This window comes from Hevea brasiliensis, chromosome 9 (genome assembly GCF_030052815.1).
Source record: "Hevea brasiliensis isolate MT/VB/25A 57/8 chromosome 9, ASM3005281v1, whole genome shotgun sequence".
Classification (NCBI taxonomy): Eukaryota; Viridiplantae; Streptophyta; class Magnoliopsida; order Malpighiales; family Euphorbiaceae; genus Hevea; species Hevea brasiliensis.
In genome coordinates this window covers 6,736,320-6,860,745 of record NC_079501.1, presented here as the reverse complement: position 1 = coordinate 6,860,745, position 124,426 = coordinate 6,736,320, and the positions used below count along the sequence as shown (strand labels likewise).

Sequence of the window (124,426 nt, the reverse complement as noted above, 5' to 3'; positions counted from 1 at the left end):
AACCGCCTATAATTTTTATGTATTAAAATTGATATAAGAGTCTTGTATTAAATATTATTAACTCAATAACTAATACAATATGATTGTATAAAAAAAAATTAATATTTATTTATTATGTACCCTTAAAATTACAAATTGATGCTTTAAATTATAAATTTGCTTTATTTTGATTGACTAAAAAATAATATAGGAATTAATTATTATTTAAATAAATATTTAATTTGATCGATTAAATTATTTTCCTACTTAAATTCAAATCCTATTTTTATTAAGAAATATAATTATCAAGTTTTTTTTTATCTACTTAAAATTTAAAATAATCAATATATGTTAAGAGAAATATAAATCATATTAAAAATATTTTAATTTGCTTAAATACTTGATGTATTCATGTATTTCAATTTGTAAATACAGTATCTCATGAACAATATAAATATTTAATTTTTTTTATAAAATTAAGTTTAAAAATAATAAATCATATAAGTATCGAGTTAATTATTTTTGTTTACATGAGAATTCTAATATAGGAAGAACGACTTTTAATTTTCACTAATTTTTTTTTTAGTTGAGGTAATATCTTTGAATGCATTTGATTTATTTTTATTAGCAAAATTAAGACGTTATATAAAATTTTACTTGAATAAGATTCCTTTTTATAAATTTTGTATATTTTGACGGAAAATTTCAGTTAATTTTAAAGTTTATTAGTTAATAAATATAATTTTTTTATGAAAAAAATCATGTAAAAAATTAAATCACAAATACATATAATAAATATCGATTACGTACATTGCATGTAAAATGTAAAATAAATACTAGTACCGTTAAGTCTCCGTTTTCAAATTAAAAAAATGGACATTTAAGTTCTTAAAAAATAATTTAATAATTATTTAAGCCCACTAAATAAATAAATTTAATTATAAAACTTTTATAATTAAGTTTATAAATAAATTGTATTAATTTATACTGTTAATAATTAATAGATTCGTTTAATTTGAGCAGGCTTTAAGTGACTATTAAACTCTTTTTCAAGAGTTTAAAAGAGTTTTTGCCTTTTTTTTTTTTCCCTTAATGCTAAATTGCCACAAATCAGAACATTAACATCATTTGAAACAAATAATAAATAAAAAAAAATGAAGGATTCCAAATTTTAATTAGGAAAGAATTAGAAAAATATGAGGGAAAAGTATTTTTGAATCCTGATAAAGTAATTACAAAGAATCAACCAAATCTGCAATAATATTTTTTCGTTATAGTAAACCATAGAAAAATAAGTTAAGAGTAAATACTAAGTAGTAATGCATAAAGGAAAAAAAGGACTCAGGTTCTTGAATGTCATACAACTTGATAATCAAGAACTGGAGGAGGATAAGATCGACGAAGCAAGAAGGAGAAGAATATCGATTTTCACGGGGCAGAGTATTCATTAGAGAAAGTGATGTTGCCGTGAGTCTCCTTTAATCAGTCTTGGTACCTTGTTAGCTTGTAACAAAATGAAAGAGAAAGCGAGGTCGGTGGCTTATTGGCCAGCTACTCTGATACTCAAGTTAAAGTTTGATTGAGAAATCGTTTGAAGAATGAAAGATAGAATTTAATAATAATTTTAGAGTAAGTATGCTTGATTTAAATTTTTTTCTCATATTTGTAGACTAAAAGTTAGAGCCATTGAAGTTAGTTTTTAGAATCTCGGCATACTCGATTATTGTCCTAAAATTCTCACATACAAATCTGCTCTATTATTGACTTATTCTACAAGTGCTTGGCTAGGTGTTGCTCGAGTATTTTGGTCGAGCATCCAATCTTATCATTACTCAGATTGCTTCACCTATCTGTTTGCTCAGTTCGAATTTGGCCAAGCCATGTGATGTTGAGACTGGTTATCCCTCATGACTTATTAACTGTAGTGATCTTTTGACCGAACGTTTGACTCTTTGACAATCATGCTGACTCTTTGACAATCATGCTGACTCTTTGACTAAACGCTAACTCTTTGATTTAGTTTTGAGCTGGTTATATTAGAAAGCCTTATTCTCTTATGCATTGTGAACTTCTACTCCATCCACAGAGTAGCGAGAATTTAGAATTTTCTTTTAAATTGTTATATAAAAAAATAAATAATAATAAATATAATTTTAAAATTTAAAATATAATATTGATATTTTATAATTAAATTCAATGAAATTTAATATATTAATATTATTAAAAAAACTTATTATTGCTATTAAATATATGTCTACATATAAGTGTGCAATTATATCATTTTATTTTAATAAAATTTATTATTAAAAAAATACACTAAAAATTGTAAAAGTAAACAAATTTTTAAATACATAATATGTTTCTTATTTTAATTAATTATAAATTTTATTAAAGAGAGGGTTTATATATATATATATATATATATAGAGAGAGAGAGAGAGAGAGAGAGAGAGAGAGGCCATTTTTTGGGCTACATCCACTGCTGCATTCCCACCATCGCCACCCTAGGATGCAAATCCACCCCACTTCTATTATTCTCTTTTTGCATGCAAAGAAGCTAGCACAGAACATGTTTAAAGAATCAGAGCACTAAAGCCCAGCAACCAAGAATGGCTAGTTAAAAACCCCCGACTGGGAAATTTTGGACCCGAAGTAGCAACAAACACAAAAACCAAAATCAATAGTGCCATAAATAACAAAAGCTTTATTGAAGATGATGAAACCTCCATGCATGCATGCCCTTTTTTAGACCCATAATTATAATTATCCCTCTTCTCTTTCTCTCCCTTTCTGCTTTTCTATCAAGTGCTCTCTCACTCTGTAGCTAGCTTCGAGCAAAATCTGTTTGCAGCTGAAACCAACTCAAGAGTCAAGACTTTGTTTTAAGCTTTAGCCATTTCTTAATGTTCTCCTTGACCTTAATTAAAGAGCAGAAATAGTTGAACAATTGGTAAGCAATTGTTGCACCCTCATGCCAAGCGTCCCTACAGACTTTTCTCATGCAAATTTTCCTATTTCCGATTCTACCCCTTCTATGAATGGTCTCCAATGCCTACCTCCTGGCTAATCTGTAAGTTTGATGAAGAGAGCATGGTGATCTTTTGGAACCCAATACAGTGTTATGAGGTTTGGACAGGAGTGTATTGATCATGTTTCTCTACAATTAGCATCAGGAAAAAGGAAATTTCCTAGCTGGAATGACTTCATTAATTACCTCTTGATCTGATTGTATTTTTGGCTTCTGATATTCACTGGGATCTCATTTGAGCAATGTGCATGGAGAATTATTTTACTTGATTTTCTTTTTCTTTCTTATTTTTTTAAATGAAGGAATTAAAAAATTACTTTTATTATGTAATTCAAACCGGCAACTTGATTAAAAGAACATAAACATGTTGAGAATGAGTGGCAAATAAATTCTATCAAATGTAACATAATTTTGATTAGTTTTTAAGTTAAAAATTTTTGAAACATCCCAAAAATTGTGCTTAAATTTTCTTACATTTTTTTATTAATCAGAATTTTATTTTATTAAAAATATTTTAAAATTATATATTTCAAGTATATCATATGTATTCATATGCAAAAAATGATTTTTCTTGTTTAGAACCTATTTACTGTGAATTCCAGATATAAAATATATAATGGGACCCACTTATTAAATATATAGTGTAATGCCCCTACTCCAACCACTAGAGAAATTATCCGCTTTGGTCCACCCCATCCTGACTCTCACAGTTTTGTCAATGGAGAACTTCCCAGCCATCCTGACTCTCACGGTTTTGTTAATGGAGAACTTCCCAAGTAGTCACCTATCCTAGAATTTCTCTCAAGCGAGCAAGCTTAACCCCGGAGTTATTCCAATACTCCAGGCCAAAGATGCCTCTAGTAATTAGTTTTCCCCATTTCAATATATGATTCGATTCATTCCTGTGCCCCGCATTCCATTACCCTAAGTAGTCTCGCCATCCTAAAAGCTTGCCGGGAGTTTACTCTCTTATACTACTTTCCTCTTTCATCGGACCGCTTTCTCGGGTCGGGTTTCTTCACAGGGAACCCGTTTTCTCAGCGTTTAGAGCGGAGCTACCGAGTGGCCGAATCCAATCCCACATCAAAACGGGAGAAGAATGTAATAATATATAAAATGGAAGAACTAATCATTAGACGAGCCTTTTCATGGAATGGCTTGGAAAGTTGGAAAAATTCTATTATGAATGACCTCCTGATATTTCTCCATTCCATCTATGGACAAAACCGTGAGTGAGCTTATGATCAAAGTGGACAATTTTTCTAGTGATTGGAGTAAGGGCATTACATATAGGTTCCACGTAATTTTATTTTAAATCTATAATAGACTGGGTGTCAAGGGCGGAGCCAGAAAATTTATTTTTGAGGGGCGAAAATTATTGATTCAATACATTAGTCAATTATATTTATTTCCTATACATTTCTTATTAATTGTATACTTTGAAGGGTTAATATTATATATTTAAAAATATCATAACAAAGTGTAATTAAATTATAATTTTTTTCAAAGGGCTAATACTATAGAAAATTTTTGAACATATAATAAAAAATAAATAATTCTAATATTTTACATTACTTATATTTTAATAAAATAATATAGTAATTTTTTAAAGAGGCCAATAACTAAAATAAAATAATTTTATCTAAAATAAATTACTTTTTCTCTAAATATATATATGTATACAGGAAAAATTTAAAAGGGTTGGGGGCCAAGGCTCCCCTAATCTCCCTATCCCTTCGCCCCTGTAAGAAAGAATTTCTCATGCATATATAATTTCTCTACGCGTGATGAGGATATTTGATCAATTCAATTTCAAATATTTAATTAGATAAGAAAAAAAAACACCTCGTCAACCAAGGCAATGCCCAGAAACAAAGCGCGCTCACGCACAGGGCAAATGATAGATGCAAAGGAGTGAGGACTGAGATGAGTAAACGCAACTAGTTACCTTCAACAACACGAGGCGCCGCTGCATGTGAAAGAAAGAAGGGTGAGGAAACCATGTTGGAGAAGGGGAGCACGTGCAAAAGAGTTGAATGGCATTTGAGAAGCCATGGCATCTGCACGTGCCCTGCTTCTCCAACAGGAACTGCCCACCCACTATAAGCCAACGCATGCACTTGCTCAAATGATGTGCGGATGAGAGATGAGTGTGGAGAAGCTCATGCATTTATAGGAAGAGAGGATGTGGGGTTGTTTTAGGGTACGTAACGTTATTTAAAGCGAAGAGTAAATTTTCTTCCAAGCGTAGGAGTAGAAGAAAAGCACAAGTCATTCCATTCCATCATTCCATGCAATCATTGTGGGTTGAGAAGAAATTCAAAGTAGAGATATCTGAGGAAGACCACGCAGGGTCATGTCTGCCTTAAATTCACAAAAGCACCCCTTGATTTGTTCTCTGCAGGATATCCAATCACAGTGAGACAAAAACCTCAACTCCCTCTGCGACCATCTGCCAAGATAACCTTTTGCCCAGCAAATCTTGGCTATTCGATCAATAATATATCTCTTTCTGGGTCCCACGCCCTACTGGGTGGGGTAAGATTTTTTTCATTTCTTACGGGAACTAGCATAGTCTGTATAGAAGTGAAGAATAATGTAAGAGTGCACGTAGGCTTTGCGTGTTGGCTCTGAAAGGTCTCTGAGTACATATACGGAGGAGTGTCTGCGCGCGTGTGAGAGAGAGAGAGAGAGCTTTTGACAGAGCTGGGAGCCTCCCTAGGTGGAATGATTCCCTATATAGAGTAAGCCAGAATTTATGGTGGATTTCACCGATGCAGACTCCAAGAAATACTGCAACTTAGTTTGCTTCTCTAATTAGCATTGAGCTTATGACCTATTGTTATTAGAATCTAGGCAATATCTCATTGACGACACCGTTGTTACAGGAGAGGAAGATGGCAGTTAGGCTTCAATGCGAACTATATATACAAGGGGTGATTACGTTGCAGTGTGTAGATTTTATGACTTATTTTGTATTGAATTCCATGATCTTTGCTTTGAAATTTAGGTGATTAGAACCAAAAAATTCGTCTAAGAAAAGAAAAGGGAGACGACCAAAAGGAAGAGAAGGCACTAAATATGTGTAGTAAGAAAAGCCCTGAGCTTTAGCAGAATGATGGGCTAAAACAATAAAGACTAAAGAGTAGGTAAGGTCCACAAAAATTGTAGGGGATATTATCATCTAACTATAAAAGTGCGTTTTAAAATGGATGGATTTGGTGTCACACTTAAATCACCATTTTTGTCTTGTGGAGGAAGAACATAGATTCTGGCATGATTTCATCATCAAATCTAGAGATAATAAATGCTAGCGTGTGCACCCTGCTCTTGTATTGCAGTAAATGCTTTATTTGGTCACACACTCATATCTATTCAAACGCTTTTGAAACTCACTCACGCTCTCGAGAATTAAATTCTGCCGCACTTGATGCACATTTGACTCTGCCTCTGGAAAAAAACAGCAACAAAGCGAAAGTTGGTGACGTCCCTTAGAAGATGCAATAGGAATGGGTTTGCTTCATATCTGGTTCTTGATTTAAAAGCTGGCTATTCAATAGTGAACACAAATACCTTCTCCATATTTAGAGCAGACAATACCCCTAGTCATTACAGAATTATAATCCTCTTAATACTCGCATATCTCCTCCAAATATGAAAATTTTAATTAATTAGAACTTAAATTCTCTCCTTTCTCAATTATCAAGGACCAAAAAGAAAAGCATTTTTTTCTATTTGAATGATACAATTCATATTGGTATTTGCATTGTACATTGTAAAAAATGATCAATTTCTTGTATCTTCTGACGCATTTACCTGTAATTCCTTACAGCCCAACTATCCCTTAAGAAGGTCAGCAATCAGCGAAGACTTTTCAGGACATGATATTGCCAAGTAAAAGAAGTCGTATTTAATATTTCTTGCTAATGGCTTATCCAAAAATAAGAGATGGAGCTGCTAACTTTGTGAAATTTGAGTTCAACAAAGAGAATCTCTGGCCATACTGGAAGTGAATGCTCGTGCTCAATTTTCTTCACTTCAACCAGCATACAAGGTTACGTGTTACATTAAGTTACGCAATCATTTTCTATACCATGATCCCAATAAGACACACGGCAACCCTCTTTTCCATCTCCCCAGAGGACCCTAACTCTTAGATTTTTTCCCCCTAAAATACAGTGTAGATACATTATACTGCTGTATTACCATTTACCACATACATATATAGAAGACTTGCCCATTGAATTATTCTGTTATACTGGAAGATTAGCTTCGATACTGCAAATTTGAGAACAGAAATGGAAGAATCACATTGATGCTAGTCAATTTTTGTATTTGAAATTCACTTGAACCGCATAACGCATCCTAATCTGATCCACATTGTAGACGATGTACTCGTTGTACAGTAAAGTACCCTGCAAGGAGTGTTCAGAAAAAGTTTTTAACGCATAAAAATCATGTAACTCGTGCATCAATTCCGAATAAAAAGATAAATTGAACTTAAGGTTGGATGTAATGAAGGGATTTCAGTAAAAAAATGAGCGCACAATCAAAGTTTGCCACACCTTAGGGCCTCCTTGCTTTTTGGGTTTCCCTAGGGGAACAATGACACCATCCTCAAGTTTCTTAGCACCTGAGAGATCTGGAGCTGTTGCGCCAACTCCTTTTGTGCTGCAGTAAATAGGTTTGCAAAATTAACTTTGCATCAATTTCCATTTTATAAAAACAAATTAAAAAGAAAAGCCTTTCCAGAGTCTATGTTATAATTTGAGGAAAAATGGCTTCTTAGAAAGAGGAAGTGAATGCAACCAATAATGAATGATGATTGTTTCTCCCAAATGGCACCATACAAACAGCAACATCATATTGTAGTTTACACCCCAACAAGCAAAAGCAACAACCCCAAATGTGCCCTTTTAAAGGTAAGTAAGCAGATATTCAAATTCATTCAATGATATAGAAAATTTAATCATTTTAGAACCTGAACATTTCCATTAAGCAAGTTTACTTACTTATGGCAACCACATAAACATGAAGAAAATGTTCAACCAAGATAATATTGAAACACACCTTAACTTCCCATGTGGCAACTTATCAGCATCATAGTCCGCATGTAAAAGCTCAGCCATGTCACCAAGCGCAACCTGGAAAGCAGAGTTCAGAAGTTCTCTGAGAAACACATGACTATTACAAGAGAAAATGCACAATGCAGCAGTAGAGTTGAGAAAGTTACAACAAACAATTTCCACCCTTAATCAGCATTCAGCAGAACAAATACTAATTGATCTAGAACTATACAAGCCCAATCTTTAATTAGAAAGAAAATTCCAAAATTATCCTCCAAAAAATTTTAATTTGAATAATTAAGCGAAAATATATGATGGTAGAGAAAGTTACACACCAGCAAGAACTGTCAGTTCACAATTACTGTAAACTTATAGCCATAAAAAAAAAAGACTTTTTTGTTTTTGAAAAATCAGATGGTCTGAAATGCTCTGGAGGCAGATGTTTAGCACAACCATACCTCGCATAAAAGCAGCACACCAGCTGAAGAAGCATGCGTGGCATAGCAATAATTTGCACTTTTGGAAAACATATCAGCAAAGTAAACCCCCTTTCCAAACATGTAGCCTGTTGAAGGTGCTTCTGGGGGAGCAATGCGCAAGCCTAATGGTTTGTCAATAAAGTTACACTTTGCAGTTATTGATGGCGACTTCATTTTAGACTTGCATACATGCACAAACATGTGAATGTACACACAGTACATGCACAGGCACTGCGTAATAAGTTGAGAAAAAATAAGAGCACAAAAAGAAAACCTTGGGATAGAATGCCAGTCCAGTTTGAGAGACGAGAACCGTGCCATAAAAGCATTCTGTTTTTCATAGTGGAGAACTGCTCACAGGTTTAAAGACAAGTAAATTATGCCAGGTGATAGATGCTTAGAAGAGTAAAAGTGAATTTAACTAGAAACTTTTCTTCTAACTGCTAAAATTATCCATATTGACAATCAATTCAAGACAAAAGCAACTTATGTCAATAAAAACTGCACTGTCACCTTCCTGAATTGTTGAGCTTCACCTTCTCTTGAGACCTTGAATATTTGAACAATGTCAACAGAATACTGTGTGTGTGTTTTTGCATGTGTGTTCTGCATATATTTCGCAATCTTGCCAAAGACAGAATTAGTTAATAAATCAAAATAATAGGTAAGATGTTAATTGATAAATCAAATTAAGGGCAGAAATTCTTTTTTTTTTTTCTTTTACTTTTTGAAATTTAGAATGGCTTCAATGCCCCAATGGCACCTTCCCCTTCCCCAAAACCCCAAAAGTGTATATGAAAAGAGATCACATCAAAAAAGGAGGGAAGGGGAGGGGGAGAGGGAGGGGGAAAAATATAAAATGCTTGAGTTCTTTATGTTCCTGAAAATACCATAGAGAATTCCTCCGAATCAACTTCAAGTGGTATCAGTTCACAATGCAGGTGATTATAACGACAATATAAGGGATCCTCCAAAAACAAAAACCGAAACTTAAATTAAAACAAAAATAAGAATAATGTAAATTTCAGAAAATTTTTAAATAACAGGCACAATTTGCTAGACACCTAGCTTATAACAAACTAGTCCAAGACAGAATACCTGCATCCCAGGCTCATCCTCCAACATCTTTGTTGCAACCTCAATCTCACCTAGGGCTTCAACCTTCAATGAGAAACAAGGAGCTCATTAGTGTCTTCATAAATTGAATCAACTAAAATAATTTCCATATAAATCTTGCTGATTGATTTTTTAACCAAAAAGAATATGTGCAAATTTGATATCAGCAAAATCCTCTAAGATCAGTTCACTGAGGCTGACAGTAGAATAACTTAAACCCACAGTAGGGATACAAACATATCCTACTAACCTGATGTTAAAAGCAACAAAACAGTTTTTTCCCCAGAAGTTTCAGAATCAGATAACAAATTAAAGGAAAAGTGAATTACCATCTCTAGTTTGTGTTTTAACTTTTGGGGAGTGTCAATGACAAATTCACCTGCCACAACACATTTTAAAATTAATAAGACAGTCCTTGAAAAGAAGAAGACATCTCACTACTAGTATGCAGTAACCATATCCTGAAGATCTCAGTCTCAGAGAGAGAGACAATGATAGAGACTGAGACGAGAAAGATACAGAAAAAAAGACAACTTACGCATTTTTTTAAACCCGAAGTCATGGGGAATAATTGTGTAGAATTCTCTGCAATGAAAACTTCTATCAAAAATGAAAATTCTGTGTACTACTTTATTAAGGCCACAGTCCAGATTCCATCATCTCAAACCAAATCCATAGGAAAAAAAGATAAAAAAAAAAAAAATTTAGTCTACACTGTCAAATCACATGCTTATTCTCACCCACTCAATTGCTCAAGTTGTAGCCTGTTTGTTGTGCCAATTATGTCAGCAATCCTCTTCAAGACATCATAGCCCTCCACAAATTCAAAGAAAATAGATTTATTAGGTGTTCCATGGTCACTGAGGAAAGAAGAAATGGTTATCATGCACTGTGAAACTGCACACAAATAAAGTAGCTAACAATTGCATCTGGGTATCCACTATTAATCAAATGATGATGTCAAATTGAGGAAGTTTTGAGTATCATAACACTGTTGTTTTACAATGCTATATAAAATTGACAAGCAAATCCTTGCTAAGGTGTGCAGTGGAACCAATAGACTGCCAAACACATATTGATACCCAAAGCAACAGAGCAGTTTTTCTCACTAATCATGTGCTTGCAGCAGAAAATAACAGATAAGGCACCGAAAACAGCGTTTGATTCCTGTAAGGAAAATGTCAATAAAGTCTAAAAGAATCTCAACTGCCTTGCAACATCAAAATTCCAAAGCAAATACCACAGCTATTAGTGATACATTCTAACACTATAGCACATCCAGCACCATAATTTCAATCAAGAAACATTGCATCTATAAAGAGCATCTACTTCTTCAATTTTTATTTGTCAACATTTTTAGAAAGAATCTCTCCGAAAATATAGTTGAAAAGGATTGGCATAAGCAAAACCTACATCCCATCTACTCAAGCATGCAACTGGACCCTTTAAAGCCCCAAAGTTTTGAATATACCAGTAGAACAGAAATTCTCCAGATGTCATTTTCTGTACAAGCAACTTAAAGCATGTCACATATATATTAAGATGTTGATCCCTTTTTCTTTTCTTTGAGACTCCTCTCAATGAAATTTGACTAACATTGAAATTGTAGTTATACTTTATGAGTACTAAATTAGATTCTGTTAGACTTTATCCTCAAATCAAACATACCTTCAATATTGTTGACCTGCTTAGCTTTCCAAGTGGTAATTTATTAGCATTGTATCCTAAAAGACAATACACCAGAAACACATGAATGAACTCTGATAACAATGTCTAGAAGTAAAGAAATGTATAGTTAAATGATAAATTACAAATTATAAAAAAAAAACCAACAAAAGTACTAAGTTTTAAACAAGCAAATTGAATATCAGCTGCACTTTTGAATCATTTTTAGTAATGTGAAAACTAACCTATTTCCATCATTTGCTGCCTCATCATGCTTATATTGCATATAAGAGAGATAAATTTTGCAACACGTGGCTCAAGTTTTGTTTCCCGAGGTTGAATTGCTAAAGCAGGGTCAGACTTTTCTTTGACCTGAAACCAACAATTGTATCTCAGAAGCAGTGAGTTTAGATTCAATTATTGAATGGCATCAGGAACACCCAAAACCCACCCTCCCAACCATAGTTATTAAAGGCGCGCCTGACCAGGCTCCAGTCCTAGCGCCTCTACAAGAGAAAGGTGGGCAACATTCACCAGGCCCTCGCCTTATGCCCCTAGGCGTGCGCCTTGTTCCAGGCACAAGGCTAGAAAGGCGCGCCTTTTTTATTTCTACATTCGGCGAGTACTTCCACTGACAAAAAGCACTACTACCCAACTTGAAATTTGTTGATCTAGAAGTTTTCAAAATTAATATCGTTGATAATAACTCGTCACCAAAATCTCATCAAACTAACATACTCAGGATTACAAACCTCTCATATTTTCATTTTCAACACTACCACTCACTATCTTTTTCAAAAAAAAAAAGTTAATACTCTTTTAGTTCTTAAAGGTGAGGAAAATGATGAAGATATTGATTTTGAAGATGAATATTAAGAGGATGAAGGTGTAGAAAAAGATGAAGAAGATATAGTTACTTTATAATTTCTTAACTTTAGTTATAAAAGATTAAAAGACTATTAAAGTTTTAATAATTTAGTACTTGAATGCTTATTTTTTATTATTATCTTTAGTTTTATGTTATTTGAAGTTTGATGGAATATTCATTTTTTTTTCTTTTTTTTTTTTGCGCCTCATCTCGCTCAGGCGTGCGCCATCGCCTTGCGCTTAGGCTCCAAGACTCCTTGGTGCCTTAGTGCGCCTTGAGCCTTTAATAACTATGCTCCCAACCAAGTTATAGATTGGAAACCCCTCCCTCTTCATCAATGCACTGCCACTATGAAAAAAACAAAATTGATTTAATTTCAGGAATCCAGATTTTTTTTTTACTAGCAAAGATTGACAAGGTTTTTTCTTGTTTCACTTTCTTTTACCTTTTCAACGAAAAATTAAATTCATTAAAAGAAAATATCACAAGCACTTGGAAGAGATGAAAAGTAAGAAGACAACTCACAACTGATTCTTTTTCCTTTTCACTATAGTCCATTTCCAACCAGGTATAGCAGTTGGGGTAACATTTGAACTCCTTTCTGTTGGACCAGTAATTCTTTGTCTTAGCATAGAACTTTTGTTCAAACTCATAAATTGCAGTATCCCGGGAAGTGTAGGGACCAAACATTTTATCTTGACCCCTGACCCCAACCCTTCCCCATCTATTGTAGACAATGAATCCACCACCATCGTCAGATTCTGAAAAAACATTTTAATTTTAAAGCAGTTATAACATGAATATACCATCAGTTTGTTAGACAAGTGAAATTAACTAATTGTGAACAATTTAAAAGGAAATCCTAACATGAGAGCAACTTCAATCTTCTATAGCATATCTTACTTTCCCAGAAAACTAAAGGGGTTGCAATTTAATAATCATAAGGGCAGAAGTCAGAACTTACCAAGAAGTTGAATAACATAGAACTTGTTATTGTTATTGCCAACATTTGTTTGATTCAGCATGGCATCATACACGTCATCACCCTGAATCATTATTAAAAAAATAATTGGACAAAAATGGGTGGAAGAAGATCAATCAAGAGCTAGCAAAAATAATAAGAAACCAATTTACACCGAAACTGCGATTGTTATTACTTTATCTTTCAAAAATGCAACTAGTTGATTACAAGCAGCTATAGAAAGTACAAGACTTGCCAGTTGCAAAACATGGTACTGTAACTTTATCTGCTCTGAAATACAATGATCCAGCACAGCTGCACCCTTCTTGGTTGCAGTTACAATTTTCTCCTTGTTTTTATCCTCCTCTTCTTTAGCTACCACCACAATAACAATCATAACAAGAAAAATACACAATTCACTTAAATAAGATAGACAAACAGAGGCAAAAAATAATAATAATAATAATAATAATAAACAAACGGCTAATTCATCATAATTTTCTACTAGAAATTAGAAAGAGAATATTTGAATAATACAAGATTGAAAAAAGGAGAAGATCACTAGAAAGCAAGCGAACATTCGATAGTACCTTGAAGAGTGTCCCAAGAACCGTCATTGTCTGATAAACCATTGCAAAGCCTCTCTAGTATTTCCTTCTTTGTTCCGTTGGTGGAAACACCGCGAAGCTTCGCTTGTTCGCGTAATTGCTTAATATTCATTTCCCGAAAATTCTCAATGGCCTTGATTTTCTCTGCTCCATTAGAAAACCCGTCCTGAGTGTCCCTTTCTCTTTTCTTGCTACCACGAGCATCGACAGAGTCCATTGATTGCCTTTTTTCTTCATCGAGAGCTGCATCGAGTCTCCGAACCTGCGAAAGGGGAGTGGAAAGGCTCAACAATCAAGAACTAACAGAATGTACGAATTTGAAAAAATAAATAAATAAAAGAAAAGAAGTGCTAATGAGAAGCATACCAGGGAAGCTTTGGTTCCGGTGGTGTCAAGTCCACGTTTAGCCAATTCGGCTCGAAGTTCGTCTACTTTGAGCTTGTTTGCCATTTTTACTGAATCGAAAGCAGTTCAGAGAGAGCCAGCGGGGGAGCAAGAGAGGAGCAGGAGCCGAAAAGAGGAGGGAACAGGTGGTGGTGAGGTGGGTTCAGATTTTCAATTTCCGGGTCGAGGTTGGGACAAAACATGCTTGAGGTGGTATAACGTCGCCGTATTTATCAATGCGCAGACATTAGGATTTTTTTTTTTTTTAAAAAAAAAAAAAGCATATTTGAAGAAGCTTTCGGAGCACGATGTCGGTTTGAAGCTTACGTACTACTACTCTACTTAATCCGATGATAAATAAACAAATATTTACATATTTAAAAAAAATAATAATAATAGAATTAATCAAATGATTTGTTTGAAAAAACTTAAAGGTACATTTATTATATAAAAAATAAATTTAGAATAACTATATTAAAAAGCTAATAGATTTAGTCAATCTAAAACTTCAAAAAATTTAATATATATTTAATCAATAATAAAATAAGTTAAACAAAATTTTAAAAATAATCCATTCTAAAGCAAATACTATTCTTTTAACATGTTTTATGAATTTTTATTTCTTATTATTAATTTAATTGGATCAGAAAATAAGTATTGTTTTAGGTAACCAGAAAATAATTGGCTATATCTTTGATTAATGAAATTTAGATTTTGAAACATTGAAGTTTCAATTGTCATTATTTTTAATATATGGTTATTTTGAAGGATATATTGTACTGTTTAGAATATATTTTATTTATTATCTTATTATTTTGATTAATGAAATACATTACTGATTTTTAGTATTTCCTTAGGCATAATTTTCACCTTCTTCATATTTTTAGGGATGAGATTTATAATTTTATATGGAGAGAATATTAATTGAGTATTACAGTGAACCGAATTGAGTGTACAGTCAATTGCAAAAACTTTGATCTTGCGTGAAAATAACGGGTTAACTGCTCCGTTCTGCTTCTTAGAGAAGCTATTGACTAGATCAAAAATAAAAAATAAAAAATTAATCAGTGCTCATAATCTTAGGCCTATTTAAGTTATGCCCTCCAAGTCAGTCCTACCAGTACTGAGTTCCACATCCAAGAAAATGGTAATCAAGTTCAAAGCAGACAAGCTTGGAACAGAGCTTTCCAGGCGTGGTCCAAGAGCCACTGAAACCAAGCCCAAACCGGTACATGAAATCTTGAATAATAACTCTCAGATTCTCTCACACGCCAGTTTTTTCAATTGTCTCTAGTTTGATTTATTGTTATATATTGTTGTTGCAGGAAAGGCTGGAATCAGCTCATGGAAAGGAAAAACATTCTGGTGTTTCAGTTGGCAAAAAGCGGCAAAGAAAATCAAGAGCCGATGATTTGGATGGAATCAAGAAAGTCAAGGCCATTGAGGATCTTCGTGAACAAACAATCCTTAGGGGCATTTCGTCAAGCGGGTCAAAGCCAGAAATAATAGATAGGCTTTGTGCTGCTGAGTCAGAAATGGAGTCCAAGGACCTTGCAGATTCACATGAAGGTTTGTCCAGTCAGTTCAATACATAACTTTTAGTCATGGTGAATTACATATAAATTAACAGAGATGTAATGGCAGTTAAAGAAGAAAATGAAGGAAAAGAAACAAGCAAAGAAGAAAAGCAACCCACCAATAAGAAGGGCAGTGCAGTCCCGGACCAGTATCTGCCAGATCATATAAAGACACATTACCATGTTTTGGAACAAGTACAGAATTCAACTTACTGTACTAAATTAGATGTCCAACTTACCATTGCCATTTTTTTTAGATCAAAAACAGAATTATTGATTTACAGTATACAAAGGCTCAGCAGGCATCAGCTGTACTTGTTTTGATTCTTCGAACTTTATTCTTTCTTCATGCAGGGGGAAAATATTTACGATGCCACGTTGAACCAGACAAATGTTGGGGATAATAATAACAAGTTCTACGTGATTCAAGCTCTTGGTTAGTTCCTGTCCTCAATAAAATTTGTTTTCTTATTATTTGTTTCTCTTTTTATTATTATTATTTTATACTTAGTATGGTTTATCGTTTTGTGTCCGCTTGAGAGATTGTCATTTTGTAAGATGTTTGTTAAACTTGATGGGTTTCATGAGAGAAAAGGTCGGCTGACTTACGAGCAATATAAGATAGTGTTTTGGGTTGCCAAGTGCTCACTGAGTTGCCTTGGGAAATAACTGCAGAATCCAATGATGGAGGTCAATTCATGGTGTATACTAGATGGGGCAGAGTGGGAATAAAAGGTCAAGACAAGTTGCAAGGCCCTTATACATCAAGCGAAAGTGCAGTACAGGAGTTTGAAGCAAAATTCTTTTCAAAGACTAAGAATCACTGGTCCAACAGGAAAGAATTCATTTGCCATCCGAAGTGCTATGTTTTACTGGAAATGGACTATAAGGCTGAGCAAGAATCAGATGTTCTCTTCTCTGGGAATTTTTTTTTTTTTTTTTAATCCATAGCCTATGATTAAAAAAAAAAAAAGTCTTATAATTGCTCTATTTTTTTTTTTCTTTTTTCTATTCAACTTAACAACATTTTTTTTTTTTTTTCCTCCTAATATAATGCACAATTGCTATGGGTTCAGGAAAAGCCTACTATTGTAAAGTCATCCCAGCAAACAAGGCAACATCCTCAGATCCTCAAATTCTCTCTCTCTTCTCTCTTTTGATTGAAGATGACATGAATGAAAATGCAAATGCAACAATTAGGTCAGTGGCTTTTCCACTAAATCTACAAAAAGATCTAAAAAAAAAAAAAAAAATCAATTAAATTTGTTTGAACTTGTTTGTTGTGTTTTTTTTTTTTGAATTGAAAATTTGAAAAAAAAAAAAACAGGAACACACAGGATTTTTTATTTTATTTAGAAGTTGTAAGTTGTTAAAATCAGTGTATTATTATTATCTATTATCTTCCCATGAGATTCCTGATTTTTGATTTTCTTGATTTGAGATTTGAATTATTAGAGGATTGATATTGAAAAAAGAGAAAGATGAGAAGATGAAGATGAAAGAATGTATGTATGATGTGTATATTATATAATATTTGTTTTAATTATTTAATTTTTAGTTTTTAGTGTTTTTTGTTTTGTTTGTGTGTTGTTGTTTTTTTTGCTGAAAGGTTGCCACTTGGTAAGCTGCTGCTTTCAAAAGCTGTAAAGAAAAACAAATCAAAAATCTTAATTCTGTGTTTTTTTTCTGTTTGTTTTGTTGTGTTGCATGCTTGCTGTGAATTAAAGTAAAGTAAAAAGTAAAGTAATTGTAAAGCAATTTTAATAATGCCATTCTTTTTTTAATTTTTTTCTCTGAAGAATTATATAATAAATGAATATGAATAATGATTGTATGATGGATGAGGAGTGATGGATGGATTGAGGAATCAAATGAAATTAAAAAAAATCTGAAAATTTTTTTTTTTTTTTTTTTTTTTTTTTTTTTTTTTTTTCATATATTATGGGGTGGTGAATTATTTAATTATAAATGTTTTTTTTTTTTCATTTAAATTTTTTTTTTTAATCTAATTATAAAGATATATAAGAATAGATAAGAGAGAGAGAGAAACTCTCTCTACTCTAGACAAAGAACAATTAAGCAATATCCTGATTGACCGTGGATAAGGATTTTTACATAATGCCAGATAATTTTTCATAATTCCTGGCAGTAGTTTAATTTTCATAGTTATTGTATATTATATTAACTTGAACAAATAATTTGTTTGATAAAGCATATATACATTATACATTGTTTTTTTTTTAATTTTTTTTTTTTGAATCATGATGCTCATTGCAGGGAATTTTATACAATAATACCCCATGACTTTGGTTTTAGAAAAATGCGTAAGTTCCCTGTCCCTGTAACTTATGATCACCCCAAACTTAGGAACATTGCTATGTAAAACCCAAGAAACATCACAGTTTCATTGATGTGGAGTAACTGAAATTTGCAGGTGACTTTGTTATTGATACCCATTACAAATTGAAATGCAAGCTGGAGATGGTAATTCTTTTTAACTTCTTATTTGCCCTAGATATTTCCATCCCTATGAAATTAAAAAATAATTTGCTCTTTTTTATTTTTCATATTTTTTTAACATTTCATTTATCTATTTGTAATATCTGAGAATTGTTATTGATTCTCATATTCATTATGGATTTTCCCAAATTTCAATTCTTTGAACCTTAGCCTAATCATTCAAATTGGTTTATCAGTTTCAATAATTCGATTGACCAATATTCAACAATTAACCATAATCAATAATCTTTTTAGAAAATAAGATAGTAAAATACATTAATAAACAAATAATCATTGCTATATTAAACATAAACAAAATGCATATGATGAAATTATATAAAGTGCTCAGATTAAAATTATACAAAATTTTGAATTAAATTAATAGGATATATACCATATGCGGTTCAGTTTAGTTAACAGGCACCTTTTGAAAGTTAAAATCCGTAACCCGACAATAATCAGTTTTGGAAATATTCCAAAACTAAACCGAAGCTAAATTATTCAGTTTCAACCAATTTGATTCAATTTTATGGTTTTGTAGTTTTCTTTGCTCATCCATCACATGTGTCTCATCTGTGTTATAAATTATTACTTCATTTGCTTTCACGTAAATTTTCTTGACAAAAAGATAAAGCAATCTCACATCACCAGGTTGAAGCTTTGGGTGAAATTGAATTAGCTGCTTCATTATTCAAGGATGACATCTATTCGCAGGTAATGCATTCAAATTGTTATTCACCTTCAATGTTAAATTGTTTGTGCATGGCAATTTGCAGTCTCATTACGTTGCTTTCTATTCTTGTTTGCCAATTATCTGATATTCTATTATGCCTTGGTTTCAGGAAGACCCACTTTATTCCCATTATCAGTGCCTTCGTTGTGAATTAGTACCACTGGAAGTCGGTTCGACAGAATTCTCAATGGTATCATCATCTTCATGGAGATAATTAATGCCAATTTGTTAAAAGACATCATTTGACCTTAAAATTTTATTTATAACTACACAGCACCTTAAATTGCATTCTAAATATTTCTTCTCAATCCGCAGATTGAAAAGTATATACATAATACTGCGGATGAAACTCATTATAGAATTGATATCGTTAACACATTTAAGGCTTCCAGGGAAGGTGAGAATGAACGGTTCGAGAAGGTGAGAAGGCATACCTTTGCTTGTCAATCTCTTGGAATGATCTGATATTCTAACATTGCTTATTTGATGTGGTTTTGAGGGCATTTCATTGATTCAGTTCGAGCTTTGAAAACTTGATGCAGTTCTCTCGTACCAAAAATAGAATGCTCTTATGGCATGGGTCTCGGCTGACAAACTGGACTGGAATTTTATCACAAGGTTATCCTAACTACATCTCAAGCTCAGTTAAAAAAAAAAACTACATCTCAAGTTCATTTTCTCTGTCAAGCTTAAGTTTTGAGAAGGTTTCTATGATCTAAAAAATGTTATTAGTCAACTGACAAGGTAACTATATTTAGGAGAAGGTTTATAATAATTTAGATGGACACTTCCTTTGTCACATATTCAGAAATTAGTCCTCTAACATTTTCCTCCCTTTTTCCACTTGTTTACTTCCTTCGGTGTGTCACAGAAAATAACCTCGTTGTTAATATCTCTTATACCATGTACTATGCTTACATTTCAACCTTGTAGCCTGCAAACACACTATAATTGGTTAAATAATAGTATAACGCTAGAAAACTCTAGCATTGGCATATATCTTTTCCAAGTTTTTTTTATTTTACATGACAAAAATATCCTTGACAAAATGAAAATAGTATTAGCAAAAATTTTTCTGATTGCTTCTTGATGAATCTGATCCTCAGGTTTACGCATTGCTCCTCCAGAAGCACCTTCAAGAGGTTACTGTTTTGGCAAGGGGATATATTTTGCTGATATGTTTGCCAAAAGTGTGCCTTATTGTGGTGCGGATTGGGTAAATTCCGATGCTGTGCTGATTTTATGTGAGGTTGTTCTCTATCCTGAAAAATGTACTGTCCCTTTAAGGAGTTTTTTTTTTAAAGAAAAAAAAAAACTCTTTTTTCCCCTTTCTGTGTGCCGATAATTGTGCTGCATATTGCTGCATTGAATAAATATCTGTTACCAAAAGTTAAAAAGGGGCTTTAAGCAACTTTCTCTCGTTTTACTTTCCAGGTTGCACTGGGGAACATAAACGAGATTCAAAATTTTGAACACATTGCTGACCAGTTGCCGAAGGGAAAGCTAAGGTTCTATACTTCTGTTTCTTTATTTTGCTCTGCAATACTTGTTCGTTATTATTGATTTCTGCTAATGGAAATATGCTGAAGAAACTGAGTACAGGACTTGAATTTTAATCAATAGCTCACACTAGTGCTTTTCCATATTTAGCATAAAAATGCTGTCAAGGAAATTTTCATAAGTGCTGCTTAGAGCCTCTGATTGTTCTGGAAACAAATCCAAACTCTCACCATCTTTCCCTGCATGCAAGTAAATACCTGAGAATGGAAGAACAGCATTCTGAAGATTGTACTGATCAGATGGTCTATTTTCCTTGTAGTCCATTAGAAGAAGTGATCCCAAAATGGGCATTTTTTAGTAAAACCTCTTCACTAAAACTCCTGCCATCTCCTAATCAGATCAACTAATCAAAGAAAGTGTGAGAATATCAGAAGTAACATTCAGTCTTTACTTCTCCTATTAACAGTGCAAAAGCAATTGGCAGAACTGAACCAGACCCCTCAGAGTTTGAGGTTTTTGAAGATGGTATAATTGTTCCACAAGGAAAGCCCATAGAGCAAACAAGGCTCAAGGTAAGGTACATGGATATTGAACTGTAAAGAATTTCCATGAGATAAGGAAAGAGCTTCCTGCATAAACACTTAAAACAGTGCTAATCCGCAATATACTTTTCTTGCAGGCCGTATGTGGTATGAATGAGTACATAATATTCAACATAGATCAGATTCGAATACGTTACGTCGTTCATGTGAAGCTATGCTACAATGGGGTGAAATGAAATGCTGAATGCCTCAAGATAGATCCTTAGCTGTTGAGGATCACTTCATCCTCTGTACTCAAATAATTGCCGAGAAATATTTAGAAAGCTATAAAGGCAAACGGTTATTGTATAATATATAGTTCTTCTTCCTAAATCATTCCTGCATTAATTTTTAAGATAATTCATATTTTACTGCATTTATTATGACCATGAAAATCTTTTTTTTTTTTTTTGTACCTATTTGATTCCCTGGCTACTAGCTGATCACCACATTCAAGATTCTTATATGAGATTTAAGAGGAAAAGAAATAATATGCTTTCTCTGTTTCTCATTAGTTATTACATTCTAAAGAAAGCAGAATTAGTCCATTAATCAGCATAATAGCCTCCCAACTTAGCCCATTAATTGTGATTTGGAAACAACTTTGGAAGTTAGGTGCAGAAAATTCTTGGCTGCATCTCATCAGAATGTATGATTCAGTTCCTATGGGATTCACCATTCATAATTTTAGATAAAGTTTAATTTATATTTAGTTTGCATGTTGGAAGTGGAAGAGATAGAAAAGTAAACGGTCATGGGATAATAGACAATTCTTGTTTAGGAATTTAATCCTAAAATATAAAATTTTGTAAAAATTCAATTCAATCAATTTCTTTTTTCTAATTCTTACAAGAGAAAAGAATTCAATTCTTTTTAATTTACAAAATTTAAAATTTTTATTTAAAGAAAATAAAATTCATATATGATTGTGTAAAAATTTTTTGAATTCTTTTTTGACAAATAATTTATTTCAAATGAACTTAATGAGATTATAAAAGAATAATTAGTTATTCTTTCAATTTTTTTTTAAATTAAAATCAAAGAGATAATAATTTTTATTTAATATTTTTGAATAAATTTTTATAATTTTCACCTTTGATTTTCTTTTTTATCTTTTGAAATTTCCAAACAATTCATTTTATTTACATTAAATAGTATTATTTTTATATGTTTCTATCCAATAAAAACTCTCAAACACGTAGTGAGCTTAAGCTAAGCATGGCGAGTTCGATTTCAGGCCAAAACTGAATTGACGACTTCAGTTTTAGCGTTAGAAATTTAAAATTGGATTGAATGATTTCTTTTGGTTGGTTTAATCTAAATCAATTAAAATTGACGGTTGATTTTTTTTCTTTTAAATGAAGAATCTGAACTCTAATTTAAAATCAAACCTAACGGATCGAAATCAATTTAATCTAATTTTGATTTAATTCAAAATAATTTTGATAAATCTATATCTAACCAGTTTCGGTCAGGTCAAAATGGGACTGGACAATGCCTAGTTAAAGCAAAAAGAAGTCAATTTGGTCATGAATGCCTCAACGAAATGAGATGGATCATGGATTTTTATCCGTGGGTTGGATGCGGCATCGTTTCAGCGAGGGAAACAGTCTAGGCGTGAGCACACAACTGTTAAATTAAAAAAATCAAATCTTAATTTTTGATTTGATTCGATCTCAGTTAGTATTTTGAAGAATACTCGGTTTTTTAATTGCGTTAATTCAGTAAAAATCAAACCAAATCGATTTCATTGGTTTATATCAAAGTGGTGCGGTTTGGCCCTTCTATATATAAAACTTATTTCCCTAACCTAACTACAGCGGCCTCTCCTAAAATTCTTTGTTGCAAAAATCCATTTATGCTTTGTTTGGATGGGATGAGAGAAATTATATCTTTAATTTTTTTATTAAAAATTTAATTATACTCATTAAAAATAAATCTAACGTACCACTACAAATAAATATTTTTTCTCAAGTGACCATACATAATTTCTCTACTTTCAATCATTTGTTTTTAAATAGTTTACTATAATTATTATACTTTAATTATCATTTTTTTATTTATTCTTTCAATAATTTATTTTAATTATTATACTTCAATTATTATTTTTTTTCTAAATAATTTTTTTTATTCGATCTTTATTAGATTTGTACATTATTATTTTGATTTATTAATTTTATAATTTATTTATAATTAATTATTATTATTTATAAATTTAATATTTATCATAATAAATTTATTATTTAATAAATTATTTAAAAAAAATAATATTTTTATACTTCTACTAATTATTTATCATTCTCCCCTCTCTTTCTAAACATGAAAAATATTCATTAACTTCTCGTTAATTCAACTATTTCCAAACATAAAATTTTAAACTTTTTTTATTATAAGCCTCTTGGAACTTCCCCTTCCTTGTCCTCTTGCCTTTACCGCCCTCCGTCTTCCCCTCGGTTCTGTCTCTCCATTTGGGTTGGCTTTGTTGGGAGTTATTGAATTGTTGGATTTGTGGTTTGGATTCTGTGATTCGGGACGCAATAGCAATTTAATTGAAAATTTAGGGTGAGGGCATCTCATTTCTCAGGTTAATTTTGGGGAACGAGAAATTAGTGAAAGAGCAAAGGAGCATGGCGGAGAGGCAAGCGCTGGAGCAGCAACAACAGCGACTACTAGAGCCAGCAAGAGAAGACATGCTTGATTGCGTTATGCACTTAGAAAACGCTTTGCTTCCTTGCTTGCCCGCCAGGGAGCTCCAAGCCATTGATCGCTCTCCTCACCCTTCTCATCAGAGTTAGTACCCTCTCATCTTCTTTTCATACTGCAAACTGTTTCTTCTCCGAATTTAAGCGCTACTGTTGGATAACTAGATCCGATTACAGAGGTGTTCTTGCTTGCAAAATTAACCACTTGATCCATAAAATTCTTATTGCATCTCTGTTTGAAAGCCCAGCTTTGCTTTTAAGTTTTAATTCCTTGATTTAGTGTGCATTTTGGTGAAAAATAGAGTAATTTTGTTAAACACCTCGTCCTTTTCAATTTTATACTTTCTTTTCTTAAGTTGTTATTCTTATTTTAGAGGAAAAATGGGCTTGGTTAGGAATGAATGTTTCTGGGACTGTATCATAAATATGTTTATAGAATCTTGAATTGTTAAATATTTTCTCTAGGATGATTTAAGTTATTCCATGTATGTCAAAAAAAGCTTGCTTCCGGCTTCCTCTTTGAAATTTAGATATTCTTTTACATGGCTGTCTCTTCCTCTGTAGGATGTCCTAGTCTTGGTCTTCTTCTCCCATATGTTAATGAAGTCGGTTGGTATTGGTTGGTGCTTCAACCCATTATGTGCACAGAAAGAAGGTATTATCCAATTTTTGATGTGCCAGTGCCACTATTGAAGTCTCCCAATGAAATAATGTCCTATGGTTATCCTGATTCCTGTCTTCCATGCCAACTCAAGGGAGGGAAAAATGGGCTTATTATTCTAGACCTTCATTAAGCCTTACGTTCTTTTAATTCTTGTGCATTTTTTTTCAAGAGAACTAATGGTGGAAACAGCTGAAAAAGAAATAGCAGGGAGCAGATATTTCTTCTATAAGTGAAACTCATTCATGATGCATATTCTGATACTGTAACATGTACTAAAGATTTTTTTAGATTTCCAGTGGATAAATATTTTTCTTCATCTTTGATGTTTGGCAATTGTCTATGTTTTGTATGATATGAATTATATATTTATCTTTGTATGATATTAAATGAATTAAATTAATTCTTTACAGCTAAGGAATTATTTGAATAGTGTGGCTTCATTTATATGAAGTGTGGTAGGTGTACATATTAGTACATGCATAAGTCCAATCCACCTGCAAACAAAAACTAAATAACAACTACATGCTGAAAAAAGTCTTGACTTTGTGATTCTTTTTCAGTTGATGTTGAAAGGCATGCCAGAGATTTCATGGAGGCTGCCAAGAAACTTCAACTTTATTTTATTGGTCTCCAACGTGAAGATCAACCAACTGTGGCTGAAACACTGAGAAAGGTAAATTATCTCACTTGTAAATTTGAACAGATACCATTTGTTGTTCTTTGACAACTAAACAGCTTGGACCCCTTGGCAAAGTCATGCTGTATGTGGTGCATCTGTTGCATTTTTACAGGAGATTGCTGTGATGGAAGAAGAGTTGAAGATAAAGGATGGGATTATTAAGAAGCAAGAGAGACTGATCCAAGGATGGAGGAAGGAGTTGAAAGACCAACTGGATAAACACAAAACTGAATTGGAGAGGGTGTAATGAGAGAGCAATAAATAAGCCTATAATCTAAGAATTACTTTGACAGACCTAGGCCAACAACATTTATTTGGTATTTGCTTTTGGGATTCTTTTTTGTGCCGCGTGTACACTTGAATCTAGAATGTAAAATTGATGTGGATCATGCATTTGCATGCGCCAATCTTAAGCAATCGGTTTATGATTTTAATGACAGAATTGAGTATTGCAGCCCATTAATAAAACAGATGACCAAATGCCGTGTTTTGGTTCATGGTAGAATTTAGGAAAAGACGATGGAAGTTTGGACCGCCACAGATGATGATTATTGGACTGATGTATGGGACACATTTCCATTAGTCCACGGGAGTAAATTCTAGGAAATCTGCCGAAAATTATATGCAAAACCCGCTTCATTTATCAAACTTATTTGTATCATAGATTTCAAGTAAAAATACACATTAATTGCAGAACCAAAAAAAAAGGTAAAATACACTTTAATTCCTCAATTTACTATGCTAATCAATTTTCAGAAGCGAATAAAGTACTGAAGAAAGTCACCATTTAACCATAATGATACACGAAAACTCCTAGGCTGAACATCATCACTTCCCGTCAATCCAAAAACAATAGATACATGGAATAAGCAGTCACTAGTTTAGAATATTCTAGTTGATAGTTCCTAATTGCCGTGCATCCTGTATATAGCAAAAGACAGAAGCATCGTTAACTATTTCTTGGCATAGGTAATTAACATTGAATTTTGCTGTATCTTGAAACCCTGAAGTCCATGCATTGCAACTGTTGACTGCATCTCATCTCCGTACTCTACAAAGGCAATCCCTGGCTTTGTTTCCACCATCCTAACCTCCTTAAATCCAGGGTACTGCTGGAATAACATTTGCAGCATCATTGGAGTTGTCTCATTCGGAAGATTTTGAATAAAGAGTATATTGTTTGGTGGAGCTGGAGCCTCAGGAGCCATAGATTTTGCACCACCTGGATAGGGTATTTGTGATAACTGCAACAATTTGAAGACAGGTAAGAACCATCATACTAAGAAATTCAATCTCTGGACAAAAGAAATGGCAAAAAGCACCACCAAGGTTTCATTATGTTTCAGAAAAGAGGTTCTTTGATTTTTTTTTTTTTTTTTTATCTTCTTATAACTCAGAAGTGAACATATAATTCTAAATAGTTATGAAAATACCATGCACATCTTTCATCAGCAAACCTAAATAGTGACAGGCTAATCTTTTCTTCTTGTACCTCTGACTGAAAAATTCTATAACTTTTGAAGGACAATGAAGGAGGAGAAAGCCAATGACTTTTACATACGTAAAGTTTTCTTTCTCCACTGAGGAAAAAGAAATATCTAAATTAAAAAAAAAAAAATCCCCTTATGCCTACTTACAGTTCAGGTTATTTAAATTTTATAAATTAATCTGTTTTATGTACATAATCATTTCATAGAGAAATCAATGATCCAACTCTATACTAAAACCAGATTGGTTTTCAGATAAAAAAGGTACAGAACAACTTACTCAATGCAAGCACATAGAACCAGAAAAAAAAAATACATGTACTTCAGAACAAAATATTCTAATGAATCTGAAAGCAAATAATACAAGGAAAGCAGAAACATGCTTACCGGAGGAGTTGCACCATAGGCACCAGCATAAGCAGGAGCCAGACCAATCCCAGCTTGATTAGCATCATGCTGCTCTTTCTTCTTTTTTCCTGCCACATTGGTCAAAAAGTACAATCTCAGAAGAAATTATATTTAAAAGAAATTAAAAACTCTAAAAAATATTGCATAATATGCACTAATATCTAGCATATTACTACAATTTTTCACCCATATGTTTAAACAAGCAATTTTAATATTGATGCTTCTGTTTTATGCCACTATACAATAGACTTATAGTTCACAAATTGTACACTTTGTGTACATAAAGATCATTAACTTACCTTTCTCTTCGTGCCTCTTTCGTTTTTCCCTTGGAACAAAAGTGCCATCAGCTTTCGCAATGATATCTGATTTAGTTTTTGCAAATTGTATTCTCTGTGTTAAATACATGATTAGCACAAATATTAGTATGAAGCAAAATAGATGATCTAATGAATTCATTATTTTCATTAAGCATGAACGGAAAGATCAGCCATAGAACAACACATGCTTTGACCAGTCATCAATATAATAGATTAGGTAGGTATGACAAAGCCTCACTAGTGAGAGTTTGGGATAAAAACCTTAACAGGCCCTAACTGTAATTGTCAATTTATTATTGTGGTTTTACTTCGGTGCAATCTTTGTGACTAGGTGTATGAATGTATATTGAAATGCCCTTAACCTCCAAGAGTTATTCCATGACAGAAAATCCACGCTCCAGCTCCTTCATCAAAAACATATTTTATGTAACATATGGTTATCTCATGAGAGACTAGCAAAGTCTACTTAGTAAAATAATAATGAGGAGAAATAAATGGACAATGTACAAATTTTACTTGTTAATAACATTGAAATGCTACAGTTCAACATCAGGAGAAACAAAAAAAGTTCTGGATTACGGTAGTCTTTTGACTCTGCCATACAAGCAGCGCCTCATCAAAGGGCATTAAGTAGAAAATTGCCTCCCTTGAAATTTGAGGAAGAAATATATTCATTTGGGTCCTCTAATCAGATCAAGTTGCATATGAGAAAGGGTTAAGCAGTACTTAGTGCAGAGTCAAGGAAAATATGCCTAAACAATTGGGATTTAGCTGAATGGTTTCGTGGTTTGAACTTTAGCTTAAGTAAATTTTAAAACAATAAAGAGGGAGGAAAAAAAAAAGGCCACAACAGATGCCATACCATGGGCTTGTCATAAAAGGGGAAAGATTGCATTTGCCTCATAGCATTAGTTGCTGATTGAGCATCCTCGAAAACAACCCAAGCTTGCCCTTTGTGTTTCAGCGTCTTGAATGCCAAAATCTCCAAAATCTTCCCGAATTGAGAGAACACCGCGTGGAGTGATTTTTTCAATTCTAGTTCAGTAATTTTAAATCAGAAATTAGTTCACAAGTCCAATGACAATCAACAGATAGATGAAACTAAAAGTAGGAGTGATTATTACCATCGATTTTGATTTTCTCGTTGAGATTGTTGATGTAAATGGTGACATTGGGAGGGATTTCGGTGCCTGTATTCACATTATTCACATCCGCCACGTTCTTTTGCTCTAGCAACGCCATGATTGCAGGCTCAGGCTCAAGCTCAAGCAATGCAGCAATGTAGAGTGGAAGGTCAGGATTTTTGTGGAAAATGGGTTTTTGGGTGCAAAATAATGGCCGGGTAAGAACCCTAATTGCTCCCACAGAGCCGTTGAAGTGAAGAGACCAGGCTGCTAGACGACCTGGGTTAAAATTGGGCCGATACACCCATCTTTTGTTGGCCCGAAACAGATGGATACGACACTTGGGCTCCGTTTGGGTTGTGGTTAAAAGGTTAAAATAATTTTTAGATAATTATTAAAATTAATTTTAAAATTTTTAAAACTAAAAATTAAAATTTTTTAATAAATAATTTAAAATTATATTTTTATAAATAATAGCATTACAAATAATAGTTTAAAAAATTTAAAATTTGAATAATATTATTTTATAATTTTAAATTAATGACTATTAATTTTTAGACAAATTACAGCTTAAGATGTGCTAGCCCAGTACAGCAAGTCTCTTTTACGCTCTGTTTACTTTGGAGATAATACATTGTGATGAAAAGTATTTTATATTATTTAATTATAATATTAAATTAAATTATATATATATAAATATTTTTATATTTTAATAAGATTATTAACATTTAAAAATAATTTAAAAAAAAAATAAACTCATTTCCTTCAAAATTATTTATTTTTCTATTTAATTGTAAAAATATTTAAAATATCAATTTTTATTTGATTCTAATTTAGGACCTATAAATAAAACATCAATTCAACCCTTATGATAATTCCAATTTCAATTTAGATTCTTAAATTATTGATTCAACTTGATTTTAAATTTAACACGATTGATGTCAATTTGATTAAACTTAGAGTATATTGAATTTGGCTATAAGTTGATCAAATCTATTTAAAAAAAATTATTAAAAAATTAATATTTAATTTAATTTATAAATTAAAAATTTATTTAAAATAAGTTATAAATTAAAAATAAAATATCTCTTAATAAAATATTCCTTATTTATAACTTATCAATTTAATTTAAAATTATATTTTAATAAACTAAAATATTATATTATTTTAATAATTTATTAAACTATTTATTAAACTATTACACTATATCATTTTAATAATCATAATATCCAATTATATATCCCTTTTAATCATTTTAACAAATTAAATTTTTTTAATTATTTTTTAATTAAATATTTAAATTATTTAAAATTAATTTTGTATAATTTAATTAATTAATTAATTAATTAATTATAAATTAAAAATATATTTTAAATTAAAAATGATTAATGAAGTTAAACGAGTATTCCTTTTATAAAGCTGGAAGCTGCTGGGTCCTTTTGCTAAAGAGCGCTACACACCGACGTGAGGGAAGAGACAGTTCGTCACTACATTTACACCTGACATATATTTTTTAAAGTATCCAATATCAATTTTAAAAATAAGATAAATAATTTTATATTATTGATTTTCAATTTTAAAATGGATTGAATAAATAAATAAATAAATAGAAGAATGATGCGGAAAGTTCGAGCATCATACTGGTGGGAAGCTTAATCTGGATGCAAAGATGACAAAACATGAGGAAATGACCTAAACAAAAAGATACTTCCACGTGTCTCGAAAGCGTAACACGGCAGCCTGTTCAGGCTTGCCTGGCAGACAATTAAAATATAAAATAATATTTTTAATTTTAAAAAAAATAAATTTAATTTCAAATGAATTTTTTAATATTTTATAATAGGATAAAGAAACAAACACATCCACCTCCTCTTTCATTCAAAGGCTACTTGCCACGTGGACGGATGATGTCACGTTCTTGTGTTCATCAGCGGTTCTCAAGCATTCACTTTTTAGGTTGCCGCACTCTCGCCGACCTTTCTTTTCTTCAATCAGAGCTCGCTCCTTATTAATCAAATGCTTTAATTTTGATTGAGGTGAACCGTTTGATCAAAACTCATTCTCTAATAATCACCCTTGATTAACCTCAATAACTAATTTTATTTTTAGTTAAAAATAACACTATGATTAAGCAAGGGCGCCCACGCGGCAACCAATGCAAAGTTTAATATATCGAAAGCCGAATTTGACGGGTTCTCTTTAACCCTAGTGGATGGTGTTCCTAACGCGTCTCGGCCCTTTCTCTATATAAAATCCCTTGAGCCCTCTGCTTTCATACGCACAACCACGAGAGAGAGAGAGAGAGAGAGCTTCAGTGATTCCAAGGAGGCAGAGGTTTCTTCAGCTGCTGTGGAAAGGTTTCTTTCGAGGAGAAGAGAAAAGTTTCTGCAGCAGCTTTCTAGCTACCCACCTTCCTTCAACGTCACTCTATTTGAATCGCAATGGCTCGCTCTTTCTCAAACGCAAAGGTTCTTTCTGCTTTGATCACCAAGGCAATCAACAGGCGAGGATTTTCAGCGGCGGCTGCTGCACCTCAAGGAGTTGTGTCCAGCCTGCCTAAAGGAGGAGCTTCCATGGTCAAGAAAACAGCGGCGGAGAATATTGCTTCCGCCGAGAAGGTCTCGTGGGTTCCAGACCCCCGTACCGGATTCTACAGACCGGAGAATGTAGCGGAGGAGATTGATGTGGCCGAGCTAAGAGCTTTGCTTTTGAAGAAGCATTGAACATAGAAACAAATAAAAATTCTAATTCTTGGTTATAGATGTAGCGTCAAGATTCAAGAAACAAGAAAGGATGGATATGTCAAGAATCGGCCGCGTATTTTTTCAAGATTTTTACTTTATATCTTCGTTGTCGCTCCTCTGTCCTCTCTGTCTAGGACAAGAAGAATTTTTACCTTGTAATTCTTCTTTCTGATAGGAACTGAATGATTCATTTCAATATAGTGCACCTTTTTATATATATGCAAAACTACCAAGATTGTAGTTTACTATTGGGAAGCAAATTTCGGTGTAAAAGTTTTCTCTTTTAATTTCTTTCCATTTTTCATCGTCTCCATTCAAGAATGAGTCTCCTAACTCACCAGGAAAATTGCAAGATTCATGGATAATAATATATTAAATGAAAATTTTAACTTGACCTAATTCAACGTGTGAATCTTAATTTCCATAATGAATGGGTTCAATTAAAAATTTTTCCAAGTGATGACCTCTTCAGGTGATTGTGAATGAGGGGAGTAAATGTAATGCATAAATCCTGTTTAATTAATTAACTGACATAATAATTAGAGTTGGAGAAAATGAATGATTTGCTGAAAAAGTTGGCAACCAACAACGCACGATTCTTGTTATCATTATCCTTTATATATTTTATATATGTAAAATTATTTTATTATTCTCATGTCATTATTAACATTGAATAAATATAAGCATCAAACAAGGTAAGCTGAGGCGGTTGCCTTCTCTTTTTCTTATGGCTTTCTTCTTTTTTTTCTTTTTTTTTTTTCTTTTGGGGTCGTGTATAACGTGTGAAGCAATAATTTTTTTTAATTATTTAATTTAGAAAAAGATGCGGTTAATTATTGTAGTCAAAGTTCAATGAAATAAGCTAGGGATTGGTTGAAATGAAAAGTACACGTGCAACCCGCGTTCTTGGAAGAGTCGGCCCTATCAACAACATGCTTGAATTGGTGTGCAGTGTCCCCTTATTGACCAAGTAAGTCCTGGGCTTGGTTTGCTTGCAAAATTCAAAGAATCAAAACTCAATTTTGATTATAATTGAAAGCTTCCCTTTTGGAATGTAGTGGAATATTGAGTAATTCAAATTATTCCTTGGGATTTATATCAAGTTAATTTATTGTAGTTTAGGAAAAATTGGAGATGCTGATATTTAATGATTTTCATCCCGAACGCAGCAGCAAAATTAGAGTGCAAAAATAGGCAAAAAGGAAAGGCAGAAAAGGCCATAGCAAATTTAGCTGCCTTGCTAATATGGTGTATCGCCTAAATAAAATTGATACCGTAAATGGATTGGCTCACCCAATAACTTGTTACTCAAATAATGGCATTTGAAATTGAGAAATTGTGACGAGTTTAACATAGATTTAGATCTTCTCCCTGGCGGCCGCTGAGCTGCATTCTCTGATAATTACAACCTTTGCTTCACAAATATGAGATGCCCAAATATCCAAATGCTACTGGATGAACACCCAAAAGCCTAAAATTTGATAACTACCGTTCAAATTCAAAAAATAAAAATAAAAATCCTACCACAGTTTTCTGCTCTATATCCAAATCCAACGAAATTAGATGTTGCACTTTTTGGCTGAAGATGAGTTGTAAGTGAAATCGCTCAGCAAATTCCCGGTGTCATACAATGCGATTGAGATCAGCAAGCATAGTACAAGAGAAATTGGCATTCCAAGGAATTCTTGTAAATTTTATGGGGGCAAAGACATTAAAGGAACCTGTCATTCACGTATCTTTCTGGCAAGTTAAAGCATGATAGGGAGAATTTCCATTTCCCAACATTGTATATTCCAAAATGAACTATAATGATGAGAGCTTAAAACTGATTTTTTTAATAAAAGCAACATTTTAGATGCTGTTGAAAAAAGTAATTTATAAAAAAACAGTTTTGCTAATTTAATGTTCTTATAACTGAAACTGATCAAATTTAATTTTTAATTATTTTTTAACACTCTCTAATTAGTATATTTAAAAAAATAATTTTCTCAACAGCAGTTCCAACAACAATGCCAAACAGGTCCGATATACATAGAACAAATTTATTATCTTTTATCACAAATGCTTGTGTTCGCGTGCAAATGCAAAACACGTCTCCGAGATTAAACTAACACAAACCCAAGTAGCAGTAACATTTGCTTCCAGGTTATGTTTTTTTAGAACTCCCTTTAAACCCTGTAGTTGTGGCATCGTAAAACTGCACTGAAGTGAAAATAAGGACCTGTTTGGATTAAGACTAATAAGGGTATATATCATATAATTTATTTTATTAATTAAATAAATATAAAATTATAAATTTATTACATTATATTATTTATTTTATTATTAAATTAAATATATAATTATTAAATTAATATATTATATTATTTAAATAAATATATAATTATTAACCTTTTATATTATATCATTTATTTTATTATTGAAATAAGAAAATAATTATTTTTTAAGATAATTAAATAATTTTAAAAATATAGATAAAATAATAAAATAATTATTATTGCTCATAGAAAAATTTATAATTAATTTTAAGTTTTGATATAAAATAAATATTTTATTTTTTTATATTAAAAAAAAAAATTTTTTAAAAGTTGAAATTTTTTAATTAAAAAAAAAAAAAAATAAAAAAAAAAAAAAAAAATATTAATAATTTTACAAAAAATAAAAAAATAATATATAAATAAAAAAAAAAAAAAAAAAAATCATCATCATATGAAAACAACAAAAAAAAAAAAAAAAAATACAAACATGGGTATCCATCGATTCATCATCCATTTTTTTTTTTTTAAACATTTTTTTTTTTTTACTTTTTTTAAATTTAATATTTTATCTATTTCTATTATATATCACCTATCACCAAACCAAACACCCCCTAAGTCGTTTCGTCCTTAAAAAGTTCTAGTTTGCCAAGTGTTACCACACCAAACACAGTTCCTCGCACTATCTCACTAAACATAACAAAACCATTTCTCCTGGATCAAACTAAAGTGATGCTAAACAAACTGCATTCAATCTAGATCCTTGTTCATACAACATGAAAGGATGTGCCTTCCCCATCTCCTGACTCATCAAAATCCTTGTTTTCCACAGGACACAAATATTTTCACAATTTCTCTCTCCAACTGGGTAGATGTTTATTTTAAATGAGGGTGGAATTGAATTTTTTTCAAGGAAAAAAAAAATCATAAAGCATCAGAATACTCGAGTACTCCATTTCAAATCCTCATCTATACGAATGGACCCTAACCTAAATACAGTGATCCAGTTTTTGGCTGTCCAATAGTTCCACATGAACTAGCAGTTGGATTGCTTCAAACATCACTCGCAAATACCAAACCCCTGTTAGGCTTTTCTTGCATCATGCAAGGTGCAAAATGCAAAATTTTTATCCCTTCCATAATAGACCCTCATTGATATCAATCTACTTTGCACTGTGGCTGAAGGTGTGTAACCATGGTCAGACTTTTGCACACACTTAGAAGCATTCAAGCACCACACAGTTTTCAAGAACTCCAGATTGTTAAAAGATTGTTAAAGTAATATCTAATAATAAATTGAGCATACAATTTTTCTTTTTTTTTTTTTTTTGGCAACTTTTGAATTTAGTGTACAAATTCTCATGCAAAAAAATATTCAAGCCTGGAGCTTTTTACATCTTCAGGGAATAAAGTTAGCAGTCAGTAAGATAAATGATCGTAAAAAACATACTATGTTAGCTTCACTAAAGCGAATGCTGTCATTGTGTAGTTGCAATGGCATCAAGAAGGCTAGGATAAGGGTTTAAATCCTACGGCTATTGACCAACTAAAACAATTATATTCACATAAAAGTACTAGTTTCAAATTGTAACAGGACAAATTACAAGTACAAATGCACTAAGGCAAAAGTAATTAAGGAAACTGATTCTAGGTAACTCAAATTACTAAATTTAAGGCAACGAAGGAACATGATAAATCAAATATCAATCTGATAATTCTTTAAAATGAAGATGTGCAACCTCTTTAGTTTTCTCAATAGTGCTTTTGGAATATTATTTAGCTACGCCATATTTGTTTATCTCACATAATATATACAAAGCCCCAAAATGCCTACTAAGAATAGTTTTCATTAACATAAAAAGTTTTTTGAAATACATTATCATACAAAGTTATTCTCATTGACACATCAAAACCTCAAAGTGATCCTGTACACTATGCCAAATTACATCAGCATAAAATCCTCCTAAGGGATAACAAGCTAAGCATGAATGGGACATCAAATCAATGCTACTCTATAAGCAATTGAAGAACTCAATGGCTTAGCTCCTGATGCAAAAAATTATAGAGCTTGTGTGGGTTACCATGACAACAGTTTTGGCTACATCTAATGGCCAGATAATGAATCACATTTGGATATCTACTTAAGAAGGTACACAAGGAGCTCTAGCCATAGTGCCGTACCTATATCTAGTGTGAAGACGTCTAACCTGTTGTAGTTGGCAACAGAATACAGCTGAACACTTGCTATAATAACCAGTAAGGGTGAATTTGATGGTATGCAATCACACTACAGAAATGCCAATACACCGAATCTGGAGCTAAGCTATAGGCATTTCCCCTTGTTGTGGCCATTGACAATCATTTCTATCTCGAGTGAAACGTGAAATTTATTCACATCCCCTTTCTCTACATAGAAATTCCCTTTCCATAACATGATAACCCTATTTAATATGTCCTTATTACCGCACATTCAGGGCAAAAATTGCTTCAAAATTAATTGGAAAAGATATCAGCGGCATATCTAAAAAACTATTTTTCTAGTCCATTACCATCCCAAAATTGGTTCTGTGGTATACTCCACCTAGTCAATTATAGCAATTCAATACAGAACATCCAGGAAAAGCATTAAGCTAGAAAAACACATAATTCGAATATGCACATAAACCAAATATGTAAATGTTCTTTATCTCAATATTGAGATTCAACAATTTCCAGTAAACAAACAAGACCCAAATCAAGTCATACCCCATCCAGTGACAGAAACATCGGATCATGGAATATCCAATTACCACATAGCATTAAAAGATTCCTCCAAGAAACTGTTCTATTTGGAAACCCTAAGTTGAGGAAACAAAGGGGTTGGTTCTAAGGTTGCTTACCTTCACATTATTGCAATTCAATCCACACCCACACTGCGGGCACACGTAGAAATTATCAATAGGGAAATTCGCCGACGCAATCCCAACGGAAAATCCAAGATCATCTCCATTTCTAACCACCTCCACAATATTCAACCACAAGAAAAGCACTTTCACGCTTATGCCAGTCAGCTTTGTGAGCTTGTTTTGGCTTATGTAACCACTGATTGTTGATTTGTATTTCAGCTGATAGGAACCTTCCAGAGCGAAGCTGCACGAACCGTTCAAATAGGCGAGGAATTTACCCGTGCCTGTGTCTAATTCGTACCCTGTCGCGCCCTTAGGGAGGATACCAATTGGGAAGTTGTATCCCGCGAGGACCTCATACGCCGTCGGAGTATCATCGGCGATGGCGGCGGGAGATGAGGCGGCAAGCGATGATAGGAGGAGGAGGATGAGGGTGGAAATGGCCGCAAGAGACATTATGTGGCTGTGGGTCTTAATCTGAAGAGGAATGGGATTACCTGTTTGTTTTACAGGGATAACCCAGAAGATACTACGGATAATTTATGTCTCCAAGATAACTATTTTGTTATTTTCTGGGGAAGTTGGGCTGGAATTGGTTGGCCGCCACCTAAAAACCGAGGAGTTGAAGAAAAATCAGATAGATACGGCTGCTAGAAGGGTATAAAACGATGACGTTTCTGAATTGAAAATCCTTATAACGTTACTTGGGGAGCGTTAACAGCTATGCACTGCCACGTGGTGAGCTAGCAGAATCAGCACGTTGTCAAGTGCTGCGGAGCATGACACGAACATATTGATGCTATTCTCAAAAGTTGTTGGTGGATAATGATGGCGTTACTAGAAGGCTTGCAATGAAATGGGAGTATTTCGACCATTGACTTTTTGAATGCACTCAAGCCCAAGGTTCAGAGGCCCAGCCAGGGTCCATTCGGCCTCGCGAATTTTTACATGTGCGATTGGCGTTCTTCATATTGCGATTCTTTAAAAAGATGGAAATTTGTCTTGCACAAACCGCATAGGTTCTTCGTTTGCCTAATTGTTCGTCTCACTGATATCAGCCTAATTTAGTGGTAGGTCTTTTTCATATGATTGAATTAAATTGAGGGTATCAATTGATGACTTTAAATTTTAGGTTTAAGAAAATAATGATCTTAAGAGCTCTCATTTTATAAGAAAAGTCTTCTCATAAAATGTCATGCCTATTTTTATTAACAATTAAAGTATATAATAGTAATTTTTCTTAGAGAAAATTTATATTTATCTCATATCTCAATAATTTAATAAAATAATATAATGTTATATTTGAATTGAGGATTTAATTCTATAATTTTGAATTTTAATTAAATATGTCATTTAATATTCTATATGAAAACGTATTTAAATTTAGTTTAAATCTATATATTTATGACAACATTAAAAATTAAAGATTTAAAATAATTACTTTTACTTTATTATTTTAAATTTATCTTATTATAACAGAATGTATCAACTTTCATAAAAATTCTTTTTATTAATTAAATAAAAAAATTTTAAATTTTAATTTATAAATCAAACGTATAAAATTTAAATTTCAAATCTAAATATTACAACCTATGGTTCTCCTGACATTATGGTTTAAAAAAAAAAAAATGTTTTCCTTGGTATAGTTGTAAGGTTTGGTCGGATATGACTTATCGCTACCAGAAGTTCCAAAACAGGCAAGAAAGTCCGATCAGATATGACGATGCATTGTCCTTAATATTTGACAAATTTGCAAACCAAAGAAAGTTAGCTAAGTGATAAATCATAATTTATTTAGTTTTAATTAAAATTTAAAAATTATAATTTTGGATGCAAATCAAATACCATTAAATTAAAACTAATTAATACAAATTTTTATTTATACTTGCTAATGGTATCTAACGCAAACATAATTCATCAGCAATCATAAGAATGCAGGGAGATCATGGAAACCTAATAAAACCTAATTAAGAAGAGTACACAAGACGATTGACATCAATCTTTCTCGACTTCACGTCGTCACAATCAAATCCACATCCACAGGTGGGGCACTCGTCGAAATTACTCACAGGAAAATCTGCAGAAGCGATCCCTACCGAGAACTCAAGCTCATCGTCATCTCGGATCACTGTTGTGATACTAAGCCAGAAAAAGAGGATCTTGACTTGGATACCACTCAAGCTAGAGAGCTTGTCTTTCTTTATCACACCCGTAATGGTAGTCTTGTACTTGAGCTCATAAGAATCAATTGTGAACGTACAAGTTGCGTTGAGATAAACCGAGAATTTACCTGTGGAAGTGTCTAATTCGTAGCTTGTTACTCCGTTTGGAAGGAGACCAATTGGGAAATCGTATTCTTGGAGAACTTCATAGGCTGTTAAATTGGTGCTGCCGGAGACGGAATAGATTGATGATGAGACCAGAAAGAGAAGAATTGCGCAGAGAAAGGCCATGGAGGAGATGGGGGTCGATGGGAAGGGGAAACCCATGTGCCTTCTTCCTTCTCAGAGTCTTATGTAGAGCTGAAGCAGGTGGAGTTTTGACTGTTAGTTATGGAGTGGCAGAGGCAAGTGAGGGTGTTGAAATTGAAATATTTACAATTAATGCAGGAGGGAAGTGAGACAGGGCATTCCACGTGCAAAGAATTGGGATATTGGAATATGCCATCCATTTCAATACAACCTGCCATAAGTTAGATACTGCAAAAACAAATCACTCTATGCGAATTTAATTATAAATTTAATTAAACTTTATATTAAATTACTTAAATTCATCAAAAATATAATTATTATCATATAAAAAAATACCTAAAAATTTTTAACCTTATATATTTTAATTACTAATTATATAAAATATTTAATTTTATTTATTTAAAATATAATATATATATATATATAAATTTATAAATATTATTATAAAAAATATATTTCATTTAATTGATTATTTATATTAACAAGTTCAAACAATAAATACTTAATGTATAAAATTTAAATTTAATATAATTATTATTTATTAAACTTGAATTATATTTATATATTATTTGAACCCGTTCTAATGTTCACTATTGATCGGTTAATTTTAAAGAGGCATAAAATATAGTAGGTTAAAACTTCTGCAACTATCTTGTTTCTAGGTTCCATATTCCAATACGTAACGTTACCCCATTTTCATCTAATTCTAGTCATTTTTGGCTTTTCAATTGGCATACTACAAGATTTCCCCTCCAATCCTGCTTCATTTTCCACTCCAATTCATATGTGTCAAACAGGGCATAAAATGACAAAATTAACTTCTGATCAACCAATGATCAAAATTTTGGTTGTAGCAATTGAAACTAGAGAATGAAAACCATTCATTTCTTACGATGGAGAACGCATTACAGCTGCTGCATGCAATTCCTACAAGCTCAGTGCAAAAATCCGAGTCCTGTCTATTTAGCACCTAATTAATTAAGAAGAAGAAACAAGACCTTGCTTCAAGTTTTTACAATCAACCACACCCACACTGTGGAGACTCATCAAAGTTGTCAACTGGAAAGCTGGCTGAAGCAATCCCAACAGAGAAATAAAGGTCATCGCCATCCCGACTCACTTCCACAATGTTTGGCCATAACAAAACAACGTGAACTCTTAACACCCTTCAACTTCATAAGCCTGCCTTTGGACATTACACCCGTAATCATAGACTTGCACTCCAAAGTGTATGATTCGATATCATATTTACAAGTTCCGTTCAAATACGCTGAGAACTCACCTGTTTCTTTGTTTAATTCGTACCCAGTTACTCTACCGGGAGAAGACCGACTGGGAAGTCGTATTTTACAAGAACTTCATATGCTGATAGCTTGCCATCATCATCAATACCGGAGGCAAACGTGGTTGTAGAAGAAATCGTAAGAAGGAAGGAAATTGCCCATAAAAAATCGAGCCACCGGAGGCAAAGATTTTGGAAGTGGAAGCAAACCCATGTCAAATTGACTGGATGGAATTGATCAACGAAAAAAAGGAGGCATCGTAGCAGGATTATGGGGTTTATATAAAGACAAAGAACAGCAGTGGTGGGCTATTCGTTAGTGTTTGGTTCAGTAATGGTGCGTGGGCTTCAGTAATGATCATTTTCTTGATATATAATTCATTGAACTAGAACAATGTTTCAACAATTTAGACTGGCACAGAACTGCCCTGCAGCCTACAGGGTAAATGAACCCATTTCCTTAGAAACTCTTATTTTCTTCCCAAAATGCACTTAATCCTATTCCCATATTAATCATCTCCTCCAACAATGAATCAAGCTTTCTCATCTCATAGCATTCCGAAAACAAACACGTTCATCCCTTGCTTTCTGTTTATCTATCCACAATCTTCACGAACCATTTCCTAAAATTTAATAGCATCCAGGCCCATCACATATTGTAGCACATAATTGATGTCAACCTCATGATTCTCACCCCTATACCCAAAATCAACACCTTGTCATCTGCAAAAGTTTCCAAACAGAACTACCTAATGCCCTTGTTTCAAAAGTTAAATTGTAGTATATATAATTCATCCCCATGATGCAAGTAATAACTGACAACTACAATCACCATAGCACCAAAGAAGAATCTGGTGGAACAAGGTCTATTTAACAAGAGGTGCAAAAAAATCAGGGACCAATTGTGAATGCTGTGATCAAATTAACTAAAATGAAGGTTATCCTACAGAGCCTATGGAAGCTCAAGGATGCATAAGGAGGAATCACAACAGTGAACAGCGAGTCTGATTCTCATAGGCTGCCATCCTGATACGCAAAAAGCTTGCATGAAGAAGTTGGATTTTCACTCAGATATGCCCAAGGATGTACACTACATACTAGCATAGTAGCATAAATAATAAAAAGAATTCAATAAACAATCATATGCATATGTATGAGTGATAAATACAAAAATATTAACTTTCATATATATTGACAAAATGAGAAGAGTACAATAACTGGAAGCAAACAAATTTTGCAATGAACGACAGAGGTAAAGAAAGATTTCATTGCAATGGTTAAGAGAAAGTTGATTGAATCAACTAACATCAAGTTGATTGAATCAGCTAACATCCTTGAGCCTTTTTATCCAAGCATCCAGAGATTTCTTCTTCGGATTCTGCCTGGCTCCCCTGCTCCCGAATGTTCCAAATAGTCTATCTGAAGGATCCCTCAACTTCTCTGATATGGTCATTACTTTCCTAAAATCCAACATATTGTAGCTCCTCTCCCTAATTACTGCGTTCAAAAAGTTCTCAGCGTTATTGCTCAAAAGTAAATTAATCAATTGCCGTGCCTCAGCAAGTGCTGTTTTCAACTGATTTGCGTCTCCCTCGGAGAATAAAGAAGCTAGATTATCCACAAAAGATTCCAACAGTCGGATATCTACATCAATTCCCATGATAGCATTTACATTAAACCTCTTCACAGAGTCCCCGGCCAATGCCCCCACAATAGTCTCTGATATGTGAGAAAGAACTTCTTGTAAAACCCTTTTAAGGACATGAACTGGCAATATTTGTTGAGCAGTAGAAACCAGAGTCTCCAAATAAATTATGACTTCATTCACATATTCATTTCCACTATGTCCGGGCTCATCAGCCATCCAGTTCACGTTCTCAATCAATGTCGTGAAACCATCAACTTTCTGTTTAAGCAACCCATATAGCATCTCTTCCGCTGCATCACGAGCTCTGTTTAGCGGAAATTGCTTCCTACCCCTCTCTGTCATTCTCAATCGAATGCCAGAAAGCTGCGCAGCATGATGAACGAAGAAATCACAAGCACGTTCCATCACTGCCATATTTGCTGAAATCTGCATAGCTTGCGAAACCCCATGGACTGACCTATTTATAAGTTTCAATAAAGCTTCATCCAGAACCTCACTCAAAAGCCGATCCAAATACTTCTTAACAACATCAAAGAAATCAAGCTGCCCACCATAAGACATAAAACTCACAGAATCTTCAATAAAGGACCGCACAATTCGACAACAATCTGGTATCGAGGATGAAAAGGGTGCAACATAGGGAAAAGCAGGTACAATATCCGAAGTCTGTATCTGAAACGAAAGCACATTCATTGAATATTCATACTCTTTCTTCATCAACATCTGCTCAAACTTATCAGCATGAAGTGCCTCAGCAATCTGCTTACGACAATCAGACAACAATAACTCATGGTACTTATCCCTGTGCTTGCTCAAAACATCTAATAAAGCATCCACAGGATAGCCATATCTGCGCAAAGTCACTCCAAGCAAACTCACATAGTCCTTTATCAACAACAGATGATTCGCAGTTTGCATCCTAGAAAAATGATCTTCTAACACTGAACACATTTTACTAATAGCAGTCTCCCACAAATTCTCAACGTCCATTCTCGAAATCAGACCCCCTCCAGTCCTCAAAATGCGATCTTCTACTATAAAAAACCCAGCAATTTGCGCAAAAAAAGTTTGATGAGATTCAAGAAACGAGGTCATGGATGATAACTGAAAATCTGAAGTCAATTGAAGCTTCCTATTCTCAAAATAATACTTCTTAAACCGATCCTCAAGCCCTAATGTCTGGTGTATATGATAAGCCCTATACAGCGGAGTCAAATCGAACCCTAACAATCCTCTACCACTACCACTGGTATCCACATCCTTAACATCATCTCCAATCCCACCATTAATCCCGTCGTCATCATCTTCCTCTTGCAAAGCGTAGACGCAATCTCGCACACTGAGACGACTTTGTTCTTCAGCTTGCCTCTGTTTGATTCTAAGGTCCTCTTCTCGCTGCCTCGCAGCCGACGCTTGACCTATCTCCAACTGCCCCAGATTCCGACTCACTACTCGGATCTCCACGAGCCAATCACCAAACTCCTTGCTCACTTTCCTCTCTATATTTAATCGAATCTCAGGAATCTTCTTCTCCAACATCCTCTTCAAAGTAGAAGATGGCGTTTTATCCAATAACTCGCTCTCGATCATGTCCACGCACTTCAAGGCCATGTAGAAATTACCGCTGGTTAAATGATGGTTGGCTCTGGAACAAAGCTCCATGAGCTTGATACAAGACACGATTAACGTAAGAGCTAAGTTCACATTGCGAGAGACGGTTTGGACCTCGATGTAGGAGTCGAGAACAGTTAATAGAGGGCCAGCGACGGACTGAAGCTTGGAGTTGGAATCGGAAAGGGAGGATTTCAATGAGTCAACGTCGGAGAGCAAGGATCGAAGGTCATCGACGGCTAGGTTGAAGTCTTGGTAGTGAGCTTTACAAAATTCCTCAATTTCTGACTCTTTGGAGCGAGAGAAGTGGCGGAGATTGTGGAGGAGTGTCTCGGGCTTACCGGAAGCGAAGGCCTTGCGGACGAAAGAGCCGAGGTCCTCGCCGTTGCAGATAGCTACGGAGAGTAGGAGCTGGTCTTGCTTGTCGGCGGAGTTGTCGAGGTCTCCGTTTGCAGGAACCACCTTCCGGCGTAGCTTTGTGGAATGCATTTTGGAGAAAGGATTATTGGAGGATATGACAGATGACCTAGGACGAGAAGGATTGAGTAGCCGTTATTTAAACAAGAGAGGAGAAGGGAAGTTTCAGGTTGGTTTGACTAATTTGACGTCGTGAAAAGCGCGGGTTATTTTGGTAATTCCAACACAAAGAATGTTTGACCCTTCCATTGGGCAATTCCACGGCAGTGATCCGGCGGCGAAGCGTCTGAGATTTCACATTTACTATTGCTATTGGGGACGCTTTACTTCGATATTCCAAAGCGAGATTGAATATTAATTCCAACGCGATGCTCCAAACGCTAATAGGATTGCGAGAGTGGGAGTGAGTGAAACTAAATTGTAATAAATTAAAAAAAATAAATAAATAGTGAGACCAATGAGGCGACGATGCAGTGATGCTGTCCAATACATTGAGAAAAAAAAAACTTTTTATTTATATTTATATATTTTTCCCTCTTATTTGGGATGTTGAAAAAAAATACATGAATTTCAATTTTCTTTAAAAAGCCGGACCGAGCATGCTTCTGGGCCTTGAATCTCAAAGCTTAAAACGACGTCGTTGACAGGAGTGGATCAACTTTACTTGACAACTGTCGCATCCCAAATATGAATAAGCCACGTGTAGGGCAAAAGATTAGGATGCACCGAAAGTCAATAGACTTGAACAACAGAGAGAAGTGGCCGATCCCAACTCTCCCCTACAATGTCCTAAAACCCTAGCCTCTCTGTTTAAAGGACGTTTGCCTTGCAGCAGTCGCCCGCCGAGCAGCAGGAGTAACAAGAATGGTACCATTTCCACGAGCAAGCCTTCGTGCTATATTTTGGCTTTTTCCCTTTTACGGTCAAAGTCTGAGCGCTCATATTTGTGATTTCAGGGTATCGATTTGAAGGCCGGAGGCAAGAGCAAAAAGACCAAGCGCACTGCGCCCAAGTCCGATGATATCTACCTCAAGCTTCTCGTCAAGGTACCTATGTCCCTATTTTTTTAATTTGTGCGTGTTTGTGTTATTCACATGCTTACATTGGAGGATTTGTATAACAGTTGTACCGATTTCTGGTGAGGAGGACGGGGAGTAAATTTAATGCGGTGATTCTGAAGCGGCTCTTCATGAGCAAGATTAACAGGCCCCCTCTTTCCCTCTCTCGTTTGATTCGTTTCATGAAGGGCAAGGTCTCTACCTCTCTCTCTCTCTCTCTCTCACACGCGCGCGCGCGCGCACACACACACACACTGCTGTTTGGTTCTCTAGAAAATTATTATTTGTCTATTTTACGTTCTAGGGAAAGCTCAACTCAGTGGTGCCAATAGTTGTTGTATTGAGCCAGGTTGAATCTCTTTAGGCTTTTGATCCTTTTTGTGCAAACTGGTGTAATCCCGGGATTTTTTTTCCTTATTAATTGAGAAATAATTAAGTTCCCAATTGGTGACCTGCATATTTGTGGCTTTTGAACAGATTGTGAAGCCTGTTCTCTCGTTTGCTCCAGTTTCAAACTGCTTTTGGCTTTCTATTTCTTCTTTTGTTTACTCATAACTATGATTATTGTGTGAATAACTATTAATCAACCGTATTTTTGGGGTTTATACATCAGGAGGATAAGGTTGCTGTGGTTGTTGGTACTGTAACTGATGATATCCGGGTGTATGAAGTCCCTTCCCTGAAGGTTACTGCACTGAGGTTCACAGAGACAGCAAGGGCAAGGATTGAGAAGGCAGGTGGGGAGTGCTTGACTTTTGACCAGCTTGCTCTTAGAGCTCCTCTTGGTCAGAACACGGTATGTGATCCAGTACTATGATTGCTATTAGTTTTCTGTTATGTGCAATCTTTAATTTTGCTTTGATTACTATTAGTTGTTAATAATCAGTAAGTAATTTGGGATTATAATTGTTGTGTTTAATACAGCACGCTATTCAATATCATCTTTTCTATTATCTCTATTCTCCTTTTATTATACTGTTTGGTGAGTGAATTTCCCAATCAGCATGACCAAAATTACAATTTGGGATATATTGTTTCTTCCTGTTTATTACCTTAAGCAACAAATCTTAGCACTGTTAAAGGTGTTTTTGCAAATACATTTCAAATAAGAATATGAAATATTGGAATATATAACTCAGAGTGTGAACCTCGATCAATTAGTTTGGGTATATGAAAACAGCCTCATCCTTCCCAACTCAGCAGTGTATTGGTGACTATCAGATTCCGCTGTTGAACTCAGCCTCTACAAACAAACTTTGATTTTGAAATTATATTGTAGTGTTCAAGGCCAAGCTAGGGGTGTAAGATTATTTACTATCAAATACAGTTCTTTATTGGTCATTTGGGCTGGAAGATTCCCTTTCACATCAGGTCACAAGGATAGGAGTAACCAAGCTTGGAACCTTAAAATATTCTTTGCACAAAGAGAATGTATGCTCTCTCTTCCCCTACTGCATGGTGTTCAGGATGAACAATATATGATATGTTGAAATAAAGAATGGTGGGGGATGGCTGATATATCTCTGCCTGTGGTCAACATTTTCTAAATGGGTGGAATCTGGAAACTAAAAGTAATATCTATTTATCAACAATTCAACTTATATTTGTTGTTATTTTTTATAGCATTTATGGTTCTAATGTTGTGTGTACAATTGATTATTTCATCCCTTGTTTGTTTGGTAAAATAACTTTTTTTTTTTTTAATTTCTGATCATCCAGAAGAAAATTTTGAGTGATGCAAGTTCACTCTCAATATTGTAGGTTCTCCTCAGGGGTCCCAAGAATGCTCGTGAGGCTGTGAAGCACTTTGGACCAGCACCTGGTGTCCCACACAGCCATACCAAACCTTACGTACGATCAAAGGGAAGGAAATTTGAGAGGGCTAGAGGAAGAAGGAACAGCAGGGGCTTTAGGGTTTGAGTACTTGAATTTGGTCAAAAAATACAGATCACCCAACCAAATCCAAGCAGATGCATCCATAGACCAACCTTCAATTTGGTTTTGTTTTACTTCGTTTTTTTTCTCATCCTCTGGAATGGAACAGTTGCATTATAGCAGGCTAATGTCTGTAGTTTATTTGGTATTTTGATTTAAACATTAGACTTTGGATGTCGACTGAGGATTGATGGGGTATTTTTGAATGTTAAATGATCTATGTTATAATTACGATTTATTTCTTACTAAAGATGTATTGAATGTGCTATCATCACGATGAATGGTCATTAGTGTTTGATGTACATAATAGTAGGCTACTGGGCTTGATAACTAGGCTCTTTTTTTTTTTTCTCTATAGGGATGTGCTTTCTTTGTTCAATTTTGTGTTTTTTTGATTAAAAATGACTCAAAATAATAATATTGATTTATACTCCAGTTAAAAGGTTCATTAGGGACTGGACAGTTTGGCAGTTGGCATGCTGATCTGTTGTACCAGGATTAGAGGACTGGACACTTTTGCGGGGCCTTCTGCGAATCCATTATGTGGCATGTGAGCCATATCAGTCTGTGCATTCCATCCATGCCTGAGATCCAAGATGGCAAGTAGGCGAGGGGAATTCGATCTTATGCGAGCAGTATAATTGGATTTCATTATCTTTTCCTTCAAGGTCTAGAGTTAAAATGAACTATAACACTCGAATTATTTGGGTTAGACAGCTTATTGATGAGCACTCTCATACTTGGAACTCTAGAATCCTATATGAGAATTTTGAAGACGAGGAGGTTTAAGAACATTTTAGTAATCCCTTTAGTTCTGGACAAGCTTGTATGGAACTTTGACAGAAGAAGAGGCAAGTATTCTGTAAAATCTGGTTATTATATAACTAGAGACATCCAAAAACCTGTGGCTCCGTCGTTAAAAGATATGCCTGATTTTAGCTCTTTGTCCTCCTTAAATTCTTTTTGGAAGAGTATTTGGAAAATACCCTTGCTACGTAAGCTATAAATTTTCTTATGGACATTGTTAAAAGGAAAAGTGCCCTCCAATGAAGTGTTGCATTGTCGAATGAGCCATTTTAATCTAGAGTGTATATTTTGTGGAGAAGTTGAAACTTTAAGGCATTTGTTCTTTTCTTGTCCTAGAGCTGCAGCCGTTTGGATTGAATCTCCTTTGCGCCTTAGATCTACTTGTATCAACAACTTGCATATAATGAATTGTTAGACTGAGAATCACTCTGAGAAATTTATATTTAAGCAATTGGTGGTTTTATTCTTTGGCATCTTTAAAAGAGCAGAAATGCTCTTGTTTTTAGGCAATCTCAGCAGGTTCCGCAAAAAGTCATAGTCGTGACAATTCATCATTTTGAGGAGTATAATCTAACTCAATAGCCTACTAGTCTTTCCTTTTCTACTCTTCCCTTGATTCCAGCTGCGTGGATCCCTCCTCCTGCAAATGTCCTTAAATTGAATTTTGATGTTGCAGTTAACTCTAGTAGGAATGGAGGTGACACAACAGTTGTCCCAAATTCAAAGGGGCAAATTTTAGATTCAGCTTGCAAGAAATACAATTTCATTTCTGACCTTTGGTTTTAGAGAGCTTAGCATGCAGAGATACAGCTCTTTTGGCTGTTAATAGAAGCTTTCACTCAGGTATCTTGAAGAGAAACTCTTTACTGGTTATCAATACTGTTAAGAATTCAATGGTTCCTCTGGATATCCAACAAGTTATTCATAATGTTAGACAATTATCGTTGTCTTTCACTAATATCTCTTTCTCCTATATTAAGAGAACCTGTAATTTAGCTGTCCTTTTTTATTCTCATTTTTCTTGTAATAGGGTGGCATAGGAATTTTTTTGTTTTTGGCTCACTGCCAGTTTAACATTTATAAATCAACACCTTCTAAAAAAGAAAAAAAAAAATCAATTCCTATTTTGATTATGAAATTGAAGATTGATAATAAATCAAACCAATTGAGGTTAAGCCGAAATTGGGCTGTGTGGTTTTGAGGTTCATTGGGCCATTAGGTTCAGATTTACCAGCGACTGACTGACGATCAGAGGGAATTGTAAGGTTTTGTGGATCTGCAATGTAACACCCCAAAATTTTATTATTTATGAGTATTTTTGGTATTTTAATTTTATTTGAATTTTAGGATTTTTTTTTTTTTTTGAGATTTTTCGGATTTTAAGAATCGGGTTCGATTTTTCGAAAATATAAACTTTGATGATTTTTAAAATTTAATTTAAAGACCACGTGGCAAAACTAAAAATATATTTGGAGTCTACGTATTTTTCTGAGTTTTATGGAATTTTTTCGGAATTTTTGGACCTCGTTTTCGGTCCCGAGGCAGAGTAAAAATTCAAAATTTTGTGTCCTGAATCGAACCGGCCGAATCGAACCGGACCGGATCGGACGGCCGATCGGACCGTCTCTTCTCTTTTTCTTCCTCCGCGCGACGCTCTCTCCTCTTCTCTCTCGCTTTCTCTCTCCTCCTCGCCGCCACCGCCTCCTGCGTCCTCCTCGCAGCGCCGCCTCACCGTCCCAGGCCAGGCAGCCCACCTAGAACGGCCGGAAAACGCGCGCGATCTCCCTTTCTTCCGCGCGCGGTGTTTCGGCTTCCCCGGTCAAATCCGGCCGATCCGGCCACCAATTGGACCGGGTCTTATGTCCAAAATCATCTACTCGGCGAGAGCTTTCCATAGACACCAAGAACGCCGAAATCCATCGAGCGGATTGTCCGATTTTTGCTCAGGAAGATTTTAGCTCATTTCGACTTTTGGGCTAGATTTCTCGAAAACCGTGAATCCCACGAGAAAATCGAGACCACCAGCACGCTCCATTCGTCGAGAGCTTCGCAACGACATAAATTTCGAATTTTTCCGACACCGTTTTTCGGTAGGTCCCACGGAATTTCGCAGTGTTTTTCCGAGCATTTAATGAGCTTAGAAAATTCTGAAAAATTTATGTACTAACCCCCGTGTTATGGGCTTCGTGTAGGTATCCTCGATTCGCGGAAATTCGACGATTGACCAAGTTCGCAAATTTCGCCGCATGCACTGCTACCGAAAAGTCTCCGAATTGGACCGAGGTTTTGGCTAGCCCCATTTTCAGACGTCCCGAGCGCTGCCTCAAGTCGGAATCGCAAAGGTAAACCCAACCTTGTTTTTCGTAATTTTCTAGTGCTTAAATAGGATTAAAAATCCATAAAATATTCGTGGTAGCTTAGAAAATTACGATTCTTTTGCAATAGCTTAGTAATATTGCTAAGGACATGAGCAAAGTTTTATAATTTTTAGAGCTTGTTTGGGCGCTTTTGCAAAAATGATCAATAATAAGGACTAAATTGAAATTTTGCGTATTGTGATGGATGATTGATTTGATGGGCCCAGGAGGGGCTGTGTGATATGATTGAACTGTTGATATATAGATTGTGAATATAGAAGTACGTTTTTTTGCCCTTTTACAGGTTGGGTAGGTCCTAGGTATAGGGGAGACTCACGGATTTTCTGCACGACTTAGGACGCATTTGATCTTTTCTTTGTTTGTATTGAGTCAAATTTATTAAATAGATGTAATGTAATTGTCAGGTGAGCCGGGACAGCCTTCTTCCTCCGCCCAGCCGCCACAGTAATTTGTCGTCAAGTTTGTGAGTAAAATATTAATTTTAATTGTAATTTCGATATTATTATATGTTCAGCATGCCCATGCATCACTTATATGCATATATTTATGTAGTTAAACTCTAGGCACGAATTATGTTGCATTCATAATCATAATGTGCCATGAATATTGTTGTGGTAATTTGGAGCAGCAGCGTGCGTTGGCGTGCGTGTGATGTGGTGTGGACTATGGATAGGGCCAGGCGATCACGGCTTGAGTAATTGGGACCCGATCCTTCGAGGGGTAGTCACGGCTTGAGTAATTCGGGACCTCGATTTGGTTATTAAGTGGAAGTCCGAGCTTGAGTAATTCAGGCACCGGGTTGGATTTAAGAGAGTCAGATAGGGATCACCCCATATGTTATGATTGATACTACAGGGTGTGTGAGTGCTCCAAATTACCTTTTTGATGTTATGATGTGAAAATGATGTGGATGTTGCATTTCACTCTACAGGGTGCATTAGTTTTAGATAGTTATAGAGATTATGGTTAAAATTGATATTTTACTCTCTGAGTCGAACGCTCACTCCTGTTCAAAAATTTTTACAGGCCACAGGAGGATATTTTGTTCTGGGTTAACCTGCTTTTCTACTTCGCAGGTTGTTTATTAATATTTGTGTAATTTTAATTACTCCTAGAATTTCCGCATGTGTTAGCAGTAATTATTTGAATTTGGTCTGTAATATTATATTCATGTTGAACCTGTAAACTTAATATTTTAAGTCTGTTTTGATGGATTGGATGAGGGAGCTGAGCTCCCATTTATTATTATGTTGATGAGTATGTGGAGGGTGAGCTGAGCTCCCCAATGGATTGTTTATTGTGTTTACAGGTCGGGTGAGTCAAAAACTCCCCGTTGGAAAGTCCATTTTATGGCCGGACTCTGTCTGTTTGTTTTCTTGAATTTGGGCCCAATGGGCCTTAGAATTGGGTAAATGAACAGTTAGGCTTACTACGGGCCTCGGGGGCTTTAGGCTGGCCCAGGTCCTAGTGCCGGTCCGGCCCATAGGTTGGGTCGTGACATGCAAGACAAATAAGAAGGATCATCGTCGAACTTTTAGGAGAAGTTTTGGATAGAAGTCTCTAATCGCTTCGATGGTCGTCATGGCGAAACCAACCTGTTTTTTCCCAACTTACAGCAACACACATAGTTCTGTAATGGACGAAACTGAAACTTAACTCATATTTGTTTGGTCCTGTACTCATATGGGTCAACAATCATTGCCTCAGGAACGGGCCCAACCATGAAGGTTTGATAGGGAGAAAGGGTTCCATCCACTCCCATCCCCTTTCCCCTCTCTCCCAAACACAGCACTCTCTAGGGGGAGAACTCAGAGAAGAGATGAGGAGAGAGATGAACTGTTACGATTGCTATTATATGGTGCATGTGACAGCTGACAGCTGTTATTCTTCCTACATTCCTGGGGTACCAATGACCAACTCACAAACTGCTTATAATATCAGAAGCAGATTCTAGTAATCCTGCTTAGCTACTAACATTCTCAAATATAATAATTAATCCTAATGTTGATTATCAATAATTATGACTCCAACTAGAAAACATCAGGACTGCATGCAATCACTCGTATTTCTTTTCAACGCAAGTTTGGACTCCCAAGACAAATATTGAAGCAACAAGTCCCCTCGGCTGACAGGTATATTTTCTTACCATTAGAACTTGCAAAAGATAGGAGCAGCATAAACTATCAACTTCAAGAACTATTCTAAGTTCTACAATAAGATCTCTCTTTATGAGATATACCATTTAAACTTATCTCAAATCTCAATTCTGGTCCAAAGATGAGTGTTTATTTCTTGTAAAGATGAGAAAAGGACAATAAACTGCCAGGAAAGTAATAGAACACAGTGGATGCCACCAAGAGCTGAGATGGGGTCCAAGTCCAACCACTATGGAGCCTTTTTTAGGCACTTTATTGCCAGTTTAAAATTTCTCGATAAAGTCGTAAATATGTGCACTGATTTCCTCTGGCTTTTCTTCGGTGAGGAAGTGAGCTACTCCTTCCATTACAACTACTTCTTGCAAGAAAGGGACATACTTCTTCAAACCTCCATTGTGAATAAATTCCTTGACTCCTGGGAAGTGATAGGTAATGTCCAGGTCGCCCACAATAAACTTAACTGGTACTTTAATTTGTAACCCAGTCCAAGGTGCTGTCAACTCCCAGTTTCTGCAACAAGCAACAGAAGATTACTAGTTTGTATAACTCAATTCCTTCCACAAATGAGATGGCAACGGTTGACGCTACATGCAATTTTAACCTCACACTAGCTGATCCTAAACTCAAAGTCTATGCCTAGGCAACATCCTTTAGAACAGTAATGAGAAAACATGTTGCTCTGTTGAAATAATGTGTCACATAGAAAGCCATAGATTTTGGAACAGGAAATGTGAAATGAAGTAGTATGCATAAAACAAATATATGGAAAATGAATCCTATATCAAGCAAAATGGCTATATGTTAATGATGACAAAAAGGCAAAAATGACAAAATGTAGCTGTGCATGTGTAGAACATACAGATCCAAACATCGATAGTAGTTCAACCCTCCAGTGAAGCCTTTCTGGTTAAATTTGCTGACATAATAATTGATATCCTCTTCTGACAGCCAAGGCGGCAAACTTGGAGGGTCAGGTAAACCTCTGAATCCTATTTCTTTAGGCACACAAGGTGGCTTTGGATTCCGAGATGTAAGAAATCTTCTTATTATTTTTTCAGTACCAGCTTGGGAAAAGTCATCTTCAATCTCACCTGGTTCCTGCATTGTAATTTGGTAAGTTTTTCTGCTGGTTAGTTCAAAGGAGCAAGAAAAATGGATTACTTTTACAGCATCAAAGAGGAGGTGAAAAGAAATTTAGGTTGAAAATGCATGCTAACATCCAGATAGCAAGATAAGTATTCCAGACCATGTCTTCAAGGTTAGTTTCTCAATGGAAATATAAACCAAAATAAGAAATGATTCTAAGTTAGGTAATTTGGCCAGAAGAATCCCTATTGAGGACCATAAGCCCGTATAAAATGCCGTTCAGAATCGATATTGTGCAATGCATTTCACACCCCCTAAATACTGTAGAGCCAATCCTTGAAAATGATCAACACAAATTGATTTGATATGTAGATGTATGGCAATGATATGTCGTCGGGTGTATTGAACATATTCTCTGAAAATCATCAGAATTAGCAGTTATATACAATTTTAAGTAAAATAATAATAATAATAATAGTCAAACAAAGGAAAAATGAACACCACCATCATAATCCACTAGGATGTGAGGTTCAAAACATTTCACAATGGCTAGCTGTTGGGTACAAATTCCATCCCTTTTTAACTTTTTCTTTTGGGTTGGGGACTTTTTCCATTCTCATGAGTTGCTTTACTATTGAAAGTGCAGGTGTCAAAAGGAGCGAATAAAGATTGGAGCATCTATAACATTTCAAATCCAACTATGTACCCATGGTATCAGAGCTCATAACTGTTAACTACAGTGTTTGAAACCTCATCCAATAACCAGATCAACAAAGCAAATTCTATTTTTATATTCTCAATCGCTCACAAGGTCATATGAACCCAATAACAGCTTGCTATGTAAAAGAATCAAGACAGACAACTGACATAAAGTATAATCGCAACTTTGCCCAAATCAATTAAAACCAGATTAATCCTTCACTCAATAACCATTTAAGAAAGTGATAATCTATCAATCAATATCCAAGTGACGACCCAGAAACAGGAACTGGAAAGAGCGGAAATAAAAAGGAAAGAGACATAATTGAAATTAACTTACCTGAAACCTGCACATGTAGAAATCATCGCCTAATACTTGTCTAAATCTTTCCACGGGCTTCACGTGAGGGTTTCTGGGCGAGAATACGACGCTGGTATTAACCAAGGCCTTGATTCTATCAGGCCTAAACAAGCAAAAATACCAAGCCATTGACGCACCCCAGTCATGACCCACAAGAAACACCTGATCAATACCCAGATAGTCAAGCAACCCAACAAGGTCGCCGACGATGTGGAGTACAGTGTACTGAGTGAAGGAAGGAGGAGCATCGGTGTCGCCGTAGCCGCGAAGGTCGGGGGCGATGCAACGGTAGCCAAGGGAGGAGAGGGAGAGGAGCTGGTGGCGCCAGGTGTACCAGAGCTCAGGGAAGCCGTGTAGAAAGAGAATCACAGGGCCGGTTCCTATAGATGCTATGTGCATTTTTATGCCATTTGTGGGCACTATTGCGTGCTGTATATTCTCCATTTGTGCCGTTGACGATAATTTGGAGCTTTGTCGTGAAGGGCGCTGTGTAATCTTGCAAAAGACTGGTAGCAAATGCTAACAAAAAGAGTCCACACACACACACACACACAAAAATGTACAAATGATTCGACTTATAGAGGTAAAAGCAAAATCCAAATTGCTGACTTACGTTCGTATTTACAAACAGGTCCCTGATATTAAGTAAAATATACAAATTTATATTTATTATAGCATTATTTGAAAAAGTAACTATTATGGTCATTTCATTTAAAATAAAAAAATTTTATAGTGAAATTGTGTTGAAAAAATAAAAATTCTTTCTATTTATGAAAAATTAAAATGAAAAAGAAGATACTAATTTACAGTAAATTATAGTTTTTGTTCGAATGAAATATATATATATATAATACTCTCTTAATATGAATTCTATCGATTGTCACCTCATAACTTTTTCATCTATCAAATTGAAACAAATCAGATTTTATACTAATGAGTTTGAAGTCATATTTAATAAAAAATCTCAAGATAATCAGTTTATAGGTCATTCATATTTATATCTTTTATTCATTATATTTTCTTTCGATGTATAAACTTTATATTTGCATATTCCTAATATCTAACTTTGTAAGTCATTATCTTTCTTTCTTGTCTTGTTGCTCCTCTCCATTTGAAATATCTCCATTATTCTTTGAAAAATTTAGTCCTTTTTTATTTTAAAAATTAATTTATAAATAGACTGATTACATACTTAACGGAGAATGTTGAGTATTTTACATTCATACATCCTCACCACATTGTCAAAGTTCAGAATACTTTCATAAATAAAGTTAATTGAATGTAGATGTATTACATATCAAGAAACCAATGACAAAATTCAAATATAAGACCTTTAAGGCTAAATAAATCTCTCTTGTAAACATTAACTAACAGCTTGATTAAAAATTCAGCTCATTTTGACTTGTGATTTGAAAATTTTCTGTTTGATTGAGCTGCATTTCGATTTACCCAGCTTCCTGATTGGTCTTAGTTTAGTTGGTTCCATAAAACCATTTTCAGTGTGAGAGGATCCACAACAGCCCCATTTTGGTCACGACAAGCAAGACTCTCAAGTGTGAGAGGATCAAACTGATAATGCCAAAGCTTGCAAGACCAATCCACAACAGCCCCATTTTGGTCACGATCCACAACAGCAATAGCACCTCTCTTCCTATGAGTGTCGATTGCTGCATCAAATTTAAGTTTTTTTAAAGACTAAATTATAGTGTAATCTAAAATTTATAGGTGTAATTGAGGAGTTCCGCCCTCGAGATAAGATGGTAATGTACCAATCGGCCAATCTCTACGTCCATATATATATATATATAAAAAAAACGCAATTATAAAATCCCGCCACTTAAAAAAAAAAAAAAGGTAAAGCCCAAAATCAGAACCTATCGGTCAACTCAACTCTGCAATATAGGAACCTTCCTCTTCCCTTTCCTCTTCCTGCAATTTGCAACTCCAATAAAACTCCATCCTCTAATTCATTTTGCGTTCTGCACCCTTTCTTTAATGGAAAACACCGATGGAATCTCCAATCAAGTCTCCAATAACACGGCCTACGCTCGTAATGGAAAGATAATGCTTTGTTCAGGAATCATCCTCTTCACAATCGTCGTCTTCATAGTTTGTTTCCACAGTTATGCTCGTTGGATATTCAAACACCGCCAACGCCGTCGCCACCTCCTCTCTCTCTCCGTCACACCCACCGCCGCTGGTGCAGCAGACAAAGTGCTTGACCCGTCTATTTTGGGAACTCTTCCTACTTTTGTTTACAGTTCGAAAACGCAGGATTCAGTTCTCCAATGCGCCGTTTGCTTATCGGAATTCCAAGAAGGTGAGAAAGGGCGAGTATTGCCCAAGTGTAGTCACACCTTTCATGTTTGCTGTCTCGACATTTGGTTTCACGCTCACTCTAACTGTCCGCTCTGTAGAGCCCCGGTTCAATCCGACAAAGTTCCTGAAACAGTTGCCGAAACTGTGGTACCGGTGATTGAAGAGGCAGGTTTACAGCCTGAATCGCGGCAGAAGAAAGAAGATGAGAGGGCTTGCTCTGCTTCTTCGTCGCCAGCGAGTTTATGCCCTCTGGAATGCCAGAGGAAGTCATCCTGTGGAGCTACCCACAGCCACGGGTGACGAAAGGCTTAGGGGTTTGGTGGGCATGGGCTTGGGTTCTCCGGTTGGCCCTGTCCCTCATTTGTAGCGACTGAGGAGCTCATACAATACAAGTAGAAACCTAGTTTGTTGGGCTGGGCCATATTGCGTGTAGATAAGTTATGTTCTAGCCCACTGGGCACCCTAACTGTTTCTTTCCAATTAACTTAAAATTTTCTGTAATTGATGGAAGATAAAAGAATTTGGTGTATATGAGCAAATGAAGAAAAATCTTGAAAATCCGGTTTATCTCGATGGTTAAGCGCAACTATTTCTTACATGGGTGGACTTTCTTGAATACAGAGTAAGATATCTAATTTTGATTAAACTGCCATGTGAACAAATTAAACTTGTCCCTTGATGATTTAAAAACCCACAATCATCCTCTCAATGCAACTAGAGAAGGAGGAAAAATGAAGCCCATTGCAAGTTTCTTCTTCCTCATTTCTCTAGTGGTTTGCCTCGGCTCCTTGCCGCACCCAATCATCGGTTCAAGTCTAGCGGAACAGGTATGCGAGCGCTCCCATGACAAGGCTAATTGCATGGCGTGGTTTGGGTTAGACCCAGAAAGCGAACAAGCCAATCTACAGCAACTGGGAATGATAGCATTGAGGCTTGCATCTGGAAACGCAACTGACACAGCGTTGTACATTAAGCGAATGCTTAATGACACATCAGGGTTGGACCCTTCTACCGAGCAGGCCCTGACCGATTGTGCGCAGCATTATGTGGATGCGAATCAGCAACTCGATGACTCCGTTGCTGCCTTATTAGCGAATGCTCAACACGATGTGAATGCTTGGGTGGGTGCAGCGATTGCTGATGCAGAATCCTGCGAGGATGGTTTCAAGGAAAGTGGCAGCCAGGATTTTTTGCTCACGGCAAGGAATGCCATCTTTAAACAATTATGCAACAATGCCTTGGCCATCAACAAACTCTTAACTGCTAATTAATTAAGTGACAATTTAATATTTTAATGGCAATTTCTATATTTATTTTACCCCAGATTATATTTATAATTAATCTGCTCAGTTTCTAATATTAAGATTTTGAACGCATATTTCTGATTAATTTATTTTATTTTATTTAATAGCAATGTTATTTCTGCTTGATGCTACATGATGAATACTAAAATTAATTAAAAATTATATTTAATATCCACAATTTTAATAAGAAATATTTCACAAATTAATACGTAGCATGGTCTTCCTTCCTCGCTATGAAATAATCCAGATTTTCCTTTTTAAAATTTTATGTGTGAAATGATGTAAACAAGCAATTAAATAATTAAATTTTAATATGAATATATAAATATAATGAATATATGAGATAATTTACTTGTCTTTTATTTTTTAAAATTAAAATTAAAAAAAAAAAACCAAAAAACTAAGATCACAATTCGCTGTAGCGGACGACGCTTTCCATTTCGAAAAATAATATAAACATATGTGAGAAAGGAAAACATAACAAGGATGAACGATTTTTCATATAAAAATAATTACTATGGCTATTTGTTTTACAATTTGGTTAAAAGAATATTGCATTTAGTGTGTAAAGCATATAATAATATCGCTTGCTTATTCCAAAGTCAAAGCAATTAAAAAATAAAATGAAAGTAAAAACTCCTAACCTAAATCCTAATTTAATTAGGCTCGGTGGCAATATCATAGTAAGCCACTAGAGTACGGAACTCCTGTTTGATGTAGCCAATCATCTCCCAGCAAGAAATTAGAAACTGTAAAATTAGCAGCATCAGTAGCGTTAATTTTATGATAACCAGCCCATGTAACCCTTTTTGTAGTATCAGATCCTGGTCCTGTGTTATTATATTCTGCATAATATAGCGTACTCAGTGCAAAATCTCCACTCCATATCTGCCAACCTGAAGGATTTATTAAACTATCCATGAAATTCTGCATATAAACAGTTCTTGAATACTCCTTCCATGGCCTCCCAAGATAAGTCTGGAACGTCGCGTTGCTTGAAGCCAAATCATCAGCTGCTCTAATTGCACAATTGTGTATAGAAGTACCCGTGTTTTGGTTGGGGTCGGTTCTCCCTTGGGCAGTGATAGCATTGAATTGTCCACTCATTGGCAGTCGAGGATACAAGTTGCAGTTTTGAAAAACAACAGCTGCATTTCCAAATATGAAGTCTACTGTACCATATATATCACACTCCCTGTAGAATTGCCTTAGAGAATGTGTATATAAGGTATCCTGGTACCCTTCAAAACTGCAGCTGTAAAATGTGGATAAATCGGCTCCATTACGAAGTGCAACTGCCTGATGCTTGATTGCTCCTGCCGTGTTCCGGAATGTTATGTTCACAGCCGCGAAGTTTGGTGCCACCACAGCTGCAATATTGATGAAATAAATGTATTAAGAATAACAAAATGTAACACTAAGAGGTAATTATTGCAGGGAGAGATTATGGATTCAATGTCTCTGATTTTGGTTTTGAGTGCTTACCAAATGTTGCAGAATTGAAAGTAGTCCATCCGTCAACAACGCTACGATTTCCGGTGATCACTGTCTGATTAATACCAGCTCCAACCATCATCAAATATTTCTTGTTCTTTGGAATGGAAACGTACTCTTCATAAACACCAGCAGTGATAAAAATCATGAAGTAGCCTTTGGAACCTTTCGTATTGTTTGGAGCTGCTGCTACAGCGTCATTGATGGAAGAAAAATCCCCAGTTCCATTCAGATTCACTGTCACAATATGACTCACCAAGACCGCATCGCCCTCTGCTGCCTGGAGAAGTTTTCTTCTACTAACTGACTCAAAAACTGAGCGTGTCTCGCTAGACATTTTTAAGGGTAATCTTCCATTTCTGAATGCGAGTTGTTTTCTTGTTGGCTGCCATGTGAACCCTTTCTTCTTCTTCGGAACCCAACCTTTGGTGAACAGAGCCAGAGAAACGCTGTAAAGTTTTGTGTCATTTGACAAGGGGAGTAAAAGACCATTCTTCACACTCCAAGCAGAAGCTGTGGCTTGTAGGCCATCTAAACAGGTTTGTTGGTTGGTTAAAATGGCACTAAGCAGGGTTTGCACATCATCAGCTCGCAGAGAAGGCAAAGTTTTACTAGTTGAATTAACAGTTTGAAAGGAACTTAACAAGAAATCCATGTTTAAACCAGCCAGCAACTGGCAATCCTCAAGAGCACGAATAGCAGACGTAGATAAAGAGGATCGGCGAGCGAGATATTTGTTAACTAAGTTCAAGAATTTACGGGATTGAGAAAGAGATTTGCGAACAGAAAATCGACCGTAATCATAAACATTGGAAGCGTTGTTAGGGAGAAGGGATTTGCAGTAGGAAGGGTCAGGGGTGGAGTTGCAAAGAGAACCGGCAGAGACAGGACTGTCTGGAGAGGAATCTGCTAAAGCTGAAGAGGTAAACAAGGGAAGAACAAGGAGAAGAGGCAATGCTATCAGAAAGAAGATGAGCTTAGATGCCATTTCTTCTTTGGTGCAAGGTAGAGTTAGCTAGTTTGATGAGGATTATGATTTGAGTGAGTGAGTTCGGCAATATATTGAATTTATAGAGGAGAGGAAAGAAGTTGATTCGTTCATCATACCAACATCACTAATATTTTATTCTTTTTTTTTTTTAAATAATAAATTTGTTGAAGTATTTTCCACTGTAGAATACTTTTATTCAATGGTATTGTTTCCTGTGAAGTCAACTTGGATGACTTTCTAAGCAACGCGTTCTTTCTCATCCCGGCCTTTTTTACAAGCAAGGAAATTTCTTTGCAGATTGGCTCGTTAACTTTTTAATTAAAATACTAGAAAAAATAAAATAAAATCGCAATAATTATAAAAAAAAATTAAAATGCTAAAAAAAATATGTGAATAATATAATATAATATTACATTTTAATTCCATATATAATTTCTGATTCAAAGCAGGACAAGCTAATTAAAATTAAAGAAGAAATAATTAGTGAGTCGGAGAGGGACTTAGTCATTGTCAATGAGAGAGAGAGAGAGAGAGAGAGAGAGAGAGAGAGAGTCTTTTGTTTGTTTCTGAACAAAGTCAAAATTAATGGAATACAATTTGATTTAAATGGCGTATGAGTATACAGCTGTCAACTCCTATGAATTTATTTGGATCACAATTTTCACAAATTGCCAACGTGCTTCGTGGTTTAGGTAAACATGTTTCCTGTAGAAAGGTGCAAATGTAAATACAATTTTTAATATAATTTAATAATTTGTAATGAATTAAAATTTTTATTTATTTATTTTAAGAATTAATATCAAAACTAATTTTTTATATATTATATTCAGTTGTAAATTTTAAAATATGTATATGAAATAATCAAATATTAATTAATTATGAAATTTTTTTTTTAAGAGAACCAAGTTAATCCTTGAATTTTCTGTAAATAGAATATTAATATATGGAGATAGAGACAGCAGGGTAGGTTGGTAAAGAGGATATGGATCCAAGATTTGGATTCGCCAGTTTCATAGGGAGGCTCTTGATAGGAATTAAGCGTGTAGGGCCAAGGACAACCAAAATTTTCCCAAATTTTCCCAAATTATATATATATATATATATATATATATATATATAAGGTAATTTAATTAGTTTTTTTAGTCCATTCTTAAATTTTACTTTATATTTTATTTTTTTATTAACTTTAATTTATTTTAAAAAAATTATAAACTTTAATTTTATTCAATAAAAATCTCTATAATCAGTTATATAATAGGTTTACATATTACTTTATTTTTTCTCATATTAGAAAAATCAATTATTTCAAATATCATATAAACATAACACAAAAATATTTATAACATCACAATAATTTACCTTTTGAAAAAGATGAAAATTTACTATTTATTGAAAAGTGCTATAGTTACATTATAAACATCACACTGTAATTTAGAAAAATTTTTTAATTTAAAAATTTATTAAAATTTTTTTTTGAAATAAAATTAGAATTTAAAATATTTTTTAATAATAAATTAAAGTTAAAGAATAAAAGGAAAAAAAAGGCAAAATTAATGAAAATTACCCAATTAAACATGGAGATTGGTTGTTCGTTTACTAACACACATAGTTAAAGATAATCACTTGTTTATGCCTGCATTTGCATCATCGGAGACGTGGGTGAATTAAAAAAAAAAAAAAAATGGTCCTCATGTAGCCATGTCCAATCAGGCAATCACTGCACGTTCACCAGGCATGTTAGCTAGTGTTATGGCTTATGACCAGTTATCTTCACATAGGATTCAGGCTTAGCCAAAGTCCAATCATTACCAATAACATTAATATTGCGCAGGAGAATGATTACACCTTAGCCACGAAGAAACTGAGAATGTATATTAATAGAAAACGACTAATTTCGAAAAACCATGTTCTTATGTGCCCATTTCTAAATAGCTTTGATAGATTTTATGTACTCAAATTATGAATGAACTCACATGCATTATTGTCAAGTACAGAGAGAATTACAGAAAATAGTTGAGAATATTAATAACTGTGTCCAAAGCCTTAAAGGCACGCATTTGACTGAGCTCCGACAGACGTAAAAATTCAGCGCCGTATACAATAAGTTGGATTATTGCTGAGAGCAGTACTGGAGCTCTACGACAACTTCATATAACGCGGAAACATGTGCTCCCTCCATCACCAACGATGCCGAGTCAAAACTCTACCTACAATATGTCTCAACTTGTTCTAAATTATGGCAATCATACTTCATATAGGATTTTTCATATTAAAATTCGCTCTATTATAAATTTAAAATATAAAATATATAATATTTATTAAATATATAAATTCATATATCTTAAATTTATAATAAATTAAATTTAAATAAAAAATTTTCATTTATATATATATATATATCTAAATTTACATTTGGTATACTTCCTAATTACTGTATTAAAACCAATTAAGGAAAAAAGTACACATGATTAGTTCAATAGCATTAATTAAATGAAGGAATGGAATTTAACATATATATATAGATCGATATTCTGCCTAACAATGTCAAATTAATTAACGTCAAAAGTCTTAATATATAATATTGTTGACTGCATATTTTGAATTCAACTAAAATGGTAGGCAGCCATTGGATTATATTTGGTACTTGCACCTTTGAAATAGAGCCCTCAAGTCCTCAACAGGCTGGCGAGCTTCCATTTATGCAGCAACCAGTTGTAAGAGAATTCCAAGATCTGTTTGCTAAGGGGCCACTCATGCGCACTTTCATTTGAAAAAAAAAAATCATGTGCACTTTGGAAGGTATGGCCCAAATCCAATAGCTGAATTGGCTTGTGACAGGTATTGTGTTTGAAGGGCCTAAGGCCGCAAAAATACGTTATGTTAAGCAACATCACGTTATGTGCTATAAAAGGAACAAATTGTTTGAACATTAAATGTTAATTTAAATTAATTATTTTGAACAATTCTAACCATGCACTTACGAATTTTGCATGAATGAAATTTATTTTGTTGAATTAATTTAATTTGCATCATAAACAAAGCACTTGACTTATTTTAGGCCATAAAAATAATAATTCAAATAAAAAAAAACACAAATTATCATATTATTAAATTTAAAGAAATTATTATGCAAATTATATCGTCAAATTTTAATATACAATTAAATAAATAATTAAATTATTTTATATATTAAAATAATTAAATAATTTAATATTATAATCTAATCACTTATATATTACTTTTATATTTTATAAATTTTACATGCAAAAGCTTATCCTCCTTAGAATCAAATCCTTGAACAAAAGCAGGTTGATTCAAGCTAATTATTTGCAACAATAATCGCCGAGTACACTATTGGGCTGCACATGGTTCCTTATGCCATTACCAATTTAAGCTCCTCAACGACACTAACATGTATACAAGATTATCTACTTTTCCTTTCTCTATGATTGGACATTTCACAGTATAAGAGATTGATTACCAATAAATTCAGTGATAAAAAAAAAAAAATCCAACTGCAAAAGGTTGGTCTACAAACCGACAAATGCATAGAGTTGCTGTCCAGCCAATCCTCACAAAACTGAATCATATGTACAAGGGAAAATAAGTTCATCGCAAATAATCAATTAGATTCCGACATGTGCGATAGCGCAATGATTTTTGGGACCATGATCATGCTTGACAATTATTTAGCATTAGCGGCGGAAAGCATAAACCGAGATGGAAAAGTTTTGTTTCACTGTTTTATTATAATTTATTTTATTTTATTTTTATATTTTTACTCTAAAATTAAGTAATTGAATATTTTTTAATACATTTACCAACTCAAAAAATTTGTATTTAATATTTAAAGTGATACTAATTTTTTTTAATCAACGAACAAATAATAATTTATATATTACACATAATTTTTGCCATAATTTATGGGTTAGGTAATGCTTATGTCCTCCAAATGATCTGGCAATGTTATGCATGTGATAAAATCACCAATCATGGGCATAACCTAGTCATTAAATTAAGCTGTGAACTCTCGAGTCCTCCTCCTATCTTTCAAATCAAAATAGGCTCCTGGTCCAGCACTTGCGTCGCGTGCAATCTCCAGGTCCAGGCCAGTGTTACCTTCCGGCCTTCAGGCCCAGACGTACGCAACATCCAGTCATTGTTGTTGGCAGAAACAGAAGCATAAGATCCTTTGCTCCATCCATAAGTCAACACCCATCAACCACACTATTTTAAGCCTTCACTTTCTGAGTTTGGTCTGCTCAAACTTCAAATCTCCTTCTTTCCACAATGTATTTTCACAGTGGAAGAACTAAACTCTTGCTTACTCTATTGCCCATTTCAGTCCTTTGCTTAATACTACTAACAACGACTCTCAAAAACAGCTCAACAACTCCAGAAATCCCACATTTACATATCCACAAACGCTACTCAATTGCTTACTCGGCATGTGAGGGCACACTATACCCTCAACTTTGTGTCTCTACTCTGCTAAGTCTCCCTGATCTCACTTCCAAGTCCCTCCCAGAAATCATCTCCGGTACCATAAACCGCACAATGTATGAGGTTAGAGTCTCCTCCTCCAACTGCAGAGGCATTAGAAAAAAGCTTAAAAAGCCAGACAAAATTGAAAATGTGGCTCTCAATGACTGCCTAGAGCTCTTTAGTGACACCATTGATGAGCTCACATTAGCACTATCTGATCTCTCTCCCAAGACTTCACCCCCCAAACATTACCACGATTTGCAGACTCTGTTAAGCGCTGCAATGACAAACCAGTACACTTGCCTCGATGGGTTTGCTTATAGCAAAGGAAAAGTGAGGAAAACAATCAAGACTAGCCTGTATAACATCTCCCGTCACGTGAGCAACTCTCTAGTCATGCTCAAGAAAATCCCGGGTGTTAACGCATCCAATTCCGAGGCTTTCCCCGAGTATGGCAAGATGAGACACGGGTTCCCATCATGGTTGTCTTCCAAAGATCGTAAACTCTTGCAGGCTCCGTTGAATGCAACAAAATTTGATTTAATAGTGGCTAAAGACGGCACCGGAAACTTCACTATTATTGGCCAGGCGGTGGCCGCAGCTCCAAACTCTAGCACGACAAGGTGAGCTATATATAATTAATATTCTCTAAGAGATAAATCTTTCTTTATTGCAAGTAATGTATGTATCAAAGAGCATGAAGTTCTCGTATTGAAAGCATGAAAACAAAACTTTCCGTGTAGGATTGTGATATATATAAAGGCCGGGGCTTATTTTGAGAATGTGGATGTGGACAAGAAGAAGAAGATGCTGATGTTCGTTGGAGATGGGATTGGAAAGACAGTGGTGAAAGCTAATAGGAGCGTGGGTGATGGATGGACTACTTTCCGATCAGCAACTGTCGGTGAGTGACTATTGTTGCTTTTTTTTTTTTTTTTTTGGCTGTTTCTTTTGGTACTTTAATGGTCTCTCCTTGTGATGCGGCACAATTCGAAGCAAAGAGTATCTTTTCAGATTTTAGGATTGCGTGGCCCAGCAGTTCTCGATCCAATCGCATGTGGTCGAACGACGCGTAGTTTCTTATGAGGTTTCAGTTGGGGGTAGGTGGGTGCGTGGGGGTGTGGTGGATCTAATTTAGTTTTGAGTTTGAATCGGCGATATCAGCTAAAGGTTTGAAGGGATCCAATTTTTTTTTTTTTTAATTTTAATAAAGTCAATTATCAAAATACTTAGTTTTTATATTTTTTAAAAAATAGTTTATTTTAAAATAAATTTAACTAATTCTAATTTAATTTAAAAAATATTTTATTTAATTTATAAGTCGATTAAATATTATATTTATTTTCACTTATAAATAAAAAAATATTTAAAATAATTTAAAAGCGATAAATAATATATTTTTTATTTATAATTTATTTATTTATTTTAAAATTATTATTTTATAAAGTAAAATATTATATTATTTTAATAAATTTTTAAAATATTAATATTATACTAATTTCGATAATTACAATATTAAATGGTAATTTTAATTAATTATTTATTTAAATTTTAATTTTAAATTAATTTATAAAATAAAAATATTTTAAAATTAAAAGTTAAAAATAAATAATAAAATTAAACGCCATCTTAATGTTAATATTGATATTAATTAAGTCAATTTTAATTAATTTATTTTAATTTTAATGTCAATTTAAATCAACTTCATTTCAATTGCGAATAAATCCGTGACAAGATCCATATAGGTATGTTCTGACACATTGTGCTTATCGAAAATGTTTGAAGGCTATCGAAACTTGTTAGTTAAAAGAGACAACTCAATGAGATTGAGGTTTTTGTAGTTAAAAGCTTCTATGTTGTCTCCTTCTGTAATTAGAGCATCCTGGAGGCACTTATTCTTCGTTCGATCATTAGTCAGACAAATAAAAATGGGATACAGGTGCCATTAGCCCCATTTTAAGGAATAATTGAACTTGATATTGTTGCTAATTAATTAATTAATTAATTAATCCCAGTGGTTTTTGTTTAATATTACTTGCAGCAGTGGTAGGGAACGGGTTCATAGCCAAGGGCATAACATTTGAGAACTCAGCGGGGCCTAGCAAGCACCAAGCAGTAGCCTTGAGGAGTGGTTCAGATTTCTCAGCATTCTACCAATGCAGCTTCGTTGGCTACCAAGACACCCTCTACGTTCATTCTCTTAGACAATTTTATCGCGAATGTGACATTTATGGAACTATCGACTTCATTTTTGGCAATGCAGCTGTGGTATTCCAAAACTGCAACTTATATGCCCGTAAACCAAACCAAAACCAGAAAAATATATTCACTGCCCAAGGTAGAGAAGACCCTAATCAGAACACTGGAATCTCTATTATAAATTCCAAGGTCACTGCTGCAGCTGATTTAATCCCAGTAAAATCATCCTTCAACACATATCTTGGGCGTCCCTGGAAACAGTATTCCAGGACAGTTTTCCTTCTTTCGTATATTGATGATGTGGTAGATCCTGCGGGGTGGTTAGAATGGAATGGGTCGTTTGCCTTGAGTACCCTTTATTATGGAGAGTACATGAACAGAGGCCCTGGATCCAATACAAGTGCCAGGGTTACCTGGCCAGGTTATAGGGTCATCAATAGCTCAGCTGAGGCCAGCCAGTTTACGGTTGGGGCATTTATACAAGGAGGCGAGTGGCTGAATTCTACTGGCATTCCTTTCTTCTTAGGCTTAAATTGAAGGCATATTGTCATTTTCTCGTGGATCCTCTCACATATTAGTCACCATGGGCGGACCCACGTTATTGTGGGGTGGGGAGGAAGGATTTCCTTCCCCACAAATGGGCCCTCATCACCCTGAGATATCCCCTCGTTTGTGAAAAGTTTATAATGAAATGGTTATTTCATGTAAATGTCTGATGTAGAATGATTTATTAAAAAAAATTAAAAATAAACAAATATAATTATTAAATACAAAAACCAACTGAAAGATAAGAAAATAAAAGTAAATAATTTTAATTTTATAAAGACAACTTTCATGTTTTATTAATTCATCATTTTAAATTTTACAACACACAAAAAAGTATTTTCTAAATAAAGATGGGAAAACATTTATTATTGATATATTTATTGAAAAATATTAAAATTTTTAAATTTAATAAGAATTAATTCCAGAAGTGGTCCTACAAAATTTAATGTGGACAAATCTTACACACCATATCTTTGTCCCTCTCAAAGTTTAATCCTTTTTGTCACATATTTGCACTTGAATTGTTGAAAAAAAAAATTAGAATGGGGAAGACATTGCTCCAAGTGGCGCAACATGATCATGAAATGGGCCCTTATGACAATCATGCAAAAGCACAACTTTTGATATCATTAACGGTAGTGGATTTGGGCTTGTTGTGATGACGAATGTTCAGGAAAAAGAGTTTGTTCAATTGGGCTTGAGATGAGATGTTACCTGGGAATCTGGGTTCAGCAGGAAAAAGGATTAGGGGTGGTCCTGTCCGGGAAAAGAAGTTCATAATATTCCCCCTGGTGGATAATGCATTAGGAAAGGTGAAATAAAGCAGTGAGTTTAATTTATTAGGACCCAGTCATGGGAATAGTCACGAAAGCCCACATGGGAATGGGATGCATTGCTAGTGGTCCAACAACAATAATGAATAATGGCAGTCCCTTCCTGCAAGAAAACCGCAAATCACGGGATGTAAACCATAAAAGATGAAACCTGTAGCTCAGAGAAGAAATCATGATCATTGATGCCACATGCTTCCTCCGTCTCACCCAAGTAATGCACTCATTTAAAAGAATAAAAAAAAAAAATGGAGAAATTTCCAAGAGTATCAAGTGGTCAAGGACTCCAGGTGCAGCTTGGAGCTTTGTCCCTAGTTAAAAGCTTAAAGCTTCTGAACATGTGAATAAAAACTGCGGAGAATAGACTAATGAAATTGTTTAATCGCGCATTTAGCCTAGGGGGCAATGAACGTTACGTTCAGAACTGTTTTCTTTTTTTCAGTTAGAAATAAAAAAAAAAAAAAAAAACCAAAAGTCTATTAACTGTTATATACATCTCTTGCAAGAGTGAACGAGCTAGCCAAGAGGATTTGGCAGTGCTGGCTGGATAAGAAAATATGGTGTCAGCTTTTGGCTGCAGATTGATTTGAAAGTACGAATTTTTCTCTATTTACAGAGAAGCACATGGACATAGGTAGAAGACGAACATGAGTGCTTCCTTTTGCATGTGGGATGACATCAGAAAGGCACATGTTGATATGAGTAGACCAGTCCAAGAAGGAAACTAGCATGCTATAGGTCAAATCTGGGAATTTTTTTTTAATCTTTATCCAAATCATCAATTTCATGTATTATTTTTTTCTTGGTGCTAAACTCAAAACGACTTGCTAAATTAAAGCTCATTAGTATTTAATTATTAGTGTTAATGAAGGTTTGTAATACCCAATGTAACAATGCTGTACCGCATACGCAAGACGAAAACAGTTCAATTATTAAAATTAAATTCTGGAAAAACTAAACATGGACAGAAACCACTTAATATCAGACTATGCTTTTTCATAATTTTCTCATAATTATATATGTTTTACATTTACAGAGATTCACCAACTCATACTTGACTCAATAAGTTTTTGTATGGGAATGTAATTCTAAATTCTACCTTTCATATAATTTGAATTTAATACTCGTGAGTTAACTTTATTTCACTATTCATATTTAATTTAATTGATCTTTTTACATTTTTAGGGATGAAAAATATTCTTGAATTTGAATATCTGCATGATTCATAATTTTTCATTTAATCTCTTAGTAAAAAATGGTAACTATTTTTTGTTTCCCTTTCTTTTTGTCTTGCATTTGATCAGTTCCCCTACTTGATTATCTAATGATAAGTGGAATAGTTTTAGGAACTGAGTTAAACCCTATATTTTTTATCAAAATTTATGAGGTGTATTATCCACAATATAGTTTAAGATAAGAAAATTGTGATGAGGATAAAGAATTGGACAATTCTTCCTTTCAGTTAATTTATATTGAAAGTTTAAATGATATATTAATGTTGGAGATATGCTTTGTTTGCTACAGATAGGAAGCCGAAAGAGATTAAAATTATCTCCAATAAAATTAAAAAAATGCTGCAAACAACTTCTATCATATATTTTGAGATTTTTTGTTATATTTTTTAATTTTAAATTTAGCAGCCATGTTATTATATAAATGCAAAATCAATCAATAAAGTAACATAATTTAAAGACTATTTAGTCTCAATACATGCTTCTATATCCTATGAAATTGAGAGGGATTGAGGATGAAAAGCAACTCCAACGACAACAAAACCAAGCCAAGTTAGTGTCACGACCCAACCTATGGGCCGGACCGGCACTAGGACCTGGGCCAGTCTAAAGCCCCCGAGGCCCGTCGTAAGCCTAACTATTCATTAACCCAACTCTAAGACCCATTTGGGCCCAATAAACAAAATATATCATCAATTGGAGAGTTCAGCTCACCCTCCACATACTCATATCAACATAAAGATAAATGGGAGCTCAGCTCCCTCATCCAGTCCATCAAACATGCATATAGTAATTTTACAAGTCCACATAACAATTTATATTACAGACTCGAATCAATTAATATTTCTAACACATGCGGAAATTTCTAGAAGTTTATATAATTACACAAACATGAGAAAACGACCTGCGATGGAGAAAAGCAGGTTAACTTCAAAAAATATCCTCCTGTGGCCTGGAAAAATATTGAACAGGAGTGAGCGTTTGACTCAGAGAGCAAAATATTAATTATACTCATAAAATAATAAAATTAAAAATTTTGGGGTGTTACATTCTTCCCCCCTTACAGAAAATTCGTCCTCGAATTTTACACAAGGCAGAATAAAGTACATGATTACACATTAAACAGATAAGAGTACTTGCTACGCATGTCCCGTTCTGACTCCCAGGTACACTCTTCCACTGACTGACTTCTCCACAAAACCTTAACCATAGGGATCTGTTTTGATCTTAGCTGTTTCACTTGGTAGTCCACTATGGCTACAGGTTGCTCCTTAAATGTCAAGTTCTCTTTTAGCTCTATTACATCCGACTGTAGTACATGGGAAGGATCTGGAATATATTTCCTGAGCATGGAGATGTGAAACACAGGATGAACATGAGAAAGGTTGGGTGGTAGCTCCAACCGGTAGGCAACTACTCCAACTCTATCATTAACCTCAAAAGGTCCGATATCAACTTGCCATTCTTTCCAAATCTCATGACTCCTTTCATCGGAGAAACCTTCAGGAATACGTAGTCGCCTACTGCAAACTCCACATCCCTTCGTCTGGGGTCTGCATAACTCTTCTGCCTACTGAAAGCTGTTTTCAATCGTTCCCTGATTAAAGGGACTATCTCTGAAGTGTACTGCACTAGGTCTACATCATGTACCTTTGCTTCTCCCATTTCCGTCCAACATAGAGGAGACCTACACTTTCTTCCATAGAGTGCCTCATAGGGTGCCATCTCGATGCTGGAATGGTAACTGTTGTTGTAGGCAAACTCCACCAAAGCTAGCTGATCATCCCATTGACCTCCAAAATCCAAAACACTCATGCGAAGCATGTCTTCCAGTGTTTGGATTGTCCTTTCGGACTGTCCGTCTGTCTGAGGGTGGAAAGCCGTACTGAAGTTCAACTGTGTGCCAAGTGCCTCCTGCAACTTTCTCCAAAATCGAGAAGTGAACTGGGGCCCTCTGTCAGATATTATGGAAGCCGAAACTCCATGCAATCTGACGATTTCTCGAATATAGAGTCGGGCATACTGTGCAACAGAATATGTAGTCTTCACAGGCAAGAAGTGAGCTGATTTGGTTAGACGGTCTACAATCACCCATATCGAATCATATCCTCGTGTGATACGAGGCAACCAGTCACAAAATCCATAGTAATCATTTCCCACTTCCATTATGGGATAGGGAGCTCTTGCAACTTCCCTGACGGTCTCTGGTGTTCAAACTTCACCTTCTGACAAGTCAAGCACTTGGACACAAAGTCTGCTATGTCTCTCTTCATGTCATTCCACCAATAGCTATCTTTCACATCATGGTACATCTTGGTGGAACCTGGGTGGACATTGTACAGCGTATAGTGTGCCTCTCGCATGATTTCATCTTTGAGATTGTCCACATCGGGCACACATATCTTAGAACCTTGCACTAGGGCGCCATCATTGGCAAATCCAAACTCACCACCTTCACCTTGCTGTACTCTTTCTATGATCTTCATTAATTGTTGGTCTCTGTGCTGGGAAACTCTAACTCTGTCTCGCAAGTCTGGCCTCACTGAAAAATGAGCCAACAATACCCCCTCATCTGAAAGATCTAGGATTAAACCTTGATCCATCAACTCATGTATTTCCTAAATCAATGGTCTTTTCGCTGCTGAAATGTGCGCCAAACTACCAGAAGATTTTCTGCTCAAAGCATCTGCTACTACATTGGCCTTCCCAGGGTGGTACTGGATGGTGCAATCATAGTCTTTCAGAAGCTCCATCCATCTTCTCTGTCTCAAGTTTAAATCCCTCTATTGGAAGATGTACTTCAAACTATTGTGGTCGGTGTATATCTCGCACACTTCACTATACAGGTAGTGTCTCCAGATTTTTAGTGCAAAGATTACAGCTACCATTTCCAAATCATGGGTGGGGTAGTTCTGCTCATGCCTCTTCAGCTGTCTTGAAGCATAAGCCACTACTTTTCCATTCTGCATCAAAACACACCCTAGACCAACTATGGAGGCGTCACGGTGTATCCTTCACCACTCATTGGTAGTGTCAACACAGGGGCGGTGGTTAGACACTCCTTAAGTGTCTGGAAACTCTTCTCACAGTCATCTGTCCAAATGAATGGAACATTCTTCCGTGTTAACTTAGTTAGGGGAGCCGCTATCCTGGAAAAATCTTGCACAAATCGCCTATAGTAGCCAGCCAGACCTAGAAAACTTCGCACCTCAGTGACTGTTGTAGGCCTAAGCCAATTAGTTACAGCTTCAATTTTCTTGGGATCCACTTGAATACCTTCACTAGAAACCACGTGTCCCAAGAATGAGATGCTTCCTAGCCAAAATTCACATTTTGAAAATTTGGCATATAGTTGGTGCTCCCTCAAAGTCTGCAACACCATCCTCAAGTGTCACACGTGTTCCTCCTCAGTCCGAGAGTATACCAAAATGTCATCTATGAATACGATGACAAAACGGTCCAAAAACGGCTTGAACACCCTATTCATCAAGTCCATGAAGGCTGCTGGTGCATTAGTGAGTCCATAAGACATCACCAAGAACTTATAATGACCATATCTTGTCCTGAATGCCGTTTTGGACACGTCCTCATTCCTGATTCTCAACTGATGGTAGCTTGATCGCAGGTCTATCTTGGAAAAGAATCTAGCCCCTTGGAGCTGATCAAACAAATCATCGATCCGAGGAAGTAGATACTTGTTCTTCACAGTCACCTTATTCAGCTGTATGTAATCAATACACAACCTCAATGACCCATCTTTCTTTCTCACGAATAGAACATGAGCGCCCCAAGGTGAAGTGCTCGGACGTATAAAACCCTTGTTCAAAAGCTCCTGTAGTTGCTCCTTTAGCTCTTTCAATTCTACTGGTGCCATCCTGTAAGGTGGCATGGATATGGGATTTGTACCTTGAACAATATCAATGCAGAACTCTATTTCCCTTTCTGGTGGCAACCCTGGAAGCTCCTCAGGGAAGACATCCATAAATTCTCTGACAACAGGAACATTTTCCATGTTGACACCTTTTACAGATGTATCTCTTACCAATGCCAAATACCCTTGACATCCACGCCTCAACATTTTTCTAGCACTAATTGCTGACACCAAATTATATGGAGCCACGCTCCTGTCACCATCAAAACTAAACTCTTCCACACCAGGTATGTGGAAATGCACCTTTTTGTTCCTGCAGTCTAGAGTGGCATAAAGAGTTGCCAACTAGTCCATCCCTAAAATTACATCAAAATCAATCACTGGTAGAGGAACCAAGTCTGCTGGGAGGATCTTTCTGTCCACTACTACTTGGTTATCCGAAAAAACCATATCTACATCTATGTTGTCACTAAGTGGGGTAGCTACCGACAAAGGGCATTCTAAAGTTGTAGGGTTCCTACCTAACCTCATGGCAAACACAGGGGAGATAAATGAGTGCGTAGCACCCGGATCTATTAAAACACGAGCCTCATAGGAACAGACCAGAAGAATACCTGCCACAACTGCATTTAAAGCCTGAGCATCCTGATGGGTCAGGGTGAAAACCCGAGCTTGACCCCTACCTTGAGTGGTAGAACTCTGATACTGACTTCTACCTCCTGATCTGCCTCCAAATCCACGTCCCCCTTGTCCTCGGCCCTGTTGGCCACTGAACTGACTGCCTGCCATGCTAGAAGCACCCGGATACAACTGGCGAGGAACATTTGCAACAGAACCCTGTGACCCCATCTGTGGCTCACTGAACACGGGGCATTCCTTAGCAAAGTGACCTGGTTGGCCACACCTGAAGCATACTCCTGAACCCATCATACAAGGTCCTGAATGTCCTCTTCCACACTGTGCACAAGGTGCCAAGGAGGATCCTGAACCAGACCCAGAACTGCTGTACCCTAAACTGTGACCACTGCTGGATCCGTATCCTGGTCTGAACCCTCGGGATTTGTGTCTAAAACCACTCTTCTTGTTCCTACTTCTTCCTCTGAAATTACTCTGGCCACCACTATCCGGAGTACCCATGTGGGGAACACCTGAAGAACCCTCTGCTCTGTTTTCCTTTGCCCTTCCGCTGTCATCCACAGCATAGATAATCTCTATCTGTCTGGCTCGATCAACTACCACATCAAACGACTGATCAGACATCATGGCCAGGTTTGCATACCTCCTGTCAAGCCCCTTTAGGAATCTCTTCACCTTCATAGTTTCTGTAGATACTGCTGTAGGGGCATACCTGCTCAATTCCAGAAATTCTGTAGCATACTCATCTACAGACCTGCCATTCTGTCTTAAGGCCTCAAAGGCCCACTGCTTTTGATCCCTGAAGCTTTCTGGCACAAACCGATTGATGAACAGTTCCACAAACTGAGTCCACGACAAACCCTCCATCCGAGGTAATATGTAGTCATTCATCCATTGTCTAGGCATAGGCTCACGACATGCTGCATACACTCTATAAGTCTTCTATCACCAATCGCACTGCTGCTCTCGCCTCGTCATAGAATCCAAAACCGATATGCATCGTCTGATACATCATAAGTACCAGGCACCAACTTCTTGAAATTTATGATCTGTTTGTAAGGTTCCCCTCTTGGTGCGGTGGACTGCTACTGCTGTGGAGGGTGGACCATATACTGCGCTATCATATCGATGGTCCTTTGCAAACCAGCTAGAGTAGCTGCCATGGGGTCCATGGGACCCTGTGCCATGAAAGACTAATCCTGAACTGTTGGCAGCTGCTCTTCTACTTGAGCAACTCTAGGCCTCCTACCCCGCCTCCTCGGGGCAGGTGCCTCATCCTGTGCTGACACCTCGTCAGGCACATCTGGTTCTAGTGCAGTGGCAGCTCTCCTGCTTCTACGCATTTTCCTGAAATTCAGCAGCATTAGCCTACAAAATTCAAAACTGCACATTACATAGCTCTATAGACTCATGTTTACACACAATATATAAAGCAGAAACTAGAAGCAAAGATGACAATGCAAGACGAATGTGGACCCTATTTTCCGCATGTAACTCCTAGTAGACTCTTCCCAACACTTTAGACAATCAATCCCTAAGAATCTGGAGCCTAAGCTCTGATACCACATTTGTCATGACCCAACCTATGGGCCGGACCAGTACTAGGACCTGGGCCAGCCTAAAGCCCCCGAGGCCCGTAGTAAGCCTAACTATTCATTAACCCAACTCTAAGGCCCATTTGGGCCCAATATCAAGAAATCAACCGGACGGAGTCCGGCCATAAAGTGGACCTTTCAATGGGGAGTTTTTGACTCACCCGACCTGTAAACAAAATATATCATCAATTGGGGAGCTCAACTCACCCTCCACATACTCATATCAACATAAAGATAAATGGGAGCTCAGCTCCCTCATCCAGTCCATCAAACATGCATATAGTAATTTTACAGGTCCACATAACAATTTATATTACAGACCCGAATCAATTAATATTTCTAACACATGCGAAAATTTCTAGAAGTTTATAGAATTACACAAACATGAGAAAACGACTTGCGACGGAGAAAAACAGGTTAACTTCAAAAAATATCCTCCTGTGGCCTGGAAAAATATTGAACAGGAGTGAGTGTTCGACTCAGAGAGTAAAATATCAATTATACTCATAAAATAATAAAATTAAAAATTTTGGGGTGTTACAGTTAGCAATAAGGATTTCTCCCAAAACAACAAAGCAAAGCCAAGCCAAACCAAGAAGAAGAGTAAGCTATGAATGCAGATACAGGCAACAACAAAATATGCTATAATGTTATCACCAAAACCATGATCAAACCATGCCAAATATGCGAGATGCTAATATTGTAACCAAAAATCATAACCAAAACTATGCCAATTATGCAAGATGCCGATATTATGGCCACAACCATGTTTGAAGCCAAATTTGAAGTTCCTAAGAAATAAACTTGAATGTGTAGCATCTCCTCCAAGGAGGAGTTATAAAATGTTGGCATGTCTCAAAACTGCAATAACTAAAAAATAAACCTGCAAGTCTTTAAACTGTATGAGGGGACCGACATTGTCTCAAAACTGCAACAACATCACCAAGTTAGACATATGCAAAAAAAATTCAAAATTGCAGCAAAAGATGCAAGGAGTGTTCCATATGCCTCATCTACTGCAGATGGGAATGTTAGAAGAAAGAATACAAGTAATGAAGAAAAGGATTGTGTATTTGTCTGTGTCTCATTTACAGAGATATTACATCTATTTATACATGAAAATATGAACTAATTTGGACAAGAATAATAATTGCTATAATTATGCTACACAAATCTCCTATAATCATGCTAATTGCTGTAATTATGCTACACAAATCTCCTATAATCATGCTAATTGCTGTAATTATGCTAACACCCCCCCTCAAACTCAAGGTGGTAGCGCAGGTGCCAACTTGAGTTTGCTTAAGAGATCCTGAAAGTGAGCGGGAGGATGCGTTTTGGTGAATATATCAGCGGTTTGGCTGACAGAGGAGACAGGAATCAAACATGGTGCCATGAGCAACATGATGATGTACAAAATGACAATCAATTTCGATGTGTTTGGTACGCTCATGAAATACATCATTATGAGAAATCTGTATGGCACTTCTATTATCGCAATGAAGCATTATGGCAGAAGAATGAGTAACACCCAAATCAGTTAATAACCACCGTAACCAAAGTAATTCAGATGTAGCATCAGCAAGAGCACGATATTCAGATTCTGTGCTAGAACGTGCAGCAATAGTTTACTTTTTGCTACGCCAAGAGATAAGAGAATTACCCAAGAAGAAACAATAACCAGTTGTAGAGCGACGATCTGTCAGATCACCAGCCCAATCAGCATCAGAGTAGCCAGATAATACTAGGGAGGAGGTAGCAGAAAAGTGCAAACCATGAAAAAGAGTGCCTTTGATATAACGAAGGATTCGGCATCGCAGAGAAATGAGTTGAGCGAGGAGCGGACATAAAGCGCGTACGGATGAACAAAGATATGAAATATCAGGTCGAATAACTGTGAGATAAACAAGACTCCCGACAAGCTGTCGATATAAAGTAGGATCATCAAGAGGAGTGCCATCAAGAGGTGTATGTTTGCAATTGAGCTCCAATGGGGTTGATACTGTTTTGCTATCAGTGATGCCTGCTCGAGAAAGTAAGTCGGATGCATACTTGGCTTGAGATAGATAATAGCCATCAGAATTTTGAGAAACTTCAAGACCCAAAAAATAGCTGAGAGAACCCAGGTCTTTCATTTCAAAATGTTGATTGAGATAATGTTGTAACTCTAGAATACCAGATGAATCATCTCCTGTTATTATCATATCATCAACATAAAGCAACAGAAGAACAATACCACTGTCAGTTCGGCGAGTGAATAATGTAGAATCACGTGGACTAGAGAGAAAACCAAGTTGAGCAAGAGTGGAACTAAATTTGGCAAACCAGGCCCTGGGAGCTTGTTTTAATCCATATAAGGCTCGTCGAAGTTTGCAAACCTTATGAGGAGAATGATAACCAGGTGGAGGATGCATATAAACCTCTTCTGTTAAATCACCATGAAGAAAAGCATTTTTGACATCCATCTGGAAAAGTTTCCATTTACGAACTGCAGCAATAGCTAAGAGACTGCGAATAGATGTTAATCGGGCCACTGGAGCAAAAGTTTCTTCATAGTCGATACCATACTCTTGAGTGTACCCTTTGGCTACTAAGCGAGCTTTATAGCGTTCAATAGTTCCATCAGAACGGGTCTTGATTTTGTAAATCCATTTGCAACCAATAGGGGTCTTGTTTGGTGGAAGATCAACTACATCCCAAGTATGAGTTTTCTCTAAAGCCTAAAGTTCGTCAGTCATAGCTTGCTGCCAAAGAGGGTCAGTACTTGCCTCACGATAAGAACGAGGCTCATGAAGGATTGCAATAGTAGAGTAATAGTGAAAATCAGAAAGATAATGAGGAGTTTCTCTTACACTGTAGAACGACTAAGTGTAGTGCTAGGAGGAGATGCAAAGCGCAGTCTTGGATCAACAATCGTGCCGATTCAACAGGGGCAGGTGTAGTTGGGCTAATATTGAGCACATCACAATCACCTAGATCAGGACTTGGAAACAGCTCTTTGGAGGAGTCAGTGAAAAATAGAGAGTCAGTATTGACAGAGTGATGAAATTTGGAAAGAGAAGAGAACATAGTATTTTCCCAAAAGGTAACATGACGAGAGATGCGTAACTTATTAGAAACAGGATCCCAACAACGATACCCTTTGTGTTCAATGCCATAACCAAGAAAACAACATAGACGAGCACGGGGTTCTAATTTGGTATGTTCATGAGGTTGTAAAAGAACAAAAGAAACACATCCAAAAGGTTTAAGGATGGAATAGTCAGGAGGTTGTCCAAACAACTTTTCAAAAGGAGATAAATTATGAAGAACCAAGGTAGGAAGACGATTAATAATATAAACAGCATGAAAAGCTGCTTCTCCCCAAAATTTTTCTGGACATGAGGCAAAAAGACGAAGAGTACGCATGTAATCAAGAATATGGCGATGCTTATGCTCGCTCTCGCCATTTTGTTGAGAGGTGTGAGGATAAGAACGTTGAACAACGGTGCCTTGTTGACTAAGAAACTGAAGTAAAGAAGAATCCCGATATTCCATGGCATTGTCTGTTCGGAGAATTTTAATGTCACAAGAGAACTGAGTTTTAATCATTTTTGCAAATGTGATGTAAATTTGTGATAACTCATATCGATGTTTCAAAAAATATATCCAAGTAAATCGAGAATAATCATCAATAAATATTACAAAATAACGAAAACCATTTATTGAAGAAATAGGAGAAGGACCCCAAATGTCAGAATGAATTAAACCAAAAGGAGTGTCTGAAGTAGTATTATTATGAGAAAAAGATAATGCAGGTTGTTTTGCAAGCTGACAATTTAAACAATTAAATGACTCAAACTTAGTAGATCCTAATAATCCATGAGAAATTAAAGGTTGAATTTTACTGGTAGAAGCATGACCAAGACGAAGATGCCATTGGTGAATGGAGGAATTAGGGATTGTAGCTGCAGACACAAATCTCTGAGGAAGATGTAAGCTCAAATAATCGACCCACTCTACGACCCTCCCCCAGAATCTGTTCCATTTGTGGATCCTGTACCTGGACACCATGGTGAGAAAAAATAACATTTAGTCCTTTTTCACACAACTGACCAATAGAAATAAGATTGAGTGCCAAATTAGGGATATAATAGGTGTCAGGGAGATGAAGATTTGAGGTAGACACATGACCAGTATGTGTGATGTTCATTTTAGTACCATTTGCAGTATGGATTGGTGGTAAGGAAGATACAGGTTTTCTGTAAGACAAGAATTTAAGATTAGTGGTCATATGATTACAACATGCAGAGTCAAAAAGCCAATAAGAATTACCCGGAGTGGCAGACATGGCAGCAGGAGAATTAGAAGAGATAACCTGTTTGAATAGTGCCTCAAGATCACTCATGGTGATGGCAGTAGAGCCCTCAGTAGCAGCAACAGCAGTGACAGAGGAAGATCCAGGCTTTGAGACATTCTTGAATTTAGACTGCCCTCCTTTTGGTCTTGGAGGACGTGTGGGACAATGTTCAAGAATATGACCGTAACCATGACAATATTTGCATTTTATAGTAGGACAATATGCAAAAGCATGACCAATTTGATTACAATTCTTACAGAGTTGATTGCCAGATTTCTGATGTGAGGATCGAGTAGTTGCAAGAGCAGCTTCAAATTGAGGAGTTTTATCCAAACTGAGACGAGTCTCTTCAAAAATAATCTCTTGAATAGCAGTTTCCAATGATGGGAGTGGATTTCGATGTAGCAGGGACGCTCGAACGGCCTCATATTCTGATCGAAGAGTCATTAGAACTTGAATGAGATGAAGATGATCTTCACTGATTTTGGCCTGAGATATTTGATTCCAAATAGGTTGGACCTGGGCAAGAAAATCATTCACAGATTGACCTGCTTCTTGCTTCAGATTATGAAGAGTAGTCCACAACTGATAATAGTGGGCAAGTCCAGTGGTCTGATATCGATTAGCCAAAAAATTCCAGATTTCTTTTGCAGAGTCATAATTAGCAAACTGAATGTGGATGGATGAGACAGAGGTATTGCGAAACCAGGTGATGATCTGATGATTTTTACTATCCCAATCCTCAAGATGGTCAACAAATTTTGCATCAGTTTCATCGTTCTCTCTTGTCGGCGCAGTGATATCTCCGGTAACAATACGCCAAAGCTTACGACCTATCAAAAAACTTTTCATTCCTTGAACCCAAAGATTATAGTTGGAACCAGTCAGAACTGTTGCAATAGGTCTTGAAATATCAGATTTCTCCATTGATAACAAGATGAAGAGAAAAAAAAAATGGTATAATAATAGGTATGAAAGAATGAACCAGAACAGGTTGTAGAGAGAGCAGAGAGACCCCAAAAACTATAAATAAAAGCTTTATGGCTCTGATACCATGTTAAAAGAAAGAATACAAGTAATGAAGAAAAGGATTGTGTATTTGTCTGTGTCTCATTTACAGAGATATTACATCTATTTATACATGAAAATATGAACTAATTTGGATAAGAATAATAATTGTTATCATTATGCTATACAAATCTCCTATAATCATGCTAATTGCTGTAATTATACTACACAAATCTCTTATAATTATGCTAATTGATGTAATTATGCTAACAGGGAAGTTGAAAGAAATAAAAATCATCTCCAATAAAATTAAAAAGATCTGCTAACAACTTCAACCATATTTTTTAAATTTTTTGTTATATTTTTAAATTTTAAATTTAGCAGCTATGTTATTATATAAATGCAAAACCAATCAATAAAGTAACACAAATTGAAGACTATTCAGTCTCAATACATGCTTCTATATCATTCCTTAAAAAAATCCAACAATTAAGAATACAAACCTGGTCTAGCGCAGAAAAAAATTTTTTTTTTCAAACAGGGTACCTTTGAAATTCCACTGCGTACTTGCTATTTGCTAACCCACAAGAAATGCTGCTCGCTGTAAGTACCATAGCTTACAATATTGATTCAATTCCTCCAAAAAGTATACACAATTAATCGCCATAAATTCTCCACTTCTATTGTCTACGAAATGCGTTCATATGTTCTTGCAGTTAAAGGCAGTGAAACATGGTCTAATGCTACTTGCGATCTGAGAGTTATATCAGTCCAGAAATCATCCCATGTATCAGTTTCAAGATTGCAGACAAAAGGTTTCGTCATTTTGTTTAGCAGATAAGTGAAAATCTAAAAACACTTCCACAGACGAAAAAAAAGGGCAATAAGAACATCAAGCAATTGATTTGAAGATGGCGTGCGGTTGGTTTTATCTACACTGGGGGATGAGTGCCTCCACATCTCTTGATTCGAGTGCTCCATCTTCCAAGTACTTGATCTGCATGAGTTTATATTGACTCTTTCTGTGACTCATTCTAAGAACACCCAAAATTTTCCGTCAACCCATGTTTGTGTTCGTCACCTTTCTCCGACAGAAATTCTGTGGTGAAGCATTTAACTCAGGTTTATGCTCATCACCTTTTGTCTGAAGTTTATACCTGAGATCCTTTTTTTTAAGACTCAAGGTGTGGGCAACAGTTCTTCTAAGCTTTGTTCCAAGGTAGTGGGAAAGACTTACTGAACTGAGTCCATAATATCATCTGGGAGTCGGTTAGTTTAGTGCTTATGGTCCGAATGATTCTTTACTCTTTATCCAAATATTTTTTTATTGTCGCATTTATGCTAATTTTGCTACTCTTGTAACAAACAAATAAATGATGGCTAAGTACTAGGAGTGTTCTACACAAATTTTAAAATAATTTATACCTTTAACAGAGTTGACTATTTATTTATTTTGAAATAATTAAGTGAGATTGGAATTCAAGATTTTATAATCCTGTACATGACTTTAAGTATTATTGAGTTAAACTTCATTCTCAGTTATTTATTTGACGTAATAGTCTCTGCGAATAAATTTTCCATATTTAGGAGCTCAATGCCCACATATTATATTTCATCCAAATAATCTTTTCAGCGTCACTAGTAGACTAGTAGTCTAGTACTGTGATTACAATTTCAGCATTCGTAAATTTCTTCCATTATGTCAAGCCATTTGAATTCCTTTGTATCATTGTATGACATTCTAGCAAATTATTTCTCAACTATCATTTATAATGAGATGAAAGAAAATACTTCAAATAGTGTTCCATTTCACATTATCTTAAAGGAAAATGATTCAGTAAGCTGGTACTCAGGAGCTTAATAAATGCGCATCCTGTATTGCACAGGATGCCTAACTGACACAACGAGTTACAGGCATAACCTGCATGACCCTTGCCTTGTCACTTACCTTTCATTGAACTATAGAAGCAACTTCAACTAGTTCCAGTGTTATACTGCCATTCATGCTAGAATTGTTAACCCAGCAGAAACCTAATTAATATTTCCATGTGTCTGTCCTTGCCGGTGGTAGAGGTGATTCCTAAATTGACAATACGTAAGTTGTAAAGGGTATCTAAAGTCAAACCAAAAAGTTGCAGTAATGCTAATGCACACCAAGTACAGACATACCAATCCCATTGTTATAATTGCTGTAGTAACAAACATCACATTGTTAATTTAATTTAGTAAAAATTGATGGATTAATTAAGGCTAAGCAAATGATAAAGGAAGTGTAGAATGTAGATTAATTTATTGTTGTGACCAATGAGAGGTTAACAAAGGCAGGGAGGCAGCTTTTGCTTTATAAATACAGAGAAAGGGAGGACTCTGTTCTTCCACTGCGGCGTGCAGTGTTGGTTGTTGGTTGGTTTGGGTTGTTTTACTTTGTGCAGGCCAAAATGGTTCTCTCCCTTTCCCATTTCACACTTGTAGTGCTCTTTTCTTATTTTGCTTCTTCTTTGCTTCTCTGCCATGGCTTTCCTGCCCTCCCCCAACACCATCACCGCTCTCGTTCTGCCAGTCACAACTACAGAGATGCTCTCACCAAATCAATCCTCTTCTTTGAGGGCCAGAGGTCAGGCAAGCTTCCTTCTAACCAGAGGATCACTTGGAGGAGAGATTCGGGTCTCTCAGATGGAGCAGCCATGCATGTATATATTACATATACTTTCTTTATTTAGTAGTTACCACTTTTTTTGGTCTACTTTTCATTTGTTTAGTTGACTTGGGCGTGGATATGAAAATGCAGGTGGATTTAGTAGGAGGGTATTATGATGCAGGGGACAATGTGAAATTTGGTTTCCCTATGGCTTTCACTACCACTATGCTCTCATGGAGCGTCATTGAGTTTGGTGGGCTGATGAAAGGCGAGTTGCAAAATGCTAAAGCCGCCATTCGTTGGGCTACTGATTACCTTCTCAAAGTTACAGTACATCCAGACGTCATCTACGTTCAGGTTTTTATTCTTTGCTCTGCATTCTTAATTTGGAATTTTGGGCCCTTTTTTTTGTGTTTCTGAATGGGCATTTGCGCACTTGAGTAGAGACGAAGATTATAGGAGATCATAATAATGATTTTTGGGCTTGTCTTTGCAGGTTGGTGATGCGAACAAGGATCATTCTTGTTGGGAGAGACCAGAAGATATGGATACACCAAGGAGTGTTTTCAAAGTAGACAGAAATTCCCCTGGTTCTGATGTTGCTGCTGAAACTGCTGCTGCTCTTGCTGCAGCTTCTTTGGTGTTTAGAAGAAGTGACCCCACTTACTCGAAGCTTTTAGTCCGGAGGGCTGTCAGGGTGAATATATAGTTAGAGTCAAATTATTTTAAAAAAATATATAGTAAATTAAACGAGAATGTTTGCCATTAATTATGTCTTTGTCTAGGTGTTTCAATTTGCAGACGAGCATAGAGGAGCATACAGCAATGGATTGAAGAAAAATGTTTGCCCTTTTTATTGCTCCTATTCTGGATATGAGGTGAAGTTCATTGCTGCTATTATTCTGAGATTGGATTTAACAAGCTGAATCTCACATTGGTTGTATTTAAAAATGGCAGGATGAGCTGTTGTGGGGAGCTGCCTGGCTGCATAAGGCAACCAACTACCCTACTTACCTCAACTACATCCAAGTTAATGGGCAGACCCTTGGGGCTGCAGAGTTTGACAACACCTTTGGTTGGGACAACAAGCATGTGGGAGCAAGAATTCTTCTCTCCAAGGTCCCATTCTCACCTGTTCTTTATTTTTCAAAATTTCTGTGTCAGTCGTATTTTTCTTGAATCTTGATGCCCTTGGATTTCAGGCATTTCTTGTTCAAAAACTGCAATCCCTCCATGACTACAAAGGCCATGCAGATAATTTCGTCTGTTCCCTCATTCCAGGGGCCCCTTTCTCTTCAGCACAATATACTCCAGGTTCCCACATTCCTAGCTCTTATTTCCACTTAGATTTTATTTTTTTTTAATGGCTAGTTTTGGCTTTTCCTTGGCTTATGATCAGGTGGACTTTTGTTCAAGATGAGTGATAGCAACATGCAATATGTGACCTCCACTTCGTTCTTGCTCCTAACCTACGCCAAGTACTTGACCTCTGCCCACAAGGTTGTGAACTGTGGGGGAACTGTAGTCACTCCAAATAGGCTGCGAAACATTGCCAAGAAACAGGTGCAAGAAACATTCTTAAACCATAAAATTAATCTACCTTATTAATGCGAAATTCAAATTTCTTATTAGTAATTTAATCCATTTTATTGTTTTAAACACTGAAATTGAAAAATTAGGTGGACTATCTGCTGGGAGACAACCCCTTGAAGATGTCCTACATGGTGGGATACGGTCCAAAATACCCACAAAGGATACACCACAGGGGCTCATCTCTACCGTCCATAGCCGCGCACCCTGCCATGATCCAGTGCTCATCGGGCTTCAGCTTCATGAATTCTGAGTCCCCGAACCCCAACATTCTTGTGGGTGCAGTAGTTGGAGGCCCAGATCAGCACGATAAGTTCCCAGACCAAAGATCAGACTATGAGCAGTCAGAGCCATCCACTTATATTAACGCTCCTCTAGTTGGAGCATTGGCTTATCTTGCTCACTCATTTGGGCAGCTCTGAGTCTGATATTAGGTGCTGGGGTTTGTCAATTTTAAATTTTACTGTAGCCCCTCAAATCATGATGAAACACATTGGTCAAATGGTAGAAACCACCCTTGATGCTTTATTATCATTAGTTTTACTTTTACACATTTAGCCTATGGTGTAAGTGCAAGTGTCGTACTAAGAACGGTGTTTAAGCATGTAAAATATAGCTAGCAGGAGCTTTTTTTTACTGTGTTAGTCCGTTTTGGGACTCGTAATATATCCATTTGCGTTTTAGCTTGCAATTACTAAATAGAAACTCACTCTCTCTCTCTCTCTCTCTCTCTGGCTTTGCTATATGGTAAAAATAATAATAGTAATAATAATAATAATACTTGGAATCTTGGATTCACTTCCTCTTTTAAAAAGAATACGGAAGGAGGAGTCGGATAAAAAATGTTTTGGACCACACAAACAGAAAGAATTAATTATGCCAAGGGAATGTCATTACCCTTAAAACTAACAACTAACCTACAAAAAGGCTGGAGAGGAACTCGATAAGGAGACAAAACTAACTCCATCTACAGATTAGGAAACCTTTAATAAAGTATTTTATTAAAGATTTTTTTTTAAATTAGAGAAATTCTTGTACCATGAATCCAAGAGTGACACTTACAATCACAATCATCCATAGTAGCAATTAACATCACACATTCAATCAGAAACAATACAGTTACAATATCATTTTCTTGAAAACCAAGCCGATGATAATAGAAAAAAAATATAATTCTTTCGCTAGCAAAATTTAATTGACAAAAAAAATAATTAGTAAAAAATTTTAATTTAAATTCAATTTAATTATATAGTTATTAAGTGAAACTCACATGCCAAACATAAGATTATTTTGTCCCGGTACTTATTCGAATTAAAATAAATATTAAATTAATTCATTAAAATTTTTTAATAATAAAAAAAATTTTAAGTAAGTTTTTTTTTATTAATTAAAATTAAGTTAAATTGGATATACTCAATAAAATATAAGAGTTAAATTGAATATTAATTCTAATATAATTCAATGAATGTAACGTAATTTGTGATTTTCCCTATTGAGTTAAACTTAGAATTTTTTTAGTTAATTTAGCTCGAAAATAAAAAAAGTAAAATAAAATAATGAAAGAAGTAAAGAACCAAATTCTACTGGACAGCGTTGCAAACGAATATTTTAATTGTTGGCGGGAGAAACGAGTAATTGACCGTTGGAAAAAACGAGGGAAGTTCAGGGAGATCAAGAAAGAGATTTTGTAGAGGCACGCGATACTGTTGGAGATTAGTTAGTCTGGTCAAAAAAGCTGTGGCGTTTCAGACTTGTCAGAATTTGGTAACTGAAATTGGTTTAATTTTCACAAGGAGATGAGAGTTCCCTACCGCTAGCAGGCCAGCGCCTGGTTATGAAGCCATTGAAGGGACCAAACGACAAACATCCAAATAATTTCCTGCTTTGGAGCTCCATGGCCTAGACCACCTTGATCCAATGGACATGAACCCTACTAAGCCGAATTCAAGACCTTGTTCGAACTCCACAAAAACAAGAGTGATGTACCCAACATTCATATTAGACAACGTACAAATATAGACCTTTGTCATCCCATACTCCTACCAATTATTCTCTACTACTTACAGAGATGGCGACAATCAGGAAGGGTAATAGATAAGCATTTTCGAATACCTAATTCAATTGTGAACGAGCTCTATTAAAATGAATGTAAGAGCTTATTTGATTCAATTTTAAAATATAAAATTTTGTTTATTTAATTAAATTCTATGTGTTTAATTTAAAAAAAAATCAATTCTAAAAATTGATTATAACTAAAAAATTAATTCCACAAAAATTACTTAATATTTTTTTATTAAAATACTTTATAAAAAATTATCATAATTATTCATATTTTGTTTAGCTATGTATCAGTTCTGTATAAATGGTAAAAATAAAAATTCCAACATCAATCAACGTGCCCCTATGTTTCACATATAAAATTATTATTTAAGATACATATACCTTAAATTCTACTTAAATGCCTTAAATTGCAAAGTTTATAGTAAAATTAAAACGAATACTATGTAAATAATATATAATCAGATTCAACACAAATTCAAATTTAAAAAATAATGCATCTATCAAATTTAGATTTATTTCAGATTTTATATATGGGTACTTGTTTATATATATATATATATATATATATATATATATATATATATATATATATATATTTTATGAAGTATTAAATTTTTTAAAATATAAATTATTAATAAAAGATATGTTTTATTTAAGTTATTTCTTAACATATATATATATATATAAAGTTAAATGGGTTTAAATATTATTTAAATATTAAAAATAAAATTTGAGACCAATTTAGAAACCGATTTGAATAATAATAATAATAATAAAATTTAAATTCAAGTAGAGTGATTTTCACTAATATCTCACCGGCTTACTCGTTGGTATCCCTACAACTAATATATATTTTTTATTTTTTATTTTTTTTCTAAGTCATGCTTTCAAAAGAGAGAAAAAAAAAAGCCTCTTAAAAAAAAGAGGAAAACAAAAAAAACGCAAGAGAAGCTTGTCAGCATAATACAGGATTATCCCCAAATTATTCTCGAACTGGAATAAGAAAGCTCAAGTTATTCGCAACAGCCCCTTGAGACACGGCTTTGCATAAGAAAAGTTTCATACATAATTTTCAGGTAAAAAAGCTTTATACATGCCAGACACAGCAGCAAGAATTTATTTACATTTCTATTATTACCGTGTGACATTGTTGCTGCCTCTTGATCATATCAATACCGTTCCATATGTGATTGCAGCTTAATGTTGGTCATCAACTGGCAAAGGAACGGTTTTCACCTGAAACAAACCACAAGGGATGAAATTTTGATGCAGAACATCACAAAAAACTTTATACTAGCTACATTGTCAATAATGCTGCATAAACAGCAAGAGCTTAAGTACTCACCAAATCACGGAACTTGAGTATGTAGAACATCTCAAGATATCTTCGAGTCTCAAGCCTCTCAAGTTTGGAAACATACTTCCAGAAACCATAAACCCCAGCCAATGTCAATAGTCTCTCGGAGTAGATCTTCCATGTGTACCTATTCAAAAAATCTGAGTGAGACTCAAATGGCTCGTGCTAAATAATCTGAAGCTATATATAGATACTAACCTTTCATAAATCCTCTGAAGCCCTGCATTGGATATCTTATTCCAGTGGCTTGGATCCTCCTTGCACTGTTGAAAGAAATCTACCATAATTTGAGCCGCCTGATCAGGGTGATATGGATCAATGTGGAATCCTGATTTACCATTCTCAATAATTTCTGCAGGACCACCATGGCAAGTAGCAAATGTTGGAAGGCCACAAGTCATTGCCTCTACAACAGTCAGCCCAAAAGCTTCGTAAAAAGCAGGCTGCATTCCCAAAAAAAGGGCATTAAGTGCCTGAGAAATCTTTTACACAATAACAAAGTACACTACAATCATATACCTGCACAAAAGCTCCTTTTGTATCAGCTATGTATCGATAGAGCTCACCATTACGTGCTCGATTAGTTTGGGCAGTTATCCATCGAAATTGCCCATCTAAATTGTATTTTTTCATAAGGTCATGCATCTTCTCAATTTCAGCAATTTCTTCCCTGTCTTTGGACTTCTTCACATCGATGTATCCAGCAACCACGACAAGGTTCACCAGCTCCCTCAGTCTTGTATTCTTCCCATACATCTCTACCAGCCCAGTAATGTTTTTTACCTGGTCCAGCCTTGCCATGGAAAAAATTAAGGGCTTTGACTTGTCGCTCAGTGTACCTCTGTATGGATATAAAGGAAACATCAGATTTCATAAATGGACTCCTCAAGCCTTGATCAGAACAAAAATGTTCTTATATGTAGAGCTTGTTTGTATGGGTAATACAAATTCTTAAAATGAGAACGAATATGGTCATATCAATTACAAGGGTAGTTTTCCTTTTAATATGTGTCATAAACATTAATATATGCAGTATGCAAAAGTATAGAATCATGAAGAGACTCACATCCACTCAGCTGTTGGCTCAGGATCATACAACATCTTTTCTATTGAACCATGTAAAGCTGTAAGTCTTTTTTCCTTCACAGAGTAAGGGAAGTAGATGGACATATCTGCCCCAGGAGAGACAATATTGAACTTTGGATCAAAAACATCAATGCCGTGAACAACTCGATATAACCCTGGAAGAGTGAAAGCAGTGTGGCTCTCATACTGACCAACAGTATTCTTCCTGTCAAAAGAGCATGCAAGTTAAGCACCTGAGATAACATGCATTACTTAATCTAGAATCTACCGAGTCGATGAAAGTTTCCTAAGCAGTTTCATCAAGTCTAATTTCAAAATGCATTAGTGTATTCTCACAGGATAATTGGCATGACTATAGCAAATTAGTTACCACCATTAAGTTGCAAAAGCCAGCAGAATGGTCATTACTTCCTACTAGTGGGTGATAAACATGCTGAATAGAGTATCAAAATAAAAGGCTTCTGCAATTTTCAGTTGTATCTAAGAATACTACCTTTACAAACATAAATGTTTGCCGACCAAAACCCGAAGGGATCAAATTTTTATGACTTTATTCGATTAAAATTGGAGACCTCCAATACCACCTGAGCCCATCAATGTGGGACCTCGCGACTTTTATCAATGAAGTGTAAGTCCAAACACCAACCCATGCCCCACTCTTCTTACTCTTCTGCTTTCATTTTTTTTAAGTAAAGATGATTACTAGGTTACAAACAGCAGTTTTGATTCCTTTAGTTTTCAAGGCAAGATATTTAACACTCAAAACTTCAGATTCCAAGGGTTTTAAAACAATCTCAGATCAATAATAGTTACTATATCTCATCTTAAAAGTAAGAAGGGAGGCACACTTACGTTCCTGCAATCTCTTGGTAAGTACTGGTAATGATAAAATCAGCATTGTTCATGGCTAATAAGTCAGCAGTGAATTGACATGAGAAATGATATTTATCATCAAAATTTTTCCAATATATATCTGAATCCGGATATTTGGTCTTCTCCAAGGCATGCGCAATGGTGCACTGCACATTCAAAACTTAAAAATGTTAATCTGCCCTTCTCAATAGAGGATTTGATTGACCTCATATTTTCAAAAGCACAAAACCAAACAGTCATTCCTGACCTGTGTAACACCCATTTTATAAGCCAACAAAGATGCAACAAGGTTCCCATCACTATAGTTGCCTATGATAAAATCAGGAAAGCCCTGTAACTCGGCTACAATTTCACTGGCCACATCCTGGAAGATTGAACAAAAGGTTTTAGAGAGAGAGAGAGAGAGAGAGAGAGAGAGAGAGATAGAGAGAGGAAATTAATAATTAAAAAATGATTCTAACTTCATATTTTATCTGAAAACATATTGCAGAGCTAAAGAAGTTCATGAGGGCTAAGGACATAGTTGGAAAAACTATATGTTAGCCATGGCAACATCCTTTGAGGTGGTAGGCACATTTTAATGTACTGCAGATATACAACAAACACATATTAGTTATGAAGAATTTGTCTCCGAAATGTTTATAAAAACTTAAGGTTCAGTTGATTAGGATTACAAGATCCGTAGCATCTAGTCTGAATTACTGACTCCCCTTCCCCATGACTTGGATCTACCACAAGTACCATTTAGAGGAGGTTTAGTCATCCCCACTTCTTGGAAAAAGGACAATCTAGAAGCTGAACATAATTTACAGACAGCAAATTATTGTTATTATTTTTTTTTTTTTGGGAGAACCATTTTTTTATTTTTATTTCAGCATCCAAAGATTTAGATTGTACACTTAATTTTACCCTTTCCAATTAAATCTACATCGCCAATAAAATAAAAGTAAATCTTTTCCCACTTGAAGCAACATTTCTAAGGCGTCATTACTCGATGAGAAAACTAATTTAATTAATTAATTCCACACCCATAGTCCACAGTACACACACTCATGTCCTACCTCAGCAAAGGTCTCCAGATATGGCCATACATCAAATCTTGAGACCCATTTTCTAAGAATTCCTTTCTCTGATCTGAAAGGAACTCGCAGAATATGTGTGTGTTCTGCTCCGGTGACTCTTTCCAACCTCTGATTGCATGTAGTCCCTTTTGCATCAGGAATTAATCTGGTCACCTTGAAGAATGAATGAAAAATTCATTACATGGAGAAAAGCAATCAACATTGACCATAATGGCGAAACTTGAAGAAACTGACCTAAGAAAAGCGTAAATATACTTACAATTAGAATCCTAGGCTTGAAATCCAGGCCTTGCTTCTGTATTCTAAGGAGCATTTCATTCTCTAAGGCACGTACTTGATCCAGTATATAAACAACCTGCAAGTTAATTAGAAAAAATTATATTAGAAATTAAAAGGAAAAAAGAAAATAAAAAAAGTGTACAAAGAAGCTGATATTCCCAAGCCTTTCTTTGTTTATTGTTTGCTGGGATGGAGGGTAGGGAAGGGCCAGAGATAAATTAACATAAGGATAGTAAGAAGTGACAAAATGAGCATATGGTCTGCAGAGGCAAGAAAACAAAGACCTCCACCAGACCAAAGAGGTTGTTCACAAAATACTATCTATTTGTACACAATGCTGTTAGCTGTTTTGGTTGATGACAAAAGCAAGGAAAGAACACCTGTCCACCAGTGTCAGGCAAACCTAAAACATTTGCTTGCCCAAAGTATCCATGTGGAGACAAAATCACAACATTAAACACCATGGGTATTCTCCCAAGGAATGTTTCTAAAGATGACGGATCAGGAGCCTGCAGGATGTCCGAGAGAAGATGCATCGTCTCCTGTACCCGTGCTGCAGTATCTCCCCACCCTCTCTCAAAGCCCAATCCTTGCAATCTGAATCAAAGTAACAATGAGAAGTAGGAAGAGTCTGGGAACAAAAGAATAATTTTCTACAAATATCCTCCATTCATAAACTTCATAGACCAAAAAGTTATGCATATAAAAACTTACGTATATTCAAAATCAGTATATGGTGTATCAGGTGGAAGCTTAGAAATATATTCTTCTGCCTTAGCAAGGGCAGACTGAAGTCGGGAGATGCTTTGTATCCGATCATTCAACATCAAGGCCTGCACATAATCCTTAGTTCAATCATTAATTCCCTCAAAATGCTCAATACAAGTACTATTTTAATCATTTCTGTTCCAGATATACTAAATCCATCCCATGTCAATACCAGTGATAAAAAATTCTGAATTTGCGGTCATAACGAGACATGATAAATTCACAAATCCAGCAAGGTTAATTTTTTACGAGTGAAGGCACACTTAACGTAAGTTCTTTTCACTAAAACTTACATGCCCTTTATATTTGTGTGCTCGAAGGAAATCATTTAAAGGTTCCAAGCAGTCCTTGTCACGAAACATTTTTGAAGAAAGATGGCGATTGAGGAATTGAACACCATTGCCAATAGATGAAGACCGGTTAGGACGAGGAACATCAGCGTTGAATGGCTCAAAATCAAGCTCAAGTACATAGGGATCATGAGACCTAAATGAACAAGTAGTAAACAGCATAAACAATAATCTACAAAGGGTAAAAGGTTATATACTACTATACATTTAGTCCAAGATATTAAAAGAAAAAGAAACAAAAAATGCAAGAACAGAGAAGTTGCTTACGGCCCATCTACAAGTTCTTCTTTGAACTGAAGATATTCAGAGACACTCAATTGCTCCACACTGAGCTCAAAGACATTCACACGGACATATTCCCAGACACCAGGTCTTGGACGAATGGCTATTGCCACAAATGGAGGCAGAACTATGGCTTCCTATTGCCAACATAATACAACAAAAGCAGCTGATTTTAATGGTAACGTGCAAAAGTGCCAAGTGTAATTCTCTTCAGTAGAACAAAAATAAAAAGTAATTAAAGCAAGTTCTGCCTATGTTACTGGTCATATAAGCTTTGTAGGATATTAAATTATAAAAAGCTAGTTCTAGCATGCTTTGTTAATTTTAATTTGAATATCTGAGGGCTTCTAAACAACCCAACCCACCAACCAACCCCCCCCCCCCCCCCTCCTCCTTCCCCTTCTTTTTTTTTTTTTTTTTTTTTCCCTTTCCTTTATGCATTATCCAGCAAACAATGTAGGATTATATTTAAGACAAACTAGTTGTTGCAAAAGGTTTAGCTATCTAATTCACAATTTCTCACAACAAAAAAAAAAAAGAGAAAATTTTCCATTTTTCTTTTCCTTCTCTTTTCTCGCCAATCACATGGCACCTAGCTTTGATTGGTGATTTATCCATTGAACATGACTTTATTCTTTACCAGAAATTAAAAGCAAACTAATAAATAAGCATAGTACATACAGGTGTTTCTCTCCCTCCCTTTCCCTCTGATTTCCATGCAGAATATGTTATAATCAAACACTTAGAGACAGTACCTGAGCAGATTTAAGGATTTCGCCAAAGGGACCATCTCTTAGCCCCAGTCTTGCTTCGTCTTCGCCAACAATATTATCAAATTCATCGATCAAAGTATGCGGTTGCAAAATTCCTTTTCCTTGATCCACATACCTTCAAATCCCAAAATAACCGTCACCAAAGACACAAAACGGTATTCTCCTTGCCGAAAAGTTTAATAATAATAATCATCATCAGCAACACACTGAGCAGGGCAGAATTTGAATAGTAAGTTTTTCTTTTGAAATAAAAAAAAAAAATTATTCTCAGTTTTCTCGGGAACCAGACAGGAAAATAACAGAGCAAAAACAGTATATGTACAAGGGAGAAACCTGCAAAGGAGGGAAACGAGCTCGTTACGGTGAGCAGAGAGAGTATCTTCTACGCGCTCTCTCATGCTTGGGATTCGACCTAACTTGGGATTTGCCATGATCGAAGTGTAAGCAAAAATAAGAGAAGCCAGTAAGCTTTCTGTGGCAGTGGGCTAGGTGATCCAGAGAGGAAGCGAACTTGGCGTTGGCCTGTTGCTCTGTTAGAAGAAGCAGACGGGCAAATTTATAGTAAATGGAAAATTGGGTAAGATGGTAGCGTGTTTAAACTTTGAACTGATAGAATGCGACTGTAGAAAATACGCAAGAGCAAAAGTTGAAAATTATTGCCAAAACTATGATTGGTCTTTTTTTGGAAATTTTATTTATGGAAACCATATACAGTGTTACGGTGTTGATTATATTATGATAAAATTATGATTGCAAATATATATCTTTATATAATTTTTCCTTTTTTTTAATGTAGAGCGAGAAAATCTCATGTTTTAAATATTTTCGTCTATTTATTTTAAATTATTATTTTTATATTAAATAATTTAAAATATTTATTATTATATTAAAAAATTATTTTTTTATTATATAATTCATTAATTATATTCAATTTATTTAAAAAATATTGAAGATTAGATGAGTGATCCCTATACCCACTGCGGTTTTGCTTTTTTTAACGCTAAATCCTCCTTTATTATTAACAATAATAATTAATTAGAAATATCAAAAGCGAGGAATATACCGTATAATATAGTCTACACTCTAATGTGTGTGACAATTATTTCTTTCTAATATTTTTATTTACTAAATTATATTATTTTCTTTCTTACATTTTTATTTATCAATAACTTTAGCATATAATATTTAAAAATGAGTTTACCTATGTTCACGTATATTAATAAATTAATCTATAAATTAAAACATTTTTTTAATTATAAAAATAATAAATATCAAAATAAATAAATAAACTCAAATTAAAAATTCTCTCTATTATTCATGCACTAAATATAAAAAAAAATAATAATAATAATCAAACAACTCATCCCATCTAAAATGATAAGCCCCATATATTATTTTTCAACCAGTATTGCAAGAGCAAAAGCAATGGATATTTTGGAAAATTCGATCTTTATTACATAATTTAACGGATGAAAAAGTTAACGGCGTTACATTTCTTTAGAACAGGCCATAGGTTGAATCATCCGTTCCGTCGGCCTTTTGATTCAATTCGATTGCAGTTCAAAATGATTTTAATAGAAATGATAAAAAAGCGAGTTAGAACGTTTTCACTATTGAGTGGGCCACGATGGATTTCTACAAATGATTTTTTTTTTTTTTAATTTATCATTATATTATATAAATTTATTAAATAAAGAATAAATTACAAAATTTAAAATATAAATTTTAAACATAATATTAATAATATATATTTATTTTTAAATTATAATATTTATATATGCAAAAACATTTTTAATAATCATAATAATAAATTACTATTGTGGTGGGTTATAGGGACTCGGGTCAAGGGAAAAGTCTTTTAATTCTTACCCCACACAATATTATAATTGGCTTGGAGTTTGAGAAAAATTAATCAAGTATAAGATCAGATTAAATTCAAAAATAATTAATATTCCTATTTAAAATAATTTTAGAACTATTTTCATTCCCTTTAGATATTAAATATTATCAAATTACAATAATTTTTGAAAAATTGTTTATTTAATTTTTAACATAAAAATTAAAAAGATTAATATAAATTCAACATAAATTAAAATTAAAATGAAACTAATCGATTCTAGTTCAGGATTGTGAACTTAATCCTGTTAATTCTGAGCCAATTTTGGTCCTGATTCAAGAAAGGGCTCCTAACCTCGGTTCAGAATCGATCCCCAGTTTGATTTGAGCGGATTTTAATTCTGCTCATGAACCCAACCTGCCCTTTACCGGGTATAGGAGCGGTTTTCTAAATAATTATTTATATTTTAATAAATTATAAAATATATTTAATATATTAAAAAATAAAAATAAAAATATAAAATTTATTATTTTAGAAATAATAATATACACACCGGAAGTGTCTAATAATTTTACACATATTTTATGGCATGCGGAATTTTCGCTCCATCGACAGGTGGATCAGTACGAGAGCACCGTCGTTCTCTTTATCCTCTCGAAAGAATAATTCTTTTAAGTATATCATATCATGCAAGAAGCCAAGAACAATGGTAGGGCTGCGGGCTGCCTTAGAAAGAAAAAAAGAAAAAAAGAAAAAAAAAAACCGATGATAGGAGTGATAAGACAGGTTGAAAAATCATATCATGGATGGATCAAAATTGTAAAAATGAAAAAAAAAATCATCAAATGTTTATAATTTTTATTTTATAATTGATAATTAACTAAATTGATCAAATTATATAAAATATATATAATATTATATGTTAAATGTAAGTACAGCTGAACATATATATATATCCAATTATGATTATTATTGGTATTATTATTTTTATTGAACAGAACACAAATCGAAATTTCAACATATAATTTTATGAAAATGTTAAATAATTTATTTTATTTTTTATTTTCATTTAATTTAATGATTTTTTTTATTTATATTTAATAAATAAGTAATTTAAATCTGTGATGTTTAATTTCCTAAATCTGTAAAATATAAAAGGATAAATCAAATTATTATTTTTTTTATATAAAATATGAAAGGAAGAAACATACTAAATTCAATGAATCTCACAAATGTAAGGATACCAGGAGCTGCCCATACTACTTTTTATCCAAACGTTGTGAGCAATTGTTTTCTTTGGATGCTAGCTCGCGCAGCCGGTGAACCTCTTGTTTTGCTTTTGCCGCGGTTCTGTCAAGTTGTGGGTAATCTGTGTGCCATGATTATTATAAATAATAATTAATATTAAAGTTAAATAAATCGTCTTCTTTATAGTCCATCATATTCATCAAAACCCCACAAACCACTCCTGGACAAATTATCCAATCCACAGGCGCGGGTGGTTGGTAGGTAGGATTGTTCTTCCCAAAGAGCTTTTCATGAATGGTGGAATAATTTAGCATCTTCTTATCCAAACGAATATGCTTCTGGCACACCTAAATTTGGTATTACAAAAATATGTTTAAATTTAATAATTTTATGTTTATATTAAGTGAGTAATATATTTTTAATACTTAATTTGATTTAATTTTATTCAAATAAAATCATTCAATAAAGTAAGAATTAGAACAAAATTACTATTGAACATGATAATTTAGTGATTAATTTAATAAAATAACTTTATTTCATTCTAATTTGACTTTTTATATTAATATAATAATTAAATATTACACCTATTTAGAATATAATAAAGGTAATAATAAGTTATTTAATGATTCATTTCATTAAGTGTTACTTCAAATTTAATAATAATTTTTTTTTGTAAAATTGAGTTATATCAAGAATCTTAATTAGTGATTTCAGACTTTAAATTTAAAGGAGTTATTGCTATTATCATCAAAAAGCTCTTATTTAATATAAGTTAAAAAAAAAAAAAGGGAAGAAGTTTATTTCATGGACAATATAAGACATCAAAGGGCAGGAGGTAGAAATTGTGGATATGCACAAATATCAAAAGTGCAAGGCGACATAACCAAACAATTTCTCCGTGTTCAAGCGATGCGTAGATGCATGCATTTTATTTTTTTTGGCCTTTTCTCATTACCAGTGGCATAAAAATCAAACGGAACAATCAATTAAATTAAAATTTCAATCACTAATTATTTTAATTGAGTTTAGTTTTTTTTACTCTTTTTAAATTATTAATTTTCAATTTTAAATTTTATTTAATTAATTTATAAATATAAACAGTGCTAAGAGTTCAATTAATCATATTTTTTAAATTAAACAATTACTGTTTATATTTTAAGAGATTATTATATGTACTTAATGTATATGTAATTTTTTTTATAAAGAATATAGATTCTACCTTTTAAAAATTAAAAAAATATTTATTTTAACTATAGAAATACTTATTTTTTAGTGATTTCGTTATATGTAATAGTTAGCTTTATATTTTTTTATTAATTTAATTTAATTTGATTTGATTTAGTTGTTTTTTTAAGTAAAAAATTTTACATTTAAAAATTTTAATTTAACTTTTAAATTAAATATATAAATAATTAAATATTTTAATTACAAGTTAGTAGTAATTTAAAGTTAACTAAAATAATATAAAAACAAAAATTTATTAATAATATTTATATATAATAAATATTATATATATATATTAATTAATTAATTCGATTAACCTTCAATTTGTCATAATTTAAAAATGATAGCCGAGTCCATAAATCTGATTAATTAAATTTTTATTGAATTCAGTTAATTTTAATTTTTTTTTTTTTTTTTTACTCTTAAGTAACGCAGTCGCTTATTATTGATGCATGATATGCCGCAGGCATAAATAATTAATTTCCCCTCTCCAATTCTCAATTAATAAACAATTGCTTTGTGTTACGTCTTGTGTAAGTGTCCATAAAAAGAGTAATTTTACAGTGGTTGAGGGAAGGCAGGAGCTAGACGGAGGAATTGCTGAAGGAAGAGAGTTTATATGTCACCGAATTCAAACCCATGACTACATATGAGAATTTTCATTTAATAAAATTAATATACATATAATAATTTTATTTATAACTACATATAAAAATTTTAATTTAATAAAATTAATATATATACAATAATTTTATTATAATCATCTATTATAATTATTATAAATGGATACCCTCATGTATCCTAGGTTGAGAGAGCCCTCATCCATTTCCAAGAAGAACATAGAGTTCCATAATCTTATCCATCCATCAAAATGCCACATCTGTCATGCTTTTTTGTTATTTTTCAGGTATTCCGAGAATCTTGGTAAAGTCAGGATATATTGAAATTCTACAAACAGGGATCTTTTTTAAAACAGTATTCCTTCCTCCGCACATAGCCCATATCCTTCATAGTTTATTCTTCTCTCCCTGGGCTGCCGTGGCCAAGCAATAGACGCAAGTGTTATATTGGTCCTTTTATGGATCCAAGTCCACCTTGTGCTTCTAATCGAAGTCAGTTTATTCGGTTCAGATAAGAGGGGAAGGGATACATATTCTCTGCGCATGCGGGCAGTAACTTCAACGCTTATAAGGAAAGACGGACCCATTGGGATCCTCTGGGGCTTTTTTTCAAAATATTGTGTTAAAAAAAAATAAAATAAAATAAACGTGACTTGAAAAGTATTTGCCAAACAGGGCGAGTGTTGGTGAGGCAGACAAGAGAAAGAACTGATTGTTAGTCATAATAGCATTTAATAAATAAAAAAATAAAAAAAATAATAATTAAAAAATAATCTAATGCTACTTAAAAGAGCATTTAGACAATGAAGGCCATTTAATTACATAAACGTAATTAATTAAATAATTATTATATATAAAAAATAAAGTAAATTATAATTTAATTTTTAAAATTTGATAAAACTTTCGTATTAGTTTCTATATTATAATTATTAACAACATCAATTAATTATTTTAAGATTCTTAAAATTTTTAATTAATTATAAAATCATCAATATATTTTATAAAATAATTTCTAAATATTATAATTATTCATAAATAAGTCTTTAAATTTTTGTAATTAATAAATTTATAAAAATTAATTTGTAAATTTTAAAAAATAATATTTACTATACATAAAAAATTTGAAAATTGTACAAAAAATTTATAACTACATAATATAAAAGATTTAAAAATATAAATATTATTTATATGTCGAAGTTTATTAATATTTATTGTAGCAAATTAAAAAAAATTAGTATAGTAGTGAATGAATTATATTAAATATTTTATAAATATTTATTAATTTGATAAAAAATTTGATAATCGTTATTAATATAAGTGAATAAAAAAATTAATAAATAATTATTGAAATAAATGAATTAAAAATAAATGAAATTATGATTTATGCATATTAAATTAATATTTATGAAATAGGTATAAATCATTTCATAAATATTAATTTTATGTTATAAATAATTTTTAAAGAATATCTATTAATATTTATGAAATATATATAAATCATTTCCCTCATATAATTCATTGATTAATAATTGTTAAAGACTGCCTCTAATGATCCAAATTATAAACTAACGATCAAAATTTTATGCTATTAAATATTGAAATTATATTTAAAATATTTATATATTATTTTTATTAATTTGTTTATTTTAATTTTTTAATTTTCCTAAATATTAATTTAATATGTATAAGTCATTTCATTTATTTGTAATTAATTTATTTCAACAATTATTTATTGATATCTTGTTTTATTCATTTATATTAATAATAGTTACATAATTTATATTTTGTTAAATTAATAAAAACTAAATATTCAAATACTTTTAAAATATTTAATATATAATTCATTTACTATAATAATTATTAATTTGCTATAATAAATATTGATAATCAACTTTTACATACAAATAATATTTATATTTTAATTTTTATATCAAATAATTATTTAGTCAATAATTGTGTGGCCATGAGAACAGATGAAAAAAGTGAAATATATATATAAGTAATTAAAAGCTTCCTATAAGAGAGTGAATATATACTTTTATTATTATTATTTTGTCTACTTCAGTGATTATTTTTTTTTTCGATATTATATTTTATTTACTGAACACTAGTGTGATCAATTACCAGTTCTCTCTCCTTCACCTCAACAACACTCCTCTTTTTTTTATGCTTTTCAATATTTATTGTTTAATCCAATTTTTTGGAAAAATGAATGATCCTTCTCCGAAGATAGATGCGAATTTGAAATTGTAACCTCACATGAAAATGGCCAACGAAAGCTTATCAGATCAATATGTATCTTTTACATTTATCTGGGAAGAAAGAGAGAGTAATAACAAACTAAAAAGAGAAATAAATGGGTTATGCCTCTGTGTATGTTGTCTCAAATAAGCACAAAGTTGGTCAGAGAATTGCTAGCTAGAAGAGCTGCTGAGCATAGCCTTTTCACGCAATATCAAAGATAGAATTGAAAACTTCGCATTACTGGATGATTATCGCATATGCCGAAAGTCGAGGCCTCCTCTTTACCCACTTAGTTATAATCATCATAATCCACATTATCATCAATTTCAGCTTGCAACTCGATAGATTCATCATTAGTCTAGGTAAATTATGTATCAACTATCTTAAAAAAATAGGTTGGGTCTGACTTACCCCCTAAAGCTAGTTCACAAAGGAAAGAGCGACTAAGATCATATAAAATTTAAATATGACAGCGTGATAATTACTGAATACCATGCCAAAAAATCACAATTAGTGCTACTGCCAGCTCCAACTACGCCACTACTTCGTTATTTTTATTAGGAAAATTTAAGGGTTAAGAAAATTGTCTTATCTCATATCAAGGAAAGCATACCACTAAAAATTTATAGTATGGTTTATATATAACATCCATTTACCAAAAACTTCAACAGCGATCATTGAAATTTAAACTCAAAATGAGATGCATCAAAATTTAAAACCTTAATTGCAGAGCCATTCTTCATGGTCACCACTTCATTATTTTTATTAAGCATTTTCTACACTAATTTATACGAGTATTCCAAATATAATCTCAATCAAATATTAATATAGTTTCCGGATTATACTTTTTGGTTTTTTTTTTAAAGCGACTTTTTGTTCTTATGGATAGTTGAATCTTAGATTAGGAAGGCAGTATTTAAGAACACACGCCATGAGATTTTGCTTGTGACTGGTTGCTAATTATAGAACTACTAGTCTCCATTATAGCAAAAAAAAATTCCTTCCAGGGAGGGAGGGTCTGATTAATCTCGAATTTGACTAAATTATGCTGCTAAATTTGGATAAGGAATAGATAAAATTAGGGACACCAAGCCTAAAATAATAAATACTATTTCTGTTGGATAACTATAAATAGATCCTAAAAAGGTATAAATAAATGCATAAGATTAGGCCAACAGACAACAGTAGATAGTTATTAAATAAATAAAACTACAAATCTGGATTCTATGTCACCATGGCCATTACAGGAAGATTCGAGGTTAAGGCTATTCTTGTGTTAGGCTTAACTTTATTTTCTTGTGTGGCCAATGGTGCAGCCAGCCAACGTAGGAGTCTCATTGACCGTCGCAGCCTTACTGACACAAACGCTGCTGCTCCCTCCTCCTCACCATCTGGAGGTACAGTTTTTGACGTAACACAATTTGGTGCCAAGGCAGATGATAAGACCGATAATGCATTGGTGAGTTCAGCTTCAGATGCCCGTATTTGATATTCTTTTTTTTTTTTTTTTTTTTGAAGAATAGGATAAAATTAAAAGAATTTATTAAATGTGATGTAGTCATTTATAAAAGCGTGGAGGGCGGGGTGCGACTCAGGCTCTCCAGCGAAGGTTGTGATCCCACAAGGGACATTTGTGGCCAGCCCCACAGTGTTTCAAGGGCCATGCAAAGCGCCTATGACCATGGAAGTGCAGGGAGTTGTAAAAGCTACAACTGATATCAGCCAATATACTTCACCAGAATGGATCTCCTTCGAAATCATCGATGGTTTAACTTTGAACGGTAAAGGGACTTTCGACGGCCAAGGTGCTGCCGTTTGGAAATACAATGACTGCGATACTAACAAGAACTGCGCCAATCTCCCTGATGTAAGCGTCACAACTAAAAAACTGCACAATTTAGTGGGTTTCTGAAATTTGCAATTAATTTGTTGGCATTTTTGCAGTCGCTTAAGTTCCACAGAGTGAACAATGCTGATATTTCAGACTTCACCTCTCTCAATAGCAAATACTTCCACTTGCACGTCGTAAAGTGCGGTAACATTAGATTCCACCACATGAACATAACTGCTCCAGATGAAAGCCCAAACACTGATGGCATTCATATAAGCAATTCCAATGCCATCACTGTAGCTAGCAGCTTCATTGGCACAGGTGATGACTGCGTCTCTGTCGGACAAGGAGTCACCAATCTTACCGTCAAGGAAATTATTTGTGGCCCTGGACATGGCATCAGGTAATTATAATAATTATCTTCGATCTCCCTTTCAACATTAGTGTTTTTCTTCCCTAAATGCCAGCGTACGTTTTGGTCTAGTGTTGGGAGCCTCGGCAAGTATCCGAACGAGGAAGACGTAAGTGGAATTGTTGTGAGTAACTGTACATTATCAAACACCACAAATGGTGTCAGGATCAAAACGTATCCTGCATCGATGGCTAGTCTAGCATCGAGCATTGTTTTCCAAGATATTATCATGGATCAGGTGAAAAATCCCATCATCATAGATCAGAATTATGGTTCCAAAAGTACCGAGGTAAATTGCCACTAATATTGTTCGCAATATATAAGCATATATATGCAGATGACCCATTAATGAGAAAGTCTTGTGTAAACATTGTACAGCCATCGCGTGTGAAGATCAGCGACGTTCATTTCAGAAACATTAAGGGCACCTCAACTTCGATAGTTGCAGTCAATTTAGAGTGCAGCTCAGCGGTTCCTTGCGAGGGAGTAGAACTTCAAGATATCGATTTGGCATACACAGGCAGCAAAGGCAGTGCGGCTCTTACGGCTACGTGTACCAATGCTAAAGTTACAGCAGGCGGCACACAGAATCCTGGAGCTTGTCCATAATTTTTTTTTTGGTTATTTTTCTTTTTGGTTACCTTTTCCATATTTTGGGCAACAAAAAATAGGAGATGTCAACACAAGCTTGCGTGTAGAGCTTCTTTTTGGTGAACTGTGTTGCTAATAGCAACGTAAGTTGCATTAGCTGAGTGTAATTCAAAAAGGAAAATTTCACCTATAGTGATATAACATTATATATATTGATATTTATTTCTTGAGTCTTTTACTTAATTAATTTCCTTTTTTAATGGTGTCCAATAACGTGGAGATCGAAGATAATGTTAGGATTAAGAAATGTAAAAATTTCTAAATAATTAAAATAATTGTGAATTTGCAATTTAATTTTTTTTACATTTAAATAAGGGAAAAATAATTAATTAGTTGAGGATTTCAGACTCACATCAGTCATAGAACGAGTGAAAGTAAATAGTTAAGAGTTTAAAATTGAATTAGGATTAAAGCAGTATACTATTAAATAAATATTATAAAATTATATATTTTATAAATAATTATTAAAAAATTTTAATATGTAATTTTTAAAAAAATAATTTAAATATTTAATTAAAATTTTAAATAATAACATTTAATTATTTAAAACCAAAAAGTTTAAAAATGAAATTCTTATAATAATTTTATTCATATATATATATATATATATATATATATATATATATATATATATATATATATATTCAAATAATCATAAAATAATGGTGTGGTTTAGTGGCTTGTCGGCACAAAAATAATTCTTTGGTCTTGTGTTAAATATCTATTGCTGCCCATTGTAAAAATTTGTTTTTAAGCAGGTCGAATAGGAAAATCAATTCAAACCCAGTCGAGTTTTCGATTCGCCAATCATCCGGCCGGTTCAAACCTATTTTCTTTGGTTCTCAGAGATAAGATTTTAATACTTAAACCAAGTGGAACCATAATTCGGTTCTTGTTAAACTGATTTGACCAGTTTATTTGGTCTAATTTTTAAAACCATGGCTAAAATATATTTGATTAACGGTTTTAAGATTTTATTGTTTTTTGTTGAATCAGATTTTATTATTTTAAGTTCAGGATATTATTATTATTATTATTAGTCCAATTCCGACTAGACATGCTAATTTAATTAGTTTGATTTTTTTTAAAAATTCAAATCCAATATTCTGTAATATATTTAAATTATATTATTTTAGTAAATAACATAATATATGCCAGAAAAAAGTGAACGAGAAAAAAATAAAATTCACTTTTATTCTATTTAATGGAAAATTATTGTTTAGATCCGATTTATTATGAATTTAACATATAAATATGTGAGATTCATATATCTAATAGGTAGGTCTTACAAAAAATCCCTATCTAATATGGATCACAATTTTCATAATTTATGTAAAGATCTATATTTATGGCTAATTATTAGGTGCACCAAGAGTACTAAAATATAGTACTCCATCTCTCACAAAAAGTGGACTATTCTTATAATATAAAGAGTGAGTCCCATATAATTATGAGAGTATACACCGGATGCATCTAATAATTTCTTCATATTTATATAAGAAATACTAAAATATAGACTAAATAATTTCCTATGATAAGTAAATAAGTTAAGAGGAAACTTGGAATCATAATTAAGCGTTATTTTATAACATAATATAAAATCTATAAATTGCCTCTACTGAAATTTTGTGATGCATTCAAATCTATTTTCATTTTGAAAAGTTGGTAAATGTTTATTAAAGATTTTTTTTTCTAATTTTAATTTTATCATTTTTTTTTTTTGTTGAACAAGAGAAGGCAAAACAGCCCTAAACGGCAAAAGACAACTCTGGGGCTCTATCGTGTTTCACCCATTGCAGAACACCCTTCGGAGGCTGACACAAATCTATCCACATTCAAATCTATAGTCGCTGCCCAATTCACAAGCCAATCCGCACATCTATTGGCTTCCCCAAACACAACAACCCACTCCTCCCTTACCAACTCCATAATCCTATTCACCAGTAGAAGAGAATGAGATGGAGGGACAGAGGTACCTTCTAACAATAGTAACAGGTCTAAACTGTCACATTCAACCACCAACTTCCTACACCCTCTCCTGCGAGCCAAAACAAGCCCTTCTAATATCGCCAACAGCTCAGCATGTAGAGGTGAACAGGATCCTTTGCAGCAAATAAAGCAATCACACCAATTCCCATTATGGTCTCTAATTAAACCCCCTCCATAAGCCAATCTAGCAATACCCTTCACTGCTCCATCGCCATTCAGTATCTCCCAACCCAGCTCAGGAGGCTTCCAGCATATCAGTCTCTCCACCCGATTACTTCCACTTTGCCCAACTACTTTTCTAAAATCTTCCGCCTTTTTAATTTTATCATCTTTAAGTGTAGAAATGAGATCTTCATCAAACCATGAATTTTATAATTCAATGATTATTCTGAAGCAATACATAGCGGTAATATTTTCTCTCTCTTTTTAAAAAAATCAAGTATTTATAAGAAAATTTGATTTTATTGATAACATATTCATCATTAACTTTTTTTTTTATTATTATTGATGGATTTATTATTGATCCATTCGCTAATATATTTTAGTGATGAGATTTTTAGTAATGTATGGATTTTATATATATATATATATTATTTTTATTTATTTTTATTAAATAAAATATTTTGAATTAATATTTTAATTTTTAATTAATATATAATAATATCTATATATAAAAAAAGGTTGAATAAGAATTGAATTATAAAAATTTAAACAATGCCAAAATAAGTAAAATTTGCAAAAATCGAATTTAATCCATTTAATGAGAAAACCGAACATATATAGATTTGTAATTTCATTCGTTGGTTTTGATTTGAATGTTGCCAAAATCAACTTTATATATCAATTTGGTAAAATATAGTGAACCACATAAACCGATCCATATAGTGCCCTATTTAATTATATGAATTAGCCTTAAAAACATTTTTTTATTAGTGAGGGACTTTTTTTTTTGTTAAAGAAATGATATAATATTGGACTTCGAATTATGCAAGTAAAAATTAAAGGAGAAACACTTGATTAAAGAATTATTAGTTAATTGTTAATGTATATTTTGATATGTTATTATTGAATAAAAAAAATTAATTTCCCCATACAAAATGGATTTTATATGATAATCATTTGTACATGAGAGAGAATATAGTATTATTCATCTTTTTTTTTTTAATTTCTCTTGGTTTTTAAATAGAATAGCAATTAAAAAAAATCTAAGGTAATTCACTTTGTTTCACATTTATGGTTCGATGAAGTTCCCACGATTACAAAGATATAATAATAATAATAATAATAATAATAATAATAATAATAATAATAATTTCTTCTGAAAATAATAATAATAATATATTTCTGTTTCAATAATCAGTGGTGCATTATGACCGTGCAGTACAAAAATTTACTTAAAATGATAGACATGACATGCCTTATGTTGCTAAATCAGAGTCTCTTATTTAAACCATAATAATGTTTATAGGTCGCTCACTAAAACTGCTTATAACAAATACAAAACTAATTTACTTGAACTAAATTCATCGAGTAGATAGAGTGTTTTACACATTGCCATCAAGTAAAATACCATAACCATACTAATATTGTTTGCATGCTCTGAGGGATATCTACAAGAGAATCAAGAATCGATCTATTCCATTTTTAGCAGATTAATTGCTAAGCCAAATTGTTGGAGATCATCCATTAAACATATATCCAACGAATATATATATATATATATAAAAGCTAAAAACATTCTTACAATGATTTATCTGTTGAGCTAACCGTATATAGAATAATAGCAAAAACAGAACTTAGATGCTCTAACTCTTCAAGCTATAAATTCTAGAGCCTCTAGGGTGGATCTGTTAAAATTATAAATTAAATCGTTATAGATTACATGATTAGAGAATATGTGTACCTGAAAATACGTTTGTATCCATTGATTTTCTATAAACAATCAAGAACGGAAGCGAAATGGTAGGTTCATAACTCCCAATATCCACGGTATTCAAATTCTATCTGAATTCTTTCTAATGTTAAATGGGTTATCAGAATATATATATATATATATAGGACTGAGAGTTGGGGCCTCTTCCTTAGTGGGCTTATGGAGAGCCTGACCCATTATAGGCTTACTCAATTACATGACCTAATCCATTTAGATATTGCCAATTACTAAACTTATTATTTGATATCATTATTTAATCTGTCAATGAGCCTAACAATTGATTAATACTAATCCACATCCAGATAGAAATAAATAATCCAACAATCTCCCACTTGGATAGCAGTAATCAATTTATTAAACTAAAGTACATATTAATAAAATACAAAACAATATCCAATAACAAATAAGCAATTTAACCTATAAAATTCAGTTAATGTAATGGCAAACAAAATAACATTGAATCCGATAGGGAAAATAATATTATATATATATGTGCCAACAAAATCTCAAAAACAAAAACCGAATTTAAATGGAATATATGACAAGATATGTCCAAAAAAAATAATGGTCTAAGCATTTCATATAAATGCTAACCCAAATGTAACATAAAACAGACTCCCACTAAACCAAAACATCATCAAAAGTTTTCACTATACCCATATGCACAGCATGCTTCTGAAAAATACTAATGGGCAAAGTTTTGGTTAACGGATCCGCAATCATTCGGTTCATAGTAATATGTTCAATTTGAGTTTGTGATTCATGAATCTTCTCTCGAACAAACAAGAATTTGACATCAAAATGTTTAGTTCGACTAGAATTCCTGTGATTTTGAGAGAAGCAAACAGCAGAAGCATTGTCGCAATAAATGGTCAAGGGCCTTGAGATGCTCTTAATAACAAGCATACTAGAAATCAATTTCTTTAACCAAATAGCTTGACAAGTGGCCTCATAATAAGCAATATACTTTGCTTCCATAATGGAGGTAGTAGTAAGTGTCTGTTTGGCACTTTTCCAAGAAATGGCTCCTCCAGACATCATGAAGATGTAACCAAAAGTAGATTTTCTATCATCTACACAGCATGCAAAGTCAGAATCAGAGTACCAAATGACATTTACATTGCCAGATCTTTTATAAGTCAACCTATGATTCTTAGTACCCTGCAATTATCTCATAACTTTCTTTGCAGCTTTCTAGTGACTTTATCCAGGATTACTCAAGTATCTACCAAGGACACTAATAGCAAATGCTATATTAGGACGAATGCATACTTGAGCATACATCAAGCTCCCAATTGCAGAACTATATGGAATCTTTTCCATTTTAGTCTTTTCCTTGTCATCCTGAGGACACTGAGTTTTAGAGAGTTTCTCACTTGAAAGAACAGGTGCAATAGAAGATGACCAAGTGTGCATATTAAATATCTTAAGAACTCGATCAATATAAGTTTCTTGAGACAAACCCAATATGCCTCGAAACCTGTCACGGTGAATCTGAATACCCAAAACATATGTGGCCTCACCAAGATCTTTCATATCAAAGTGACTAGAAAGCATGCATTTTGTCTCGTTCAAGAGATTGATGCTATTACTGGCAAGAAGAATGTCATCAACATACAATACTAGAATAATGAAATGGCTCCCACTTAGCTTCTGAAAGATGCATTGATCTGAAGCATTCTCCTCAAAACCAAGAGAAGTCAAAACTTGATTAAACTTTAGATACCATTGTCTAGAAGCCTGTTTCAACCCGTAAATAGATCTTTTCAACTTGCACATTAAGTGTTCTTTACCAGCTTCTATGAAACCATTAGGTTGAACCATATACACATCTTCATATAATTCTCCATTTAAAAAAATTGTTTTAACATCCATCTGGTGGAGTTCTAAGTCATAATGAGCAACTAAAGCCATAAGTACACGAAAGGCATCTTTAGTGGACACTAGGGAAAAAGTTTCTGTATAATCTATACATTCCTTCTGATTATAACCTTTTGCTACTAGTTTGGCCTTATACATTTCTATTTCACCTTTAACTCCACGTTTGGTCTTAAAGACCCATTTATAACCCACAGCTTTACAACCATCTGATAATTCAACAAGATCCCAGACTTGATTATAATACATAGAAGATAGTTCATCTTGCATGGCTCTTATCCATTCTGAAGAATTAGGACCACATATAGCCTCCTAATAAGAAATAGGATCAGAAATATCAGCACCCTCAAACTCGTGTTATAACCATTTGATATTGCAGGTTTATGAATCCTTTGAGATCTCCTCAAGGGTACAACTTCATCAACTGTATCATGCCCCTCAGCATCTACAACTGGTGGTTCTAAATTGACATCAACAGAATTATGAACTTCATCATTGCCCTCAGGAGGATTAAAATCTACTGAGGAAGGCAGCAAAGGCACAGGAAAGATAATAGTCTCATATCTAAGATTGATAACACGAGGTATTTGACTCCCACTATCCATCTCATCCTCAAAATAAACAGCATGATCTGATTCAATCACTCTAATAGAATGGGTTGGATAGTAAAATCTACTACCTCTAGAACTTGTACAATAGCCAATAAAGAAACCACTAATAGATTTAGCATCTAGCTTTATGATCTGAGGGTTATATGGCCTCACCTCTGCCTTACAACCCCATACATGAAAATGTTTCATACTGGGCTTCTTACCAAACATTAACTCATAAGGAGTCTTAGGCACTGATTTACTAGGAACTTGATTGAGAATGTACACAGCAGTTTTCAAAGCATCACCCCATAAAAATTCTGGTAAAGAAGAATGACTAAGCATACATCTCACCATGTCCATCAAAGTACGATTTCGCCTCTTTGCAACTCCATTTTGTTGTGGAGTCCCAGGCATGGTGTATTGTGCCTCAATCCCACATTCTTGTAAATACAAAGCAAAAAGACCAGGATTTCTACCAGTCTCAGTATACTTGCCATAATACTCACCACCCCTATCTGACCTTACACATTTAATCTTCTTCTCAGTTTTCAATTTAACTGCAACTTTAAATGCTTTAAAGGCATCCAAGGAATTAGACTTCTCATAAAGAAGATCAATCCAACCATATCTCGAATAGTCATCAATAAAAGTGATGTAGTATTAAAGTCAGAGAAATCCAGACTGTGCATGATACCTTGTTTAACCATTCTTTCTAATCTTTCCCTATAAATGTGACCCAAACGTCTATGCCATAACATTGAAGAGTTCTCTTCAACTCTTTGACATTTGTGCCCAATAACAACATTGATAGGAACATCAACAAATTGAAAAGGAATTGAATTTAAATCCAACATGTATAAACCTTTGCATAAAATAGCGAAACCAACAATATCATATTTAAAATAAATAACAATTTTTCCATTGCCTTGAAGAAACACATAACCACACTTATATAAAATAGAATTGGAAATTAAATTTCTCCTTGAAGAAAGAACATAAACAGTATCATTTAATTCCAACACATGTCCATAAGATAAATTCAAAAAAACAGTCCCTATGAGTTCTACTACTGCAACTCCATTTACTCCTAAAACAATCTTTTCCTTTTCACTTGGCTTCCTTATGTTTTTGAACCCCTGCAAGGAATTTGAAATGTGAATGGTAGCACCAGAATCCAACCACCAAGAATTTGAAGGAATATCAATAACATTTGATTCAAAACATACTAGAGCTAGAGGGGCAAGTTCTAGACTATTACTTTCCTTCTCATGTTTCTTCTTAAGCTTAAAGCAGTCCTCTAACTTATGGCCAAGCTTCTTGCAATAGTTGCATTTGCCTTTGAAGGACTTCTTCTTAATTGTTAAATTATGATCATGCTTACCACCATTCTTGTTCTCAAATTTAGCTTTAGAGTTCTTGTCCTTCTGAAATTTCTAATTAGCCTTGCTACTAGACCATTTAAAAACATAATTAACAGAAGGAATATTCTTTCCTCATAGATTCCTCTTCTTGGCACACAATGGCTATCAACTGATCAATTGTCCACTCCCCTTGTTGGGAGTTATAAGAAGTCTTGAGAATTTTGAATTAGGGTGGAAGAGATTCAAGAATGTGCCAGACTAGAAAACTTTCTCCCAAATCAAGATCAAAAGACTTGAGCTTGTTAAAATAACTTATAAGTGTCATGATGTATTCCCGTACACCACTGACACCATCATATTGGGTGTGTTCCAGCAAAGAAAGATAATGACTCTTTTGAGCCTTACCAAACTTTTTTAACTTTTCAGCAACAGCCTGCAGAAATTCCTTAGCAGTCTCCTTATCAGGAATATCTTGTCTTATGGACTTATCTATAATATACTTCATCACCATTAAGCAAACCCTATTAGAATTTTGCCACTTCTCATAGTAAGTCTTTTCAGCAATAGTGGATTCATTAGTAATTCAGCAGGCTAAATCCAGTTGGGCTATTGCTAGGTACATGCTCAGAAACTCTTTCCAATCATCAAAATTAGAGTCATTCAAGTTTTCACAGCAGATAATTGCATAGAAACAGCAGCTGGAATAAAACAACAGAGAAAACATGAATTATGTATATAACATAATCACAAAACTAAAGTTTTCTTTCAGATCCAACTAAAAAAGCAATTATGTACAAAACAGTTATTTATTATAATCCTGCCTAAGGGTCTCATATTACAATAAAATTAAGAAAACTCATTGAACTCATCAATATATATATATATATATATATATATAAACCAATATTTTTAACACTTTTATACCGATAGGGTATTAAAAAATATTAAAGACAATTAACAAATAGCATTACAACCAACAATAACATATTATATTAATAGTGTTATACCGATGGGCATATCCACTATTAATATAATCCAAATAACTCCTGAAATCCATAGAATAAATTTTAACCAAATTAACAGAACAATTTTATGACTAGTTTCACGATAGGTGAGCTCATAATCACGAAAGTGTTTATCATAATCAAAATTTTCATGGACACCATATTATGAACATAGTAACAATGTTACTACTCATGAATATGTTCTCAATATGCATGAACATAATTAGTCTAACAAAATCAACAATTATTAGTAAACACATAATATTACCATAATTAATAAACACATAACCAAATAGAATTCTAAATATTTTATACTCTTAGTTTTTGTTAAATTAATTACATGTAATAGTATGTAGTTTTCATATGGGCTACGAAATTTAATCATAATCACTATATGAATATATTATGTATTGTTTCGAAAACCTACATATAGCTATATGAATTTTGAAATTATATATATATATATATATATATATATATATATATATATATATATATTTGGTGAAATTTAGCCACTACCATGTCTCTTTCTTCGATCATAAAGTTCCTTCAAACTTGTGACATTGATCAGCTCATGAAAGGGAAAAAAAAAAAAAAATTGGCCGACAAATGTGTATAACCCATCGCTGACAAACGGGTATACATATAGCTGACAAACGTGTATACATATACCCATGGCCGACAAACGTGTGTGTGTATATATAACTGTTAATCGAACCATGAAATCAATTTTAATATCTGATTATTAAGACTAATATTCAAACATACAATAACAAAATTAGCCAAAAAAAAAATGTAATCCCTAACCAGGCTCTGATAACAATTGTTAAAATTATAAATTAAATTGTTATAAATTATATGATTAGAGAATATGTGCACTTAAAAATACGCTTGTATCCATTAATTTTCTGTGAACAATCAAGAACGGAAGCGAAATGATAGGTTCACAACTCTCAATATCTACAGTATTCAAATTCTATTTGAATTCTTTCTGATGTTAAATTGGGTTATCAGAACATATATATATAGGACTGAGAGTTGAGGCCTCTTTCTTAGTGGGCTTACGAACAGCCTGACCCATTACAGGCTTACCCAATTACATGATCCAATCTATTTAGATATTGTCAATTATTAAATTTATTATTTGATATTATTATTTAATCTGCCAATGAACCTAATAATTGATTACTGCTATTCCACATCCAGGTACAAATAAATAATCCAAAAGGATCATCATTGAGTGATCCTCCGCAAGAAATATCAATAAGCACCATTAGAACCGGTGATGATTGCATTTCCATTGGACAAGGAGTCACTAATGCTACCATCTCCGAAATCTTTTGTGGCCCAGGACACGGCCTTAGGTATATATACATATATATTAATCCTGGGCTATTTAAATAATTAAATGCTTATATAATTATTTGATTTCTTGTTTTGCGACAGTATTGGTAGCCTTGGCAAGTATGAAGATGAAGCAGATGTTAAAGGAATTATGGTGAGTAATTGTACACTATGTAACACAATGTGAGGATCAAAACTTGGGCTGCCTCTCCACCAAGCGCAGCTTCAAACATTACTTTCCAAGATATTATTATGAAATCTGTCAAGAATCCTATCATCATAGATCAGAAGTATGGTTCCCGCAGCAGTACGGAGGTAATCCATGAATACGATCATCACTTATAGACCAATTTAATTGGCTTAATTAATATATTTATGTATTTTTTTTTATAATTAATATTCCTGCAGCCATCGCCTGTGAAGATTTCTAACGTTCATTACAAGAACATTGGGGGAACCTCCACCTCAAAAGTTGCAGTCAATTTTTTATGCAGCTCATCTGTCCCTTGTGAAGGAATTGAATTGACTAATATTGATTTGAGCTACGTAGGCACTAAAGATCCTGAATCACCCATATCAGCTTCATGTACGAATGCTAAAGTGAAGACTAGGGGTGCACATCCACCAGGCTGTGAAGAACTTTAGGAGTTGTTGGTGTAATTAATTAGAAGCTTTGGTTGGCCAGCATCGCAACTTGTTCATTTGCATACAAATTGTCGAAATTGTAGAATCAGAGAGAAAAGATGCAATACCAAACCTTTTATAATTGTAATTTTATTATTAGGTAGAATAATTTCTCTTGGAGGTGGTCATTCAAATAATTAACAAATAAAGAATTTGGTAATTGATAATTTTCTTTTCCCTTATTGTTTTTGGCACTTTTTCTTTCCCTCTACACAAGCATTTCTCTTGCATTATATTTGCATAAATTTTGGGAAATTTTTTTTTATTTTTTATTTTTCCTTTTTGCATTGCATGAGTAGAAAATTAAGGAAAGAAAGTAAAAATTGGCACCGGTGGTTGGTAGGTATATATAATTGTTTTTCATGAATGGTGCAATAATTTAGCATAATTGTTTTTCATGAATGGTGCAATAATTTAGCATCTTCTTATCCAAACGAATATGCTTCTAGCCCACCTAAATTTGATATTAAAAACCAAAATTATTTAAATTTATTAATTTTGTATTTATATTAAGTTAATAATATGCTTTTAATGCTTAATTTGGTTTGATTTTACTCAAATAAAACCATTCAATAAGACAAGAGTTGGGACGAAGTTACCACCGAGCGTGATAGTTTGGTGATTAATTTAATGGAATGATTTTATTCTATCCTAATTTAACTCCTTATATTAATATGATGATTAAATATTATCTGTATTTAGAAATATAATAAAAAGTGATGATAAGTTATCTAATGATTTGTCTTATTAGATGTCACCTCAAATCAAGTGATAAGCCTTTTCCTTTGAAGTTGAGTTATATTGAGATACCAACCAGTGATCTCAAAAGGAAATTATAACTATTATGTTAAAAAGCTCTCATTTAATATGAGTAAAAAAAAAAAAAATTGGGACGAAGTTTGTTTCATGGGCTATATAAGACAAGGAGGTTGACATTTTCAAAGGGCGGGAGGTAGAAATTGTGGATATGCACAAACATCAGAAGTGCGAGGCGACGTAAACAAACAATTTCTCCGCGTTCAAGCAACGCGGAGATGCATGCATTTTTTTTCTCTTTTCTCATTACCAGTGGCTTAAAAATAAATGGAACAATCAATTAAATTAATATTTCAATTACTAATTAATTTAATTGAGTTTAGTTTTTACTTTTTCTAAATTATTAATTTTAAATTTGAAAATTTATTTAATTAATTTATAAACATAAAAGTTCTGAGAATTCAATTAATCATATTTTTTAAATTAAACTGTTAATTTACATTTTAAGAGATTATTAGAAGTATCTAATATATATGCATTATTTTTATAAAAAATATAAATTTTACTTTTCTAAAGTTAAAAAAAATATTTATATTTTTTTAACTACAAAAGTACTATTTTTTAATGCTTCCATTATATGTAATAATTAGCTTTATATTTTTTTATTGATTTTATTTGATTTTATTTAGTTATTTTTTTAAGTAAAAAATTTTTCATTTAAAATTTTTAATTTTTAAATTAAATATATAAATAATTAAATATTTTAATTACAAATTAGTAGTAATTTAAAGTTAACTAAAATAATATAAAAACATTAATATATATATATATATATATATATTAATTCGATTAACCTTCAATTTGGCTAAATTTAAAAATAATAGCCGAGTCCATAAATCTAATTAATTAAATTTTTATTCAATTCAGTTAATTTTAATTATTTTTTTCTAACTATTAATTAACTCAGTCGTTGAAAAAAAAAAGCTAATTTATTGATACATGATATGCTGCAGGCGCAAACAATTAATTTCTCCTCTCCAATTCTCCATTTGTGTTTTGTTGCGTCTTGTATAAGTGTCCATATAAAGAGTAATTTTACAGTGGCTGAGGGAATAGAAGGGGAGTTAGAAAATTATTATTGAGGGAGCCAATATTATTAATTTAATATATTATTTAATTATATTTATTATTTATATATTTTTTATTTATTATATATTTTAAAGAGTTAATATTATATATTTAAAAATATCTTAATACAATGTAATTAAATTATAATTCTTTTTTCAAAGGTGCTCATATTTTAAATAAATTTTAAACATATAATAAAAAATAAATAATTTTAATATTTTATATTATTTATATCTTAATAATTTTGAAGAGGTCAATAGTTAAAATAAAATAATTTTATTTAAAATAAATTAAATTTTTTCTTTAAATATATATACATATACAGAGAAATTTTAAAATGGTTGGGAGGGCCAAGGTTGTGGGAAGAGAGTTTATGTCACCGCCTCCAAAGCACGACTACATATGAGAATTTTAATTTAATAAAATTGGTATATAAATAATAATTTTATTATAATTATTGCTTATATTTATTATACATGAATTTTCTAATATTTCATTGATTATAAATTGAGCGTATGTGTGATTTATATAGAAAAAAAATTATATTAAAATTTTAAAAATATTTATCAAAATAGATATTGATAAAATGAAAAAATAATAGGACTGATCGTTAGTCATATTGGTATTCAATAAATAAAATATAAAAATAATAATAATTAAAGTGAATAAAAAATAATAAAAAAATATAATACTATTTAAAACAGTGTTTAGGTATTGTATGCTACTTAATACATAAACACAATTAATTAAATAATTATTAAATACAAAAAATATAATAAATTATAATTTAATTTTTAAAATTTAATAAAATTTACATACTAATCCTCATATTATAATTATTTATAGCATCATTTAATTACTTTAAATTTCTTAAAATTTTTTATCAATTACAAAATTATCAATATAGTTTACAAAATGATCCCTAAATATTATAATTATTCACAAATAAGCCCTTATATTTTTATAATTAATAAATTCATAAGGATTAATTTGTAAATATTAAAAAAATAATATTTACTATACATAAAAAAAAATTGAAAATTGTACAAAAAAATTTAACTACAGAATATAAAAAATTTAAAAATATAAATATTATTTATATGTCAAAGTTTATTAATATTTATTTCAGCAAAATAATAAAATTAGTATAGTAGTGAATGAATTATATTAAATATTTTATAAATATTTAAAAATTATTATTATTTAGTATTTTTTAATTTAACAAAATATTTGATAATTGATATTAATATTAGTGAATAAAAAAATATGAATAAATAATTATTGAATTAAATAAATTAAAAATAAATGAAATTATTTTTTATGCATGTTAAATTAATATTTATGAAATAGGTATGAATCATTTCATAAATATTAATTTTATGTTATAAATAACTATTAAAGATTGTCTATTAATATTTATGAAATATACATAAATCATTTCCCTCATATAATTCACTGATTAATAATTATTAAAGACTACCTACTATAAACTAATGATCCAAATTATAAACTAACGATTCAAATTTTATGCTATTAAATATTGAAATTATATTTAAAATATTTATACTTTATTTTTATTATTTTAATTTTTAATTTTATATTTCCTAAATATTAAATTAATATGTACAAATCATTTTATTTATTTTTAATTAATTTATTTCAACAATTATTTATTGATATCTTTTTTTACTCTTTCATATTAAAAATAGTTACATAATTTAAATTTTTTAAAAATAATAAATACTAAATATTTAAATACTTTTAAAATATTTAATATATAATTCATTCACTATAATAATTATTAATTTACTATAATAAATATTAATAATCAATTTTTATACAAATAATCTTTATATCTTAATTTTTTATATCAGATAATTATTTTGTCAATAATTGAGTGGGAGTGACAACGGATGAAAAAGTGAAAAAAAAAAAATTAAAAGCAGCTAGAAAAAGTGAAAAAAAAATATTAAAAGCAGGTAGACACTTGTTAGGATAGCGTCTATGCATTTTTATTATTATTGTTATTTTATTTTGTTAACATAATTATAGTAATTAGCATGATTATAAGAGATTTTGTATAATATAATTACAATAATTATCATGATTATAGGAGATTTGTGTAGCATAATTACAACAATTATTATTCTTGTCTAAATTAGCTCATATTTTCATGTATGTAATATATCTTTAAATAAGACACAGACAAATATACAATCATTTCTTTCATTACTTGTATTCTTTCTTCTAACATAGTATCAGAGCCGTAAAGCTTTTATTTCTAGTTTCTGGAATCTCTCTTCTCTTTCTACAACCTGTTCTGGTTCATTCTTTCATTCCTATTTTTATACCGTTTTTTTTCTCCTCATCTTGTTATCAATGTAGAAATCTGATATTTCGAAACCTATTGCAACAATTCTGACTGGTTCCAACTATAATCTTTGGGTTCAAGGAATGAAAAGTTTTTTGATAGGTTGCAAGCTTTGGCATATTGTTACCGGAGATATCACTATGCCGATAAGAGAGAACGATGAAACTGATGCAAAATTTGCTGACCATCTTGAGGATTGGATAGTAAAAATCATCAAATCATCACCTGGTTTCGCAATACCTCTGTCTCGTTCATCCACATCCAATTTGCTAATTATGACTCTGCAAAAGAAATTTGGGATTTTTTGGCTAATCGATATCAGACCACTGGACTTGCCCACTATTATTAGTTGTAGACTACTCTTCATAATCTGAAACAAGAAGCAGGTCAATCTGTGAATGATTTTCTTGCCCAGGTCCAACCCATTTGGAATCAAATATCTCAGGCTAAAATCAGTGAAGATCATCTTCATCTCATTCAAGTTCTAATGGCTCTTCGATCAGAATATAAGGCTGTTCGAGTGTCCCTGCTACATCGAAATCCACTCCCATCATTGGATACTGCTATTCAAAAGATTATTTTTGAAGAGACTCGTCTCAGTTTGGATAAAACTCCTCAATTTGAAACTGCTCTTGCAACTACTCGATCCTCACATAAGAAATCTGGCAATCAACTTTGTAAGAATTGTAATCAAATTAGTCATGCTTTTACATATTGTCCTACTATAGAATGCAAATATTATCATGGTTACGGTCATATTCTTGAACATTGTCCCACACGCCCTCCAAGACCAAAAGGAGGGCATTCTAAATTTAAGAATGTCTCAAAGCCTGGATCTTCCTCTGTCACTGCTGTTGCTGCTACTGGGGGTTCTACTACCATCACGATGAGTGATCTTAAGGTACTATTCAAACAGGTTAGCTCTTTTAATTCTCCTGCTACCATGTCTGCTACTCCGGGTAATTCTTATTGGCTTTTTGACTCTGCATGTTGTAATCATATGACCACTAATCTTAAATTCTTGTCTTCTGCAAAACTTGTATCTTCCTTACCACCAATCCATACTGCAAATGGTACTAAAATGAACATCACACATATTGGTCATGTGTCTACCTCAAATCTTCATCTCCCTGACACCTATTATATCCCTAATTTGGCACTCAATCTTATTTCTGTTGGTTAGTTGTGTGAAAAAGGACTAAATGTTATTTTTTTATCCCCATGGTGTCCAGGTACAGGATCCACAAACGGAACAGATTCTTGGGAAGGGTCGCAGAGTGGGTCGATTATTTGAGCTTGCATCTTTACATCTTCCTCAGAGATTTGTGTCTGCAGCTACAATCCCTAATTCCTCCATTCACCAATGGCATCTTCGTCTTAGTCATGCTTCTGCCAGTAAAATTCAACCTTTAATTTCTCATGGATTATTAGGATCTACTAAGTTTGAGTCATTTAATTGTTTAAATTGTCAGCTTGTAAAACAACCTGCATTATCTTTTTCTCATAATAATACTATTTCAGATGCTCCTTTTAGTTTAATTCATTTTGACATTTGGGGTCCTTCTTCTATTTCTTCAATAAATGGTTTTTGTTATTTTTTAATATTTATTGATGATTATTCTTGGTTTACTTGGATATATTTTTTGAAATATCGATATGAGTTATCACAAATTTACATCATACTTACAAAAATGATTAAAACTAAGTTCTCTTGTGACATTAAAATTCTCCGAACAGACAATGCCATGGAATATCTAGATTCTTCTTTACTTCAGATTCTTAGTCAACAAGGCACCGTTGTTCAACGTTCTTGTCCTCACACCTCTCAACAGAATGGGCAAGCCGAACGCAAGCATCGCCTTATTCTTGATTCTGTACATACTCTTCTTCTTTCTGTCTCATGTCCAGAAAAATTTTGAGGAGAAGCATATTTTCATGCTGTTTTTATTATTAACCGTCTTTCTACCTTGGTTCTTCATAATTTATCTCCTTTTGAAAAAATTGTTTGGATAACCTCCTGACTATTCCATCCTTAAACCTTTTAAATGTGTTTCTTTTATTCTTTTACAACCTCATGAACATACCAAATTAGAACTCCATGCTTGTCTTTGTTTTCTTGGTTATGCCATTGAACACAAAGGGTATCGTTATTGGGATCCTGTTTCTAATAAGTTACGCATCTCTCGTCATGTTACCTTTTGGGACAATACTATGTTCTCTTCTGTTTCCAAATTTCATCACTCTGTGAATACTGACTCTCTATTTTTCACTGACTCCTCCAAAGAGCTGTTTCCAAGTCCTGATCCAGGTTGTCGCAAGGTGTTTTGCGGTCGCCTGAACGAACCCTCACCGAAGTGGGAAAGAGTGAGGAGTCGCCACATTAATTTTGAGGGAAATTAAAGAAAACCGTTTATGAAGATAAATTGAGATGAAACCACTTCTAGGCAGAGATTCTAGGTTCGGGGTCCGTAAACGGGTGGGGAAGGTGTTAGGCACCCCACCTCGTCCCTTAATAAGGGTAAGTAGATTTAATTTTGCATTAGTTAGGAGGGCTTGAATGGACATGTTAATCCTTTTGACTAAAGGAACATTTGATTTTTCACTAAATTTGGATCACCCAGATACATAAGTAAATGAGACAACCTTAGTGAGTTACTGTTGTATGTCAATTTTATTTGAAAGAAATATTTTATTAAAATTTAATTTAAGAATTGGATAAGAACTCTTCTCCGAACTCTTTAATATTTATTAAAATTCTGAGTTGAGACCGGATAAGAACTCTCCTCCGATCTCTATTCAATATTTATTAAAATTTTGAGTTGAGACCGGATAAGAACTCTCCTCCGATCTCTATTTAGTATTTATTTTAAATTTTAGATTGAGAACCGGATAAGAACTCTCCTCCGATCTCTTTTAAACTATTTGTTAAAAATTTTGTTTGAGGAACGGATAAAGACTCCCTTCCGACCTCTTCGAAATTTGGACACAGCCATATATCATAGGAGTCTAAGTTTAAGAGTTCTAGTATTTAAAGGTGCCAAAGGTCGAAATAAGACTTCTTTTAACTCGTTGGTACTTTGAGACTAAATAAGGACGCGGACTGAATTTTGCCGACCTCCCTAAGGTCACTTTACCAAGATCCTATCTGCACTTTTACTTATCTGAGTTTTGATTTTTTATTCCGCCTTATGGCATTATGCCGGATTGCCTTCCATGTCAGCCTAGTGATTCAATTTTGCTATTTCCCTGACGTGTTATTTAGACCCTCTTTTTTAAAGAGACACTTTAAACACAGTTGCCTACATTTTGCCTAGCTACTTCTACGTAACTTGGGACTAGATGACTTATGCTCGTAAATAATAAAGATTAACAAAAGCGTGGGTTAGCCAAAGACGGAGTAAACTAGAGCATATCTTTCCTTTGTATTTTTTTTAGCGTGACATGAACTTAAAGAAAACAACAGGCATAAGAAAAAGAACAAAGGAAATACGTGAAACGAGAACTAGACTTAATAAAATGACGATATTAACACTGACCTGTAGGGAGTCGAGTCTATTGAACTAACTACAGAATCGTAAAAAGTAGCAAGATTACAGGTTGGCAGCCGGAGGACTATGGTTCGCCTCAAAATGAAGTATTCTTTGTTAACATGTAAACGGGTCAAAATAACCAAGCTTGAGTGGAGTTGAACTTAGACAATATGAATGGAAATAGAGGATAACAAAGACAGAAAGTGAGAGTGCCACAGGATAATGAACGAACTGAAAATGAAAAATTTCAGTATTCAAAAATCCCTTTTGCAAGAAAACACTTCAGAAAACTAGTTTCAAAAGTTTTTTTCTCCGAAAACTCCAAAAAATAGCAGAGTAACAAACTGAATTAAGTTTTAGAGTTATTCCACTATAGTTACTGCCTCTTGTCTATATATTTTTTCGTCCCCTTGAACAGTTTTCAGGCAGGTATTTATAGGAATCGGGTGCTCCCCATGAAGGGTCAGGATTTATTTTGAGGGAGATGGAGGGTCTGGATTTTAAAGGACATGATCGGATGCTTGAGAATTAAAGAGAACCAAAATGAACGGCTGAGATTATTCTTGAGAATATTCGTCCTTTTCTTCTTTCAATCTGACAGTCTCAAGTCCTCTTGTCCGGAGCGATCTGAGGGCTAAGAGCGAAAGACGCTGGTCTTGTCGTCTTCTCTCTTGATCCAAGGGCTCTGGGTTCGTCCTTACAAGTGAGATCAACGGTGGAGATTAGGATGTACAGGACTGTCATGACATACCCTGGCACCTGTCAGCATTGCGGGCGATTCTTAGGCGTGCGGTGGAGATCTCGTCTGCCACGCTTTAACTACCTCGGCTCTGATTTCGACGACGGTTATTTGGGATTTGTCTTATTCTTTTTGTCTTCCGATCCCTCCCCCTTTTTGATCTTCTTGACACGCTCCTATTCCGATCTCTCATGCTGATCTCCCATCTTCCGATCTCTATTATTCCGATCCCTAGAGATCGCCCAAATGATGTAATCCGATCTTTTAGAAATAAAAGTCAATTATCATCTTATTATTATTGCATTGATTATTTTCCGATTTCTGATGTGTTTATCCGATCTGGTTCCTAACTGAACAACCCTTAACTGATCTGCAATTCAAAACATTTATCTTAATATGCCGATCTCTAATTAGCTGTTCTCTTTATGGAATTTGGAGTGTTCGAGAGACGTGTCAGAACAGCTGGCGAATCCCGTTAACCGATGCATTGCCTGGGACATCGTGAGCATTAAATGCTCGGACGAGTACAAATAGGGGTAAAGGGTTAGCCATTTGCTCCTGTATGTCATTTTCAGTCTCTTGCTCACAACTTCAAAGTTCTCTCATTTTCTCAAGTTCTTCCGACGCCGATCAGACTCCGGTAAGGGCTTTGATCTTCTTTTTAGTTTAAATTCTTTATTTCCTTTGAAAATGAGCGGCGCCGAAGGTCAGAGAGCGACGAGCCCTCCTTCCATTCAGTTCTCGTGGTCGTCTGATGAAGAAGAGGTGGTCGGGCCGAGCGCACAACCAGAACCTCCTAGGGTCTCCGTTCCAGCTCGGGGGCGGATCGCACCATCAAGG

At 33.9% G+C, this 124,426-nt stretch overlaps 18 protein-coding genes across 21 annotated transcripts; 10 read left to right on the top strand and 8 right to left on the bottom strand.

Moving 5' to 3' along the window:
* Window positions 1–6,938: 6,938 nt before the first annotated feature.
* On the bottom strand, window positions 6,939–14,374 carry LOC110637584 (poly [ADP-ribose] polymerase 2). Its single transcript, XM_021787764.2, has 18 exons — window positions 14,137–14,374; window positions 13,753–14,032; window positions 13,419–13,537; window positions 13,166–13,247; window positions 12,727–12,962; window positions 11,579–11,705; window positions 11,337–11,392; window positions 10,409–10,482; window positions 10,207–10,253; window positions 9,998–10,047; window positions 9,651–9,713; window positions 9,443–9,520; window positions 9,066–9,176; window positions 8,827–8,902; window positions 8,532–8,674; window positions 8,078–8,151; window positions 7,573–7,678; window positions 6,939–7,422 (listed from the first exon to the last, which is right to left on the bottom strand). The coding sequence occupies exons 1-18, from the start codon at window positions 14,218–14,220 to the stop codon at window positions 7,330–7,332; spliced, it is 1,899 nt and encodes a 632-aa protein (XP_021643456.2). The 5' UTR covers window positions 14,221–14,374; the 3' UTR covers window positions 6,939–7,329.
* Window positions 14,375–15,222: 848 nt separating this feature from the next.
* LOC110637541 (poly [ADP-ribose] polymerase 2-A) lies at window positions 15,223–21,377 on the top strand. Its single transcript, XM_058154234.1, has 18 exons — window positions 15,223–15,382; window positions 15,480–15,723; window positions 15,799–15,926; window positions 16,086–16,167; window positions 16,407–16,639; window positions 16,808–16,845; window positions 17,187–17,236; window positions 17,341–17,351; window positions 17,917–18,055; window positions 18,166–18,215; window positions 18,882–18,944; window positions 19,073–19,153; window positions 19,279–19,383; window positions 19,506–19,581; window positions 20,070–20,212; window positions 20,398–20,471; window positions 20,930–21,035; window positions 21,143–21,377. Exons 1-18 carry the CDS (start codon window positions 15,251–15,253, stop codon window positions 21,239–21,241), a joined length of 1,854 nt encoding a protein of 617 aa, XP_058010217.1. The 5' UTR covers window positions 15,223–15,250; the 3' UTR covers window positions 21,242–21,377.
* A 2,053-nt stretch (window positions 21,378–23,430) lies between these two features.
* Window positions 23,431–25,531, top strand: LOC110637543 (mediator of RNA polymerase II transcription subunit 28). 2 transcript variants are annotated; one of them, XM_021787714.2, is made up of 3 exons: window positions 23,431–23,834; window positions 24,971–25,083; window positions 25,165–25,381. In XM_021787714.2, the coding sequence occupies exons 1-3, from the start codon at window positions 23,672–23,674 to the stop codon at window positions 25,249–25,251; spliced, it is 363 nt and encodes a 120-aa protein (XP_021643406.2). In that variant the 5' UTR covers window positions 23,431–23,671; the 3' UTR covers window positions 25,252–25,381. The 2 variants fall into 2 exon arrangements, with proteins under 2 accessions (XP_021643406.2, XP_021643405.1); XM_021787713.2 differs by having other exon boundaries at window positions 23,440–23,834; window positions 25,202–25,531.
* A 262-nt stretch (window positions 25,532–25,793) lies between these two features.
* Window positions 25,794–28,684, bottom strand: LOC110637542 (U1 small nuclear ribonucleoprotein A). Its single transcript, XM_021787712.2, has 5 exons — window positions 28,429–28,684; window positions 28,167–28,339; window positions 27,284–27,377; window positions 26,964–27,052; window positions 25,794–26,333 (listed from the first exon to the last, which is right to left on the bottom strand). Exons 1-5 carry the CDS (start codon window positions 28,544–28,546, stop codon window positions 26,043–26,045), a joined length of 765 nt encoding a protein of 254 aa, XP_021643404.1. The 5' UTR covers window positions 28,547–28,684; the 3' UTR covers window positions 25,794–26,042.
* Window positions 28,685–30,417: 1,733 nt separating this feature from the next.
* On the top strand, window positions 30,418–31,432 carry LOC110637547 (indole-3-acetic acid-induced protein ARG2). Its single transcript, XM_021787720.2, has one exon. It carries the CDS (start codon window positions 30,870–30,872, stop codon window positions 31,149–31,151), a length of 282 nt encoding a protein of 93 aa, XP_021643412.1. The 5' UTR covers window positions 30,418–30,869; the 3' UTR covers window positions 31,152–31,432.
* Window positions 31,433–36,058: 4,626 nt separating this feature from the next.
* Window positions 36,059–36,965, bottom strand: LOC110637546 (uncharacterized protein At5g01610). The gene has a single exon (XM_021787719.2). The coding sequence runs from the start codon at window positions 36,766–36,768 to the stop codon at window positions 36,265–36,267; it is 504 nt and encodes a 167-aa protein (XP_021643411.2). The 5' UTR covers window positions 36,769–36,965; the 3' UTR covers window positions 36,059–36,264.
* Window positions 36,966–38,164: 1,199 nt separating this feature from the next.
* On the bottom strand, window positions 38,165–38,875 carry LOC110637535 (uncharacterized protein At5g01610). Its single transcript, XM_021787694.2, has one exon. The coding sequence runs from the start codon at window positions 38,799–38,801 to the stop codon at window positions 38,280–38,282; it is 522 nt and encodes a 173-aa protein (XP_021643386.2). The 5' UTR covers window positions 38,802–38,875; the 3' UTR covers window positions 38,165–38,279.
* Window positions 38,876–41,226: 2,351 nt separating this feature from the next.
* Window positions 41,227–44,067, bottom strand: LOC110637565 (exocyst complex component SEC15B-like). Its single transcript, XM_021787745.2, has one exon. The coding sequence runs from the start codon at window positions 43,811–43,813 to the stop codon at window positions 41,387–41,389; it is 2,427 nt and encodes an 808-aa protein (XP_021643437.2). The 5' UTR covers window positions 43,814–44,067; the 3' UTR covers window positions 41,227–41,386.
* Window positions 44,068–44,454: 387 nt separating this feature from the next.
* On the top strand, window positions 44,455–46,984 carry LOC110637563 (60S ribosomal protein L18-2). The gene is made up of 5 exons (XM_021787743.2): window positions 44,455–44,608; window positions 44,698–44,787; window positions 44,865–44,993; window positions 45,413–45,595; window positions 46,561–46,984. Exons 1-5 carry the CDS (start codon window positions 44,606–44,608, stop codon window positions 46,717–46,719), a joined length of 564 nt encoding a protein of 187 aa, XP_021643435.2. The 5' UTR covers window positions 44,455–44,605; the 3' UTR covers window positions 46,720–46,984.
* A 5,141-nt stretch (window positions 46,985–52,125) lies between these two features.
* On the bottom strand, window positions 52,126–54,780 carry LOC110637560 (uncharacterized). The gene is made up of 3 exons (XM_021787738.2): window positions 54,201–54,780; window positions 52,935–53,173; window positions 52,126–52,585 (listed from the first exon to the last, which is right to left on the bottom strand). Exons 1-3 carry the CDS (start codon window positions 54,663–54,665, stop codon window positions 52,339–52,341), a joined length of 951 nt encoding a protein of 316 aa, XP_021643430.2. The 5' UTR covers window positions 54,666–54,780; the 3' UTR covers window positions 52,126–52,338.
* A 1,291-nt stretch (window positions 54,781–56,071) lies between these two features.
* LOC110637558 (RING-H2 finger protein ATL5-like) lies at window positions 56,072–57,098 on the top strand. 2 transcript variants are annotated; one of them, XM_058152628.1, is made up of 2 exons: window positions 56,399–56,541; window positions 56,639–57,098. In XM_058152628.1, the coding sequence occupies exons 1-2, from the start codon at window positions 56,510–56,512 to the stop codon at window positions 56,838–56,840; spliced, it is 234 nt and encodes a 77-aa protein (XP_058008611.1). In that variant the 5' UTR covers window positions 56,399–56,509; the 3' UTR covers window positions 56,841–57,098. The 2 variants fall into 2 exon arrangements, with proteins under 2 accessions (XP_058008610.1, XP_058008611.1); XM_058152627.1 differs by having other exon boundaries at window positions 56,072–57,098.
* A 130-nt stretch (window positions 57,099–57,228) lies between these two features.
* Window positions 57,229–57,918, top strand: LOC110637559 (putative invertase inhibitor). Its single transcript, XM_021787737.2, has one exon. The coding sequence runs from the start codon at window positions 57,272–57,274 to the stop codon at window positions 57,809–57,811; it is 540 nt and encodes a 179-aa protein (XP_021643429.2). The 5' UTR covers window positions 57,229–57,271; the 3' UTR covers window positions 57,812–57,918.
* A 404-nt stretch (window positions 57,919–58,322) lies between these two features.
* LOC110637556 (probable pectinesterase/pectinesterase inhibitor 7) lies at window positions 58,323–60,366 on the bottom strand. The gene is made up of 2 exons (XM_021787733.2): window positions 59,330–60,366; window positions 58,323–59,214 (listed from the first exon to the last, which is right to left on the bottom strand). Exons 1-2 carry the CDS (start codon window positions 60,324–60,326, stop codon window positions 58,523–58,525), a joined length of 1,689 nt encoding a protein of 562 aa, XP_021643425.2. The 5' UTR covers window positions 60,327–60,366; the 3' UTR covers window positions 58,323–58,522.
* Window positions 60,367–64,337: 3,971 nt separating this feature from the next.
* Window positions 64,338–67,722, top strand: LOC110637557 (pectinesterase). Of its 2 annotated transcripts, none has more exons than XM_021787736.2 (3): window positions 64,338–65,437; window positions 65,558–65,718; window positions 66,859–67,722. In XM_021787736.2, exons 1-3 carry the CDS (start codon window positions 64,620–64,622, stop codon window positions 67,548–67,550), a joined length of 1,671 nt encoding a protein of 556 aa, XP_021643428.2. In that variant the 5' UTR covers window positions 64,338–64,619; the 3' UTR covers window positions 67,551–67,722. The 2 variants fall into 2 exon arrangements, with proteins under 2 accessions (XP_021643428.2, XP_021643427.2); XM_021787735.2 differs by having other exon boundaries at window positions 64,339–65,437; window positions 66,856–67,722.
* A 15,657-nt stretch (window positions 67,723–83,379) lies between these two features.
* Window positions 83,380–85,989, top strand: LOC110637532 (endoglucanase 17). Its single transcript, XM_021787690.2, has 8 exons — window positions 83,380–83,760; window positions 83,859–84,065; window positions 84,205–84,405; window positions 84,494–84,586; window positions 84,666–84,827; window positions 84,911–85,022; window positions 85,108–85,271; window positions 85,388–85,989. Exons 1-8 carry the CDS (start codon window positions 83,509–83,511, stop codon window positions 85,718–85,720), a joined length of 1,524 nt encoding a protein of 507 aa, XP_021643382.2. The 5' UTR covers window positions 83,380–83,508; the 3' UTR covers window positions 85,721–85,989.
* A 2,322-nt stretch (window positions 85,990–88,311) lies between these two features.
* On the bottom strand, window positions 88,312–94,757 carry LOC110637531 (sucrose synthase 2). Its single transcript, XM_021787689.2, has 15 exons — window positions 94,543–94,757; window positions 94,192–94,324; window positions 93,422–93,573; window positions 93,098–93,290; window positions 92,751–92,869; window positions 92,417–92,633; window positions 92,017–92,112; window positions 91,737–91,910; window positions 90,923–91,039; window positions 90,655–90,821; window positions 89,783–90,007; window positions 89,236–89,557; window positions 88,915–89,159; window positions 88,705–88,843; window positions 88,312–88,595 (listed from the first exon to the last, which is right to left on the bottom strand). The coding sequence occupies exons 1-15, from the start codon at window positions 94,638–94,640 to the stop codon at window positions 88,557–88,559; spliced, it is 2,436 nt and encodes an 811-aa protein (XP_021643381.1). The 5' UTR covers window positions 94,641–94,757; the 3' UTR covers window positions 88,312–88,556.
* Window positions 94,758–102,566: 7,809 nt separating this feature from the next.
* Window positions 102,567–104,438, top strand: LOC110637564 (exopolygalacturonase-like). The gene is made up of 5 exons (XM_021787744.2): window positions 102,567–102,841; window positions 102,941–103,249; window positions 103,327–103,616; window positions 103,698–103,914; window positions 104,004–104,438. The coding sequence occupies exons 1-5, from the start codon at window positions 102,617–102,619 to the stop codon at window positions 104,232–104,234; spliced, it is 1,272 nt and encodes a 423-aa protein (XP_021643436.2). The 5' UTR covers window positions 102,567–102,616; the 3' UTR covers window positions 104,235–104,438.
* A 9,270-nt stretch (window positions 104,439–113,708) lies between these two features.
* Window positions 113,709–115,023, top strand: LOC110637589 (polygalacturonase-like). The gene is made up of 4 exons (XM_058154232.1): window positions 113,709–113,723; window positions 114,241–114,398; window positions 114,481–114,532; window positions 114,787–115,023. The coding sequence occupies exons 1-4, from the start codon at window positions 113,709–113,711 to the stop codon at window positions 115,021–115,023; spliced, it is 462 nt and encodes a 153-aa protein (XP_058010215.1).
* Window positions 115,024–124,426: the final 9,403 nt, after the last annotated feature.

What these genes read in the sequence shown, in the direction of transcription:
- LOC110637584 (XM_021787764.2), bottom strand. Translation starts at nt 14,220, where the DNA reads ATGGCAAACAAGCTCAAAGTAGACGAACTTCGAGCCGAATTGGCTAAA. An exon ending in TTCTTGGGACACTCTTCAAG is followed by an intron (nt 13,538 to 13,752) that starts GTACTATCGAAT and finishes TTGTGGTGGTAG; the next exon opens with CTAAAGAAGAGGAGGATAAA. An exon ending in GCAGCAAATGATGGAAATAG is followed by an intron (nt 11,393 to 11,578) that starts GTTAGTTTTCAC and finishes ATTGTCTTTTAG; the next exon opens with GATACAATGCTAATAAATTA.
- LOC110637541 (XM_058154234.1), top strand. Translation starts at nt 15,251, where the DNA reads ATGCCCTCCAAGTCAGTCCTACCAGTACTGAGTTCCACATCCAAGAAA. An exon ending in GTTCGACAGAATTCTCAATG is followed by an intron (nt 19,154 to 19,278) that starts GTATCATCATCT and finishes CTCAATCCGCAG; the next exon opens with ATTGAAAAGTATATACATAA. An exon ending in TTGCCGAAGGGAAAGCTAAG is followed by an intron (nt 20,472 to 20,929) that starts GTTCTATACTTC and finishes TCCTATTAACAG; the next exon opens with TGCAAAAGCAATTGGCAGAA.
- LOC110637543 (XM_021787713.2), top strand. Translation starts at nt 23,672, where the DNA reads ATGGCGGAGAGGCAAGCGCTGGAGCAGCAACAACAGCGACTACTAGAG. An exon ending in TCCTCACCCTTCTCATCAGA is followed by an intron (nt 23,835 to 24,970) that starts GTTAGTACCCTC and finishes ATTCTTTTTCAG; the next exon opens with TTGATGTTGAAAGGCATGCC. An exon ending in TGGCTGAAACACTGAGAAAG is followed by an intron (nt 25,084 to 25,201) that starts GTAAATTATCTC and finishes GCATTTTTACAG; the next exon opens with GAGATTGCTGTGATGGAAGA.
- LOC110637542 (XM_021787712.2), bottom strand. Translation starts at nt 28,546, where the DNA reads ATGGCGTTGCTAGAGCAAAAGAACGTGGCGGATGTGAATAATGTGAAT. An exon ending in AAAGAGGCACGAAGAGAAAG is followed by an intron (nt 27,053 to 27,283) that starts GTAAGTTAATGA and finishes CCAATGTGGCAG; the next exon opens with GAAAAAAGAAGAAAGAGCAG. An exon ending in CCTATGGTGCAACTCCTCCG is followed by an intron (nt 26,334 to 26,963) that starts GTAAGCATGTTT and finishes AAATTGTTGCAG; the next exon opens with TTATCACAAATACCCTATCC.
- LOC110637547 (XM_021787720.2), top strand. Translation starts at nt 30,870, where the DNA reads ATGGCTCGCTCTTTCTCAAACGCAAAGGTTCTTTCTGCTTTGATCACC.
- LOC110637546 (XM_021787719.2), bottom strand. Translation starts at nt 36,768, where the DNA reads ATGTCTCTTGCGGCCATTTCCACCCTCATCCTCCTCCTCCTATCATCG.
- LOC110637535 (XM_021787694.2), bottom strand. Translation starts at nt 38,801, where the DNA reads ATGGGTTTCCCCTTCCCATCGACCCCCATCTCCTCCATGGCCTTTCTC.
- LOC110637565 (XM_021787745.2), bottom strand. Translation starts at nt 43,813, where the DNA reads ATGCATTCCACAAAGCTACGCCGGAAGGTGGTTCCTGCAAACGGAGAC.
- LOC110637563 (XM_021787743.2), top strand. An exon ending in ACCTCAAGCTTCTCGTCAAG is followed by an intron (nt 44,788 to 44,864) that starts GTACCTATGTCC and finishes TTTGTATAACAG; the next exon opens with TTGTACCGATTTCTGGTGAG. An exon ending in TTCGTTTCATGAAGGGCAAG is followed by an intron (nt 44,994 to 45,412) that starts GTCTCTACCTCT and finishes TTTATACATCAG; the next exon opens with GAGGATAAGGTTGCTGTGGT.
- LOC110637560 (XM_021787738.2), bottom strand. Translation starts at nt 54,665, where the DNA reads ATGGAGAATATACAGCACGCAATAGTGCCCACAAATGGCATAAAAATG. An exon ending in TCTACATGTGCAGGTTTCAG is followed by an intron (nt 53,174 to 54,200) that starts GTAAGTTAATTT and finishes ATTACAATGCAG; the next exon opens with GAACCAGGTGAGATTGAAGA. An exon ending in TACTATCGATGTTTGGATCT is followed by an intron (nt 52,586 to 52,934) that starts GTATGTTCTACA and finishes TGCTTGTTGCAG; the next exon opens with AAACTGGGAGTTGACAGCAC.
- LOC110637558 (XM_058152627.1), top strand. Translation starts at nt 56,217, where the DNA reads ATGGAAAACACCGATGGAATCTCCAATCAAGTCTCCAATAACACGGCC.
- LOC110637559 (XM_021787737.2), top strand. Translation starts at nt 57,272, where the DNA reads ATGAAGCCCATTGCAAGTTTCTTCTTCCTCATTTCTCTAGTGGTTTGC.
- LOC110637556 (XM_021787733.2), bottom strand. Translation starts at nt 60,326, where the DNA reads ATGGCATCTAAGCTCATCTTCTTTCTGATAGCATTGCCTCTTCTCCTT. An exon ending in TTTCAATTCTGCAACATTTG is followed by an intron (nt 59,215 to 59,329) that starts GTAAGCACTCAA and finishes TCAATATTGCAG; the next exon opens with CTGTGGTGGCACCAAACTTC.
- LOC110637557 (XM_021787735.2), top strand. Translation starts at nt 64,620, where the DNA reads ATGTATTTTCACAGTGGAAGAACTAAACTCTTGCTTACTCTATTGCCC. An exon ending in CCAAACTCTAGCACGACAAG is followed by an intron (nt 65,438 to 65,557) that starts GTGAGCTATATA and finishes CTTTCCGTGTAG; the next exon opens with GATTGTGATATATATAAAGG. An exon ending in TTTCCGATCAGCAACTGTCG is followed by an intron (nt 65,719 to 66,855) that starts GTGAGTGACTAT and finishes TATTACTTGCAG; the next exon opens with CAGTGGTAGGGAACGGGTTC.
- LOC110637532 (XM_021787690.2), top strand. Translation starts at nt 83,509, where the DNA reads ATGGTTCTCTCCCTTTCCCATTTCACACTTGTAGTGCTCTTTTCTTAT. An exon ending in CAAGAATTCTTCTCTCCAAG is followed by an intron (nt 84,828 to 84,910) that starts GTCCCATTCTCA and finishes CTTGGATTTCAG; the next exon opens with GCATTTCTTGTTCAAAAACT. An exon ending in TTCAGCACAATATACTCCAG is followed by an intron (nt 85,023 to 85,107) that starts GTTCCCACATTC and finishes GCTTATGATCAG; the next exon opens with GTGGACTTTTGTTCAAGATG.
- LOC110637531 (XM_021787689.2), bottom strand. Translation starts at nt 94,640, where the DNA reads ATGGCAAATCCCAAGTTAGGTCGAATCCCAAGCATGAGAGAGCGCGTA. An exon ending in CACACAAATATAAAGGGCAT is followed by an intron (nt 92,870 to 93,097) that starts GTAAGTTTTAGT and finishes GATTATGTGCAG; the next exon opens with GCCTTGATGTTGAATGATCG. An exon ending in TCAAGCCTAGGATTCTAATT is followed by an intron (nt 91,911 to 92,016) that starts GTAAGTATATTT and finishes TCATTCTTCAAG; the next exon opens with GTGACCAGATTAATTCCTGA.
- LOC110637564 (XM_021787744.2), top strand. Translation starts at nt 102,617, where the DNA reads ATGGCCATTACAGGAAGATTCGAGGTTAAGGCTATTCTTGTGTTAGGC. An exon ending in ATAAGACCGATAATGCATTG is followed by an intron (nt 102,842 to 102,940) that starts GTGAGTTCAGCT and finishes AATGTGATGTAG; the next exon opens with TCATTTATAAAAGCGTGGAG. An exon ending in ACTGCGCCAATCTCCCTGAT is followed by an intron (nt 103,250 to 103,326) that starts GTAAGCGTCACA and finishes GCATTTTTGCAG; the next exon opens with TCGCTTAAGTTCCACAGAGT.
- LOC110637589 (XM_058154232.1), top strand. An exon ending in GGCCCAGGACACGGCCTTAG is followed by an intron (nt 114,399 to 114,480) that starts GTATATATACAT and finishes GTTTTGCGACAG; the next exon opens with TATTGGTAGCCTTGGCAAGT. An exon ending in CAGATGTTAAAGGAATTATG is followed by an intron (nt 114,533 to 114,786) that starts GTGAGTAATTGT and finishes ATATTCCTGCAG; the next exon opens with CCATCGCCTGTGAAGATTTC.